The sequence below is a fragment of the Procambarus clarkii genome, chromosome 47, assembly GCF_040958095.1.
Source record: "Procambarus clarkii isolate CNS0578487 chromosome 47, FALCON_Pclarkii_2.0, whole genome shotgun sequence".
Taxonomy (NCBI): Eukaryota; Metazoa; Arthropoda; class Malacostraca; order Decapoda; family Cambaridae; genus Procambarus; species Procambarus clarkii.
In genome coordinates, this window is record NC_091196.1 from 22543718 (window position 1) to 22687896 (window position 144179).

Below are 144179 nucleotides of genomic sequence, written 5' to 3' on the forward strand. Positions count from 1 at the left end.
TTACATTTCTTCGATTCAACTGCATGCATGTTTAACTTCCACTGATGTCCCTTTGTTCTAACTCTTTTTTTTAAATAAGTAGGCTTTATTTATGTACTTTGTCTATTCCCGCAAGATGTTATACGTAGTTACACACAGAAATCACAATTGCGTGATGCATCAAATGAACAAATCCACAAGGGCCGTGACGAGGATTCTTCGATTCAACTCTAGAATCAACTGTATAACTATAACAATGTATAACAACTCTAGAATCCTCGTCACGGCCCTTGTGGATTTGTTTATACGTAGTTATCATATCTCATCTTTCTTCTCCCGTCAAGGGTTGTGAGGGAGAGTTCTTTCAACCTGTCCTTAGAGCTTAGGCCTCTCAGTTCTGGTACTAATCAAGCTGCAAATCTCTGAACTTTCTCATGTTTCTGTTTATGCTTTACAAGGTGAGGGATCCATACTGGTGTTGCATACTCAAGCAAAGGTCTCACATAGACTTCCTTGTTTAGACTCTTAAATGACATTATTTTGCTTGCTAACTTCACATATGCTTCTGATGTTATCTTGTTCACATGAGCTTCTGGTGTTAATGTTGAGATTATATCTACTCCCATGTATTTTTTCTAATTGATCACTAGATAGAAATGGTCCTCAAGTCAGTCCAAGTAAAAAAATAGATATACGTAAGCACTATTACAAAGTTCGAATCTGCCGCGTTACGTATCGTTATGTAATCGACAACAATTACAACAGTTTTAAATACATGTTTTTTTCTAACTTGGTACCGATACGTATTAATTTTGTATAAAACCTTTTTGCTTATTATTAAATATTGGTATTAATATCTAGTAAATATCACGCAATAATTATACCTTTATATAACCCGGATATATAACGATAAACAATGTCAGCCAACAAACAGCTGGATCCCACTGTCTGCAAGTAATTAATGATTTATATTTATATTTCGCAGAACAACGGTTATAGACATATAGAGATATTGAAAGGTGACAATATGTAGCTTCAGTAATAAGGTGTTAATTTATTATAGCTGTCGGACTCTGGATACAAATTGTTCCCCGTGCGACCCCGCCCACCCAGGGCGGACACAGACTGCTTATTACAGCTGTTGGTCCACACTGCCAGGTTATTACGCACAGTATATATAAAAAAATCTATATTAGGTTGGTATATCCAACAATTTTATATAGATTCACGTAACTGAATAATTGACAGCATAATGTTGGTTCAAATTTCTGGACAAGTCGCCCATTCTTGGTGGCGACTGGTCACACTAGAGCAGGTGGTTCATATAGAAAATCTTCAGAACTAACTGAAGCTTGTCAATATTATAATATATTTGATTTATCTTTAAAACATCCTGAATATTGGAATTGTACTAACCTACAGAAACAACTGTCTAAATTACTAACTGTACCTAACCTAACTTGCCCGAAACGCTGTGTGCTAGTGGCTTTACAAGAATGTAAATTCAACTTAATTTCTATGTTCTCTGTTAACCCCCAATGTACCTTCTTGTATATAAATAATTAAATGTGACCACCCTAAACCTTAACTAACCACAACTTGATTAACAAACCGTGAGCAGCTGTTAATAATAACTTACTAGTAACAGTGAGTATAACAACTCATCTTGAAGCTGTAGTTGTCTGGAGGGGGTTCAAAACCTCTTGTATCTGAAATACAGTATTAGGTAGCAAGTCTTGGTCCTTTCTGGGAGTGAGATGTGTAACCTCTTGATACACCAGGGGCTCATCAGGAAGTCAGGGTGTTGGTTCATTGTCTGAGCTGAGGATGCATGAGGATCTGAGGATGCATGCCAACTGGTTCAGAATGCCAAGGGATGTGCTCTGCCAATAAATGGGACCATACATTCTAAAACATCAATGATTTTTTTGTTTTTGTCCTTATTTGGGGATATGCAAATTGTTTTACAATACAATAATACACGCAAAGCCTGCATTCTAAAATTACTGTACTGTAACTACATACTGGGAACCTTCAAAAATTACTTTAATAGCCATATCACAGTGAAGTCCAGTACTCTATACAAACTGTATGTTCATTCTGTCAAATTTCCTAAGATATTTTAATTATTTTGTTATGATATTTTAAAGTGTTAAAGTAACACCCGGAGCTGTGGTGTGCTTTGAGGCAGACTATTATGGAGACATTACGATTGGGGCACGTACAGTCATCCATCCAAAAGCCCGCATCATTGCAGAGTCTGGACCCATCATCATTGGAGAAGGGAACCTGATTGAGGAACAAGCCCAGATTATCAATAGGTAAGATGTAAAATATAGCTGACCCCACATATACAGTATTTCACATACAATATACAGTATGTATTTTTTTTAAGTGTAATTTTCATTTAAAGATCCAAATTTTATATAAACTTAGTGCACACTCCTGTTTTCTCTTGGCTTGTGAGAGATCCATAGACTTTGCTCCTTTTTATCCTCACTTCAATAACAATGTGTGTTGTATGTACTTCAGAGCTACTAATACAACCAGAAGAAATGTTTCAAACAAGCTCTTTTTGTGAAATTTATAGCACAGCCCAAGCTCAGTGAATAATGAGGAGTTCAGAGCTTTCTTCATAAATTTACTGCATTGATACCTTGCTACATATCTAGTAATTCAATACAGTACATGATGCGGTATAAATATTTGCTTGTCACTGCAGAATAGATAAATATGCTTACCATTTCTTTACTCAAAATGGTGTGTATATTGCAGATTACCTGCAGGCACAGAGGCTGGTGATCAACCGGCAGTAATGGTTATTGGAAACAATAATGTCTTTGAAGTGGATAGTTACTGTCAGGCTTCAAAAGTGGGTGATAACAATGTGCTTGAAGCAAAGAGTAAGTTACAGTTTGTATTTTGTTGGTTGTAGCTACTTTGTGTACACTGTACAGTATTTTAATTTATCAATAAGTTTTGAAAAGTTGCATAACATATTATATTTGAATTGTAAAAAACCAAACCTTGAAATGTCATATGTGCACAGTAATAGCTGCATAGGAGACTTCCATATGTGAATTTCTTGACAAGTGGATTTGTAAGTGGTCAATTTTAAAGGATGCATTACAGTAAAGTGTTGCCTCTCTCTATATGTTATTATCTTAAACTTATCACATCCATGTATTAATATATATTTCTTTTTACTATATAATATTGTCATTTAACTACATTCAAAATACACGACAAAAAAGATGTTAAAATGATTGGTACCTACTATTAAAAGAAAGTTAAATGAAAAAGTATCATGTGTTGCTTATTTGAATATTTTATCATATCCAAGGAAATTAATGATTATAAATTTTAAATTCAGTTCTGTACTATGCATATTTTATTTACACAATTTTTCTGAAATCAATAATTTTCTGGGAGGCCCTCTGTATCTTCCCTGAGGTTAGACACTGGTACTGCCAAGTTAGAAGTTGCACCCACAAATCTGAAAATATAGAAATTGATATTTCAGCCTGTCCTGGATCATTATCAAGTCATGTAAATGGTCCCGACTTGATAATGGTCCAGTATGAACCGAAATGTTGTCAATTCATTTATTTTCAGATTTGTGGGGTTAGGTGTCAAATTTTTTGCCACATTATTGCACCTTATTATCTGCATTAGGAATTGCACCAGTTTTCTGATACCCTGGCCACTGCAGTGGAAACACACCTCTGACAGAGCACGTCCTCTGCTTCACACTTTGAGCAAAGTGGCACTGGCATATTTGCCAGTGCCACTTTTTGCCTGGAATGTTTGTTCCACCGAGAATCATTGCATTATTCTTTACAATTGCGTTTTATGCTGCCTACATTACTTGAGCTTTGCATTTCACCCCAACTGTTAGCCAGGATTACATTCCTTGGTAGTTGACTTATGAGGGGTTTGGGTTCCTCCTCTATGGGCTGATTCCTCTTGATTCCCTTTACTTCTGGATAGTGAATGAAACTTGCTCTCCACTGTGAGGCCTGTTGATGCAATTGTGCCTGGCTCTGCTCCTTATGTGAGTTTTAGCTTTTTTACTTTTGCAGAAGGTATGCTTGGGTTGCTTAACCCCTGCACAGCACATGATAAATGTGACCCTCTTGTGGTGCACACCCAAAAATTATTCAGAAAAAAATATTTTTTCTATTGACATTGGTAATTAGCATCCAGGAAGCACAAAAATCCAAGTAAAAGCTCTCTACCTCTTGTGATTTAGCTGTACAGTAGTGACTCAGAGATGTTGCTATAAAAATTATTTTGGTAGAAATGAGGCGAGGTGCTGCACAGGAATAACTGTCAGTTTACTTTTATTGTTTCTTACTTTATTTATTTTTTTCATTCTAACAAGTTGTATTGAGGTGTCAACGGTGTTTGTTATATATAACTTTGAAAATGTGTGTATACAGATGTGAAATAAATATATGCAAACAATGTATTTATTCATACTAATATAGTGAATACTGTATATGATTTCCTGTCTTATTTCATTTCTGACTGCAGTTTGCAGCTCCCTTCATTATTTTCCATTGATACAGGCCCAACCTCACTAGTGGGCTGCCTCAGGCTTCTGCTACTGTGGTAGTGGTTGTTGGCCTGCACCCTTTGGGTGGTGTTTGTGTATTGTTGGGGCTGTTGTGAACCTGTGTATGGTGATGGCAGAGCATTTCTTGTCCATCCATGCCTTGCTATACAGGGTTTGAGGTTCTAGACTGCCAAGGGCAGGTCTTTGCTCTTTCTCTTGAGTGCTTTCTGCAAGCCTGCTTGTGCTTCATGCTCTTGCAATTGTGCTCTCTCAGTTCTGCAAGGCCCAGTGGGTAAAGGGTAGCATTGAATTTGGATTTGGTGTTTCATCCTGCCCTTGAAAAGCATTAGTGTTTTTCTAAAAAAATCTAGAAAAAAGTTTCATTGCACATCTGGTAAAACAATATAGTAATACTTTCCAAGAGCCAAGATGTTGCTCCACATACAATTTTGGAATGGTATTAGCTATTGTTTGGGTTAATTGGTTGTTGCACTTGATTTTGGTAAATTTAATCCTTCTACAGGAGTAGTTAGGCTGAGATGCCAACCTTCCATCAGCTGACTCCCCTCTTCCTGCATACTTAAAGAGGCACCAAGACATTAAGCATGTAAAGTGTCTGAGCCACCATTCTTCATTTTACCAGCCCGCCTCTGCCTGTACCACTCCCACCCCTTGCCATCTATAATGATCTGTGCCTTGAATGGCTTCTTTTCTCTGCTGTATTGTTTTATCAATTTAATTTTGAACATTATACAGGTATATTGTTTAGCCTAAACAGAAAACAAAACAAAAAGTCCTACTCATTTTATATTCTGTTCATACGATACCTTTAGAAATGCCAGTCTCAACTTTGATCATAGAATGCTTCCTGCTAGTAGAATCCTCACTGACACATTTCCTGTGTTTTAAGCTGATATGATAGCAGGATTTTTAATATTTTGACAAGATAACTAAGAACATAAGTGGGAAAAGTAAAACTGGGTTTGCTGGCCTAAAACACAAGCGAGAAGCAAGGTGGTCTGAAAATTAATAGCTGGGGCAGCCCGAATAGAAAAGAGTCAAAATGGTGGGTTGACGCTTGTAACTGAGAAATGAGGTAATGATGTTAGTGATGTAAATTATAGATAGTACTAGTCTAGTAAGGTTTTTTCAGGAGGGGAGGGGGGAATGGGCAACTTGCTGAATTTATAGAAAATGAGTTTGAATATACAAACCAATTTATTTTGTTTTGAGAGACAAATGTTTGGAGATGATTGTTTGGAACAGGACTCAAAGTAAGAAGAGTTAAATTCATTGGTAAAAACTTAATAGCAATAATATACACTATCTAAAATTTTGCAGGTCGCGTGGGTCCAGGTGTAGAGCTGACTCGTGGATGTGTTGTGGGTTCCTTATGCTCTTTAGCATGCCCACAAGTTATTCAAGAAAATACAGTAATTTATGGAGATGAACTCCATCATAGAACTCAGACTGAAAAACCAGCAGTGAGTTTTTTTTATTTTTTTTTTCAATGCTATACATGTTACTTGGAAATTTTAAGAGGAATCAAAATTTTTAGTTCTTTATATAGCAAGTTATTAGGATCCATTACTTAATATTATTATACCTGTATCTGTAGTTGTTTTACCATTGCTTTCTCTCTCCTTTCAGCCACAAGGACTCCAGCTTGATTTCTTGACCAAAATTCTGCCAAATTATCACCACCTTATTAAGCCCAAGAAAAAAATGGCAGCTTGATTAAGCTATTAACATTATAAAGTATTAAATCCTGGCTAAGCTTCGTAACATGTGTGCTCAACTTCAAAGAATGAAGTCAAACTACATGTAAATTTATCCAAGGCACTAAAAATATTACTGCTTACACAAATTATATTTTTTTTTCTTTTTCTTTTGGCTGGTTTAAAAAGTTAGTGTAATAAATGTGCTTCACTATTACAGGAAAACTATATGCAGTGATAGTAAAGTGAGCTTACATTAGATTTCTTGTATGCCAAGATCTATTATTCAATATATTTTCTTGGCAACAGAAAATTACCTTTCTTTGGAGTTTTATTATTATCTGAAGTGTGACATTTTAAATACTGAATAGATTCTCTTGCTTTAGTTTGCTAACTTTCACATATCTTAATAAAAAAAGCCTTTATCAATGTTGTATAATCACACAAGTACTGTATTTCAAAAGGGACATTCTAACATGCACAAACATAAAAGAAAACTTTCATTACAGGCATAATCAACGGATAAAATTTAGGTCCTAGTCTTACGTTATACAGGGATAATCATCTGGTAGCTCTTTGATATTTAAAGTGTGGCCAGGCAATAAAGAGAATATCTGTGTATCTAATGATAGTTATCATAATTGGTATTAGGCACACTACAAATAAATATAAGTTTAAATGCTACCATCCTTATAGGATGAATCTGTACTCCACCATGTTTATGTCAATTCCATTTTTTTTTGAGTTCTGATTTACATACATAATATCTTATAGTACACATTTCAATGTTATATACACAATTATATACCAAGCTCCAAAACAAGCATTTAGTTTCTCCTGAGCAGCTTTTCCTTGCAAGCTTATATCCTATTTCTACATTGCACATCAAAGGTGCAAACAAACTTTAGCTTATTACAAAAGTTTGAGTCTGCAATACTTGTACTGTAGTAGTAAAAAAGGAACAAGATCTAAGATGCCCACCAGAAATATTAAGAACAGAAGATATTTACAATATTGCCATACAAGTTTACTTAATGTCTGAACTGCAAATTATAGTATTTTTTGTATAATTCAATAGCTGTTTATGGAAAAATAAAATTTTGGCCAAAGTACTTGCCTCGATGTAACTTGTAAGGTTGAGCATCTACTCTTAAGCCTTGCCTTTTGACCATCAGTAGTTCAGTGTAGTGGGTATGGAGGTTATAAGTTAATTATGCTAAGCATACATACATTGCAGAACTGCCATACTGTGTACACACTACTTCACCCTTACATTGCACCAGTTTCTCAGCAGCAGTTGGGTGTATGGCTCTTATTGCCTTGGGACAATTTTCATCACCCTGTATTATCTAAGTGCCCTACTGATTCCAAGGGAATGTCATTCACCACTAAGAACTGGTGATTGTTTGCCATATTGGATGAAAATCCTGAAAGCCTTGGTAAAAGTAAGTAATTATCAATAGAAGGCACCAAACCGGGAAGGCTATGTAGCACCATCAAGCCTTGGTAAAAACACACACACACACACAATGTCTAGTGCAGTACCTTCCACCCAGTGAATGTGACAATGCTATGGACCTTTGGCACAATTCAAATATCTTATGTGATGAAGTAAAATATATTACAAGTAGTTAACTTGAATATTATCCATCAGAATATGAAATAAGCTAATCTCTAATACAAGGAAAGCTGGATTGAGGAGCAAGTGAGGGTGTGGTGGCTGATGGAACTTGCAATTTGAAGCAAATTGGAGCAAATTTGATCTATATCTGATTTTGCTGAAAAATGTGATGCTAGTGGTTGGGGAGGGAAGGTGGGGGAGGTTGTTGGGGCTACTCATGCTAGTGGTGAGCATATGTTGACGTTCATTGTGCAAGGTAGCACTAGCTTCGTTGTGGCGGAGAAAACAGTTTTCATTTCAATTTAAGTAAATTTACTTCCACAAGCTACTAAGTGATGAAATTAGTGATACCCAGTATTGTAATATGCACTATTTGTAGGACTAATGATGATCAATGTGCTAGGGGTGAGAGTATTTATCATGGTAAGCCTTACCCTACTTGTTTTTCCTGGAACACGACCTGCCAATTGGTTAACAACCTAGGTACCCAGTTACTGCTGGGTGAACAGGTGAACAAACATTGATTGGTACTAAGTTAGGACTTGAATGCAGACCAAATCACTCATGAGGCAAGGGGTGTGTTTTACCACTATGCCACCAAGAATGTGAATCAGAGATGACATAGAAGTGAGATTTACCTGTAAACCTCCCCTGTGTAACTATTTTATGCCCCACTTATTATAACCTGTTGTGTTAAATTCTAACTATTCTGATATTCAAATTCTTTGTCAAACTTGACTTTAAATTTGTGGATGGAGGTGGCTTCTATAGTTTCAGTACACTTCACTTGTTGTCCACCCATTCAGGGTATGAGTAGGCCTTTAAAATATATGAAAGATGGGCATATACAGTTTAATGCTGACAAATGCAAGTTTTACAGCCTGGGATATTATAATAGTTACCAGACTAGGCAATACTGAAATTGTCAAATGTATAAATGTTCAAAATAAGGTAAATAGTATACAAGAAGTGTTAGTAATAAGGTAGCTAATATTATCAAGCTTGCATTCATTAGACCTTAATTGGATTATATAGTTTAGTTTTGGGTACCATACTATAGAATGGACAAGTTCTCAAGAAAGTTTGCAGATTATTACCATTTTAGATTCAGCTACTCAGAACAAAAAGTTCTAAGTAGCACAGGTTATGGTGAGCCCATAGTGGGGCTGTGAAGTTTGCAGAGAAGGGCAACTGTTAATGTTGAACATTTGAGGTTAAAACTGCTTGTTTACATTATCTTGAAAGACAAAGAGAGTAAGGAGCACAAGACTTAAGTGTATAAATGGATGAAAGAATAACACGGTGATATTCATAGGAAGTCGCTTGGTTGAGCAAGAGCGCCAGCTGGCTAGCGCTCTTCCTCTCCCCTCCCTCCCTCACACAAATACAATCATACTTTAAGTCCAAAGGTTTAAATACACTGGTGTGCACCAAACAATTTAAGCCAGAGCACTAATCCTGTAGTGTTCTTGTACCTAATTTTGATCAAATGTTGATTGGAAATTATTTAAATCAACAACCTGTAGTTTTATTTGGCAGTTCATATTGTATTTTTTCCAAGTCTAAGTCTATTGTAAGACCAGCTTTCTGAAACCAATTAAGATGCTTACAATTATTATGGGTGACTAAAATATCTAAATATTGTGTACAGTTTCCTGCTTGTGATAAGGTGAAATTAAATAGGGCAGAGAAAATAAATATTTAATATATAAAGTTATCAGTTTTGATGTACTCAACACCTAGTGGATAAAAGTGACAACCCTCAGACCAATTCACTATTTCATCAGCTAAATTAAAAAAAAAAAAAAAAAAAAAAAAAAAAAAATACAATTATCAAGCATAACGTAATAAAATGTTTTTTCTGGCAAGGCACATTGTAGCTCTTTGAGGTTTGTGCTGATGCAGCCATGCCTTAAGAAGATGCACTGGGTCTCTTGAGACCCACAGTTACTGGAAGCAAAGACCAGAATCTGGTTATTTCTACATGTACAAGAAGCTTGGGAATTAGAGACCAATGCAAAATCGATAAAATAACCTAACACAAAGTATAAGTGCAACAATTACCATCAGGTAACAAGGCAAATGATTTGTGCTGTAGTGTAAACACCCTTATCGGGATGCGTTCAACCGCCACAAGTGACAATCCAGGGGCCCAATCAGTCTGTTCCCCACTCATGAGCTGCCTAAACAAAACTCCACTACCCCACACCAAAGAAAGGAACTGGGCAGGAAAAGGGTGCTACAAAGTGCCCCACCTAAAAAGATAATTTCTTTCCATTCAATGCTAGATTTCTTGGATGATCCCTTTCAGTAGCCCCTGAGCTAACTGACAATGGCTCTTGGCAGAGGCCTGCATTTTTTTAAAAGAGCTAATCAGTAAGCAGGAAAATGTAGCCAGGGCTTACCAGTGGGAAAATAATAAAGAGGTGGGGCCAATGGCAGAGAGGTACCCCTAGCATACTAAACAAATGCAATACCAGTGGCAAAGCCAAGGAACATTCAGGCAGAGCCATAGAGATCCATCAACTTGATCCATCTACAACAAGCCTCAAGCCAGCCAAAATAGCAGCTAAGCAGCGAGGAATTAGGGCAGGGAGCATGGACAGATTAACAGTTGTCTGAAACCAAAAGGCTTAGGGGGACACCAGAAAATTAACAGCAGGAGACTCAAACATAAGAACCCTAAACCCAGAGTCCATAGTCCTGGAAACTGGCAACCACTTCACCAGGCTAGCTAGACAGCCACCAACATCTGGGATGCAAAGGCAAACCACACACTAGAAGGTGAAGGGACGACGACGTTTTGGTCCGTCCTGGACCATTCTCAAGTCGATTGTGATGAGGAAGTAGAGACAGACAATAAATAGGCAAGAGAGAGCTGAGGAGCAAAGTAAGGTGTAGTAGAGGAGATAGTAATAATAATAAGAGCTGCAGAGGGCCTATTGGCCCATACGAGGCAGCTCCTATTATAACCACCGAATGAGGAGATAGGAATAAGATAGGAATTCTTAAAGTCAGCCAGGACAGAGCCTGGGAAGAGCCAGGGAAGAGCCAGGACAGAGTCTGGGAAGAACCAGGACAGAGCCTGGGAAGAGCCAGGAACAGATCCTGGGAAGACACCTGTTGCAGTCTGATGCTCCAGTTAGGGTGTTTACATGGCTGCAACAATTCTTTACTTTGTTACCTAAGGGTACTTGACAGTGGCTTATTCATTTATGCTTCTGGTGGATCTTTTCTCAGTTTTGGGTTGATTTCAGATCTCCAGCCTCCCTTCACCTCATAGAGAGCCAGGTTCTGGTCCTGGCTTCCAGTAAGCAAGAGTGGATCTCAAGATGCCTGGTGCATCTCCTTAAGGTTTGGCTTGAACAGCACTTAACTCAGGAAGCTATCAAGTGAACCCTTCCAGAAACACACAGCATACAACCTGGTTCTTCTGAAACAGCACAAAGTAAAATGTTAAATTTCTTTGGTAAAGATATTTATTAAAGAAGATTCAAGTTTAAGAATGTGTGCAGTTTCTATTCTGTACTCAAGTTCAAAGACACATCAAATGTTTTTATCTTGAGATCTACATTGTACTACATTAATTTAAATTAAAATAGAGTTTGTGTAACTGTAATGCCAAAACTCATACTTGATCAGCGTATAATATACATTTGTGAAGTTTTCAACCAGTTTTCTAATTGGAAAGTTATAAAGCCATTATAAGCTTATTGCACTACAGAACTTGTTTACCACACTATTACTTTTATGGAATGGGAAAGTATAATAATTATTATTCTTGAGTTAGTGGTGAAGAGATAGGGACAATAAGGTCAAGGAAAATAAAACAGTAATACTAGGGAAGAATGTTACAATCCTCCAAAAGACATGGTCATTCACTATAACTTACACACTAACAAGGACATAAAATCTGCACAATCACACTCCAGCAAAACATCCACAAGGTAACTCCACCACTTCATACTGCTTCTTGTGTGTTTTTATAATTAATCTCTGCTTTCTTACACAATCATCCTGTCAGTTCATTATCCTTTTGGTTCTCCTCCTATCCTCAATTTCAGTCTCTTCCCCATTATATCATTATCCAATTATTCAATAAAACAGATCTCAATTCACTCAATCTTACAATTAACTGACTTGCATTCCATACCTTGCCAAGGAATTTTTGTTACCAACTCAATTTCCCCCAAAACTACACTCTACATTTCGGATTAAGATGTAGTATTCCTCCTATTTCTTTCATGTATGATATATACTTTTAACAGGTCTCGTTTTACAAGGACATTCAACATTTTCTACCCTGTCATCATTCAGTGTGTACAAGGTACATTGTGTATATACTGTACAGCATCTATGTTTAAAATATGGGAATATAGGCTCCCAGCTTAATAACCCACAGCCCTTTACTGAAGGGAATGAGAAAATGATGCATATCGTTACAAAATTTTAAGTACACTATTAGTCTTTACCTTAAATCATACAGCACTCTCATCAACTTGAAGGATGTTGGTTGTAAACGTTTTCTTTATTCGTGAATAAAGACTGAAAGAATTAAGTTCTAACCAAATGACACCAAGCAGATCATTGTTAAACACAATTACCTGAACTGGTGTAAAACTAGGTCTCTGAAACCATATAAAAGCAATCTGGCCAAATCCATGAAACCTGAAAAATAAAAAAAAGTTTGATATACAGGTATTCAAAATTTCCTAGCTTTCTACAAGAGCAAAGCAATACACTCTAAACAACTTCATAAAAGGAGCTAAAAAAGAAGTCACAATGAGATATGATCTCATTATTATTTAAAATAAAATGTAATCCACGAGGCATGAAACCCAATTAGAGGGACCAGTTCCGACAACTGGCCTAAAATGTCAGGGCTGCGATTGTAATTTCTGGTACTTATTCTAAGTGATAATATATACAGTATACTGAATGAACATAAGCAACACAATTTGAAACCTACTATGCAAAGCTCCATAGTATTATTATTATTATTATTATTCTAATGTAATCTTACAGAAATCATTAATTTTAATATATTTTACAATAGAGACCAGTTGAGAACTGAGGATGTATCATGAGTTACATCTGAACACTATGCTGATGATTTGAAATAATTTACAAATACAAATGTGTATTAATTTACAAATGCAGTGTGTAAGGGGGAAAGGTGCAGGTTAATAAAAAGTCTCACTGAATGAACATGAGAAAGTTATTTCTAGACATTATACTTGGATATTCCTTGAGCACCCCAGCTACCTGAAATGATAGTACAGTACATATAGTAACTATCTGGGCAAAAGTACCAATATGTGGTGATGGACCACCAGTAAACCACTTTTTATAATTTTATTTTTTTAGAGTCTGGAAAAATAAAGCTTAAAAACAAATTTAATAATAACTAGGCCTAATATAGGACCTGGGGACCTGGTTGTGGCTCACTGCTTGTTAAGAATCTGTCTAAAGACACTTGTTTTTACTTACATATTAACACTAGCCTGTAGTGAGACATCACATTGTCATTAAAAAGGTTAATGCAACGGCCTGCTCAGTTTTATCTGGGTAATGTTTTCAACAAAACTTTGCAGTTCTTCCCATACTTCACACATTTCCTTAATGAGGAAGGGATATCCTCTACTGCCTCTATTCACAACTATTTTCTTAGGTTGAACCTTACCACTAACTTTCTTGGGACCCATGGCATGATATATAATAATTACTTTTATGTTAAAACCAAAGAAGCAGAAAAAAATTACATTTCTTTACAAAGAATTCAAGTGCAATCATCACTAAGTGGGAGACACTGATAAACTGGAGCACGGTCGCCCGTGCCACCAGGAACCATGCGCTCGGTCGACCCATATGTGTATCAACAAAGTCGTAAGGCGAGGCAAAGTTTGTAATCCGATTCAAATTTTCCAAAGAAATCGAGTTCCTAACCCAAAATATTTTTTAAAGAGGGACATTTGCTAACTGAGGTTCCACTGTATATTTGTGTGTGTGGGAAGAGTGGGGTGACAAATTATCCCGAAACTGTTAGAAAGACGAAACCATTTAAATATACAGAGCAAATTAGATAAAACAAAAATATATATTCTTTAACTCACCTGGCTTTGCACACTGTAGGTATAGGTGTAATAGTATTGTGATGGCAGTCATCTGGAAGAATGAAGTGTTGTTCAGTAATGGCAGAAACTGGAGTATTACTCATGGTAGGCTCCATACTCATCAGGACAGAAAGACTTCTTTGGTCTTCTCTGGAAGGACTTACTGGGTATTTTAACAGAATTTTAACAGAGATTTTGTTTGCATGAACATTGACATCACCTGTTACCTAAAAAAAAAAAAAAAAAAAAAAAAAAAAAAAAAAAGAAAGATGATAATGTATATATTAGTATTGCATGTTTAAAATAGTTACAATGTAAAAATAAAGCCACCTTCCAACTTTTTACAGGGAATATAATCTATGCATTTACAATACTTTAAGTAATTACACAACTTTATTCCAAAACATACTGTAAATTGGTTGGCATCGGCTAGTCATTAACAAAACTACTGTGAAGAGTTAAATTGGTTCAGTCTCCCACTGGTGGGTTTTCTTTGATTATTCTCCCACTACAGTGTAAACTAGTGACCCTATTGTCTCGACACTGACAGTGTCATTACAATTAATGATGATTCCCACTCTATGATTTTTTCTGTTCTACCTAATGTTTGCTGAAGCAATCCTCATTTTTATGATAAATTCTTTCTGAATCCAAGCATGAGGCAATATTAATTATATAACAACCATTTAAGTACTGATATTTAATGAACATTTTAAGTTTTCTTCAATGTAGAGGCAACTGAATTGTCTGAGAACGGTTCTGAATGAACCTGCTATGTCAAGAAAGAATAAGACATCAGTCATATAGAGATATGGACAGAGACGGGATAAGACTGATTTTTTTGTAGGAAGGGGGATGGGAGGAGGAAGAGAAGAAAAGGAGGGAAGGGATTTGAGGAAGGAAGGTAAGAACAGGAAGACATGGAAGTAAGAAAAGGAACAGAATGATGGAGGAATGAGAAGGGAGACAGAGAAAACAAGAGGTTTGAAAATGTTTACCTTGTGTCCATGTATTTCATATTCATCTTTAAATCTAAAGAGAATTATCTCAAGACCATGTGATCCATAAGAGCCTTGGAATAGTCCTGGTGTTATTATCTGGGATGGAAAGGAGCCATCTTTTGCCTTCAAATCATCCGGTATATCATAAGGCGTCGGCAAAATCAGTGGCTTATAAACCAAACCATTTCTGTTGGAACAAGTGATTAATTTAATACACCAAAATACAAGTAAATTTAACACATGAAGCATATCTTACAAATCAATAAAGAGCATATTACAGTACTGAATGTATAACTGAACACAAATACAGTAGTTAAATATCAGGCTACGAACTATTATGAGAAATATGTAAATTACATAAATAGGTGTTGCGACTTGATGTTTAGAATTTATAAGGATTAATTATAGTGACTTGAGAACTAATAAAGATCATGAGATTTCTTTAAAGTGCTGAAATGAACTATACAAATAAAGTATTAGTGACTTTAGAATGAAGTACTGTATTAGCATTAAGTATAACGTACAGTATAAGTATTAGGATGATTTATTTCAATGAAATATTACAATGAAAGTGTTAAGCCTGTACTAGAATGAATTATTAGGATGATGTATTGAAATGAAGTACAGTACTGTATTAAACTTTATAAGAAGAAAGTTATAGTCCCAAACAAAAACCTTGCTTAAAGATAATAGCATTGAATATAATGAAACATCTCTTTCTGGGTCTTTGGTGGCTTCCTGTTGCTAGCAACATGGATAGCTCCACCCAATTTGAATTACACTAGGGTTTTGCAAGCTACCTTAACCCTGAGGCTAAAACCTGGCCTCATCTACAGAGATGCAAAGAGCTGAGGATACGAGATCCCTCAGACCAAGATTGACCTCCAGAAAGGTAGAGTGATACAAAATTAACAGCAGCAAGGTAAATAAAACAGAAAATGAGACCCCCCAAAAAAAACATTAAGTGGCAGCACCACCAGCAACTGGCTCACCTTAGAGAAGCCATTAGTCATTGAGGAAGGAAAGGCTAAAACTAACTCCCCTGAAAGGAAAAGAGTGAGTTCAAAAAGCCACAGAAGACCCACCAGAAAGAGGTGTTTCATTACATTCAAAGCTGGTTTTCTGGTAGGGTTCCTACATTGGTTCCATGTTGCTATCTCACCACTGAGAGCAAAACAAAAAGAGGAACTCACCTGGAGCAGAGAAGAGTAAAAGCCCTGTATCCCCCAGGATAACTCTACCCAATGCCACACAAGCTCAGAATGATCCCAGAACACAGACCAGGTAACAAGTCACCAGGACCTTTGGACCAACAAAATCCCCCCGAGCCTCAACTCGGTTCAGGACACATTAAAGAACATACTGGACAGAGCTGTAAACTTGTGAACATCATGGGCCTGAGGGACCATGGACACTGGATCTTCACAAAGTATCACCTCACACACCATGAGTGGCAAGGAGGTGATAAACTTTTGCAGCTGGACACAACAAATGATGCACCCCTGGCTGAACAAACCAAGGCTGCACACTAAGAGAATGACCACCAGGATGAAAAAAAAATGGAAACCCTGCTTCTGAAGGCAAGCATGAAACTAGCTCCCCAACCCTACAGCCGAAAGCAAGGACCAACAAGAACATATCCTAATAAAAACGATCCTGAACTGTAGGGGCAATCAAGAACCTAAGAAGAAATCAAAACCGTATGCTGAAGGAGTGAGGTAACTATCAGGGGGAAAATGCCAAGCCATTACGACTATATAGCACTTGGAAGGGGTCAGGATAAGGATTTTGGGATGGGATGGGTGGGAAAAGGAATGGTGCCTAACCACTTGGACGGTCAGGGATTGAACGGCGTCCTGTATGAAGTGAAAACCTGCAGAAAACCGAGTTCGAGCAACAGGCCCAAAAGGCTTGGAAATCATAGCTGGACAGTCCACAAGGAAGCCAAGAGGAGACTCTTGCTGTAGAAGATTTCCAGCCTAGAAAGAGCCCGGAGATAGAGGAACTCCCACCGACTCCAGTCCAGCCAAAAGGTATCCAGTGCAAAAGTCTCATGATCAGAGAACAAAGCCAAATAACAGGGAGACTGCAAGTTCCATGTCGACCTGAAGAGGTCTACCTAGAAGCAACCAAACGTGTCACAAATCTAACAGAGGGTTATGTCATCAGTGATCCACTCCATGGCAATGGGAAAGAAATGCGAGAGACCATCCACCTTTACACTGAGTATGCCCCAAAAGTGAATTGTATCAAAGACAAAAGACAGGATGATGGAAACACCAGTGAGCGCCTAAGGATGTTTGCCCAAAACTCATGCAGTTTGGGGTTGAAGTTTCTCCAAGTCCATGTAACAAGTGAGGCATGCTCATGAAGCAAATACTGTACTAAAGATTTGAACAATACAGTACACAAGCAAATGGGCTTCCATACAGCAAAGAACAAAGGATGACCAACACTAATCTGGAAAAATAAATCTGGGACATGAAGGTTTAGGAGTGGCTCTAAGAGCAGTTAACTATAGCTGACAGCAGGCAATTAACTAAGAGGAACTTACTGGATGGAGCTGGTAGGTTCCCGGAGCTGCCACCTGGTGGTAGGCAGTTGCTACTAGTGGGTGAACAACCAAACTACTGGGATGGATTGTTTCCCAAGTTTGTTTTCCCAACATTTGCCTTACAGTTGTCCATTTTGATTCTCTCTACCTTTCTGTTGACTGTTTCTTGTAAGGATGATCAGATATCCCCTACTCTCTATGCATCTTTGAGGGGGGGCCTGGTTTGACTCAATAGGCATTGAGGTATCCAGAGCGGCTAGCAACTGAGAGCCACTATTGTGCTACATACTCACCCAATCACTTCATTTAAGAAAGTCAAATAAATGTGCCTCGGTTCAAGATGAAAGTCCACTGAATCAAATCCAGATTGATCCCTAATTTCTGTTATATGTTTTTCAGAGCTGGAACAATGCTGAGTCACAATCCCCTTCCTCTGGAGAAAAACAATTACAGTATACATTGTATGTTCTCAAAACATTTGAAATGAAATGAAACGTTCTTTTCTGAGTACAGTAGTTCCTTGGTAGTTTTCCTAACCATATACTGAGGGCCCAACCAGGCAAAGGCAAAACTGTCAGTTTCTGCATAACTTAGCCCCAGAAAGACAAGCAACTTTACAAATTGTCCTGTCTCAATAATAACAAGGCAGGAAGCTCATGGGAAGCTCATACCTCATTGATGCAACCACTAGCTATGACACACACACCTTTCAAACTAGTCAACACTAACTACAAATGACTATGAGTAACATAAAAATCTGCAAGATTCCCTGTTAAAATAGTGAACGTAGATGCCACCATGTGGCAGCCCAATTAAAGCCTAGGCTCTACAAAGTTGGCTATCTCATCCTGAGGACTGCATACTCTAATTTCAAGTATAATGGGGATTAAAGAATGGAAACAATGGGTCACCAAAACATTGCTCTGAACTGAAAGGGATGTTTCATTTTACCTGACTGATGCTCTGTATTTGATTTAGGTCTTTCTTGGCCCTCGGTGGCTTTTCCCTTAATTCAATCAGCTCTTAGAGTAGCTACATCCATACTACAAACAAAAGAAGCATGATCACTGGTATTTACAGAGGCTCTACTAGCTATTTAACTATAAATAGACAAAAATAAAATAGAAGAAAAGCCTCAAATGACAAGGAGCACTGGAAAGACGGGGCAGCACGAGCGTAACTCTCATCCTGTAACTACACTTTAGGTAATTACACATGGTATAAATTTATAAATATTATTAACTGAATTTGAATTTAATAACATTTCATTGCTACTACTGTATATTTAAGTAGCAGTGCTTGCATTGGTTAAGGAAGAGGCAATATCTACTCCACAAAAATAAGTAACACTGATCAGTTAATGACAGAGTAGTGGTTACTTTTGTATACAATGTTGGCACTTTAAAGACTCTTTTTTACAAGAGCCAGTATATGCTTTCTTTTATTTTGCCTGCTTCTCAAAGACATTACTGTAATGTACATAACAATATTTTTAGCTATAGTATTGAAGAGATATCTTGTATTTTCCAAAATTAATCAAAAGAATGAAGAGCTTCCATGCCTGCACATGAAAAATACTACATGTAAGTGTGCACGAGTGCCTGAGTGGCACCTCGGGTGGGTCACACTGACAATAGTGTCTCCTCTACTGGATAAAGTTTTCTTCATAAGATGACAGATTTTGTTATGTTTTTGATGGTTATTAATTATCAGTTTCATGATCATCACAGAAATTGGGCTTTATGATTTAATGATTGAGAGATATTAGACAAGTTATTGTACTGTATATCAAAGTCAAATTATCAAGTAAAATCATATTACTGTAGATACATATCAGTCAACAACAACACTTTATATTTCATCATCAAGGACTGTAGTGCATTCATCATCTTTTACCAACCTTATCAATTTCCAAAGTGCAGTTGTGTGGATATATGTTGGGAATACACACACATTTGGGAGGTTCTTCATTGCCAATAATGGTAAAAATGATGGACTCTTTCAGTGGGTTGAATACATTTTGTTCCAGTGAAGATTCCCACTGTACACCCTCAATTGAACCAGCTTTGTACTGTGAAAAAAGAAAAATATTTTACCAAAATATTTCATATCAGGAGCAAGTACAGTATATTTTAACATGTACAATTTTTCCATCCCAATAACACTGTAGGAAAACATTTTATCTACTGTAAATCATTCAAGTAATTGTACAAGGATTTGGGTATGTATGGGTAAATGTAAGTTTTTGGTTTTGGTCATATTTTGCTATGAAAATTTGTATTTCTAATTTAAATTATGTGTAATCATGGTCTGTTTTTATTACCAATAATACTATAGGAAATATCTATCCAAATTATAAACATACATGTAATTATACGAAGATTTAGGCATCTTTTGGTAAATGTACATATGTTGTTTTTGGTCATATTTAGTTATAAAATTAGTATACCTGCATTTCCAATATCAATAATGTGTAATCATGTTCAACTTTTCATACAAGTAATAGTGGAGAAAATATTTTATCTATTTGTATTATATTAATACTGTATAAAAATAAAAGTGAAGGAAACACCCAGTATGTGTGTGTAACTTTTCAATTTTTTCTATCCTATCTCCAAATTGAGTAGCCTCTTGGGAATACGACCTCATTTAAAATATCAACTTCAAGTTTTGTCTCTGTGAAAGCAAACATGTCTGGCATCTGCAGCTGTATTATATCATTTAGCTCTAGTAGTTTTTATCTCACTCCATCTATGTTAGTGTATACAATTTTCAGGAACATTTTCCCTCTCCTCTTGTTTGTTACTTATCCTTTCTCAAGTGATTTTGTTAGTTTGCCTTTTTGTACCATTTCACAGGCTTGTACCCTATCAACTTGTAGGAAAAAGAATTGATTTTTTCTTCGTTCTTGCTTTCATTCAGACTTTTGCTTCTACGAGGTACAGTTTAAGCTTCTCTGTCTTCCTTTGAAAGATCTCGTCTCAATGACCATAATTTCTCTTCCTCATCACTTTGTCATTTCTTAATGTTCTTGAAAACTTCTTCAATCTGTTTAGCACCATTTAGGATGAACCTCAAGGGTTGATCGTTCCCTTTTTCATACCTGCTACTTCTCCTATAGTCACAGACATTATCTTTGGTGGTAAAACCTTCCACTAACCCAACAATTTTATCTAATACTTTTGCTTTTTCTGTGGCTCTTTCTGACCTAGATGTTATCTTCTTTTCTTTGCAACCAAAAATTGTTAGGGACTTACTTCAATCAACTGTTTTGCACCAGTTTTTGTTTGTGCAAACAAAACAACTGTTTTGTTTGATATCAGTTCCTTTCTGACTTCCAGTTTAATGTCTGTTTTTTATATTGCTACAGTTTCTGGCTTCCTTTACCGTTTCCTTGATTATTTCCTTCAACTAAATGGCTCCTGGAACTGAAAGACAAGAGCTATAAGGAGAGGTTTGAGGCATTAAATATTCAAAAATTAGAAGATAGAAGAAAGAGAGAAAGAGGCAATATGATCACTATGTATAAAATAGTAACAGGAATCAACAAAATTGATAGGGAAGAATTAGAGACACCTGGAACTTCAAGAACAAGAGGTCATATGCAGACGATGAGTCACAATAACATGGTTGAAGAAATGATGAAATGAATAATAACAGAATGAGGGGGCATGGATGGAAACTGGAAACTCAGATGAGTCACAGAGATGTTAGGAAGTTTTCTTTTAGCGTGAGAGTAGTGGAAAAATGAAATGCACTTGGGGAACAGGTTATGGAAGCAAACTCTATTCATACTTTTAAAATTAGGTATGATAGGGAAATGGGACAGGAGTCATTGCTGTAAACAACCGATAGCTGGAAAGGCGGGATCCAAGAGTCAATGCTCGATCCTGCAAGCACAAATAGGCGAGTACAAATAGGCGAGTACACACACACACACACGCTTCATGTCCCTAACTATGGGAATTAATAATTCAAAAATGTTTAAAACGATATTCAAATTCTTTTCAAATATAAGGAAAAAGAAATCACTTAAACAGATTTAGCATGGTATGAACTAAAGATACAGTACATACCCTAATTTCCACAAGTCCACCACAAGGAACAACTTGAGACTGATATACTCCCAGAATACATCCATACTTGTGCAACACTGAAAGAAAAGAAATGTCATGATTACATGATTACTAAACTTTTAGAAGTACTTCATATTATATTTTCTTGAGATTATATTTTCAAATAAAACAAGTATACCAAGCAAAGATAATCTTTGTTCACAATAACCTTATAGCTGTTTATGAACATAGCTATCCAGATGACAAAACATACACCTGTGCTCCTGAACATTTCCCTGTTAGTCATCTTGAGACTATTCACAATATGAGATACTTCCAAAACCAACTTTGAATTAGATGAACCCAAGGAGATCAATGATTCTGACTGCACTGTTCCTATTTTCACAACTATTAAAATTTCATACAGAATGTCAAATAACAAAATGATACACAGTCTTTAAAAATCACATTATGAACTGTATCATCATTGTGTAGTTTTCCAAACATCGTAAATGTAAAATGTAAATAATTTATATTCTATAAATGACAAATCCCAGGAAGGGAACAAGACGCACAGAGACCATGTTACCATGTTCAAAGGGTCCAAGCCAAATGCTTGCTCTCTGTGAGCTCCCAGGCCAGTTTCACTGATACCCGCCATGTTGAGGGCAATACCAAAGGCACTAGAGTATTCTCCTCTCCTTTCTAGAGGATAAGATAGAATAGTCCAGGAAATAGGTGGGATCACGCATGGTCGATTCCATGCGGGTTGTGGAACCCTCAATGTTGACATCTCCATCGTCATCGTCTATGTTGTCAACAGCAGGTACCTTTTGGGACTGTTCTAGAATTTGGTAATAAACTTAGTTTATGTTTACTAATAGTCCACACTACAGGGTTTATTGAGTATATCAATTGCATGGCAGGTCTCTATAACCATTTGTTTTCCTTGAAGGTGAAAAAGTGTCCATGTGTTTCTTTTTTTCACTAAAAAATCACTAAAAGCAAATTAATCCAAATAACTCTATGGATTTTTATAAGTGCAAAATAATATTAGTTATACTTACAGTTTGTATAAAGCTTTCGATATGAAACTATGGGGCCAAGATCAGGTTGAGCAATGCTGAAATCTGCAACAAATGTAAATATATATTTAAGTATGCATAAAAATCACTACACTGCAGATGACCTGACTCAATTGAGGCTATGGACAGGGGACCAAGGAAACTGGATCAAGAAATAATGCAACCACTAGAGCAGACTGGGTTGAGCTCAAGGAAGCGATAAACAGCCACAAATGAGCACAACAAATGAAGCACTTCCCTGCCAAACAAACCAAGAAACAAGACCCAAAGGTCTTGTTTCTAGAAGCTAACCATCTAGAAGCACTCTAGAAGCTAACCATCTTATTCTTAGGCAGAAAAGAAGGAAGCTGCAGATGAAGAAACTGCCTACCAGGGCTGAAAGCAAAAGCATCACTCAATCCGGAGATCATGACAGTGCAAGACGAGACTGAGCAGGCCAGAGATGAAAAACTACACAAGACAACGTACAAAACTGCCAAGGTAGTAATGATGCTTAAAACCAACAAGAGCAGCTGTACCAAGCTGCTACCAAGCTTTACCAAGCTCAAAATAAGAGGTGACAGTACTGTATTTGGCTTAAGATATTGATGAAACGACCAAGACAAAAAGAACAGAATCGACGAAACAGAGGACAACTGACGAAAAAGTGTGCCAAAAAACAACAAACTGTCAATGCAACAAAAGATACAACAGCCACCTACACACCTCATATATGGCAATAGACCAAAGTTAGAAAAACCATGCACAAAGAACTGAGAAAAACCTGAAACCAGCAAGGAAGGTCTCTGGACCAATCAGCTTAAAGAGGTGGAGCTGCTGAAAGATGCACAGGTTCGGATACCTTGATAAACAAGCGAGGCCCTACCCTGAGTAAACAGCCCCAAAGCAGCTGGTACAAAACTCTGTTGTGAAAGGACCCAATTGAATGGACTGAACAGAATCAGATGAAAAAAAAAGGTCTGAGGATGCCTAGAATATATAGTGGAATTTTAGCTCAAAAGAAAAACATTGATTTTCACATTCAGCACCAAAGGTTTGCGGAATGAAAGAGTAAAATGAGAGAGCAAGTCTATGAGAAGGGGCAGTACAGAGTGGAAATGTCCCCATACATGAAACTACTGAGGTGTTTGGATAAGTTTGGGTTTGAATTCTGTTGCTGTTTTCAGAAATATAAAGCAATATTTTATTGTAATTAAATATCACAGATACAAAATGAAAATACTGTATGCTGAAATATGTATAGTGTATATGAAAATAAATTTTATTCTAATACAATTGTTATCTTGCTATAAAGTACTATACATACTTGGGGAATTGGTGCACTGTACAATTTTTTTTTCAAATTCACAACTTATAATCAGATTTTCTTAAGTGATAATGAGTTAGCTGAAACTTTTTTGCTATAATTCTACATGATTGCTTTAATCTCACATATACAGCAATTACAAGACATGGACACCATGAAATAAAATTGTACAAGAGATTAAGTGACTTTAGAAGCAAGTTACAAGTGAGAAGTAAATAAGATTGATACTGTATACAAAACATATACAGGTATAGTAAACATTAAAAATATTACCTTTCCAGCACAAGTCTTTCCAAAGAAGGTCATAAGCTGTCAACTGATAGAAGAGCTGACACGTTGAGCTAAGAGCCACTAAATCTCGGGCTTTGCACCATCGTAAAATATAAACCAACACAATCTCTGGCAGCTCAGCAAGACCACAAGCTGCCATTGTCACCAACTTATTTGCTGAAGTCTATTTGCAGAAATATTCTATTGTCTCCATAAAATAACTGTATATAAAGAAAAAAAAGAAAAAGATTACATTGTAATTATCATTGTAATACTGTATTACAGTACTGTACTTTGTTACCCCACATGCTCTCTCATCTCGTATGTGGTATAGTATAGTAATGGCTTTATCAAGTAAAATTTATTATAAATTTGATTATGATTCTATACCAAGTTCTATACCTGAGAGCCACATTTTAGTGACCTCAATGAGGACAGGAAGCCAGTGGCTTGTCAAAAGTCATTCATTTGAATCATTTGCCCTGATGATTTTTCCAGTTGGATTTTAAAATTGAGCAGAGTTTTAGCATTTACAATGTCTAAACAAAACATTTACAGTCATCTAAACAAGTGTGCTGCACTAGGCTGTATAGATAAACAATTATGCAGCTCGAATTGTAGCGAGAGTTTTATCCATCATCCAAATAGCATCCAAAACAACATCCATGCAGTACTTTATTAAGTACTGCATGGACCTGTATCCTAATAATACAGTGCACTTTGGAATGAATAATGTAAATTCACAATCCTTCAATTACACAAAAATGTATTATTTAGTCATTTTATTAATTATTCCAAAAAGCACTGCTATTTTCCTGGTACTGTATTGTCCACATGTGAATACAATCTTTCACTTATTTTATCCTATAAAATTCATAAACCTTTCCTATAATTGAAAAATACCCTAGAGCTATTTGTAAAAGAAATTAAACATTAATTGTGTTACCTTTACAATAACTGAAATCAGCATAAAGGTATACTGTACTTTACTGTACTGTTTTGCAGGTTTCTTATTACAGTATTATTAATTTATTGTCATAACCATAATTATTAATCTGCAATTTTTGGCCCAAAATGTAGCATTAACACAGGTTTTATTTGTTCAAAAATATATTGTTTTATACTATAAAATAAGACAAACAACTTTGAGCTTGAACATAAAATGCAAACTTTCAAATACCATATGGAATCATTATCCATTTATTTATTTATTTATATACAAGAAGGTACACTGGGTTTGTGAGAATACATAGCATGGTACAGTAATTGCACTCTTGTAAAGCCACTAGTACGCGCTGCGTTTCGGGCAGAAACGCTTATTACCATGACATCTGTTCATCTATTACCATGTCATTATCCATGACATCTATAAGTGTACTGTACAACAATTGGGCTCAATTTTATTTATTTATTTATTTATATACAAGAAGGTACATTGGGGATTAACAGAGAACATAGAAATTGAGTTGATTTTACATTCTTGTAGAGCCACTAGCATGCATAGCGTTTCGGGCAAGAAAATTTTGACTTGCCATTGGGAATCCCAGGTTTGAATCCCAGGCAGGAAAGAAATGGTTGGGCATGTTTCCTTTTACCTAATGGACCTGTTCACCTAGCAGTAAATAGGTACCCATGAGTTACTCAACTGTTGTGGGATTGCATCCTGGGGAAGGTCAGTAATTTGGGAGGGACCTTGAAGTCTAACATAGACTGCCTATTCCCCACAAAATAAATTATTTTAAATTAGTTCAATTAGATTATCAAGTCTTCATGTGAAAACTTATGTGCCTGCCACAATTATATATTAAGATGCCTTCCAATATTGTTGCCATGAATTCTGTGTTATTAGGCAGGATAGATCTAACAATTACTTCGCTCCCTCATTGGGTATTCAGTAACTGAATACACACAGTAGCAGTACACACTGTCTTTAAGCAATACTGGGTAACAGATTCATTAATAACTTTGGGTCTGTGGGAATTTCTACAGATCTTGAGTACCGAGTAGGGCACGCTTGTGTTAATTCTGGCTTTCAAGTCAATGATATGCTCTAAATACGAGAGCCAATTAAGACTTAGGTGCAGGTCACAATTGTTTGTGAGCATGTTTTTGCAGCTGTTATAAGTGTTCAATTAGTACTCTCATTACTGTGCACTCTGAACCCAAAAATACATGGCCATATAATTATTTTAACAATTACAGTAATTATATTTTTAAATTATATTTTATTACTGTACATTTTAATTATAATATCATATGTATGGGGCCCATATAAATACAATACGTAATGAATCTGTACGCTAGTAAAATTCAGTCGACAATGAAGTGGTCCCTAACACCAAGGTAAAACATGGTCATTATCAGAAGAAAGTGGTAAGTCAGTGCGACTAAATAGGCACTAAGATTAAGTATGAAGCTACTACAGTAATAAATATTCTCACAGCTCCACCAGCCATATTACCTAGTGGCAAATTGTTTTTATTGGGGAAAGCTGCTGAAATTCTAGAAGAAATTGTTAGAAACCCCAAGAATTTGAAAGACCATTTTGACATCTGTTTATTAAGTGCTGTAATACCCTACTGTGGTAAGAATGTTGTGCATATATATTATATGGATAGCAGATACTACTGTAGTTTACTACAAGTAGTAAACTACAGTAGTAGTTTTCAACTTGATTTGTTTCTAGCATAACCATGCACAGAACAGCAGAAAGTTTGTCCCGTATAACTCACTGTGTCAGGGGACAGGCAGCCATTCTATATATGAATATACGTTAGACTTATCTCAATGTTCCCATCCCCCAGGGTGCTACCCCACAACAAGCTGACTCACTCCTGGGGTACCTATTTACTGCTAGGCTGACAAGGGCATTAGGTGGTGATAGGAAATGCACCCAACCATTTCTGTCCTGCCAGGGATTCGAACTCTGAATTCACGATTGAATTGAACAGTTTCATACAATGTAATGATTGATGCACAGAATTATGCAGTGAATGGAATGTGCTCATGGTTAAGGCTATTCGTATTCAAAGGACTGTTAGTTATACTGCAGTCCACTATAAATTTTTCCATCCCTGGGTTATTTCTTTTTTAGTAAATTATTTGCTTGAAAATCCCTAAAATAATATCTGTGATCAAAGCTAGTATAGCTGTTGTTGTTGTTTTAGATTCAGCTACATGGAACAAAAGTTCCAAGTAGCACGGGCTATGGTGAACCCATAGTGGATTTACCTGGCACAGGAGTGGGGCTGTAACTGGGTAGTATAGCATACTGACATATCACTGGGGTATTGTTAAGTCAAAAACTTACCTTTTAACAAAGCACACTTTTCAATAGCCAAAACCCCATATACTCTGCATTGTTAGGAAGGCTGGCTTAAGTTTAGCAAATACCTTGCAGTGTATTTTTTTACCTCTTAACCTGACTGACCAAGTGAAGCACATCACACATCAGTGTCAGAGTAGTTAACAGGTGTAATGCATTAGGCAGTGATGTGGTGGAGGCTGACTCCATACACAGTTTCAAATGTAGATATGATACAGCCCAGTAGGCACAGGAATCTGCACACCAGTTGATTGACAGTTGAGAGGCGGGACCAAAGAGCCAAAGCTCAACCTCCGGAACCACAACTAGGCGAGTATACAATACACAACATTCATTCACTGTCTAGTAATTTGTGCCTTGCGATAGACGTTTATAAAATGATAAAACTTCACGAATCTTTCCTTCCTGGTAATTAAAATCTGTACCTTTCGGCAATAACTGGCAGCCAAGTAGCCCCGGGAAGAGCACACAACATATTGTCCTTGACTTAATCAGGAACCCGAGGAATCCTCAGCTTGGTATATATTAATATTGTTGATTTAGGGCGCCATAACGACACAAGTGCTGGATGTGCACCAGCGTTATAAAGCCTTGCAGCTACAAATTGAATGTTGGTGAAACACTATTATATTTTGCAACAGATAAACAGTTGGGCAGGTACTGGGCGTCCCGTGAGAGGGTGAGCACTGGACACCCGATCCCCATACGCTAAGAAGTGGCAGGCGCCCCTGTGAACTCTGGGAAGCTGTACCCTAACAGCAGAATCGTGATGGGACCCTCAACCAATAGCTGCGCAAAAATACAGTAATTGTCATTAAATAACCTCCTGGCAGGGTAGGACTCAAAAATTACCACGGGTTAACCACAATCCAGGCTGCGGTAACAGAACTGCGACAAGCCGCCGGCTTCCTGTCCTCGTCGAGGCCACTAGTGTTAGTGGCTCTCAGGTAAATTCTGAACTCCAAATTGTGGACCGACAAGGAGCCCACCATGCCCCCCGACGGACCCACACCCAACAGAGACCACCAGGTTGCCAAAGTCAAGGCAAAAACATGGCCCCGCCTAAACTCTTACCCAAATGGGCAGAAACACATCCCAGTACCCTCCGGCCAGGCAAGAGCCAAATGCCCACCACCGCCTCGGGCCGTGGTGGGCGGCAGGGTCGCCAGATCCAAATTGCGGAAAGTAGCGAGCTGACGGTCTAAAAGTAACGAATTTGTAATAAAAGTAGCCCAATTTTTTTTTGAGTGAATGATGCGGGTTTCAAAGCAATATATTTTGATATATAGAGTACACTACACGATGTTAATTTTTTATTAATATTATTTCTGCACATACACACACACATACTGTATATTATATATATATATATATATATATATATATATATATATATATATATATATATATATATATATATATATATATATATATATATATATATATATATATATATATATATATGTCGTACCTAGTAGCCAGAACGCACTTCTCAGCCTACTATGCAAGGCCCGATTTGCCTAATAAGCCAAGTTTTCATGAATTAATTGTTTTTCGACTACCTAACCTAACCTAACTTTTTCGACTACCTAACCTAACCTAACCTATAGAGATAGGTTAGGTTAGGTTAGGTAGGGTTGGTTAGGTTTGGTCACATATCTACTTTAATTTAAACTCCAATAAAAAAAATTGACCTCATACATAATGTAATGGGTAGCTTTATCATTTCATAAAAAAAAATTAGACAAAATATATTAATTCAGGAAAACTTGGCTTATTAGGCAAATCGGGCCTTGCATAGTAGGCCGAGAAGTGCATTCTGGCTACTAGGTACGACATATATATATATATATATATATATATATATATATATATATATATATATATATATATATATATATATATATATATATATATATATATATATGTCGTACCTAGTAGCCAGAACTCACTTCTCAGCCTACTATTCAAGGCCCGATTTGCCTAATAAGCCAAGTTTTCCTGAATTAATATATTTACTATAATGTTTTTCTTATGAAATGATAAAGCTACCCTTTTCTCTATGTATGAGGTCAATTTTTTTTTATTGGAGTTAAAATTAACGTAGATATATGACCGAACCTAACCAACCCTACCTAACCTAACCTAACCTATATTTATAGGTAAGGTTAGGTTAGGTAGCCCAAAAAGCTAGGTTAGGTTAGGTTAGGTAGGTTAGGTAGACGAAAAAACATTAATTCATGAAAACTTGGCTTATTAGGCAAATCGGGCCTTGAATAGTAGGCTGAGAAGTGCGTTCTGGCTATTAGGTACGACATATATATATATATATATATATATATATATATATATATATATGTCGTACCTAATAGCCAGAACGCACTTCTGAGCCTACTATGCAAGGCCCGATTTGCCTAATAAGCCAAGTTTTCATGAATTAATTGTTTTTCGACTACCTAACCTACCTAACCTAACCTAACCTAACTTTTTCTGCTACCTAACCTAACCTAACCTATAAAGATAGGTTAGGTTAGGTTAGGTAGGGTTGGTTAGGTTCGGTCATATATCTACGTTAATTTTAACTCCAATAAAAAAAAAATTGACCTCATACATAATGAAATGGGTAGCTTTATCATTTCATAAGAAAAAAATTAGAGAAAAAATATTATTTCAGGAAAACTTGGCTTATTAGGCAAATCGGGCCTTGCATAGTAGGCTCAGAAGTGCGTTCTGGCTATTAGGTACGACATATATATATATATATATATATATATATATATATATATATATATATATATATATATATATATATATATATATATATATATATATATGTCGTACCTAATAGCCAGAACGCACTTCTCAGCCTACTATTCAAGGCCCGATTTGCCTAATAAGCCAAGTTTTCATGAATTAATGTTTTTTCGTCTACCTAACCTACCTAACCTAACCTAACCTAGCTTTTTTTGGCTACCTAACCTAACCTTACCTATAAATATAGGTTAGGTTAGGTTAGGTAGGGTTGGTTAGGTTCGGTCATATATCTACGTTAATTTTAACTCCAATAAAAAAAAATTGACCTCATACATAGAGAAAAGGGTTGCTTTATCATTTCATAAGAAAAAAATTATAGTAAATATATTAATTCAGGAAAACTTGGCTTATTAGGCAAATCGGGCCTTGAATAGTAGGCTGAGAAGTGAGTTCTGGCTATTAGGTACGACATATATATATATATATATATATGTTGTACCTAGTAGCCAGAACGTCGTACTCGGCCTACTATGCAAGGCCTGATTTGCCTAATAAGCCAAGTTTTCCTGAATTTATATATTTTTCAAATTCTTTTTCTTATGAACTGATAAAGCTATCCATTTCATTGTGTATGAGTTAATGTGCTTAAATTTGAGTTAAAACTAACATAGATATATGACCGAACCTAACCAACCCTACCTAACCTATCTGAACCTAACCTAAACTAACACAACTAAGTCAATAATTTATGTTCCTAATATAATATAATTGTAATAATTAAAATAAACTAATTGGAAACAATTTATTAAAAATAAAGAAAATCACTCGGCCTATTAGGCAAATCGGGCCTTGCATAGTAGGCCGTAGAAGTGCATTCTGGCTACTAGGAACGACATATATATATATATATGATATATATATATATATATATATATATATATATATATATATATATATATATATATATATATATATATATATCTTGATTTTTTGCAGCCTGAGGTGGATAGTTCATTAAGCATCACCTATTCAACCAGTGAGTGGTTATCTTGAGATGATTTCGGGGCTTTTAGTGTTCCCGCGGCCCGGTCCTCGACCAGGCCTCCACCCCCAGGAAGCAGCCCGTGACAGCTGACTAACACCCAGGTACCTATTTTACTGCTAGGTAACAAGGGCATAGGGTGAAAGAAACTCTGCCCATTGTTTCTCGCCGGCGCCTGGGATCGAACCCAGGACCACAAGATCACAAGTCCCATGTGCTGTCCGCTCGGCAGACCGGCATACTCTCGGCCGGTGGTGGTTTATTGTGCACCCCGAAGCCCGACCAGTTGTGTAAACAGACCCGACCAGTTGTGTATGTAACTGCAAGCCTAGCATGAACGAACCGAACAAAACCTCTGAAGCACAACCATGCACGAACCGAAGCCCGACCATGCATAACCCGAAGCCCAAGTGACACCCCCGGAGCCTGACCATGCATAACCCGAAGCCCAAGTGACACCCTGGAGCCCGACCAGCTGTGTAACCGAAGCCCCACCAGTTGTGTAACTGGACCCCTACCAGTTGTGTAACCAGAGCCCAACCAGCTATGTAACTGGACCCTAACCAGTTGTGTAACTGGAACACAACCAGTTGTATAACTGGAACCCAACCAGTTGTGTAACTGGAACCTGACCAGTTGTGTAACTGGAACCCAACCAGTTTTGTAACTGCAAGCCTAGCATGAACGAGCCGAACAAACAACATCTGAAGCACAACCATGTACGTACCGAAGCCCCGACTATACATAACCTGAAGCCCAAGTGACACCCCCATAGCAAGACCAGTTATGTAACCGGAGCCCGACCAGTTGTGTAACTGGACCCTGACCAGTTGTGTAACCAGAGTCCAACCAGTTGTGTAACTGGACCCTGACCAGTTGTGTAACCAGTTGTGTAACTTGAACCCGACCAGTTGCCATTTTTTTAATTAATGCATTTAACTGAGATACAGACAAATATATATTTCCAAATTAAATGTAAATTTCTTTAGTTTAAAAGAATATAAATCTATATAAAATTTAAAAGAATATATATATACGAACCCTTCTGTATATACATATGCGCTGGTTTGTGTTCGCTGCTGGTCTCGTCTTCCAAGACACTATTATGACCAAAATCGAGGCAACCGAAGTTGATAATAAGTTAAGAATATGAATAAAGAGATGTAGATAGCACACGAGAATGTGTAGAGTGAGTAAATGTTTAGCATGTTGAGGGACTTGAACAGAGGGGCTGTGAGTTAGGAGGTTCTTTTAATTGCATTATACAATTTAACGAATAAAAAGGTTTTCGTACCTTAACATCATTATATTATGATAATCACGACATTTCTGCATTAAAATCAGTGTGCAATTCCGGTTTTGGCCTCCACCGCCTTCTCACTTGTTCCCTTGTAACTTGTAACTCTTTTTTTTTTTTTTTTTTTTGAGATATATACAAGAGTTGTTACATTCTTGTACAGCCACTAGTACGCGTAGCGTTTCGGGCAGTTCATGTGTTTCATGAACACATGAACTGAGGGAAGCTATTTTTGAGAAAATCTCTCAAAAGTCATCCGCTAGTCATGTAAAGTTCATTGAGCCAAAGTTCAGTTGACACAAGCTTCAATTCTCAGGAATGTAACCCAATTGCAACACAAGAGCAGAACTGTAATTAAATGCTTTATTGTAAGAACTGCAACAAAAATAAGTTATATATTTGCTGCATGCCTCACAGTAGTTTACGTAATGCCCACAACCATATATTTTAAGGAACGGTTTTTTCCTAATGTAGCAAGAAGTGAAGGTTAAATAAAATTTCAAAGTCAAATGATTTTTATTAAAAGTTTGAATGAGATATCACAACAGGTAACATACCCTAATATGGTATCTCATATTATGTAATAAAGAAAATAAATGGAACTGTAGTTCCATTAGTGCATTAGCTTAAATAATATAATTATTTTCCCTCATACAATATACATCATTCTTTCTTTCTTTCTTACCCAAACACACAATGGCATATCCAATAACTAAGTTTTGAAAAAAAAGTGCTAATTCACAAACAAAAAAAAAATAAATTTCTTATGAAGGATGTGCCTCAAACAATGTACATAATTTTTTGTTTGTATTGTTTCTTTTACTTCTTTTATAACACTTTTTTATATAAATGTACAGATAAAAAAGTTATTACGAAAATTACCACTGCTGTTGCTGTTGAAAGGGTAATTGAGTACCAGGAGGTCCTCCAAAAGGTGGCGGCCTTCCTCTAAGAGAATTTCCAAATTCCCTTGACTGGAATGGCTCTGGTGGTGCAAAAGGAGGAGGATGAGACCTTTCATCATACCAATTATTCTCATTTCGCTCATTAGAATTATTAGAAAAAGTATCCCCTCTGGAAGGATAGCCTCTATCATAAACTGGCTTGTAATTCTGCACACCTTGAGAGCTTCCTGGATTGTTAAATATTGGTGGACCCTCTGATGTATTGTGACCAAGAGGTCCACCTTGTCCAAATGGCCTATTATAATCACTTCGATAGTGATCTTTGTCAACAGATTCAGTAAAGTTTTGTCGAGGGAAATCCGAACCCAAAGTATAGCTAGAACCCTCTCTTGGAATGGAAGGCCTGGGAGGCCCTGAATATTCAAGTTGACTATTATTACTGAAGGACATCCTGTTCTGGGCATCCAAGACTTCAAAACTATTTTGAGATTCAAATTCTTTCAATGCTTCACTAATACTAAGTGGAGACTTTTTTCTCTCTTGATAAGTGTTTAGTTTTTGTACCTCTGCTTCTGCTGGTGGATTAAAAATATCAGCAGGTATACTGTTACCTCTATGCATCGTGATTCCAGAAGGCTGAAACATTTCAGGTTTATTTTGCATATCAAGCTTTATCTGCTGAGGTGTAAATGCCTCTGCTGGCGGTCGACTTGCTGGAGTATTTGTGATAGGATGCCGTATATCTTTGATCACAGTAGAACCTTCAGAAAATTCTACTGGTTTTGTCTGAGAATTTGCAGGGTTTGATTTAGGAATTACTTTTTTTGCAGCATTTTTGGCACTTTTCTGCATTTCTTCACGCAACTTCATTACTTTCTTGCTGTCAGTTGCCTCAAGCTTTTTTAGGTAAGTAGTGAGAGCTTGCTGTTCCTCTGGGCTCAATGATCGGAAGTTAGCCAAAAGTGATCTCAAGTCTTCTAATGATAACTTTTCCATATCTTTTGCATTTTCATCTTCATATGCTGACTGCAACATGGACAAGCCAAGACTTTTAGAAGGGGGAGATCTGCTACGCCTAGAACTGCGTGTATTATTATTTGATGCAGCAGATGGGAACAATGATTTCTGCGACTGTTTTGCATCTAGTGTGTTAAATGCATTCTTTGAATTTTCCTTTGAAGGACTGTTTGACACTGAAGTATGGACAGGTTCTACAGCATTCTCTGAATCATCTGATGTTTTGTTTTGAGCTTCATTTTCAGCTTGCTCTACAGCAATTTGTTTATGTGAAGCAGAAACTGCAACCAATATGTTCTGCAAGTCTTGTTCGCTTACATTTGAATTGCCAACTTGTAACAAATGTTGAGCAATATATTGGGCAACTTGTATTTTATCTTTACCCAGTGTTGCTCTAGCAATGTTAGCTATATCTAAACCAAGATATTTTTCCTTGTTTGACAATTTTTCAGCTTCTGACTGTAACCACATCGCTCTTTCAACAGCCATCTGGGTGCGAACTAAAGCTGAAACGCCTAAAATTCTGGCAGAAACTTGTGAACTTAACTTTTCTCTTGCATACCGAACTAGAACCAAGTTGTCAGGATCATTAAATAGGTCCATAGCATTGCCACCTTTTTGACTGTGTTCAACAGCCTTGTCAAGAAGGGTTATGATAGCAGGACCAAAAGACCCAAGCTGGTCTTCTAATTCATTAAGAAGTTTTAATGTTCCAATAACAGAAAATTCCTCTTCATATGTTGTAGGAGATTGAGTTTTTTCCTTTATAACTTCTCTAGGTGGAGAAGGATTTTTATCACTTTTTTTAGTTCTACCATCATCTTCCCAAGGACTTGGTGATCGGTCAATGCGGCTAACTGTGTCTTCTCTAGCAGTAGAGCTCCACGATGGATCAGCTTTTCTACCAGTTTTACCAGTCTCATAATTTTGCTTTGCAGATACTGGCAAATCAGGATCTTCTAAGTTATATTTCCTCAAAAGTGAATCTCTTTTAGACTTGTATTCACTGGCCATAATTTCCTTGATGCGCTGACGCCAAAAAAGAGCCCATTCACTTTTGAAATCATGAGAAAATGCGTTAATCCCACTTGCTTCCAGTTCAGCACATCGACGTTCCCAAAATATTCTCCATTCATGATTGTAATCAGGATGATCTTCTGGATGTTTCTCATAACCGACCTGTTAGGAGATAGTAGTGGCAATTTATATATGGTGAGAAGACAAAATAAGGAAAAATCTAATTTTTTTTACTAAATGAAACATTCAACAGCTATGTATCAAGAATATATTAATATAATGCACCTTAAAATGCTATGTATTGTATGAGAAAATGCTAGGCATTTCTTGATGTCAGGAAATGGATAAATAGTTATAATAATGTACTAATGCTAGAGATACAAATCACAACCTAGATTTCTAACATAAGTACATTAACCATTATCAGTATGTGACTAAGCCTTGAGATTATCTCTAGTTTTGTTATTGCTGCCAAAAGGCAACTTTAGCTAAATACAGGGTAAGAGGGGTAGAAAAAGACACATTTGCATGTATGTACAAGAATTTTCAAATAAACAGACTTGAGTGTCTCTTATCTCTGTCTTTCTGTATCTGCCTGTCCATTTATCTGTCACTTTGCATATGAATGACTGTCTATTTGTGTCAACTTTCAAAGTCTGTTGAGCTACTAATTTGTGAAGCTTCATAGTTTCTTTGGGGGACTTGGTAGTATAGCTCAGTATTCATTCCTGAATTCACTTTTTTTTTAGTAATGTTCATTGCAAAAGCATTATTAAATTTATTAACTATTTTTTTTCAATAAGTTAGGTGATCACGCGATAATATTTTGCATAATTTGGTTAAGACACTTTAGTGTATTATTAGTATATAGAATTTATTTTAACTCTAGGGCTTTTATAGTACTGTATATTAAAAATTTCATTGTCTTTTTTTTTGGCACGAACAGAAACAGTTGAGCATTTAAACTACGGGGAGCACCTTTATGCACTAAGGATTTTCCTGTGTATATCTCAAAATATACATAGGAAAAATAAGCTATAGTACTAAATTATGACATAGGTTATAGTACTAAATTATGACATAGGCTATGGTCAGAAATATGATAGGTAGGGTAGAATAAACCTAATAAGCCACAGGGCTGCCATCGGAGTAGTGCGAGAACAATGTCGAACATCAAAGCTCTGCAATTCTTTAACCCACTAAAAAATTGAAGAAATCTATTTTGAGACAAAGATTGAAGCCTTAAAGAGTTAACTTTACATTTGTGGCCTAAGGCCAGACTGTGGGAGCATCTGTAGATTACAAATAGACAATATTGATAGAATTTTGTTTAATTGATGCCTGACCTGGGAACAGCCTTCCTTGGCAATTACCTGGTCTATGTGGACCATATTTGAGGCCTGCAGGGCAACATAATCATTACAGCCAGGTTGATCCAGTACCTCCAGCCAGAAGAAACATGTTACATTCTCTCTTGAAAGCTTCTACAGTCATTTCAGAGATATTTCTTATATTTGTTAGGAGAGTGAAGAGTAGTGAACATTTGATGTTTAATATGTATTGTACCTGATACCCTAACTTTGTTCATTATTGAACATTATCAACAAATTTGTTACGCGAGGCTCAACAAGTCAAACAACACATCATAAAATCTGAAATTCCATATCAACATTTATCACAAATCCATACCTGTCTATTTATGTGCCGGGCCCTAAGTCGAACTTCCGATTCTCTAAATTCCTTCAAGTTATTTTCCATAGAATGCTTATTCCAGCCCTTAGAATCTCTTTTCCTTTGGGGGCTATGCTGTGTTCGTCTATCATTCCTGGATACAAGAATTAATAAGGTTAACAACATGCTTGCAAGATGTATATAAACAAGTATTTATTTATGCAAAGACTAAACTTAAAAAAAATAATAAAAAAATATGCACAGTTTTTTTGTCAATATGAAATACACTTTTATAGAATCATTCAGTTACTTCCTAAAGTACCAGCTGTGTCTTTAGATCAAGATTATATAGTCAGGCAGGATAACATTATGGTTTAGGAACTACACAATACGTTTTAAATTTCCCTGTATGACCATTCAAGATGCTAAGGAGATACAAGAAAAACTCAATCCAGCCAAGGATAACCAATAATAATAATAATAAACTGATAGTCATATATATCTACCTCTCTTGGCATCATAAATGTTTACCATATACAAGTTAAGTAGTTACCTCTATAATTATCTAGCCAAGAGATACAAAGGAAGGTCACCAAGGAAACATTGCAAGCAGAGCTTTTGGCAGAGGTAGATAATAATAATAATAATATTAAGATGAACTAACACTGAATAAGTTATGATGAGATTAGTGACGTCTCAAAAATGCAACTTTCAAATATGTAATCAAATTTCTAACATACTGAATGGATCACTACATTTTATCCCATTTTTTCTAAATGAAAATAACTTCCCAGATAACACACACTTAAAAATACACATACCGTCTATAAGGTGACCTATGTCTTGATCGAGATCGGCTACGTGACCTGTGCTTAGATCGAGATCGGCTCCGTGACCTGTGGCGACCATGTACACCTCTAGAGCGTGATCCAGAGCGTCTGTTAGATGAAGTAGGGGATCTCGACTGTCTCCGCTTCCGGCTTCCAGAGTAGAACTGTGTGGAATCTTCCCTGGATGGTGAATAACGACTCTGCTTTCTGAGTTGGTAAGAAAATAAAATACATAAAGATGCCTCATTTGAATTGTTCTTAAATACAAAATTCAGTTTAAAGTTATATGAAAAAAGTGACCTTGCTGATTGTCTTCAAAGAAATATTGTAGGGGAAAATAAAATAAGACTAGAACATTATCTGTTCATATACCTACTCTTTTGTAGTTCTTAAGCTATTATTTGTTCTTTCTTGTTTTTAAAATTTAGCAGTATACAGTAATTATATCTCAGGCCATTTTTAAAGCTACTCAAGAAAGTAAAATAATGCATATGTAATTCCTATACTATGTTCTTTATTTATATGCAGTGCTATAAATTAACAGGGGGGTCCTTTCTAATCTTGACAAAGTACCACCATCTCATTCCTTCCATAAAATTGTCAAAATCCACTGCATTTCTTTACCTCCAATAAATTAATAAAGTCTACACATGCCACTTTTCACCTTCCCTGATGTACTTATTTCTTCCACAGATTATTTGAACTTTTTTCACCCAGAATTATATTTTTTCATTAGAATCTTTCATCGTTTCCATACTATTACCTGAACTTACTTCTAATGTCACCTTTTCAGTTGATAATTCTCCTGTTCTTAAAACTTAATAGTTCCATATGTCTTCCTGCTGCAATTCCTGCTACCAAAATGAACTAACATGCTTTCATAATCGTGTATAATATTTCTCAATATCTTATTCATTCCATTTTTTCCAGCTGAACTAACCTATCCACATACCTTTTAGTCTCCCCCACATGTCTTTTCTTGCCTATCTTAAATGTATATACTGTATAACATTTACTTTTTCTTATTATCAACTGCCCGTCCTCATCCTACCACATAGTTCCTCTCATTCTTCTACCTATTTGTGTTTCTTCTACCTACATACTTGCTTGATATTCACAACCAAATATTCCTTGTATACACTCCCTGTCACATAAGTTTATTTCCTTATAGTGTCATGCACCAAATCTAAAGACAATGAAAAACAGATTTGAGATTTGAATTTTTCAACCAAAAAATCCAGTGCCACAAAATCCTCAACTAAATCGGTTTTAATTACATAACGTTTCTTGTACTGTATGTACTGTACTTTATTATGTTTTGTTTTCATAAGAGGAAAACACTAGGTGGCAACTTGTCATTATTGCCAATTTTGGGGGGATAATTGACATGACTTAAAAACACTTTAAAGCTTTCTAATGGTAATAGAAATTTTAAAATATTGGGGAAAACATATTCATGCTCCTTACACCTAGAATCCTTATTCACTACCCATTTTGAATACCATGATTGCACACGGCACACCTATAAACAAGGTGTTTAACACAAACACAACACATAGCCAAGCATAAATATTCACAATTTTCAGTATTTATAGTACACAATGAACTTAACATTACCATTAACAGATAAACAAGCATTACATAATAGTCATGCTATAATACCCTTACATTTTCTTGGTAGATGGTGAACTAGATTCCCGCCTTCTCTTGGGTGATGGCGATCTGGAATTATTTCTTCGTTTTGGTGAAATTCTTTTAGGTGATGGTGAATTAGTGGGAGATGGCGAGCTACTCCTCTGGCTTGAGTTTGGACCGGGCCTATAATTTCTTTTTCGGAACCCATGTCCCACAAAAGCACCAACTCCTGGAATTAAACATCTAATTACAGTAATGCAGTCTTTATTCTTTAGAAAAACAAAAAATAAGCAATGCAATTACTATTCCCTTTTCCCCAATTTACATGGATTTTTGCTTATGTTGCTCTCTTAATTTAATTTAACACTATCGCACTCGGGTGACTTGAACTGGAGTCCAAAATTTCTCTCGAGTCTACTCGGTAGACTCGTACTTGTGTCCATTATTTTAAAATATTTGTTAAAAATTTTTAATTTTATCCGACCAATCTGGGAGTGGTTTCAAAATGAGCGCCTTTAGATTGTGCATAACTGGATACAATAATGACGAAGTAGCCTGACAATTGAAGTCAGAACAATTTGTTGTATTTCAGAAATTTCATTTCTTTTTTTTTCTACAAAAACATCAATGCTTTGCAACATCTCAGCAGTCACCCCTTTATATCCCAGCATCATTAGCATCTTTAAACAAGAACAACATAATTTATGTGCATCGTCGGAGGCGTCCGAGAATGTTCTTAAGTTGACTTCACCCAAACGAGCCATACGGGACGATTTATCACCGATCGGGCCATTTGTTACCCAAAATGTTCGCCTTTTGGGGTGATCATTATGCGAGGTACCTACTGTAATTATATGTCACAGAAAAGATATTATTTATAAAGATGTGTTACACACCACAACCGGCTCCTGACTGGGTTGAGTATCTGAAACCATTTCACTCCTATTTCTAGCCTCATAACCTTGCATTTGTCTGGGTTAAATTTCATTGCCATGTCTTTGACCACCTCTGGAGGCTGTCTAGTTCATATTGCAATGTATTTCTAGTCCTCGGTTCTGATTCTTCTCACTGGTATAGCACTGCTAGCAAATATTGATACAAATCAACTTGCTCTCACTGTTAGGTCATTTACATTTACTGTATCAGGAACAGGATGGACCCTGGTATCAACCCATGTGGTACTCTGCTTGTTACTCCTCTCCATTTTGATTTCTCTCCTCTTTGAAAAACAGTCCCTTTACTCAACTTTTGTAATCTTCATGATAAAATAGTCAGCTTCTCTAGTTTGCCTAAGAGGAACAGTGTTAAAAACTTTCTTGCAATCCAGGAAAACTCATTCGGTCCAGTCCTTCATCTCCTGTTATTGTTGGCATCTTGTCATAGAACTCTAATATTAATGTTGGTCAATCTGTATTTCCCTTTGCTGAATTCATGTTGATATTATGAGATAAAATTCAGTTTTAAAGTATTTTACAAACTGCTTGCTAATCAGTCTCACTAATGCCTTACTTCATATACAGTACTTATAATTGATACTGGTCTATAGTTCAGTAGCTCTTGTCTTCTATCTTTATTATACATAAACACCATATTAGCCATTTTCCAAAATTTTTAGGTAGTTACTCCATTTCAAATGATGAACCAAAAACTAAAGAAAGAGTTTCTATTCTGCAGTTGCTTATTTTAGCATATATCCCTGGTGAGAGCTTATCTAGGCCTGTGGCTTTTATCACATCCAATTCCTCAAAATGATTCCGTCTTCCAGTGTCACTTCTAGATCCCTAGATCCATGGCTTCTAAATGAACACATGTCCAGAAGAAAAATTAGATAAAAAACTTAGTTTTTTCTTCTGGACTTGTGTTCATTTAGAAGTCATGGATCTATGGGCAGCTCTGGTTCCATCCTGAAAATTTCCTACAAGCTTTTAATGAGTTTTTTTTACACATTTCCTTATCACTTACCTACATCTTCCTTTGTATGTGGCTATATAGTAGTTTAGATCGATTCTTGGTTATTTTGTTCTCATACTGTTTCTCTACTGTTCTCCCAATTCCTGTGTACGCATTTCTCTCACTCATATGTATGTTGTGGTTCTCCTCTGTGTGTGCATCTTTGCACATGTATGCATACGTGTAGGCATACAGTATGTGCTCATGTATGTTTAAGTTTGGAGAGAATATGTGCATTTAACAAGTGGTGTGCATCTGGATTAGAAATTCTAGTCACAGTGCAGTTAAAGTAAAACATACCTGAGTTATTATATGATCCAGAAGCCTTATTAGATTCATTTGCTGAGATGCAGGCAGTCTTTTGAGACAGAGTGGCAGATGGTAATGGAATATCCACCTGACTAGTGCTGACCTTAGTGATGGATTGAAGTGGAATGGTGGTTGATGAATCTTGGTTAAGAGAATCTTTTCTAATTTCCTCTACATCCTGATCCTTGGGTTTGCTGTTCAATAAAGAGGATTTAATTAATTACATAATTATCATTACTCAATTTCCCACTTTCACATGGTGGGCAATAACAACCTTGAGAAAATAAAGGCATGCAAAATAGTAAGAGTATAGATACTAAATAATAACAAGTTCAAAGAATCTCTCATCCTTTCAAAATAATAACACCCCGTACTAACTATAATACTGTACAGTAACATAATATGTGATATCACAGGCAGACTAGCACCTGCCACTCTCCAGCAGTCATCCACAGCAGTAACCCCACAGCTACATAAAACCAGGGGGTATAAAGCTCAAGAATTATATATACTAGTATTGCATAAAATCATACTTACACCTTTCATGTAAACCATTTCCACCCAGCATTGTCCTATAACATTCAGAGTTGTCCATGCTCACTCCTCAATTTCTTACATGCTTGTTGACCATGTCTGTCCACTTTCTTCTCCTCTTACTCTCAAATTTACCTTAATACATTTTCTTCACTAGTTTACGATCATCCATTCATTAAGCATACTCAAATCATCTCAATATGATCTTAACCTTACAGTTGACTTGGCAATTGCTCTCCATATATCTATTCTCATTACCACACACATGGTTGTAAAAGTGTCAATTTCTAATGTTTCCTCGATTTCTTCATGTCCATACCACACCATAGTCTCCACCACCAAGCCTTCATGCAGACCTCTGGGTGTACCTATTCCTTTCTTGCTTTTCCTGACCAAGACTTTCATTGCCACAGCTACTTTCACAACTTAACTCTATATCTAACTTTGTTTGACATAAATTCCTCCTTTTATGCAATCACATATCTTGGGTATTGAAACTAATTAAGCACTTACGGCTAACTGTTCATCATTCACATTTATTTCACACAAGGAATTTCCTTCTCTTGCCACCATCATAACTTTATTGTTGTTTGGATTCACTATAAACATTCCTCTCATATATACCATAATAACAAATTTAACAGAGTCTACAAAGCATTAATTTTTTCTCTGCTGAGCTGCAAAAATAACTTCTCTAATATAAACAATTTCTAATTTCACCTGATCACTACTCATACACTGCATAGTAAAGAACTTTATTATATCCTTGTGGCTCATTTGTTTTTAATTTCACCTGTATCCTCTTGTTCTATTTCATCTTATCAATATATTCTCCTCCACATTATCAATCTTAAATTACTGTTTACATCATTGCCTCTCTTACAGTTCTACTCCCCTGCAATGAGCTAAGATTCACTTTCATTAGCCTGTCTTCATTGTTCAGCTTGTGAATTGTAGATGCAGCCCCTGCAGCAAATATCTAAAACACAATTTCTTCATGCTAAAGTTGTGGATTTTATACTGGGATTGACCTGATTCCTTAATTAAGGTTTCTAAAGGCTATTCTTATCTGCATTAATTATGCATATATGTTTGCACATGCAAATATCAGTATTTCAAAATAAATTGCATTAGCCTACCTTAAATCACATTTATTAAGTAAAAAATCAGAATTAATAGTTTTTTAACCCAGCAGTAAAATACAAAATGCAAATTTCAAATATTGTTGTTAGGCAATCCCAGTGTCTGCCACTGTCTGGCAGTATAAACAATCCTACAGTAAAGTGCTTATCTTAGTAAATTACATGAAGAAAATCAATAACAACAAATAATCCTTTAACCCTTAAACTACTCCTGTTGTTCTTAAAATCCCCAAGATGCTCCTATCGTTAGTGAACGATTAATGCCTATTAATATTTAAAGTTCCTAAATAATGAGGTAGTCATTCTACACTAGAGATCTCTAACAACCATTTGCCATATTGGCAAAAATCCTGAAAGCCTTAGCAGTCTTCCTGCCCAGGAAGGACACTAAGGACAATTAACAAAATTGACACCATTTCAGGTGCATTACCATCACATACTGATGCCTATACTTGGAAATTGTGACAATGCAAAAATTTGAGAACTTTTATGGGTCAGGAAGAACTTTGCAATAAGAAAAAATCTAGTACAAATAGTTTACTTGAAAATAAATTTTCAGAATATTCCTTAACATTTCTTCACCTTACTATGGCCAAACTAAAATAGTTAGTATTTGTTTTTATTCTTCCTGACATCAGAAATAAGTGTTTTACAATATAAAAAGGAAAAATTTTGTTTAGTATTTTTATGTGCAACTAGAAAGGTACTTTTAAAAACAGTGTGCAATTAATATTTAATAATTTAAATATTAAAATCTATATTTGATCCACTTCCAATTACCTGAGTTTCTTAATTTCCATTATCTTATTCTTGAGTGCAGCCAAAACAGATGATAAATCCTTTTCAAAGGCAACTGCAAGCTTATGTCGTCCTAATTTTGCTTCAACCTGAAATGTTAAAATTCATATTTATCTTGTAATTAAATTTAATATAATTTGTTACAGAAGAGTGAAAAAGCAACATGTGTAATTATATGAAAATGTAATGTGACTAATATATGTATCATTTACACTGTCATGCTATGTGAATGAAAGGCATGAACATGAACAAAATTGTTGTATCAATTTAGAGAATGAGGCTGGTATCTGCAAGGTTACAGCATCATTGTTAAAGGGTGACATTAATGGTAAGTGGGAAAGGGTGCTGGCAATATGGTGTGCTAGGAACAGAACAGCACATATGGTCCACCAACCAAACATATTTTGTTCTACAGAGGTCACAGTTTTAGACAAAACAAGTTGATCCATATTCTACTTTTATATGGGCTGCCTTGGGCTCAAGCCACCACTCATACATTAGGAACCACTCATACATTAGTGTGCTATGTTATAGAATTTGAGCAACATGGGGAAAATAATAATTTACCTAAAGAAACTAATCACCCTAAACAGTAGTTCCCAAACATTTCCCTTTGTTGTTTTAGATTTAACTACTCAGAACGAAATGTCCATGTAGCACGGGGCTATAGTGAGCCCGTAAACGCACAGTTCCCTACTATGCTTCCCCCTATATATATATATATATTGAGACGACAATGGCCTTATTCCAATTAGTGGCTTCTCACCCTCCTGCTCCACTATTTGACAAGCATCAAACATTATTTCCTAGAATCACCTCATCTCAATACTACATCCTACTCTGTTCCACTGGTCTTGTTCCATCCCCTTCCATTCATTTCAAATCATATTATCTTCTCTTCATTTATCACAGCCTGATTACACATTTTATTATATAAATTTATCAAATTACACATTATTGTTATCAGGATGCTGATAATAATAGAAACATTGTGGGTAGAATTGAAGAGGCGCATAGCATACTGTGATGCATTTTACGTCGTCTGCTGGCACAGTCTGCCAGTAGTGTGTGTGGGGGGTACTATGATATCCTTGAATTCCATTACCACACCCACCAGAACTGCTTAGTGGTTCATAATAGTGCATGTAAAAGTACATAGTTATATATAAAGTGTGTATACTGTGTAATAACACCAAAAATAGAATGTTTTATTGTTCCTTAGCAAATAATATAGTACTTATCTAAGCGACACGAATACATCTGTACGTACTTATGATCTACATGTTCTGTGATACAGAGAACATTATTGATAGACCATTGTATCATTGCACTGAATAAAACCATGCTATAATGTTAGAAATACAGAGAAAATATTATATATTCAATGCTTACAGTTTCAGTTTCATGCAAAGCATGCAGAGCTAGTCTGAACTCTTGACCACATGTTATGAGATTACCACTTACCAGAAAGGCTCAGTGGTTCATAATCATGAATGAAAATGTACATAGTTATATATAAAGTGTGTATACAGTATAATAACATCAAAAATAAAATGTTGTATTGTTCTAAGCAAATACTGTAATATAGACATCTTCGAGAGAAAACTAGATAGTTTTCTTCAAGAAGTGCTGGACCAATCGGACTGTGGTGGATATGTGGGCCTGCGGGCCGCTCCAAGCAACAGCCTGTTGGACCTGGCTCTTACAAGTGAAGCCTGGCCCCAGGCCGGGCTTGGGCAGAAGAACTTCCAGAACCCTATCCAGGTACAATCCAGCCATCTTAGTGACATGATTATTTTTGAGCACACCAATGTTCCACACATTTTATTATATTAATTTCTCAAAAGAAACATTATTGAATAACAATGTACTGCAAAATACAGAGAAAAAACTAATCACAAACATTGAAATAAAAACGTAAAAAATATATTCAAGGCAACTCCTGCCTGACGAATGGCTCATGACAACCACCACGAGGCGCTTACTCAACGAGCGCACATGAATTGTGCCGTCACTGCGAGACTTTCAGGCTTCACAACGGCCAAGTAAGTCGCATGTGTTTGTTTATTATTATTATTTTACACGTGATCAAGAAACAGACTTAACGAAATTAGGGTATTTTTTATATCATGTTCACTGTGATGTAGCATGGTATAAACAGTGGCACAGCCCAGGGGTTAATGGTCTCCTGAGTCAGGGTATTACACATTAGGAATATTGTACATGTTTATATATTTTTATACATACCTCAGCCAATGCAACGGTGAATTCCTTAACCCGGGCAGCTGTCCACTCCTTAATAACATATGAACCATACTTAGCATATATGTCTACACAGTGGATTTCCTGAAATAGATAAATTCACTTTGAAATATAAAATATTAATGTGTTATATCAAAATCTACGAGGACATATATTATACAAAATTCTATAATATATATATATATATATATATATATATATATATAAACTCTTAATCATTCTAAAATATATTTGTCACTAAAAATATTAAATGTAGGATAATTAAAATCATTCCAGGCCTAATACATTTTGAATACTATCATAAACTACAAATTAATTGACTGAGAAACATATAAGGAAGACAAGTCAGGACTCAAGACACATTTAATACTTTTGTAATTCAATGGCAGTATGTCCCAATCGCTGCTGGTTGCAGAGGCAGGAACAGTGGAGCAACAGTGTCCAACTGACCCACCCTACCCAGGGTTCAATCCTAGGTCATTCCCATCCATGAGTCAAGTAGGTAAGGGGGTTTACCACTCATATTTTAAAATTTACTATATGACAGAGCAGTCATAATGTACAATTGTGTGTAAACAAAAACCCAGAGTTGAATGAAATGAAATGCCATTTTCCGGGCGAGTCCCGGAGGCTCCCCGGAGTTATACCAGGCCGATATGTATGTATTAGATTGTGGCATCAGTCAATTCAATAAGAGTTCTAGCCTACAGGGGACCACAAGCCAGAACCTGGCCCCCTCAGAGAGACACGAGGAGCAATGACCTATGGAAACGTCTGTGTGGTTGGAAGCATTCTATGAAAGGAAGGAATGTTTGTACAGTATTTAAATTAAGACTAGACTGCAATCCAAAGATGCTACATTGGACTAACCTGTACTGGATTAGGCACCCAGAAAAGTAGGCATCTCAAAACAAACTCCACCTGGTTAAAATTGCTACCAAAAACCGAACTATCAAGCAGAACTCCACAATCTGAAAACAAGCAAACAAGCATGATGTCACAACCGCCGCCGTGCCGCTGTCTGTGCAGCTCCTCCCCTCCCTGGGAGGGAAAAGGGGAAACCCCTTTGCACCGGCCATCCAACAGAGGCTGGATATCAAAACTAGAAAACCGCCAACCGGAGGATCGCTGAGGAGCCTCCGGGATTCATCCAGAAAATGGCGTTTTACTACATTCAACACTGGTTTGCTGTGGAGAGCCCTTTTGGCTCCTCGAAGCTAATTAACAAAAAAACTTACCCGGGAGGAGGCCACCACTCATACCTCATGCTTGACTAGGGCCAGGAACATCAACGAGGTAACGGGTGGCCAGGACCTTGTTTGACATCCAAAATCATCGCACCCGAATGTCAGCCCAAGACATTACAAAAAAAAAAAAAAATCAGCATTGAATGTAATGAAACGTCATTTTTTGGGTGAGCTCCGGAGGCTCTCTGAAGCTCTCGGGCTAATGTGTGATATATTACACGGGATCATTAGGCTAAGGAGTTTGACCTATCGGGGACCACGAGCCAGAACCTGGCCCCCTCAGAGAGGTTGCAGGGAGCAATGGCCCTCTAAAATTTCCCTGTAGTTGCGGGGTTTTCCTTATCTGCCATCGACTAGGGTTAGGTACCCAGAAAGGTAGGCATAACAAAACAAACCTTACATGGTAAGAAAATTAGGCATAACAAAACAAACCCCACATGGTAAAAAAATTATAACTAAAAAACGACGAGAGGTAGAACTCCCTCCAATCCCAAGGAAACAAGCAAACATCACACTCTACTGTTGCGACGCTCGCCCACATAGCCCTTTCCTCCCCGTGCTGGCTACCCAACACTCCAGTTCGGAAACTAAGCATCAAATAACGTGAAAAACCGGTGACTGAAGGGACGGAGAGGTTGCCAGGGAGCCTCCGGGGCTCACCCAGAAAATGGCCTTTCATTACATTCAATGCTGGTTTTCTGTGGGAAGCCCCTTTGGCTCCCTGGAGCTACATAACCAAAGAATAGGAAAAAGAGGAACTTACCTGGGAAACTCCTCAATGCAAAGTTGAGACAACTAGCTGCAACATGTGACCCAAAGCAACACAGGAATGCCTAGGAGCAGGAATATTAACCAAATAACAGACGGCCAGGACCCCTGTTCAACCTTCAAATCCCCCGCACACGAATATCAGCCCAAGACATGGTGCCAAACACAACAGCCAATGCAGTAAACTTCCTAATGTCATGTGCACGAGGATAGACCACAGGCTAGTAAGACCACAGGCTGGTAAGACCACAGGCTGGAAAGACCACAGGCTGGTAAGACCACAGGCTGGTAACCCTGCGGACGACCTGTAAGACCCGAGCCCAGGAACAGGGAATGAGGGAAACCTGATCAACCCAAAGCTTATCCTCTAGCCACTGAAGCCAAGCACAATAATGCTCGAAAGGCACCAGCTGCATATCCACTTTGTTGACCCTCCTTACTACTATTCTTCTATGTACGTCGGATAGGTGCTTGCATCTCTTTTTATCACTGCATTATCCCTCAGTTCCAGTTAATAGGAGCTGTTCTCCTTATAATCAGAACTTTTTTTTTTTTAATATTCATATAAAATTCATATCTTAACATATTGGGATGAAATTTTCACGACACTGTTGCCAAATAATTGGAGATTTGTATAACATTTTTAAGTAATCTTCATTAAATTCAAATATTTTTGGGTCTCCCGGCTGCTGAAGTGTACTTTATTAGCTTCACCTACTCCATATTTAATTTCCTCACCCCTTTCACTCACTCTACATCTCGTATATGTCTCATGGCTATACCAATCCCACATACTGACACCACCTGCTTAAAAAAAAAATAATGCATGCTACTCATGAGCACTCTGCTCTTTCATAGCCCTTGCCCATACTAAGCTTCACTTGAATGTTAGGGTTGGGGATAGTATACCATCTCGCAGTCCAATCTTAATTTAAATACTGTACTAATATTCCTTCCTTTCTTATACTCTTCACCTCTCTACCATTTTTCTCATACTCATTCTAATTTATTTTCCATGCTCCCATTGTTTTCTTTTATCTAATCCTGCACTAAAGTATAGTGGTATCCTCGTAGTTAATCCGTTCCCAGAGATGGTACGAAAGCAAAAACAACGAAAACCGAGACGAATTTTCCCATAAGAAATACAGTAAATATAAATTGAATTAATCCATTCCACACGCTAAAAAATATTAACTACAAAATACATTTTATACAGAATAATACTCTTAGGTTCCTTACCTAAGCCAGAATACAACAGCCAGAATTTCGCAATAAATGTGGCACATCACAGTGTTAAACAATCATTTCACTTTTTCTTAACTTACTATCAACTTTATATGCTAATAAAAGAAAAAAGAAAAAAGAAAAAAAAAAAGGAGCATTGTCCAAGAATACGACCTCATATTATCGGTATGTACCCAGATGCTACATAGTTAAAGATTTGCCTTACACGTCTTGCAGAAGTATCTTAAAGAACATCTAAAACATAATTCTTACTGAAAAGCGAAGTTTATGGTGCACACTCTTGATGTGAGGAATGAGAGTATGGGTATTCATTTTCTTACTGCAAAGCACACAGATGTAGTAACAGCCATCTAGAGTCATATCTACATCCTGTCTCACCTCCAACACATACTGAAGACCTGAAATAAAAAGTTTTCACTTGATAAAACTATGCAAACTCAGTAGACAAACTTCAACCTAGATTTCAATCATCCAAATGTGGAAAGTGTGCAACATCTCACATGACGGGGAAAACATCTTCAAACTTCGAAAGGTATATACTGTATACCCAATCGTTGAAAGTACAGTACAGTACTGTTGTGGTTATTGAACCTGTAGATGTACACTACTTGTATGAAACTAATACTAACCAATGATGTGATACTTTATGCTTCAATACTTTTTGACAGATTGTAGTGGCAAGATAAAATAGTAAATGATTTAGTAATCTACCAAGCCAAATAAAAGTAAATAACCTATAAATTTTGTTCTTCATATCTTTTAATGTGGTAGCAATGGCAGTGTGAAATCTTGCATAAAATATTTACAAATACAATAATTCAAGTTCAATTTGACATTATTCATGAATATTAGGCATTTTATATATGGTTAAACTATCACAAAAATATACCATGATAAAATCACTCGCAGCTATGAGATAAATGTAGGATGCGAATTATTTGACAAAAAAAAAACACACACACACACACATTATCATACTTTGATTTGACCAAAGCCTCAAAACAACTAAAACCCCTAACAAGATAATTAAACCATTGAAAACTTGTGAAACTAGCACAAGCTAGTTCCCGCACACCTCCCCTCCCTTGTTTGGAGAAGGAGGGAGGCAGACCAGGTCACTCGGCTGCTCCAACACCAGTTCTTATGCTGATGTGTACTGTGCCTAGTCACCCTCGCAGTTTGCTCTGGCTCCAGCCTCCTGTCTTAGGTTTAGTGGTATTTTGCCCTTGTGGCTTTTCCTGTGAACAGCTGTGCAGCATGAGCCAAGAGTTTAGTGTACTTGGAGCTGCATATGCCTAGGGTTACTTTCCCTGTGCACTCCTTAAGTTCTGCTCTTCTGTTTCCAGGTTTATCTTCCCTGTAGTGTTCAGGAACAGATACGTGTATATATTTATACACATCTATGCATACACATTTTCAAAGTTATACATAATGAACACCATCTTTAATGCATCAATACATTGTGTTAGCATGAAAAACTAAATAAATAAAGTGAGCAACAATAAAATTAAATTTATAAAGGTATTCCTGTACAGAACCCTGCCCCATTTTTACTGAAAAAAAATTCTCCAGGCCACTACAGCTAAACCACAAGAGGTAGATACATTTTACTTGGATTTTTGTGCTCCCTGGATGATAATTAATGATGTCAAAAGAAAATTGTTGTTATATATATTTTTTATGAGCACCTTGGTGATGCACGGTGCAAGCCCAGAGGTTAATGCCTGAAATGCTATGCGTACTAGTGGCCTTAGGTACTGTATGTACTAGCTCTATCTATAAATCAATCAGAATGTCTGTAACTCTGCATCTATGTATGTACTTTTCCTAAATATATTATTATTATTATTATGATTATTATTAATGACATCACCAACAAATCCTCCCAGTGTGCAGAATAACAGAGCACCTTCAGCATGTTACAGGCAAGCTTATAAAGCACAGACACATGTGAGAAGCTATCTTTTATCTCTACACTCTGCGTTCATTTGTTTATCTTTTATCTGCTACTGTACATGCCACACCGTGTAGTAAAAAAAAAAAAAACTTACCCACAAGTGGTATATCTTTGCATTTATCCACCAGAGTCTGCGCCAATGGTGTCTTCTGATAATATTTTGGGACTTCATCCTAGAAATGAAATTTTCAATTAGGGTTTTTGATGAAAAACAAATTAAGTTGAAAAACAAAATACAGATTTTATCTTAATTGTTGTGTGCAATTTTAAAACATTTTCATATAAAGATAATAAAAGGAAACACAAGGCATGCACAACATTAAGCAATATACTAGTTTTTATGAAGATACTGAGTACATAAACACAAATCAGCAGCTATAAATGTTCAGCTGCACCAGCAGTTTTCAATATACAGTACTGCATTTGATCCAACAATCCAATTTTTAAAATACTGCAGTCAAGATTAAATAGGGAACATTTATGGTTCCACTTTATAAATTACTCCAATTTGCAAAGAAAAAACAGAGCCTATAATGGAGGATCAAAAGTTCTCTTGTGAACCACACAGAGCACAGGGGCTCTGATATACTGCTTCAAGCTGCCGACAGGTGAAGATTCGAGGATGCTAAGTCTTTGGGTGAGACTTTCTGCTTCTAGAATCCTCTCTTTACTTTACATTCCTTCATGAACTGACCTGAAAAGATATAGAGAAGGATACAGAAAGGCTCACCGAGACTTTCCAAATACTTTATGTACAAAATATAAACCTCCATTCGGAGCATCCATTTTGATTCAAAACTGTTTACTGCTGCACTAAAGTGCATACCTTGTGTTTCCAGTAATGTTATTCAAAATGAAACACCTTACACACTATTATTTTTTACCGTACTATACTAATAAATTCATCAAATACAGTACAGTGATTAACATTTACCAAATATTTCAAATTAATCATTAAGCAAAGGTAAATACACTGGATATACTGTGTGTGTGTGTGTGTGTGTGTGTGTGTGTGCATTATCACAAGTGTAATTACGGGAAGAGAGCTATAGTTGTGGTGTCTCGTCATCCGTATAATCTTTACTCTTTGTCACATGAAGTTTTGAAACTTCCTATGGTCTTGGTACATACTACCCTCTCAATTCTTATCTTGTACTCTCATTGCAAAAGAAAAAAGAAGAAAAGGGAAGTGAGAAGAGAAAGCGAGAGAAAAAAAAGGAGAGCAATCAATGCTTAAAGTACTTGGTATTTCAGGCTCCAATCTACACTACATATATTTGTCCAATCTACAGCTAATAAAGGACTACCTTTAAGAATGGACTTTTAAGTAGTTCCTCAACAAGGCAGAGTATAAAAGGCACTAAACTGGTACTAACACATTCCGCAGGGAAATGCATTTGGCCCTTTGTTGTAGAATGTCTACTTCAATAATCTGTTACACCTCATTCCTGATGTTCAGACCTATGCTTATGATTGTGCTCTAATCTCTACATATGGAAAAGAAAAAATACAAACTACTACAAGGGTCATTAATCACAAATTTTCAGAAATATTTTCCTGGGGAAGGTGATGGCAGGTAAGATTTGCAACCGAGAAAACAGGTGATGACAGCAAGTCAATATGATATTGCAAATAAAGACAGGCATACTAATAAGTGGCAAAACCTTAGTGCTTAGTAATGAAGTTTGCCTTTTTAATGACAATGAAAAACCCCATGATCAACCTGACAAGCAAGCAAGGCACCAAGGAAACTTACAGCCTATGGTGAACCTCAAACTCTCTTGACATCAAAGGTTGCAAAACCTTAAATGAAATGCAAGTTCACTCCTATCCTGAGCCTACCAGCATCCCCATCATTCATCAGAATTTTGGGCAAGGTGGAGAACTGTGTGAAAAGGCACATCTCTGGTCTTGACCCAGTCTGGTTGGACTGCTTGGAACATCTGAGCCTGCAACACCATCACGATGTTGGTGGACTTACTGTCATATATGAGGCCAAATTTTTCAAAGTTCCTTACCTGTCCCAACTTTATGGACAGCCAGAAGATGACACCTGTAATTTAAGGCACTTGACCATCATTAGCCTTATGGAGGTACAATAAAACTTTTCTCACGAACATCACTCCATCAGTGATCATTCATTCCTAGACTAACTCACATATGGAATCTGTTCATACATGTTAACATTCTTCAAATCAGGTCAACCAACCATATGAAGGCTCTAGCATACAGTTGGGTCCTGACTCATACTGCTCCTTATATAAAAGTTACAAAGCATTAAAGCATGTTAATTTTTAATGGATACAATAACAATAATATCAAATAAATGAGTCTTTAAAAGACTGGCTCACATCTGGAACATGTTCGCTCAACAGGTCACGATCACGTGAAGGCTCTAGCACAGTGTTGGTTACTGGCTCATTCTGTTCCTTAAATGATTGTTTCTTAGATTTAAATAAAGTTTATTCCTAGTGATTCAAATAAAAATCTCTTGAAATAAATGAGTCTCTAGAGGCAGGCTTCAGATGAACTGAGATAGGACAACAGATCTTGCTTGCAGCTTCACTAAGTACCTCAATTGACAGCCCTAATGAACCCCAGTCTTATTATAAAAAAGTACGAGGCAATAAAAGATAGTGAGTTAAGAGTGAGTGAGTGAGAGACAGCGAGTGTGTGGGTGTGTGAATATATGTGTACAGTATATACATGCATACACAGTATATCCAAGCACATACAAGTTATATTATACTTAAGCCCCAATATATACAACAAAATATTCACATGCTACTTACCCTAAACACTTTAACGCTGCTGTAGTCTTTTTGAATGTTTGAAAAGACAACTTCCAGATCTGACTGCTGATCAGCAGTTTCTACAGACATCAGGAGTTCATCCACACAAAATAATTTTTTAGGTGGTTCTTTGGTTGTTTTTTCTTTAAAGCCATTTACATCTGCTGATTCTTCACTTAATTCGATATGGTTTGATGGGTCAGATGTTTCTGCAACATCATCGCTACCTGCAGTTCCGAGATTTCCAAGGTTATTTCCCGAGATATTACCGACGCCTGCATTTGGTTCCTGCTTCTGTTCATGATCATCTTGATTTTTTGTAGTGCTAATGCCCAGTTCTTTTTTCTTTGTTTCCATTAATCTTGTTAGAACATTCTTGAAATTGGTATCAGTTTTGCTAGAAGTGTCATCTCTTGATGTAACTTGCTCTTTAAATGTTGGGCTGGCTACACAAATTCCAAAGGAAGCAAGAAATTCAGCATCATTCTCCTCAACAGCAGAAGCGTCACTTTCAGAATCAATATCCATAGGAATTTCTATGATGTCATCTAAAGAAGAGTCTTGCCTATCCTTAGTCCTATCCACAGTAGTGGGATTGTATCCCATTAGTGCAAAAAGTGAATCAGGTGGGAGTGGTGGTGGCGCAAGGTCAACCAGCATTTGTGACTGGTTCTTAATTGTTGGGGACACCAGTGGAATTTCCAAAGGCTCAGTTTTTTTTAAACTGGAGGAAAGTGTCTGGTTTGACTGTGCTGCCAATTCAGAAATTGTAGCTGGACAAGCAACAGGCTCTTTAACTATACCACCAGATGAAGCAGCAAGTGACACAAATGATGGTGCTGCTGTACAACTAGGGGGAGGGACTGGTAATATCAATGAAGCTTTCACTGGTAATGGAACCGGCAGAGATGATGTAATTCGGAATGAATTACCAGAATTATTTGATGAAATTGGCTGTGGAGGTGGAACAGGTAATGGCACTGAATTATGTGCCAAGGGTGAAGAAAACAATGATGGAAGATGAGGTGGTACTGCCACTGATGAACCCTGAATTGGGGACTGGTCAGGTTTTCTATTCGGAGGTTTAGGAGAGGTCAATACTGGTGTACCAACAGCTGACAAGCCATCTGCTGGTAGAGTAGCCTTAGTCCTGGAAGGACTTTCACTTGTCTTTGAAGCTGGAGTGTTCATTGCCTTATCTGCCTCATAACTTGGTGTAGCATTTACTATTTTCTCTTTTATCTGTTCAAAATATGAGAGAGACTTCCCAAAGGGTAAATTGACATCCAGTAAGCTTGCTCTAACATTTATTGCAGAAAAATCTGGATCAAGTAATATTGGTGAGCCAGTAGGAGAATATGGGTCATTGTCAGCACCATCCTCTGAATTCTCATTATCATCAGGGCATTCATTTAGATTATCCTGAGGTTTATCTGTTGCTGATGATGGCTCTGGCTCCAGTTTTTGTTTTGTGGATTCCACCTCTGGCTCCAGTTTTTGTTTTGTGGATTCCACCTCTGGCTTGGAATTCTCGTGAACATTTCTTTGCTTGGACATATTTTCCTTCTGTGCTTTTTTCTTTTCTACATACTCTCTTTTTTTCTCCTCACAGAGATATATTTTCAAATCATAATACTCTTTCTTCCTTCTTTCATATTCAATGTATCTTATTTTTTTCTTTTCCCCTTTCTCATCATGATATTTTTTCTTAGCATCATAGTAGCATCTTTTCATTTTTTCATAGACCCTCATTTTCTGTTTCATATCCAAATGGCTGCAGCGTTCTGCAACACTGCATACTGTTTTGACATCAGCTTTTACCTTCACCTCTTCCACTGTCTTAACATCAGCCGTTACCTTCACCTCTTCCACTGTCTTAACATCAGCCGTTACCTTCACATCTTCCACTGTCCTTGATGTCATCCTTTACCTTCACCTTTTCCATTATCTTTACATCATCCTTTGCCTTTTCCATTAACTTTATATCATGCATTTGGCTACCAACTAACTTCGATACCATATTAGCATAATCATCAGATTCTTTCCCTGAATTATCACTATCAGCTATGCTTGACTTTGTTGCCACGATGCTCGAGCTCAAATTCTCACTCTTGCTCAATGCATTGCCTCGGATACTGTTTTCCTCTCGTTCAGAATCTTTAGTTCCACAACGCAGCTCTCGTGGGCTATCTATAGAATCTGCAGGACTAAAACCACCGCTAAAATATGAATGATCATCTGTAGTTTCACATGTATTTTTAATCGGTATCATACTCCAATTATCAACTATTGGGGGTGGGGGTGCATTTGAAGACATCTCGGTCTCCACCATTTTTATTGGATGAAATGGCAAGCTTGGATATTCAGACCCAAGGCTCTTACCAGTGTTTACATCTCTTCCTTCAACCTCAAAAGTACTATTACAAGGTATCATACTTTGTTTATCAAGAACAGGAGGAGATGAAATGTGAGGAACAATTCTCTCTCGTTCCATTTGTGGTGCAACTTGTTGTCGTTGAAGCGCATATCCAAAGCTGTCATTCGCACGAGAAATATCTCTTCCCGAGAAATTTGGCATTTCCTTTCTAGCCCATCCTTCATTTATTTGTTGCTTTGACTGCAACTTATTCTCAACAGTATTTTGGTCAAGATTTCTGTTATCCACTTTTGTCTGAGAATTCCACTCCCTACCAACTCTTCGATTTTTATCATGATCAAATGTCTTACTGGAGTAATATCCACTAGGGCTTCCTGATGCAAGCATTTCTTTTCTTCGTGATAAAACTAAATTTTGTTTTTCGACAGCTGGTCCTCTTGTATCAACAGCTTTCTTCTTTGGAATCCTGAAAAATAAATTAGGATTTGTTTTAAAATGGCCTCTAATACAAGCAAGGAAATTATATCCAAAATTAAAGTACATTATATCAGAGAAGTAATATTACTACTGAATTTTACTTACTTAAAAGTGGTAATAGATGGAAGAGAATTGCAAGTAATAGTTGCATTTTCTTTGCTGACTGAATCATTTTCTCCAGTTTCTTCTTTCTTCGATCCATGATGGACAGCAAATTTTCTTCTCTGCTCAAGTTCTTTAAATTTCTTGTCTCTCTCCTTCATTTTCTCCTGCTTCCATTTGGCATGATGGTGATCCTTTTCAGTAACTTTCGGCTTTTTCTCCCTTTTGAACTTGGCAGTATTTTCCAGTTCCTTCCTCATGCTCTTTACTTCAGGTATTCTTTCTTCATGTTTTGATTTTTTCTTTTCTCTTCGTTTCAATTTGTCTTTATCTTCCCTTGTCAATTCTATAGTGTCCTTTCCTCTATTTGTTTCCATATTTATCAACTTCAACTGTTTACATTCGTCTTTATCCTTAGATCCATTTATCTTTTCACTCTTTTCATTTGCAGCTAGTGAAGTTTCAACTTCCTCAACTTTTTCAGATTCAGAGCTCTCAGGAACTAATAGAGTATTAGCATTCTTGCTTAAGTCTTCCTTCTGTTCACTTTTAGAAATAACATTTGTCTCTTCAGTAGCACTCTCTGGCTTATAACTTTTATGACCTGAAATGTTACAACAATCCTCATCATAGAGTGCAGTCTCTTTGTGATGGTCTGCTTCCTCCTGTCTGGCATGCTTTGATTCATCATCATTTTCAACAGAGCCACTTGAGTTTTCATGTGTATTTTCAAGTGTTCTTTTATCAGGCTTTTTCAATTCTGTAAATTTAGAGGCTGGTTGAATATTTAAACCTTCGTCAGCTTCTGCACTTGTATCAAGTTTCAAGGACTTGCAGTCGGCTGGTTTATCTTCAACTTTTTCCTGATCTAGTGGTAGTAACACCTTTTTTTTATCCAACAATCTTAAATACTTCTGAACTATATTTTTGTACTTTTTATCCTTAGCAATGTCCACCAAATTGACACTACAGGCTTTGCAACGATTATCTAAAATAACTCCACCCAAGACTTTAAATCTGTCTTCTTCTGGAGCCATGGTGTTCATGTGACATTTGTACTCGCCTTTGACTAAGTTAACTTTATTGTTCAAACTCTCACATTGACTAGGATTGCTTTGCTCATGCTCTTTTTCAGCATTATTCAGTTCACGTTTTTCTCTTTCATTGCAGTCAGGTTCTTTATCTGAGTCAGTAGAATTATCATCCTGATGTACTACTGTTGATATATCATCATCTGAACTCTGACTACCCAATTGCTCATTTTTGACCAGCTCTGAATTCAATAATTTATGGTTCCCAGGAACTTTGTTAGCATCAACTGAATTATCATCCTGATCTATTACTTTTGAAATACTATTCAAATTCTGATTAACCAGAAATTCTGTTTTTTTAATCTCTGTATTCAGTAATTTATGGCTCCCAGGAAGATCAGAGTTAGCTGAATTATCATCATCCTGATGTATTACTTTTGGAATGTCATCCATATTTTGATTAACCACAAGTTTAGTTTTTGTTATCTCTTCATTTGATAATTTATGGTTGTCAGGTACTTTATCAGAGTCAGTTGAATTATTATCCTCTTCCTGGTGTATTGCTTTTGACATATCACCTGATTTTTTATTAACCAAATCTTCATCCTCTGTAATTTCTCTATCAAGTTGTTTATGGTTCTTGTGCTTTTTCTTCTTCCTTTTCTTTTTTTTCCCTTCTTCATTAGGTAAAGATTCAATGCACTTTTCTTCATTAGAAGACGCTTCAATGTACTTTTCTTCTTTTTCAGAACTATTGTCTTCATGTAACCGTGAAATTTTAGCCAGAGCTTCATTTTCTCTAGTTTTCTTTTTTCTCCCGGAATCTTTTTTACTGCTTTTAACACCAGACGCAGGACACTTTTTGCTGTTTTTCGCTTTATAATTGAAGAACTTTTTCCATTCAAAGAATGAGCTGCCATAATTCTTGACAAACAATTTAACAATATCTACATCTTCCAATCCAATCTGACAAGGATTGTGAATCAAATCTTCTAAGCTAATTAATTTCAACATCAGACTAGTTCTACCTACATTATGAAACATATCCATATCAATAGCAGGTGCAAGTGAAGATTGTGAGATAATAAGAGCTGCAGTTACTTGCTCCCTGCTATAGTACTTATCATCTTCAACACGGTATCTTATATTCCTAACTACACTTGGTTCACCTGGAGACTCATCCTCACTTTTAAAAACCTTAACAGAAAACAAATTAACTGCCTGATCCACCACTGGTGGTGAATACTCTGGGGGCTCTTCTTTAATTTTAGGTTCTTCCTTCACTCTAAAGTCTTCTGCTGGATCATCAATAAAACCTACACATTCAAATTCTCCTCCAGGATCAGTATCAATAGGTTCTGATTTCACTAATGAGAGATCAATTTGTGTTTCTAACAAATTTGACTCTATACCCTGAATTACAGCTGCTGGCTCTTGTAAGTTTTCTAGGAGACTACTAGGGTTTCCAGGTATAGTACTGTTAGATTTTAACTTGTTGCCTAAACTTTCTGCATTCTCGTATGTTAATCCTGAAACATCCTCACCTGAAAGATAACTACCTGTATTTGAAATGTCCCCTGCTGAATAACATTGAGACTCAAGCAATGGTGAATTGTGACCAGGAGAATCAATTGCAAGTGTGGTGGCATCAGTTGTATTGGGCCTTAGCTCTGAGCTCCCAGCCTCATTCAATGATGCCAAACTGATGGGCCCAACATTACATACTAAATCTTCAAGCTCAGCGTCTTGGTTTGTGTCTTTTGCATTAATATTTTGAGATGAATTACTATATGACTTGTTGACAAGTTCAACATTTACAAGATTGGGTTCAGTGCTAAGTCCACTTTGTACAAGGCCACTGTCTGTATTAGAGGTAGATATGTGCTGATCATGAGCTTGAGTCACAATATTATCAGCATGGGACAAGTCAAAACCTTGCAAAATACATTGTTGCACTTCAAAGTGATGTTCATTTTCGTTGGCACTCTCAGAGGTTTGTTTTTCAAAATCATTATAACCCTCAAACTGTTTTTCAGCACTAGCATGATAATTTAGAGGTTTGTGGCCTTCATTGTCTTCATTCTCAAAAGAATTTTGTCCACAATTCCCAGACCCAGGGTCTTCTTTGCTGGTATCACTTAAAAGCTTGCATTCTGAGCTGTTATTGCTTTCAAAATTGCATCCTTCAATGCTCTCACTACCTCCAGAATTCTTTCTGTTACTATTTATATCACTCCCATTATTTTTTTCAATATCAGCAAGAATTTTATTCAGATAATCAATCTCCTCTGCTGCTGTAGATGGCTTAAAATTGGTTTCTACGGTTCTTACTTGTGGGTCCTCTGCTCCAACTTCATCCAATACAGTAAATTCCCGAAGGTCCATAACCTGTAGAAAATAACATTGAGTATTAAACAAAATACTGTATATAATTTTACATTTATTTCTAATTTTTAATTTATAAATTCAATTGATGTAACTTATAAACAATTGGGAAACATATACAGGTAGCAGCTTACTATTCAGCACTGGAAAAAATGCTGTCATTACCAATCTCAGAATAATCATGCTTCTCATCTGCTAAGTTTTCTTGCTTGGCAAAGTTCTTCTGAGCATAAACTTTCCAACATCAACAAGGAAATTGTAAGCCTATAGCAAAGCACTCTAGGCAAGTTCTTACAATGAAAATGTGTCACTAGGAGGAATCTCAAGATTAAAACCCATTATGCCAAAGCATTGGCTTGAATGACTGGCATACTGATTAAATTTTACAAAGTTTAATACTGTATGAACAATATAATACTGTACAATAAATCAAATACTTAGTGGTGTACTAGTATAAACTTTATTTGTGGCAAATAAATGAACACTATGGTGAAATGAGGACAATGACATTGTTAGTTGCCTGTCCAAAAGAGTGAGCCATTTTACCGATTTTTAATACTGTATCTACAGCATCTCTCCTAGTATAAAAAAAAAGCAACCAGCTACTTATTATGTATACAGTCTCCACAATAACTGAAAACAAATAGATAAACCGTTCTTAACAAACGACAATTCAACCCCTGAAGATAAACAAATTCCCATTAATTGGGGTAAATAAATTGACTGGCACACACCATGACTAATCCTCACAGGCAGAAGAGCAATGTAACTGACCTTATGACTATTTCAGATTGACTGCTCCTCCAGTGCTTTTCTTACTTCTTTAATCAAAATACAGGATAATGATGAATGCAGGAATATCAAACCAATGATATTAAGACTGCACAAAGATGTTTTAAGTACAGGTACATGTAATTTTTATTTCCAAAAAATTACGTCATCTTCCACAGAAAATAACCAAGACCCTTCCAACCTTATTACAGTACTGTAGTTTACCTTATCCCAGGAGGTTATCTTGAGATGATTTTGGGGCTTAGCGTCCCCGTGGCCCGGTCCTCGACCAGGCCTCCTTTTTGTTACACACCCCCAGGAAGCAGCCCGTAGCAGCTGTCTAACTCCCAGGTACCTATTTACTGCTAGGTGAACAGGGGGCATCAGGGTGAAAGAAACTATGCCCGTTTGTTTCCACCTTCACCGGGGATTGAGCCCGGAACCTCAGGACAATGAATCCGAAGTGCTGTCCACTCAGCTGTAAGGCCCCTTTCATTTTTCTTTTCCCTTTTCAGGAGGCACTAACATTTTCATGAATTACTTTCCAAATCTAACTACCTTGAGCTGGTTTCACAGGGGGAACCCTAATTTTAAAGATAAATATTGTCCTGTATTTTTTAATGTCATTAAAATGTCAAATGTCACTTGTTATTGAAAGAATTTTTTTTAAGGTCATGTCACTTGACCTTTTTTTTATTTCATACAGTAATTTTTATGCAAGAACAAAGCTAAATTTGGTATTTGCCAAAATACAAAGAATTAAGGATTTGAAAGAGAAAGGCGTTTTCAATTTTAATGAGCTTAATAAGTTGGGACGTGTAGCAAAACTAAGATTTCCTATTCAGTAAAATGAAAGGAGGGTAAATAAGAAAATGACTGTGATTAAGAATATATAAACTTATGTACAGTATGCTGTACTATATTAAGTGCAAGAGAAACTCTTAATACAAAGGATGTGAGAATATGGGGAGTATTTGGATACTATAGACTTCAAAGTAGGGGCATAGTAATGTTAGTTTGGTCTTTGTACAAACAGAGCAAAAAAAATGATCCATTATCACTAGTCGATTATTACAGCATTATTTAAGCACAGTTTATACCAAATCAAAGCTCAATGTTTACGAGTGGAATGAGATAAATGTGGAACTGGCAAAATTTTATTCAGAAAGTTTATTGTACATACCATAAATAGAGAAAGTAAATTTGCTGAGGCATTCTCATATATGTGTTCTTTCATTTAGAGTCAGTTGGCTGATGAGAAAAGTTTAAAATGTGAAAATTGCTTTTAGAGCAAAAAGCTATAAAAGTTTAGATATGCATGAGGAAATGTCATTCGGCTAGGCAAAATATATACAGTACAGTACTGTACAAGAAAATTATGAAAATGCAGTACTGCGAGACGAACCAGATAATTATTGAAAGATATTGCAACAAGAGAATGAAGAAACTAGTAGTCGATGCCAAGGTAGTTATGTAATACTATTCTGCTAAATTAGACCACTACATTCAGTTGATAAAATTGAGGATGGACAGACAGTGGGTGTAATCTACAAACCAAAATAAGGAGATGGGTTATTGGCAGGTTTAGCAGTTAAATCTACAGAGGAATGATGCTCATTATAAACTGCTGGTGTGATCTTAAAATCAAATCCAACTTGTCACATAGAAACACCATTTGCTGTTAAGAGCAAAACATTGATTAGGATGTCAAAGGCTAAGACTGTGACTACTGAACTAGCACAATAAAAGATGACAAATAAAACTTTAATTTTATTGAGAGGGAATTGGTGAATCATTAATTTAACAATGATATTATTTTAACAAAATAACAATGATTATTTTAACAATGACTCAAGTATACCAACAGACTAGGCAATCCAGCACTGTGATTAAGTTTTTAAACCTAAATTTTAAACAAAAACGATTTTTATACAGATGGCCCACAATTTGCACATTATTGCAGTATCTGCATTTCAATGGTATGTGGAAAAGCCTTTTTCAATTCCTTAGATTTGACCTATGTTTGTGGGTGAGCAACAGTAACTCCTGACAGCATCCTAGATGAAGGTAGAGGTATGATCATTTTATTGTGGGAGGAGGTTTGCCTGCTTTAGTCTACATGAACATAGATAGCTATGTAGTGCCAAAGTAGGAGACTGGGTACTTACAGTACACTATACAATAGGCAAGTATGCATGTTGTCAATCACACGGAGAATGTGGTTCCTTTGTTTGAAAATGTATGTGATTCACATACATATGGTGTGTATGCATTTAGTGTGTTTGAATACATTTTTGGAGTGGTGGGTTCATTAATGGGTTTTAAGAGAGAGTGACCAGGCGCTGATGACAGCAATAAAAAGTCCCACATGGGGGCAACCAGACACTCACCAGAGGCAATAGTAAACAGCGGATATCTTGAAAAAATCCAGCAAATGTCACATTGGCAGAAAGGCCTCAGCTCTTTTATCAAGCTACCTTGGCTGATGCATGTTTGTCTGCTTAACAGCGCTGCAATGGGGCTAGCTCCAACCAATTGCCGACTAATGAAAAAATCAAAATAAATTGTTTCCAGCAAGAGAAGAAAATAACATTGATGATTCTGGCAGAAATAAAGATTATGCTCAGGGCTCAATGAAAGTGATACCGACATTGATATTATCACACGTGTGTCTATTCCCAGAGCAAGACCTGCACCATCACATCTCCTGCTGCGGCCTCATACACCACAAGACATGCCATGTGGGTATGTACAACCTTTGGGCTGTGAACATGTGGAAGATGACTCATTTTCAGATTTAGTGGTGTGGAATCTGATGATAATTTTATGAGTCCTGTGGCTAGTGGTAGTGGTGTATGTGTTGTTACAAGGCATAACTTTCCTACACCAGCTGCTTGCCAAGCCAAACCCCACCTTGTGATGTCGCATGAACATTTAACCGAGTGTTCCGTTGTAACAGAAGGTAGCCAAAATTGTCAAGACCAAAGAAGGCATACTGACATCTCTCAGGCACACAGAACCTTCCAGGGTACTTCTCGCAGGAATTTCTGGCATGAATTTTCTTGTAACACTCTGCAAGTTTAGCTACTGACGTTCTTGTGCAAAATCTTTTTCCTTGCATTACTTATTAGGGAAGCTCACCTCAAAGACCCATCATTTATTGAGCATGCACATTGATTTCCTACTGTTGTATGGATCCTGCATGTTGGTCCCGCACCCAGTATACAGAAGGACAAATACAGTACAAGCAAGAGGAAGCAGAAAACCTCATGATTAAAAGGTAAGCCAAAAATTCTCCCAAGAAGCAGATAGGGACCTCTCAACTTAGCCACATTTAACACAGAAAAGGCAAATAATACATGGCAATAGCCCATAGCATGAATCATCCTAATGGATCAAGTATATTGATACCGGACAACTTAACATTTAGCGAGCATAAAACAAATGGAAATCAGTAAGGAAAATGATAGTATGGATTATTAAAATCTTCAAATAAAGGGATTCCACCACAATGCTCCTACTCATATCACTTGTGCTTTCCCCCCTCCCCACCCACATTTGATTATCATTCCCCTTTCAAAACAGGAGAGATTTCCAGAAATAAAAGGAATTCAGAGAATACACACTACATGCATACACAGTAAAGTACTTAAATTACTAGGACAGTCTCAAAGCACTCAAAAGTTAACTCTGGAAAGGAAACAAGAAAAGTATTACACAATATATTATTCTGTACATAGAAGATACTGAAAGACCTGGTCCTAGCTATGCACAACAAAGTAATTTATTGGAGCAAAAGATATGGTAGGAAATGCAGAGTTTTCCCAGTGAAGAAAAGAGCTGCCATGGGCATAATCAAATGACAATGTATGAACATCAGAGATGCACTGCTCTCCAACCTCCTCTCGCCAAATACAGTACAGTACAGTATATGAAATATTTCTGGAGCACAAGTAGAGGCTTTCAAGAGACTTTAGACAAGTTCCTGCAAAGGTGTTGGATAAGCCAGATTGAAATTAATATGTGGGCCATTCCAATCTAAGCCTTTCAGATTAAGTTATCGCAAGACAAGCCTAGCACTAGGCTAGATTTTTAAGAGTACAACTCCTGGAACCGTCTCCACGTAAACAGGGCTAGACGAGAATGTGAATGGTCATAAAGACCAAAATACACTGACCACTCACTGAGTTGGATCACATTAACTTGAATCTAAGGGAAATTGACCAATATCATGGCTGAGTTTGATGGTCTTTTCAGACAAGCTCCAAACAACAGTCTAAGCTCACAAATTCAGATCTTATGAGAACATCCCCAATCAAAGGGCACATTTGAATTAACAATTTCCACATGCAGTACAGTATAATAAACATAACACATTTTTAATTTTATTCTTGATACAAATAAAATGAAATTATAATAACAGAAATGTCACCTTACCTTGGTGTGGTCAAAGGCTGTCTTGATCACTGAAGCACTTTAATTCTGTACATTAACCCGTACATTAACCCAATCTAACCATAAAATTCTGCACTGTACAAGTACTGTACTTGGCAATTTCCAATTCTACTCCCTTTTACCAAAACCAAGGAAAATAGTCAGGCTAGACACAGACTGCGAGGGTGAATAAACAGGCTAGAGTCTAGTTACTCAGACACCCCAACCCCCCCTTAACCATACGAGTGCTTATCGCCTATCATTGGAGCGTAAAAATGCTGCAAAAAAAACATTTACTTGTAAATAAAGTAACCCCCCACCCCAAGATCGAACTACTGACCTTCCCAGAAGGCAACCTCGCAACAATCAATTACTGTACTGTACAATTACTTTATGCCAATTACAATTACTTACCACAGCAAGCAATTACAATTACTCCTGGGGTACCTATGTACAGTACTGCTAGGTGAACTGGGGGCAGTTAGCAAAGGAAATGCATCCAACCATTTCAGTCAGACAAACCAGGAAGACACAATCTACCTAAACTTCCTATACTTGCTTTATCTGCTGACTTTTTATAGAAATTCTGTAGATTGGTTAAGCAGGACATACCTAATCTGAAGCAACACTGGTGTCAGGAGCAAAGGTTTGTAAATTACAATACAGTATTCACTATTCTCCTGATTATCCTTTCTAGTAGTTAATATCTTGAATATGTGTAAAATGATGCCTGTTTTCTAATGTTGTAATTAGGGATTTTGTCTTTGCCTGTTCGTGCGTAACTTTTCAAGTAGCTTGCTCAGCTTTTTTAGGGATCCTTTTATGATCCATGGAGAAACTGATTCACATCTGCTTCTAATCCTGTTTGGCTAGTTTCACGTTCGCATTCAGTTTTGAAAACTTTATGCAATCTTTCATTTCAACCCATCCTCCTGTTTAGATAGTACAGGTACTTATTGTCCATACTCCTGTTTAGATAGTACCTATTGGAAAATAGGTACTATCTGACTATTGTCAATAGTCAGAATTCGTACATTCTTAGCTGTTAGATAGTAGTATACAGACTAGTAAGTTATTCTTTTAAAATAAATGAAGCAAAAACACAAACGTAAATATTCCTAGGACTAGTATAGCACACACACATGCACTACATTCGGTCAAAGATATCGTTTATTAGGCCTAAAGAGGTTAGGATGGGTTAGTTTAGTTTGTCAAAGCAACACACACATAAAAAAAATAGTTTTCCTGGTTTGTCAAACTCAATACTGTAGTTCAGATATCTATGTTCTAATTTCGTTGTACGTCGGTATATATATGTACTATGGTCCTTATCGTTACTTAAGTACTAGCAAAACAGGAGGATGGGCTGTTCATTTAGTACAGCACATCCTTTATTGCCATTTAATGCATGCTACCATATTACAATACTTATTTCACATGAACCCTTTAACTGCAAATATCAACCAGGGTTATGTAATTAGTGGAGTGCGTGCAAACACAGTTAACTTTAGGTCTAGAGTAAGATCTTAAACATCTACAGGTACCTGGGGCTCACATCAGCTTCCTCAGGTTTCGATGTAAACAAATGCCATGGAAAAAATTGGGAAAATTGGAATCATGGAAAAAAAATGTGGGCACCCTGTGCTTCCTGGGGGTGGAGGCCTGGTCGAGGACTGGGCCGCGGGGACACTAAAAAGCCCCGAAATCATCTCAAGATAACCTCAAGATAACCCTTAATAGGTGAGTGCCTCAGTAATACTAATAAAGCATCCATGGACAGCACATATAGCATTATCATAGACTACACTGCCCAGCACTCCCACCCACCATGGAGCCCAACATGGAGAGGAGAGGCACAAGCACATGTGAAAGCAATTTCTGAGGTAACAAACAGTATACACGGGTCACCATTTGAATGGTTTAATAGTATCCCACGGACTGATAGGAATACCAACCCCACACTGCCAACTTGACCTGATATTTAACTAGGTGGGCTAACTAGACAAGCCAACTGATCCAGATGGGCCACACTGGACCACCCATTTTACCCCCAGTGCCCCAAACAAAGCAACGTGTTGCTCCTTGGGGGCTGCAGCTGCTACGTAGGCTCAACTACCAGATAAGGCAACATAGGGGAAAGTACAGGTCACCATGTACCACTAACACACACGAGGGCAGTTCACTTGTGGACCATCACAGCAGACTGGAGGGAAGCACAAGCCATCCCCATCCACCGATGGGCAGTGCATGAGAGCCCCCCCCCCCCTCACCTAGTTGAGGAACCACTCACCAAGAGGAATTAGTTGCAAGAAAATCTTGCAATTGTGATGAGTTGCCAACTACTTGTACTTTTTTGCTATACTGTAATTATAAAAGCAATCATTTAACTAAATTCTGTACAAGTAATTGGGAAGTAATCATAACATTGTGTAATTAAACACCATTTTTTTAGATTTTTATGCAAGCCCTTAATTTTCATCAGATCCTAATAAAATATTTAGACAATATACAAATCAGCAGGCTTTATTAAATAATATTAGATAAGTTTAAAAAAATCATCACGGTAGAAGTTTTTGGGTAAAAAAATTAAATTTATTTATTATTATTAGGAAACAATTTAGTTTTCCTCTATTACTACTGAATAACTTTTTCTGGTCTTTCCAATGATATCATGAAAATGACCATGCAATTATATTTGAAGAATCTTTATTAAAAAAACTGTTGTGGATTTATTTGTAGTTTTAACGGTTTATAATAACCATGCTGATGTTTTAAGTACTGTACAGATTTCAGAATTAAACACTTTCGGCCGGGCATGACAGCAATGCTGCGTCATCAGTTTACTGTCGGTAGTCTCGAGGATGACGCATTGCTGCGTCGTCCACTAAAATAATCGCCAAAAACCAGGTTTTTATCCGATTTTTGGGGGACTGTTTGGTAACTGTCAACAAGCCGAATGCAATCTGTGACTATAATACAAACATGAAAGGTGTTGATCACTTTGACCAAATGATCAAATATTATCACTTCATAAGGAAAACTCACAAATAGATGAAGAAAATTACCTTCTATTTTGTGCAAATGGCTATCTACAATGCTTATGTGATGTAGAACTACTACACAAAAAATACTAAACTATAATACTAAATATACTAAAATACTAAATACTAAACATTTGCGGGCAGGAATTGGGAGTGTAGCTGGAAGGCGTCTGGGCCCTCACTCGCGGCTAACACGTGGCCCGTCTTCAACTCGTCGGCGGGTGGAGCGTGACCAGGTTTTTTATTTTACCTGTATATGCTAATGTTCCTCTAGAGAATTCTATTGCAAACCTATTGATACCAAAATGAAAGACCTAGGACGAAAATTGAGGTGACCAGAGTGAAAAGTGAACACATTTTATCGCTTTTGTGCGGTCCTGGGTAACTCATTCGCACTTTCTCTGTTTGCTGCGGGTAATTAGCCGGGCTTTTGGAGTTTATATGCCTTTAGTGCTGTAGAGAATTCTATTGCGAACACAATGATACCAAATTTAATATTGTAGGACGAGAATTGAGGTGACAAAGTTGAAGAGAGTGTAAACTTTTCAGAATTAACGTGCGCTCCCAGTGAAACGCTGGGACCCATATCGCATAGTTGAGGGGTGGCGCGCGGGAGTGTGCGAAAGTGTTTTAAAACACCATTCAAGAGTCAAGTTGACTAAGGCAACAAAAGATTAAATTAAACAGAGACATATTTACATATGTGCACAGATAGATAATAATTACTTCAAAATTTCCACATTACAGTACAACTTTAGTATGTTTTATATTTACTCAACATATGCATATACAATACTGAATGGAGATTTTCATAATAAATAATGGTAGAAAATATAATTTATACATAATGTATAAAAAGTAATAATCATTAATGTGTCAAAAGTGTGCAACTCTTTAAAATGACTCATGGTTATTGAACAAGACCTGTTGAGGAATACATTAAATACTTGCACATTTTTTCAGATGGAACTGAAGTGCAAACATGATACTGTATTCCTCAAATAGGTCTTAGAAAATGCATAAAAGTGTTACAGTAGTACAGTATTTTAATTTAACATCAGACATTTCCAATGCCTGATAAAAATGAACAACACTAATACTGTACAATTTTCTCCTTGTCATAGACTGTGACAATATCTAACTGTTTATGTCCCTAAAGCCAACAAAATATAAACAGACTATACTTATCTTTATTGGGTCTTAAGATATCAAACTAATTAATATCCACAACAGTAAAAAAAAAAAAAAAAAAAAGTAAGTTACACGTGCAAAACTGTAATCAATTATACAAAACTATCAATTTCAGGTGGATATAAAATAATAAACTTGAATTTCTCCCAAACATACATTCTTACTATTTGAAGCCTGAAATCCCATAGCAAACTAATTCAAAATTGGTATAACAGTACAGCAACTCAAAATTGGTTTAACAGTTTTTAATATCCTATTTCTCATAAATATACAGTATTCCCTTTAGAAAGACAAAACAGAAAGCTGAACATTAAGTGCATTATTGTACAACATATTTAAGAAACCAAACAAATTTACTGCATGTTTCACTATAAAATCACTAGTGCAATGCACACTTCATATAAAGTTTTGTACAGTATAATTAATACATAGACGCATACCATTTCGAGACTACTGTGAGTAATAGGTATGTTTACTCTTCAATATACCATACCATCACATTCTCATAATTTTTTTTTAAACCAAGCAGAAACTGGTAGTCTAGTTTTAAAGCGATTACAGCTTGTGTTCTGGAGAAATACATGCAGAGTAAAACTTCCTATACTGGAAATGGATATGTATGGATGAGCTGTGGGAGGCAGGACTGAATCTGCAAATGAGTTTGAAGGCTTCTGCTCCTGTAACCTCTTAGTCAGAGGTGTTGAGTTAGGGAAAGGGGATGGCTGGAAACCAACTGGCAAATTATAATACCATGTGTCCCTTCAACCTTTGAAAAGCCTCAGCACCTCTTTCCAGGACACAAGGTTTCCTGAGGATGAATAGATTGATGGGGAGGGGGGTGGTTGAGAAGGTAATGTGGTGATTGCCATCCATATGCTTCCTCCCATTGTAAAATTTGGTTTCCATTTCTGGTCCATCTTCTATCTTTCTTATATTGCCTTTCTTCTTTTTTCCAGTTGGAAGGGCCTCACTTTCTTCAGGGTTCATATCTTGACAGATATTAACAGTACACCTCACAAATTATAATATACCTTCACTAGAATACAGTAACACTATCCTCCTTCCTGGGACACATCAGAGTATACAGTATTGAACAAGATCTTTGGTTTTACATAGCCTTTCATAAAACAATTTTAAACAGCCTTCAAGTTTATCTCTCGTGTGTATATCACATTATTTTGCTCATATTCAATAATTTTCAAAATTTATTCTGTTTAGTCATCACAGCCATTTTGTTTTGTTACATAATTAAATATTATTTTAAGTTGGGACCTGTCTTCCTTTTGTCATATATTTTTAGAATGTTTCTACTAATTTTGTACTGAATGGTATCCTGTAGTGTTTGTGGAGTCTGAATCTCAGGTAGGTTTGTCAGTTTGTACAGTTTCTGTATTGGCTTCATGATTGATTTCACTTTGCTTAGTTTTCCAATACATACCCATTATTAAACCTTTTGTTTTATATGGGATGGTGTTTATTTTCTGGATGTTTTGTATTCATGATACTGTACATGTACAAGTTGTAAATTATAATCCTGTATAGAAATTAATATTCTGTACATTTTTGGATAGTACTGTATAAATTCACTGTACAGTACATCCAGTTCAGTTTATCTTAAAACATTACTTTAGTACAATATAAATCGCTCTTTATAAAAATACCTTTTGTTTTCTTATTCCTAGTCCAACTCATAATTTGCTCCATGCACTGCTGATGTCAAATACAGTAGTATACCTACTTCTTTACTTCTAAATCCTAGTTTCAGAATAGTCATTATAGCACTGTACCCCAGTTCTCTCTTATTCCTTGCCTCTTAAACTTTGATGAATAAATAAGCATATCATTAAATATATGAAACTTTGATTCCCTCTTGGTTCCCGTTCTCGTATTCAAACGATTCAGTTTAATTTTTCCGTTTTACATTCAAAAGCGTAAAAATGCTTATCAACCATGCCCAATAAAGAAAAAAATCCCCTACAATACTTCAACATTCAATTGTAAAATCTTGGTGGAATTCCAAATTACCAAAGAATTATACTATTATTGCAATTCCAAACGCATGTTTAAAATCATTCAACAAATTTGCCAATCTATTTCCTCTCTGGATAAATCTGTCTCCCAAATTTCCTTCGAATGTTACCCCATTTCATATAAAATAAATAAATAAATAAATGTTTATTTAGGTAAGGTACATATATACAAGAAATTTTTTACAAAGATTGGTTGACTTATAGGTAGAGCTAGTACATACAATGCCTAAAGCCACTATTACGCAAAGCGTTTCGGGCATAATGTGAAGTAAATACCAGATTACCCCAAATCAGATTATACAGTAACATTTTCTTTATTATCCAATAATAAAACAGTGTTATTGTCAATCATACCACGATTACGAAGTTAAGGTGCAAAAATGAAACTCTAGTGTATATGAATTCAATAAGACTAAATTAAAATTTATTTTTTATACTAAATACTTAAATTTGAAGTAACTTAACTAACAAAATGCATTATTTTCTCAAAAAAAAAAAAAAAGAATAAAACAAAAAGTAATATTAATGTATCTTGAAATCTAGATACTATGCAGTACATTACTGTAGAGTAAAATGAAAATTTTGGTCTCCAATATTTCAGATAAGCTTCACAGTACAGTACAATGTAATGCACAGTATTCTCATGAGCATGCACTTGTCTATTATCCACAAGTCATCAACTATTAATTGAAGAAAATATAAATACTAGTCGAGTAATTCATAACATGCAAAATTTGACTGAAAAGAAAAAATTACCTTAAACAGAAAACTCTACTGCTTTGCTTGGCCATTTTATAATGAACAAACTGCAGGTTTAGCTATTAAAACGGTACAAAATGTCGCATTTGTGGATACTGTATTTTATTGATCAATCAACCACCTTGTTTATCCAATTGGAACATTAAAAATAAAACCACACAGCTAGCACAATTTTCGAACTCACCAAACCCATTGACACATTAGATTAGTCACAAATTTTGTTTGTTGGACAAAATATTTAACTCGCTTATTTCCTCAAGTTCTTATCCCCTTTGACCCATAGCCATTTATAAATAAATACTGCATAGCATTGTACAGTATTAGAAACTGTGGTAATATTTTGTTTACTTTGTCTACTAATCACCTAATTGTGCTTGCAGGGGTTGAGCTATGGCTCTTTGGTCCTGCCTCTCAACTGTCAATCAACTGGTGTACAGATTCTGGAGCCTATTGGGCTCTATCAAATCTACATTTGAAACTGTGTATAAAGTCTGCCTCCACTACATCGCTGCCTAATGCATTCCATTTGTTAACTACTCTGACACTGAAAAAATTATATATAATGTCTGTGGCTCATTTGGGTACCAAGTTTCCACCCGTGTTGCCTTGTTTGTGTTCCACCCATGCTAAATAGTTTGTCTTTGTCCACCCAGTCAATTCCCCCGAGAATTTTGTTGGTTATCACGTCTCCCCTTACTCTTCTGTCTTCCAGGGACGGTAGGTTCAGCTTCCATAGCCTTTCCTCGTAGCTCATACTTCTCAGTTCTGGGACTAGTCTGGAGGAATTCCTCTGAATCTTCTCTAACATTGTCTTGTGTATAACTGAACACACACACAGTGTTACAGTGTGTGTGCTGGCATTTACAGCCAGCATACACTAGCCTTAAGAGCAGTAGCAAATGGAACACAACATATACAATTAAGTACTAACATAGCTTCCAAACATCTTTGGTCAATAAGTCAGAGATGATATGTGTGCATTTTTATTACATCTTGCACTGTACATAGAAAACTGTAATCAGTGTGCTACAAGTTCAACAGAAAATTGTTATGGGTTGACCAGATATGTTACAAACTGGAAATGCTTTGATCTGGGTTATATGATATCATATAACCCAGTTATATGACATTTGCATCTCACTCCTAATCTTAACTAACCATCCTAGCATAATCTAACCTAATCCTAATATGTGTAACATAATTTGACTACGAGTTAAAATAAGGTGACTTGTTAGTACTGTACACTATTAAATTCTTAGAAAATACTAAACACTGCAAAATACTGCAATGTATAACAATATATAATATATTGTATATGCAGACAATAAGTCACAATAACATGGCCATGATATGATCTCCAATCCACACATCAAAAAATTAAAAAACAACAATGTTTCGGTCCTGGATGGACCAAAACGTTGTACTATACTTTCTTCATTATCTGACTTGTGGTTTGGATATCCTTTAATATATTTTATTCACTACAGTATTTTGGTGATCAATTATACTGCTTGCTGCTACATTCACTGATGCAATAGTGTGTAACATGTAACATTTACTACCTATTTAATATTAAGGATTGCATTATTTTTTATAAGAATTTGCAGTACTGTATATACAATATATGCAAACCTGAAAAACCTACCTAAGCTATGAATTGTGATTACATTGGATACAGGTAGAGTTGACCTGTTACAATTTAGACTCTGGCCCATGAGACATTTTACAAATTTGGAATTACTGAAATACTGTATAACAATGTATTCAACCCAAAACACACAGCTAAAGCACAATTGCTAGCAGAGTCATCACTTTTAGTGTTAGGCCTGTCAATTTTGGGCCAAATTCTAAACCCTTACTTGCGATAATGGCTGCCAGGTTCTGAATACAGCACAACTGAAACAGCACTGCCTAAATACAGTAATTTAACCTACCATAATCTGATTGTTGAATGCAGTTTAGAATCAGGATTGACAATATACAACTGGGAAATGGTCAAATCATAAACAGGCATCTTGAAAGTTGATTTCTATTTCATAAAACCAAACCTGTATACAGTATTTCATTAAGTATAAGTTCAGTTTGAATATGTTAGATTAGGTTCAATAGTTAGGTTGATTTTTTTTTTATTATCAGGGGAAAGAGCCAAGCCATTACGACTTTATAGCACTGGCAACGGGTCACGATAAGGATTTGGGATGGGACGGGGGGAAGGAATGGTGCCCAACCACTTGGACGGTCGGGGATTGAACGCCGACCTGCATGAAGCAAGACCGTCGCTCTACCGTCCAGTGAAGGTGGCTGGACAATGGCTGGCTAGTTAGGTTGAGACTGACTTGGCTGAGTTAGGGTGGGTAAATTTTAAAACCCACTAGCAAGCTGCCTTGGGCAACAAGCATCCATTAAGAGAACAGTACCAAAATAATTAACCCTTCAGAATGAATAATAGGAAATTGGGAATATTAAATTAACATGAAGCATGTATTTGAGAAGGTAAGAAAACTTTACCAAAAATAACTCAGTGGCTTTCTGAGATAAACACCAGCATTAAATGACAAGTGTCAAGTATCAGGAACAATTTTACTATTTCATGATAGATAAAAATTACTTTCAAATTTCTGTTTCTTGCATTAATGTTATTGAGAACATGCAAAATAAAACTGCAGGATACTGCAAAGGCATATTGGCCTACATGAGGCCACTCCTATATACCCACTCAAATAATTCTGTCAGTACTACAAATAGAACTATTAGATATGATTGTATTGCTTACATTAAGTTGGTACCCTGGTATTGCGACTGTAAGCACTTATCTGGTATGTCCATCATATTGTGGACCCAACAGCAAGCACCTCCATGAACACCGAAAAATAGTATTCTGAAGTCTTACTCTGGGTAATGTCTTGTGATACTGACCATACAAACCCCTCCTCAACATAAAACATTCCAAGCTCTCATATATCCCGACCCGCATACTGAAAACAACACTGCCAACGAGTCTCTTGCGTAAAAAGTCCTTCAGGGGGAGGAAAAATATCGAAAATATCAGCAGCAGCGTCGCAAAAGTAGAATGTTTTCCAATGTAAACAAAATTATCAGGGGCTGTCACGCATAACATTGTTAAATAAAGAATCATTTGTATGTAGTCTTTAAGCTTGGAAGGTCTGGTAAGAAGGCGGGTGTGTGAAAAGCTGGGTTGATGAGAGAGGTACGAGGAGGACTGTGGTGCGTGGAACACCCGCCAGCGCAGGCCCCACCAACACCCTCAGTCAATTACCCACCGTTTACTACCATTCTCCTCCTTTGACTCCTCCGTAATACCAAGCGGGCGCCTTCTTTATGAAATCAGTGTGCTGAGTATGACATTCTATTAACGTTCAGCATCAAAAACAAAGCAGGGTAAATACTTACGTTACGCAGACGTTACTACCTTCTCTTGATCGACAAGATGGAGTTGTTCCAATACCACTGTGGTTCCAGCGTTTCATTGTCGTAAATCAACATATTAGATATGTATAAAACTGCGATAATTTTAGAATATTACATATTGAAAAGCTCTGACTATATTTGACTTATTTTAGATAACTTAATAGGCTTTTAAGCACACCAGCACTTTTTTCTAAAGGCTCCATATGACAGGTCTTTATTTGAACCCCCATTATCCCAAAGATGTTATATATAATACTGGGTTTTACTTACCCTCCAACGCAATGTGGTTTTTGAGTGGTGTTTACTTTTATGAGGACAAAAACCATCTGAAACGTAATATGAAAATAAAGCGTGTTAATTATAATGAATTATATAGATTCTTGTGCACCCAATACACATCCTGTGAGTGGCAGATCCTTGCTGTGAATAACATCCAGTTTTACATGATGTATTTATAACAAATGAACGTGAGCGAATAAGTAGCTGTATTTTTATTAACAAATTTAGGTAGGTAGCGGAATATTACAACGTAAAATAACTTTTCGATTTGGCCCATATATGATGTAAAAATATAAATATGCAAAACCATGGCAACTATTTAATGTGACGTCACGTGCTGCGTTGCCAGACGCAACATGAAGGGTCATCACTTATTTACGCATGCTCGCGTGTATCTATCGTGTTGTGCTTGCGTTTTAAGCTTCGGCTTTTTAGTCCCACTTCTTATCATCTAATTGACTAATGTTTGGCAGTACAGTTGGGTTCGTTTCCAACTCACAATCGGGAATCCCGGGTTAGAATTTTGGGCGGGACAGAAGTGTTTCTGTCCAGCCCAGGTACAGCACGTCTTCATCAACAAATGCCAAATGCTCTTTAATGCAGCCGCCAACTCCCTTGATTATGAATGAAATACGATTTACACACGACTCACAACTGATGACGTTCGAACATTTCTCGAACAGTGCTTCGCTGACAACTTTTGTTCGAATCACAACACTGTAAATGCTCAAGCCCGTCCTTCAAACAATGACCCAAAAATGATTCCATGCCAGCCTGTCCTCCAAACAAAGACCCAAAAGTGATTCCATGCCAGCTCGTCCTCCAAACAAAGACCCAAAAGTGATTCCATGCCAGCTCGTCCTCCAAACAAAGACCCAAAAGTGATTCCATGCACCCGCCAAATCCCCAGTTTATGAATGAAAAACGGTTTACACACGACTCACAACTGATTTTGTTGTGAGTCATGGGTACACTTCCGGAACGAGACGAATTTTGTTCGAACCACAACGCTATAAATGCTCAGCCCGTCCTCCAAACAAAGATCCAAAAGTGATTCCATGCACCCGCCAAACCCCCTGTTTATGAATGAAAAGCGATTTACACACGACTCACAACTGCTGACGTTCGAACATATCCGGAACAAGTGCTTCACTGACGAATTTTGTTCGAATCACAACGCTATAAATTCTTCACCCACGTACTACAAATACAAATAATCGCCAACAGAACCTAAACACCTGACCTAACCTATCCTATGCCTATATATACACAATATGCTAATATATTATAATATTAATTTATACTTGAGAAAATTCCCGTTTTGAATGAACAGCATGTTAAAATTTATGAATGCGTCTGTGGGGTTGACCGCTGAATGTAATGGACTTGAGTCGAGGACGGGTTGCAGCGCTTCACCCACGTACTACAATCGACTTCAGAATGGTCCAGGACTGACCGAAACGTCGTCGTCCCTTCACCTTCTAGTGTGTGGTCTGGTCAACACATACTACAAATAATCGCCAACAGAACCTAAACACCTAACCTAACCTAATCTACGCTTATATATGCACAATATGCTAATATATTATAATAATAATTTATATTTGAGAAAATTTCCTTTTTGAATGAAGAGGATGTTAAATTTTATGAATGCGTTTATGGGGTCGACTGCCGGATGTAATGGACTTGAGTCGAGGACGGGTTAAAATGCTTAAAACAACAAGAGACCCTAGAGCTGCCAGCTTCCTTTTCCAGCGCCTCAGTGTGGCGATACAGAGGAGAAATGCATACTTCATTCAGGGTTCCTACCCGTCATCTGAGGACATTGAGGAACTCAACAACATATGATAATCATCTTTGTACCTCATACGTAACTCCTTTTTTTGTAACAAAGTTTAAATAAAACAAACATATATGTGTGAATGGGGGTGGTAAGAGAAGAAAATATTAAAGTGTTCAGTGAGAATCCACAAGATCTTCTCCTTATTTTCCTTATTTATACTTCTTATTTTCTTCTCCGAGGCTATGGGTCCCCACATTTGCTCCAGAGGTGGTACCCTCACAACTTTATATATATATATATATATATATATATATATATATATATATATATATATATATATATATATATATATATATATATATATATATATATATATATATATATATTGCTGGTGTTGACTTCTTAATGTGTAGTGCCTCGCAAACGTCAAGCCGTCTGCTATCGCTGTATCTATCGATGATTTCTGTGTTGTTTACTAGGATTTCTCTGGCGATGGTTTGGTTGTGGGAAGAGACAACAAATTATATTAGGGCTCAGATATGGTGTAATTGGCGTAGGAAGGTTAGGTTAGTTTAGTTTTTCAAAGCAACACAAGTAAACAATAGTTTTCCGGTTTGTCTAACTCAATAGTTCAGATTTCTGCTTCCTAATTTCGTTGTATGTCAGCCCATATATACTATAGTCCTCATCGTTACTATGTAAATGGGCTGTTATGAAATATTTACACATCTCTTGAACATTTGTTGTAGAGTTGTCTCTGAATTCACGTATCTTTTCGTCACTATGTGATGAAGTGCGAAAAAATACTTGAATTCAGAGACAACTCTATAACAAATGTTCAAGAGATGTATCAATATATCATTTTAAATGATCTGCTGCCAAAAGTCTTGGCCAAATATCCCCAGTTTGCTAACTGTAGGTAGTAACTAAGTGACTGTAACTTATCCACCGCTGCCCATTGGATGAGGAGCGGTGTGCAAGATAAACATATCTATTGTGACACTAATTCTCCACATATGTCAGTTGCTGAAATTAGGAACTGAACTTGTGGGCGGTCTCAAACCCATTGTTGATATGACGATGTGCTTTAATTTTGTAACTAGCTCATCAAGATTGTAACTTGCTTAGTTATATGAATTGTGGGGTTCAGTCCCTGAGCCCATTGTGGGCCTTTGTAACCCTTTCTACCACCTCCCACAGGATGGGTATGGGGTGCATAATAAATGAACTAAACTATTATTATATAAATCATCCCTGTGTGTTTGTACACAAGTGATTAAGTTTCTAAAAAATGCTTTTACCAGTAAAATATAAATCAAATGACTTCAAAACATAAACAACAGCATGTGGGTAATACAAGATTAATGGGCTTTATTAATAATTTATATTAAAAATAGGCGTTATTATATATGCTGAGTTAATTAAGAAAGATGTTGAGGGTGGTGGCAGCGAAGCGTCAGCGTGAGGCACACAGTGGTGCCAAATTGGGCTACAAATAGCGAATTGGGCTACTTTTGAGAGCCCCGCGCTCCCAAATTTTTAATTTCGCTACTTGCTACTTTTTGGGCTAATTTAAAAGCAGGATGTGCTAATTTGGGCTATTAATGTTAAGAATGTACAGAAGAAAGTAATTCGAAACAGAGCAATGCAAAAGATGTACAGTGACCACAACACAGCAGTTGCAACATCAGGATCTGCGGGTTGGTACAAGAATTCAACCAACTACGTACCACTTACTTTGATGAAAGGGGGCAGTAGAACAACAGAAGTGCACTTACATCGCATCAGGCTTGGATACCCATGTGCATGGGAAATAGGCTTACAGGTTCCGGAAGATGAGAGGAAATGTCACCACTGTGGAGAAATGCCCGACAGACCACTGGAACATTATCTAACACAGTGCACAGTTACAAACCCATTAAGATTTCAACTTAGATTCAACAGGGCAGAAGAAGTTGTTAAACACATATGGCAAAATCTTACTGAAGCGACCATACGAGTCATAAATACTCATGCTCCGCCCAAGTAATACAGAAACAAGCAACACTTAGTGGGCCAGCCAGAGGCTTAGGGCCCGCGCAGGATTATCCCTGCAAAAAAAAAAAAAAAAAAAAAAAAATGTTGATAGTGTTCTTATCTGCCGACAGATGGCATCAGTTGTATTATTATTATTTTAATAATATTATTACATTAATAATAATGTATTATTATTACTTTAAACACTGATCTATGCGTCTGGTAGCTTATAATAAGGTTTTATACCGTGCTGGTATTAGGTATTCTCAACACAATTTATACTTTAATCTCAATTAGTATTAAGTTTTAGTCTTAGTGTTTTTCATGCCCGAAACGCTTTGCGTAATAGTGGCTTTAGGCATTATATGTACTAGCTCTATCTATAAATCCATCAACTTTTGTATCTCGCCTTGTATGTATGTACTTTACCTGAATAAAAATTTGTATTTGTATTTGTTATTTGTAACTAGAATTCTGCAATTACATTATTTTTATCTACTGTTGAGGATATGTAAGACAAATGTAAGGTTTTGAGGCTAAGTAACGAAGATAGTTACAAGATACGAGCCGGATGGTGTTGAGATTGCAAAAGGGATTATGAAAAGAACGTAAACCAAAAAATCAATGCATAAATGTTCGCCAATATGAGACTGCGGGATTTATTTCTCGAAAAGTTAGCAATAAAATACGCTTTCTAGTTCTATATTTTTAAAATTAAGACCAGGGATTCTGTCTAACGAAGCTGCAAGCTAGAACACCGTTATCCTATAATGTTCATCTGTAGCTTGACTCTAAATACTCGTTTATTAAACGAATTTTCTGTTAGAGTTCATTAGGACTCAACTTTGTTGAAGGCAGAGTTTCTGCAACAAATACCTTCCTGTGATTGGCTGTTGCGAGGAATGCCAACGCTTATATGAATAAAATGCAAAATAAGAAATACGTCCTTTTGCTCAATAACCTTATTGTTGTACAAAAGAACAACAATTTCTATTTTATACAAGACAGAAATTTCCATCTAACTGAATAATGTAGACCAATAAGAGGGCGGAGGCATTGTATCGCCGATATTATTGTGTGAGGCAACTCCCACTGATGACGTCACAAGTTAGGTAGCCAGCCCATGTTTCTGTAACACCCGTTACATCCTGCAGTATTTAATTATCACTATATTAATATTTTTAAATACTTAACATTTCACTTTTTAGGTAGATTAAAGTTGAAGCAGAATGTCATAAGCAAGGATGGTGTGCTGAATAAAGATGATTTATTAAGTGGATGGAGCCTTTAGCTGATCCCTTCCTGTGATTGGCTGTTGTGTGAATGTCAACAAAGAATATCTACCAATGATATGCCATTTATTATGCACCCATACCATCTGTGGGCGGAGCTTGGAACTTCCTACCCGAGCACAACAACCCGCCTTATGGGTTGCTGTTTGGCTATTTATAGTGCGTTGGAAAAAAACTAGATGGCGTTAGTGGTATTTTGTAGGGTAATTTGTTATAAGTGTAATTTGATGTCAACAGATGGCGTAAGCTGTATCGTATGGCCACTGTTGACCAGCCAGTTGATAGTGTTCTCTTCTGCCGACAGATGGCATCAGCTGTGTTATTATTATTTCCGATTTCCCTTTTAAACACTGATATACAAATCCCTTGGCTTATGATAAGGTTTTATACCATTTATGATAAATAAGTATTAGATAACTGGAGTTCCGCAATTACTTTTATTTATCAACTGTTCAGGATATCATCATATAATGTCTGGTTAGGACGTACTGCTCTCGATTGATGAAGATTAAGCCACCCAAGAGGTGGCACGGGCATGAATAGCCCGTAAATAGTGCTCTCGTAATATTATTCAGGGGGGTGGGGAACTATCAAGTGAAAGCGCTAAGCTACTATGACTATATAGCGCTCGGAAGGGATCAGGATACGGATTTGGGATGGAACGGGGGAAAGGAATGGTGCCCAACCTCTTGGGCGGTCGGGGATTGAACGCGGACCTGTAGGAAACGAGACCGTCGCTCTACCGTCCAACCCAAGTGGTTAAGCGTAATATTATTAAAACAGCAGTTTATGCATATAAAGTAATAACAGCATTTCACACTAAAAATACTTGGATATATTGAAATTTGGTAGTGAATTCCAATCTAGGAATCTCCTGACTAAACTGTACTCTTTAATCATTTTTATGTACCTACTACTTATTATTAAATTATTAAGTACTTACTATAATAATTAAATAAATTATTTTATTTAATATTTAAATTAAATGATAAAATATTAGGTAATAATAAATCATTGTGTAGGGGGACAGGCAGCCAGTGTATATATACATGTTAGGCTTATACCAAGGTCCCACAAAGGTGCCACAAAGGTGCCAAATTAAAGACTGGGTGCTGCCCGGGCGGGCCCAAGGGCTGCTGACGGCCCTGGCCAAGCTGAACTTCCAGGCCCTTATAATCACCATTGTTTAATAATCTTCACAGGGAGAAACAACTGTAAATATAGAAATAGTTTATTACAACATACACGGTAAAGAAAACATCTCGGAAACTAAGGAAATAAAGCTGCCGAAAAAACATTAAAGTCCACTTCAAGTATGTTTATTGAGATAATAAAAAAATACATCTCAAAGGGATAGAGTAGCTTAGGCTATTTCTACCCCCTCCCCCACTCTACTTCAAGTCCCTCAAGGGGCGCACAAATTCAGTGAGTACAAATACACAAATCACAACAAGTATCCCATTTAACATAGCAGGTTAAAATCGGAAGCACAGCATATAAGTGTACATACATACATACATACATATATATATATATATATATATATATATATATATATATATATAAATATATATATATATATATATATATATATATATATATATATATATATATATATATATATTATTAAATATGACCGAAAAAGTAAGATTAATAATTCTAACACGAATTTTCTCAATCTTTCGTACATTACGCTTCACTGTTGGAGGTAAATAAAAAATCACTTCTCCAAAATTCATTTTTATTTCTAGTCTGACGCGACACGGGCGCGTTTCGTAAAACTTATTACATTTTCAAAGACTTCACAAATACACAACTGATTAGAACTTACGTCTCTCTGATATTATATCTACATTTGAGTGAGGTGGGAAGGGTGATGTGGCATTAACACAAGACAGAACAGGAGGGGATATTAATAGGGTATTAAAAGTATCAACACAAGACAGAACAGAAACAATGGGAATTGAATAGAAGTGTTTGTAGAAAGCCTATTGGTCCATATTTCTTGATGCTTCTATATTGGAGCGGAGTCTTGAGGTGGGTAGAATATAGTTGTGCAATAATTGGCTGTTGATTGCTGGTGTTGACTTCTTGATGTGTAGTGCCTCGCAAACGTCAAGCCGCCTGCTATCGCTGTATCTATCGATGATTTGAACGGCTTGACGTTTGCGAGGCACTACACATCAAGAAGTCAACACCAGCAATCAACAGCCAATTATTGCACAACTATATTCTACCCACCTCAAGACTCCGCTCCAATTTAGAAGCATCAAGAAATATGGACCAATAGGCTTTCTACAAACACTTCTATTCAATACCCATTGTTTCTGTTCTGTCTTGTGTTGATACTTTTAATACCCTATTAATATCCCCTCCTGTTCTGTCTTGTGTTAATGCCACATCACCCTTCCCACCTCACTCAAATGTAGATATAATATCAGAGAGACGTAAGTTCTAATCAGTTGTGTATTTGTGAAGTCTTTGAAAATGTAATAAGTTTTACGAAACGCGCCCGTGTCGCGTCAGACTAGAAATAAAAATGAATTTTGGAGAAGTGATTTTTGATTTACCTCCAACAGTGAAGCGTAATGTACGAAAGATTGAGAAAATTCGTGTTAGAATTATTAATCTTACTTTTTCGGTCATATTTAATAATATATGTCTACAGGAAAGACTGCTACCAAAATATACTAATATATATATATATATATATATATATATATATATATATATATATATATATATATATATATATATATATATATAAATATATATATATATATATATATATATATATATATATATATATATATATATATATATATATATATATATATATATATATATATATATATATATATATATATATAAAATGTGTGTGTGTGTATGTGCAGAAATAATATTAATAAATCAATTAACATCGTGTAGTGTACTCTATATATCAAAATATATTTCTTTGAAACGCGTATCATTCACTCAAAAAAATGTTTTCTACTTTTATTACAAATTCGCTACTTTTAGACCGTCAGCTCGCTACTTTCAGCAATTTGGATCTGGTAACCCTGGAAGCGTGAGGGAGCAGTGTGGGCCAAGGCGTGGGAGAGAGTGGTTACGTTAAGTTTTGACGCTGTTTATACCTACTTTGGATACTCCTGCCACGATGGGGGATGGTAGGTAATACTCTCATTAATATTTCAGAGACGCCACGACAAAAAAAAAAGTGTACAATTTACGGATATTATCGTAAGGACATTTGGCATGCCGTGTTGTTGATAAAATGTTCCGGAGCGTTTTTAGCAAATTTCACTACATAATTTGAAATAATCTATTTGTTAGGCTAGGATATATTGTAGTATAGGATAGGTAGGTAGTAGTATAGATCTGTAGATAGGATATACTGTACATTATTTTTCAGTAGTAGGATGAGTGTATACGAAGTGTTAAAAGGGCTCTGTAATGCAGCTTGGGGGTCGTTTTCGACTCTGGAATGCCGGGCGGGACAGAAATGGTTGGGCACGTTTCATATCACCTAATGCTTCTGTTCACCTTCACTTACTAATTAATAAATACGTACTTGAGTTAGTCGGCTGTTATGTGGTTGCATGATAAGCAAATAAAACTGTAACTAGCTCACCACATAGGTAAATTGTTTAACTGTACAGTATTTATTAATTTTATTTATATATAGTGTGTGTGTGTCTCATATATATTATATATATATTATATAATATATATATTATATATAATATATATATCATACTATATAATTTATATAATATATATATATATAATATATATTATATATAAATATAATATATAAACGAAGGCACATTGGGTTTATGAGGGTACATAGCATTGATGTTTTTACATTCTTGTAAAACCACTAACACACACACAGCATTTTGGGTAGGTCTTAATCTAACAGATAATGTTTAAGCATTTTAACAAGTACATTGTAAGAAAATTTGACAAAGATTAGTAGGTACATTAAAATTTGAGTTATTAACAGGTACATTGTAGCATAATTTTAGGATTATTTCAATGTACAATGCAGTAAAATATGTGTTCAACCTAACAACCATGATATAAGATAACAATGATTACAGTGGTGAGGTTATATGGCTTAGGTATAAATATTGGGTGATTAGGTAGCACTAAATACAGTGCAAGTTTAAAGCACTAGGTAGGAAACTATGAAGATGAAATTGGGTACTTTTTGGTTTTATTTTTGAGCAAGGCAAAAGTTTGACAGCTTTTCAATTTGTTAGGGAGCGAGTTCCATTAACTAGGTCCCTTTGAGTAGTGTTTACAGATTAAATTCGACTCTTGGCATATCAGAGAAATTTTTTTCTGGTGTGGTGATTATGGGTTCTATTACATCTGTCCAGGTAGAGTTTCAGAACAGGGTTTACATTTAAGAACAGGCTTTTGTAAATGGCAATGTTGGAGTTATTCACATTGTTTAGCATGTTTAGGAATTTAAACAGGAATTTAAATGGGGCTGAGTGTTGTCTGAAAGCAGAGTTTATTGTTCTGTTAGCAGTTTTTTGCTGAGTGATGATGGGCTTGAGGTAGTTTGCAGTGGATGAACCCCTTGCACAGATACCATATGTAAGATAGGGATAGATTAGCATTTAGTATAGTGAGGAGAGCAGAGTTTGGAACATAATATCCGATTTTTAGAGTATATCAACCCTTTTTGAAACTTCGTTATGTGTTGTATGTGGGTGGTCAAGTTGAGTCTCTTGTCTAAGTATAGGCCAAGGAACTTTCCATCAATTTTATTGCTGATGTTAACATTGTCTATCAGAAGCTGAATTGCAATTGTTGATTTGTTTCCAAATAAAATGTAGTAGGTATTTTCTATGTTTAGTGAGTTTGTTGGTTGACTTCCATAAATGGATTTTTTTTTAATGCATCATTTGCAACATTAAATAATGTGTGTGGGTTGGGGTCTGAGTAGATGAGTATCGTCAGCAAATAATATAGGTTTAAGAATGTTAGAGATATTAGGCAGATCATTGATTTGTATAAGAAATAGGAGAGGTCCTAGGATGCTGCTCTGTGGCATTCCTACAGTTAGTGGTAGAGTGGGAGAGGTTTATGTCATTAATGGCAAGATATTGGTGTCTGTCACTAAGGTAGGATTGAATATAGTTCAAGGCAAGGCCTCTGATTCCTTAATCACCATCACCTAGGGCCTGACAGCTGAATGAATAGCACTTCAACTTCTTAGTCCCGAGGTTCTGGGTTCAATCCTGGCGGAGGCGGAAACAAATGAGCAGAGTTTCTTTCACCCTGATGCTCCTTGTTTGCCTACCAGTAAATAGGTACCTGGGAGTTACAGCTACTACGGGCTGCTTCCTTGGGATGTGTAACAAAAAGGGAGGCCTGGTTGCAGACCGGGCTGCAGAGACGCTAAGCCCTGAAATCATCTCAAGATTACCTTGTAAGGAAAAAAAAAAAAAAATTTATTTCAAATTTATATCAAAAGAATGTGTACAAAGAACATGAGAGTAATGTACAATTGTGAGGACAGGAGTTACACTTGCTAATGAAGTAACTACTTCACAAAAGCATTTGATCAATTCATTCCTACTCATTTAGACATTCTGCTTCATCAAGGTTTAATTTTAGCTTTTCTATCTTCTTTTAAGAGGTCTCGCCTTAATGACCAAAGTGTCCTATACACATTATTCTGCCATTTTCCAGGCATTCCTAAGCATTTCCTATAGGCAAATGAGACAAGAATACCCCCTTACAGATGACATTTAATGGAGTGAAACAAATGACAAATAATGTGCAGATGTTGTATGGTGCCATACAACTGAAAATAAATAAGCAGATCTCAAGGGACAGCTGCACCTCTGCCTTTACTTTAGTTATAAACTGTATAACAAAATATAAATACTGTACTTGCTGTTTGGTAAGGAACATACAGTGGTGGCTTTGTAACTTTCCTGTTTGTGGTAGCCTAATTATAGAAAGCACAAATAAGATCTTAATCAAACTTCATTGTATGTTTAACATTGGTTTTCACAATTTATCTGTACACTATTTATTTAATCATAATACTTGTACAGTAATCTAGTAATGGAACACTGCTTGCATTTCTTTAATATAAAATTTTGCTCATTGGAATCAATTTTGTACTGCCTAACAATTTTCAGCACTGGATTATATTTATATAATATTATATTATATATAATATAATATAATATAAAAATATGCATGCACTTCATTTTTGTAGTCACTAGCATGCATAGCATTTTGAGCAGGTTCTTGATTTTAATATTCCTTGGAATATGACCTGCGAAGTCGTTTAACAACCCAGGTACCCATTCAATGCTGGGTGAACTGAGGCAGACAGTTAAGGATTGGCTCCTAGTCAATCCTTTCTGGCCAGGATACAAACCCAGGCCAAATTGCTTGCGAAGCTCGGAGCGAGTATGTTACCACTGCGCCACGGTGGCTACACAGTGGTAGGGAATATCCCAGTCCCAGGGGAACTAAGAATATCCACAGGCTATTCTCTGTTGTACAGAGAATAGCCTGTGTACAACACCTTAATGTACAGGGTGTGTGGGGTGCACAATAATTAAGTGCAGTAACTGCCACAAGTACTCCTGTAACTCCTTGGTTTTTTCTGGCAACCCTCTTGCTCTGATTTAGTTACTACTAGCACTTATTTAGTCTTGCCCAAAATACTGAGGCACCCCTATTGCATAATACTGTACTGTGCTAATTCTGTAAATATAGTCCCCCTGTTGCATGATTATTTTAACCGATTTTAATCTTGCCTGGCTTACAGAAGAGATTATCCGGCGCCGATTGATGATCGATGGAGATGGCACAGGTGATGCTCGTGTAATGATGATGTTCATGAAGCATTTCATAAAATGGTGTTCAACAGACGATTCACCCCAAGAGAGGTACAGTATATACAGTATTTTCTTTATTATAAGAGCAAAACAAGGTTTGCTTCTGAATGTTCATACTGTCTGAGCTCGCTTATCCGGACTATATGGGAAGGCTCCTGACCAGATAAACCAGATATCCAGATAAGCTTCACCAATAAGCATTGGTGAAGTCCAAACAGACCATATTCACAATTTTTTGTACCACAAACATAATGTTAATTTCTACACACTATAAGTCGAAGTATAATTTACAATGGAAACTTCCCCTTAGTTTGTCTTGTTTGATACTGTAGGTTTTTAAATGTGTAGTTCTTGAAAATTTATGAAACCTGTTATCTGGATTTCTGTCCAGATATGGCAAAGTTTTGCCAGAAAGGTATGTGGAGGTGATTTTGGCTGGATAACCCAAATATTTGATTTGGCAGGCTTTGGATAAGAGCTCGTACAGTACTGTATAGGATATATTGTCATTTTTTAGGGTATTGTTAAAATATTTTGCAGCCTGCATTGACTAGTGTTGTTTTGGAGAAAGTGGCAGCATTATGATGTCAGGATAAACTGGTGCATGTACAGTATAGATAAAAAAAGGTAAATATGAATGGGGAAGTGGGTTGACCAGTAAGGTAGGTGAACAGATCAAATGGGAGATCTGAATGGGGTAATAAAATATGGTTAATATTGGGGAATGTGGCAGTGTACAATAATTGCAAAATTGATTTTGATGCTTGTGTGTGATGGACAGGGTTCATTAGGAATTTATAGCATATCAAATGTTGAAATACTTGCCTTTCTTTACTGCTTTTACTTTATTATAAAAGTAGGAAAGGTAAAATCCACAATGATTTAAGTGACTGAAATGGAAATTGGAAAAGACAGAGGCACGACCAAAAGAATTTTTAGTCCTAGAGTAAATTGTTAAAGGATAAAAATGTATGGTACAGTATATCAGTGTACAACATGTACAAGAGTCTGTTTAACTCTTAACCTGTTGGATACATAAGATTTTTCTAGGGAATGATGCATGGCTTTGAGCAGAATGTAATGTTAGGTACTGTACTTCCATGTGAATTTTAGAGGCACAGTGCAATTGTAAGGCCTAGCAGTACCAGCACAAAAGCACCAAGGTGTTACTGAACAGGCTTCACTAGAAAATGACTATACTTTTTTAGAGATGCAGAAAACAAATACAGTAAATACTTGGGACCTAAGATACAAAGGACATTTCATTATATTAAATGTTTGATATTTAATTTTTTTTTATATTTAGCCAGAATCAACACGATCGTCTTCTGACACAACTGGCTGCTATTGAGCATTCTTCGTTAAAATGGAGATCGATTGTCGATATGAATCGTGAAGAAATCCAGCACTATGAGCTACTCAGGTACTATAATGTAATTAATTCTCGTGGCATTAGTTTTGTTGTAGACTATCTTTATTTCTAAAAATTCTATATTTTTTGTGCTTGGGCAGGTATAATCTATTTAGGTTGTCAGTGTTTTGCTAAATTATTTTTTTTAAGGTGATTGTTCCTCCATTTTGCACAAGCCCATTGCTTGAGGTGGCTTTTGCTCAAGAGATTTGTTTAACATTAACTTTCTTCATCTCTCTTATGTCTGCCATATGTCTGTGTGTGTGTGTGTGTGTGTGTGTGTGTGTGTGTGTGTGTGTGTGCGCGTGTATACATACTATAGGCTTGTATCAAGGTCTCTCCCCCAGATGTCAAACTAATGTCTTTTCCTGGAATGTTTTCCCGAGTTGCCTAACTCATGGGTACAGTATCTATTTATTGATGGGTGAACAGAGAATGAAACTTGTCCAATTTTTGTCCTGCCTGGAAATTGAACCTGAGATTCCTGATTTTGAGTCGAGAACATAGCCATCTTAACTACTGTATACTGTATTGTCCATCTCTATTACACACTATTCCTGGTTCCTGGGCTGGATGAACCATTAAAAAAAAGGGTGTTTGATCTACTAAATCACTTATCCTGTCCACATAGACCTGTACACCCACATTCTATTTATTCTTGCTTCAGAATTGAGTTGACATGCCTAACATGTTGCCTGCAATTAACTTTTATTGGCCATGTTTTTCATAACACCTTGAACCAAGGTAAGATGACCAAGGATCTAGACTACAGTATTTCATAAAAACAGCATTTGTTGTAGAGCAGCAAAGGAGTTCTTTCAGTTACTACACCTTTCCTGTTTTTTTTTTTTTTTTTTTTTTTTTTTTTTGTCCAATCTTCATGTATTGCTAATGATTTCCTACTTGCTTGTTTTTTCCTGTGCATGATTTTGTAATTTCTCATTCTCTGTAAGAAATTGTACTTGTGTTTTTGACAAGTGAATTCTTTGTCTAAAGAGCAAGTGTTTCTTTTTTAAAGTTAGCTTGTTTTGACAATATCTTTAGCAAACGGGTAGCCCACACAACACTGGCTACAAGACATCCACTTGTGCCAAAAGTTCATAGTTTTATCATTTGTTCTCTATTATAAATATATATTATGGAAAGAACCCCCATCCCACAACTATTACAGTATATCTGTACTCATTATACACTCTACTCATTATATTTTTTAGAACTATTATACTTTAATTCATATTCCCAGTACTGTACTCGTATCACTTTTAACTCGTTAAATTTCCTGAATTTGTTATTATTTGGTACATTACTCTTTGCACTCCCTATATTCTATGACTTCATTTTGCTGTAATGTACATTATTTTCTGAACTTTGACATTTTCATAATTATTGTTCTTGCATTTATTATAATCTAGATTTGTAATCTTGACTGATTATGCACTCTGTATTGGTTATGCTCCTTATACACATTAAACTGTACTGTACCCCTGTACTCCTTTTGGTGTGTGAACTTTCTATACTTCCTGAACACTTAAACACTCACTCATTATGCTCCCTAAACGCATTACAGTATCTCCTGTACTCCACTATTGTCCTCACTGCCTTAGTCACTAATACCATTTATTCCAGCAGGTTCTCCAATATAGTACAGTATTTTATAAAATGTAAAATTTCACTTAGTTGTCTTCAGGTATGTGATGGAAACATATTTGCAGTCCAGTACTGTAATAGCATTTATCAAAATATTGAGTTATTGTATGGCATTTTAATATTTGACTAACAGGTACTGATTGGTATACACATTAAATTATAATTTTGTGTACTACTTGTTCAAAATATTCAGAGTACCTGTATAGGGTAATGCTTAAATTGGGACATTAGTATCATAGGGGATTGGAGATGCCTCCCTTGTTTGGCCATGACCTAAACAGATTTAGTAATTACTGCCTGTATTTAATTTTTCTAGAGAGGAAACAAACACAAATGTAAAAGAAGCATGCATTGCAATTGGGGCAGCCAAACAAGAACTGGAGGAAGCTAGGCAGGTGAGACGAAACAGATTGGAGTATGATGCACTTGCAAGGCTAATAAAGGAACATCCCCCGCGCTCCGACACTGCCAATAAGTTGGCACACTTGACGCAGCAATTGCATTCTTTGAAGGTGAGGATTTACTGTTAATATTAACACACATTATTGTAATGAACTAATGCTGTAGTTGATTATGCAGTCGAGAGATTTTATTCCATCTGGCTGGAAATGGAAATCTACTTACTGTTGAGCCTAAGTTATCAGGTCCCACATTGGGCACCAGAAGTGAAATTCTACTCCACCTGGCTGTGGGGAAATTTACTGTTAAGTGCTTTAGCCCCAAATTGGCAAGCCAGATGCGAGCTATTTCTTCTGGGTTGACTTTAAACACACAGGCCCCATGCAGGGAAGCCTGATGTGAAATTGGCAATCTGGAAGGTGAGAGGCGTGAACAAAATGCCAGAGGTTCAGTACTACGAATGGAGGTGAAGACCAGGGTAGTTTTCACTTCCATAATGTAATAAAACCTTTTTCTCACTGGGTTATTCACTATGCAACTCACCCACAACGAATATAGCAGGTAGTGGATGGGTCCTCGCACCAATATTTATATAAAGGTGATTGGGGTTATAGGCTGGAGCCTGAGCCAGCTAAAGTCTCTCTTAAGGTCAATTAGAATGTGATATAAAATGGGGCAGTACTACAGAATGAGGAATGATAACAAAGACAAGTGTAATTAGCAAAATATAGGTTTATTCAATAAATTTAACGTGTCACAACACGTTATTCAATAACTAACACAATAATAATGTCGCTTCAAATCTTTTGCAGTAGTCCTCCAGGCCCACCACCTGTTAGGTGTAAAGAGAGACAAGGCCTCAACCCACTGGACAGGGCATCAACATCAGTTAACTAACTGGAAACACTCCGTGCACACTCTTGGCAAAAAATCAAAACGCTTCACCAACACTTCAACATATGTTGACGTGTCATTCATCTTTTATGCTTACCTACAGTGACTATGGGGAATGAGGTTTAGCTCTATATGCCAGGCCTCCTAGCCATTTATACCTGGCAAACTGATTGCCCCTCTCAACATTATTTTAATCATATTTTTCTTAATTTTGTGGCTTCAATGACCTATTCCTTAATTGCATTCCACATGCCAACCACTCATACAGGGAATGAGAACTTCCATCTATCTAAAATTGCTTGTCCAGCTCCCTCTGATGTTACCCTTGCCCTACCTCCTTTTTATTTAAATAAACTTCCTTTGTTCACTTTGTTTATTCTACTCTGGATCATTTATGTGGTGATCATATGCCCTTTGTTTCTTTAAGATTGTGAAGATGAGTTCCTATAAACTGTCCTCACTGGTGAGCCCTCTCATTTCTGGTACAGTACTGTACTAATCTGGTTGCAAAGCACTGAAACCACTAGTTGCAAAGCACTCACATTTTATCAACTGTGGCTATTCTCAAGCTAAACTAAATTTATTTCATCCTAAACCTGCATCCAACACATTTAGCACTGTGCTCTGCCTTCCCTTCATATCTGAACTCAAAACTCTTTATCAATACCCTTCATCCTTTTGACAGACTGAGACTATTAATTTGGTACACACACTTCTGCTGCTAATGTTGTTCAACACACATACTGTTGCAACTAAAGAGAAAAAAGTGAAAAAACACTTGGTGAAACATTCGAGAATAACGAATTTAGTATTTTGTACATTTTTGTTTTCTATGAATCTTTTTTTTCCCCATTCTAAATCTCTGGATATTGTCCTTTACATGCAGCTTGCTTTTAATGAATTTATAATAAAAAAGCCTGGATCTTTTTACATTTGTCTGCTACCCTTTCTCAAAGTTCTTTTCTGCCTCTCTCCTCACTATTGTGTATTTGTTTCTTGCTTTTCTGTAGTGCTGGTATGTTTGAGGGTTAAGCCTCTTTCTATATTGTACCCATTTTCTCGTTTTTTCCATTCTGGCCCCCACCTCTCAATTTGTTGAACCAATCCTGTTTTCTGGCTCTGCATCACTGTTTGATATAAATTTGTTGGTGCCTTTATTGTATATTTCACAGAATTTGGCATACATCTCATTTACTTCTCTAGCAACAAGGCTTTCCAGTTAAATTAAAGAATTTGCAAAGTTGCCCATAGTGTCCTCTCTTAAAGTCAAGTTTCTCAACTATTTCAATTTCCTCATTGTCTTTTAGATTTTATATTGCATTGCATATTTAATTTCCAACAGGATATGGTCACATTATCCATAGGGAGGGAGGTACTGAATGTGAAATATCTAATTTTCTTTCCTGTTGAATATTAAATCCAGTATTGATGAAACATTGCCTTCCCTCATTCTCGTGACCTACTTAATGTAATGTAATATCCTTAATTTCCAGGATGAGATTTACAAATCTGACCGTCCAAATGTCCTGCGTTCTTGTTTCATTGGCCTCCTAGTCAATTGCTTTCAAGATGAAGTTCCCCATTACCAACAATCTTGATTTATCTTTATCTGCTATTAATATAATTTCTCATGACGATTATGAGGCCCTCGCATTTGTTTAGTTCCTCCTTTGTCTGTGCTGCTTGCTGGTGGGCTGTAGGCATTTAAGATTATTGTATCAGTTTTGTCATCTTGATTCCGAACCTACAATGCCACGTGAACTTTTCTTGGTGTGTCGAGTATTAACTCTTACCTTTGGGTTCTTTCACCAGCACAGCTACACTTCCGCCTTTCCTAGTTTTTTTTCCTTCTCCAAACTGAATATAACCTCATTTAGAATATTTTAAGTTTCCTATCTGTTAGTGCGACAGTATCTGGGACCTCAAGCTGAATTATCTTTTTAGTTCCGTTTTTTTTTTTTTATTTTGCTCCATCTATGTTGGTGTATAAAATTTTTAGGAACATGTTCCCTCTCACTTTGACTTTTACAACCCCCTTCCTCTAATGATTTTCTTGGTGTGTTTTTATGTATCATTTCACAGACTCTTTCAGTCCCCATCACCTTATAGAAAAAAGAATGTCTTTAGTCTCCATTTTAATGTTTTGCTTCATCAATGTTAAATTTAACTTCTGTCTTCCTTTGAGAGGTCTTGTCTTAATGCCTAGTTTTCCCATCCTCATCCTGCCGTTCCCAGCATTCCTAAGCCTTCCATCATTTTTCACTCAATTAAGTGTCACCCTTAAGGTGAATTCTTGTCTCATATTTGCCTATCTCCCTAATATTAGTGACATTTTCCTTTGTCGTGAGACCTTCTGACTTTTTTCCTCTTCTGCTCTATCCTAGATGGTGTTTCCTTTTCTAAATGCCAAAAAATTATGGGATTTTATCTGCAATTTTTTTAATATGTACTAATTTTCTGTTGGTAACAGTTCATTTCTAATTGCTTGTCTAATGTCTGCTTCTTGTTAGTCATATCTGATTTTGATTTCCATACATACTTCCTTGATTTTCTTTTATTTCCTCTATACTTTTCCAGTCCTTTATTAGCCCCTTTTATTTGAGCTTTCAATGAAGAGTCTCTTGGCCCAATTCCATGTTTGCACTTTCACCATATGAGTATTTTCCTGTTTAATTTCTTCAAATTCATCCATCCTTATTTTCCATACCACAATTTCTTCCACTAGTTCCTTGATTTGTGCCTCCTGTCTCATTACCTTATTAATCAAGCTGGTAATTTCCTTGCTTTGCTGGAAAATACTTCCTTTTAAATTACAAAACTCATTTGTGACGTTCATTTTCTTGATCTAATTTAATTACTTTTTTCTTCATAATTCTTTAGCAAGTCCTCAATAATAACTAACCTGCAAAGGAAACCTCCTTTCATTGTATCTTGTGCCGAGAATCCTTTGAGACATTTATCTATTGTTGTTGGTATGAAGGGCAGTAACAGGACTAAGCCATATGTGCCCTGCCAATCATCTGTTGGTGTGTTGTCCTCCCCTGTGGTGGTGGCGGCTCTGTTAACACTTTCGTGTGTGTGTGCGCGTAAAAACCATGTATTGTAACTTTATTTGATGTATGGTTCCATTTCTTACAGTCAAAGAGAGATCAGCTGGAAGAGAAGGTTGGCTTACGTCGAAAACAACTACATGTTCTTGTTACTTCACTGCACCAGCTGAAGCAAACACTGCTACTAGATAATTCTCCATCACGAGACAATGATCCATGCATTTTTGAAGAAATTATAGACCTGACAGCACCACCGCCCACTGTAGATTTAACAGCTTCATCCATGGAAACTTAGACTGGCAACAGTTAAATAAAGTTAAGGTAAAAAAAAAAAAACTTATGCAGTAGTTTCAATGGCATTTAAAAATCCATGTCTAAGATATAGGTTCATTGGCCTACCCATGCAGAATAAATTTGAGAAGTCATTTTTCAGTTTGCAGGTTAATAATGTTTACAGTTTACTTTTACAACTTTATTATGAAAGCGCCTGTGTTTCACACATCTTCACCTTTCAGATGAATATTTAACTGATTATCTGCCATGCTAGGCCCAATGCAGTTGATGTATTGCAATAAAGTAAAGAGTTTATATGCAATCCACAACAGAAAATGACGTAACAACGGTCCAGCCAGACCGATATAACAAGTTGTATAATAGACAGTGGAAGAGAAAACAATACAAGGGTAGAAAGATGAAAGGTATGAATACAGAGAATTACTTGAAAGAAAGTTTAGAAGGTAAGGAAAAGGATATAAAGGAAATCTGCAAGATGCCAAATAGAATGTCTGTCTAGTAATAGAGAAAAAAAGGTCCTAGAGAGGGCAAAGCTAGGTCAGGTCACATTTGTCAAGAAATGTGATTCAGACCTAGCTTTGCCCCCTCTAGCCTTTGTCTCTTGATACTAGACATTCTCTTTGGCATCTGGCTTCTTGCAATTTCATTTTATCCTTTTCCTTCCCTTCTAAACTTTGATTCTCTATTTTTTTCCATTTTCCACTTATTCTTCCTTCATATGCTTATTCTTGCACTCGCCATGCATCTGTCTCAGTCCCTTAGATGGTTTTCTCCGCCATGACTTTATAGTGGTCCAGGATGGACTCAAACATCCATTGTTTCTTAATCTTCTGTTGTGGGTTAGATATCTAGGCCTAATAATATACACAAATCTGAATAACCTCATGAACTAGACTATTTAAATGAAATATTGATTTTTTTTGTATTTTCAGAATTACATTTTTTAGCATTTCTTTAACTAGTTTAATCATAATTTTCATATTGCATATGTCTTTATATTTTAACTTTAAATGTTTAAAGTAAAATGTTAAAACATTATACTGTACATAGTGTTTAAACATTTAAAGCCTATTACAAATTTATAGTTTAAATTACTAGTCCAATTAATTTCTTTTACAAGAAAGAGGCATTATGATCACTGTACAAAAGTAATGGGAATCTATAAAATTGATAGGAAAGAATTTGACCTGGAACTTAAAGAACAAGAGGTCATAGATTTAAATCAACTAAACAAAGCTGTTGAAGAAATAATAAATTCACTTTTGCAAACAGAGGAAAATGGCTGGAACAAGTTGGTGGTGGTGGAGGCCAAAGCTGTTATAGGACACCATGAGCACAATCGTAGCGCTCATCCTGTAACTACACTTAATTAAAAGCTAATTAACATTTGTATGGTTTGACTGATCCTTGAAATAAACTTGAGTAAACAACCACCTTAAGAGCTAGATTTCCACTCTTGGCATTGCAAAGTTCTACATGTGTATTATTTAAGGTTTGTTTCCATATCTAGTCTACTGTTGTGACAGGCTTCTAAGAGTTCCCATAGTGTTTGGAGTCTTGTTCGGGTCATTGGACAACCTGTTGTAGGGAGTACTTGCCCTAGGTAAGAGGTCATGGATGTGTTGCCTGGGGCATAAAAGGGGTAATGTATTGTGGTAAAAGTTTCAATAGAAAACATTTGCAATAGGACTTTTTCCCCCCTCTTAAACAAATTCCTCTTACCAATTCAGGCAAGTTGGAGTCAGTACTGGGGAAACGGGAAGTAAGTAATTATCAAAAGGAGGCACTAAACAGGGGGGAAAAGGGAAACTGTCACCACAATAGCAGATGGTTCGAAAATGCTGGAAGGAAGATCATTTAGGGCAACCAGGAATTTAGTGCTAAGAACATTGGCTTGAACACCTTCATATTGTTTAAGTCAAAATGAAACCGAATCTCAATTTAAATAAATGAGTAAATAAAATTTAAATAAATAAAAGTGTGGTACATTGCAATGATCAAAATAATGTAATTGGGATACAATATTCTATCTTCAGGTGATTTCATAGCCTTTTCTAGGTCAAAAAGAATGGCAACAAAGGTATTCACAGCAAAGATACATGTAGACCTCCAAGTCCATCAAGATATCAGTTACTTGCAAAAGCCAAATTGAGAGGCAAAGATGATGTAAGAACCACACAAGATGTACCATGTGTTCCAAAAATTTGCAGACAAATTCAGGGCAATGGGGTGAAAATCTTCTGGGGAAAGTCCCTCGAGTACTGGGTTTCCGAAATGGAAAAAACAACTGCCTCAAGCTAGTCCTCGGGGACTGAGGTCACCTCCCAAGTCCAGTTATAGGTGTTCAGCAGATGCTTAAATGTGCATGGAAAGAAATAACTAAACATCTCATAATGAATACCAGTTTGAGCTCGCTGCTATAGAACTGTGGAGGGCCAAGGCAAATTTAGAGAGAGAATGTGAATCATTATTGGGGGGAGGTAGGTGAGTGTGAAAGTCCAAGAGCTAGATTCAAGAAGGGTTTTTCGAGTAAGGAATGGAGGAGGAAGATGAGTACCAGAGTTAACGGATGGAAAAATGCAACCCAATTTGTTTGCAACCTATGCAGGATATGCCACGATGGAACCATGGAGATTAAGGACAGGCGATATGTCGTGAAGAAATTTACCTGCAGTCTTGCAGATTTTCTAACAGATCTGAAGGAGAGGGGGTTGTCAACAGTAATCAGGGAGACTTTAGATTCCAACTCTCATTTCTAGCTGTATGGATAGCCCTAGGGGCCACTGCACTTTCTTTCTGAAACAAAATAAAAAGATTCAGGTGTTTGTCAGCATGTGTCTTCCAAGCTGCACACTTAAAGCATACAGCCCAAGTATTCTTAATTCCACCTAGGACTTCCTTGTGCCTTGGAATATAAAGCAAGGAATAGAGCAGATGACAGCAACTAATAAGGATGTCATGAAAAAGGAGGGCATGAGGGAAAAGTAAATCGAACATGTTGGGAAGAGCTGCATGGAGGATGAAAAAGATTCCATTTCTCCTTATTAAACCTCCACCAAGGGAGAGAGAGAATGCAAAGAAAAGAGGTTTACAAGGATGGGGAAATGATCACTTATGGAGGTCATCGAGAACATTTCATGTTATCTTGCAATGACTTCGGGGCTCAATGTCCCTACAGCCCAGTCCCCGACCAGGCTGGGCTGCACCCTGGCCTGTTAGTTATACATAAATGGAGCAGCAGCATGGCTGAGATTAATACATGAAAGGGTGAGAGAACATGAGACGACCCAAGTTGGCTCCCCAGAATTCAGGAGATGATGGAGAAGAGAGGACGAAAGGCTCTGAAAGACAGCCTCCGGTATTTGTCAGATCAGCCCCAGTTGACATGATAGTTAAAACTGCCCAAAAGGAGCACAGGTTTCAGTAATGAGTCCAAGAGGTTTTTGATGTCAGGAATAGAAGAGGAATATGTAGGGGGACTCATGAACTCACCTAGGGGCTCCTCCCCCTACCCTGGTGCCCTCAGCCAAGAGAGGACCACCCCAGGAAAGAGCCAGGATTCCCTCTTTCAGCCAGGAGGAAAAATTTCTTTTCTACAGGAGGAAAGGAACCAGGATTTCTCTCCAGCATCAAAGATGCTGGAGAGAAGACAGGCATCTCTTCACAAGGCAAGGGAAGAGCTGTGCCCAGGTAGAACCCCCACAAAATAAAAGGCACCAGACCCGAGACAGGAAAATGCTGGGTCAGCTGCCTTTACTACCAAGGAATTGGCAATCCCCAGAAATAACCACACAACCCCCAATCTAAGGAACCAAACACAGTTCAGACTTAAGAACCACAGAAAGGGGTGGAAAGAAACTTTGTTCACAACCCTAGCTAGGCCAGAAGTGAAAAGCCAAATGCTCCTAGACACCAACAAAGCCAGCCTAGCACTTTTAAATGGTCAATAAACTGCATAAGATTAGGTCAATAGGAATAACAGGTAAAGTAGGGTGATGACTATTCAATTTTCTCTCAGATTGCAATGTAGTACAAAGTACATATTGTAATACAAAGCAGATATTGACAAACAAATGTATGTGTACTTTGACAGGGGTAAGAGACTGCTAATATGGTCCTAATATACAAAAAAGGTGACAGGCAAGAGGCCCTGAACTAAAAGCCAGTTTCCCTAACTTGTATACCATGCAAGGTGATAGAAAAGATCACAAGGAAAAAGTTTGTAGACCTTCTGAAGGAGGAGGAGTTTTGTAACACCACCAGCATGGGTTCAGGGACAGAAAATCCTGCCTCACAGGTTTAATAGAATTCTATGACCAGGCAACAAAAATTAGGCAAGAAAGAGAAGGGTCAGAAAGCCTTTGCCACAGTACCCCCATAAGAGACTTGCAAAAGTTGGAGAAATAGGCAGGAATAAAAGTAAAGGTGCTCCAGTGGATAAGAGAGTATCTAAGCAACACGAAATAGCGAGCAACTGTGAGTGGGAAGACATCAGAGTAGCGAGATGGCATTAGCAGAGTCCCACAAGGCTCTGTACTTGGACGCATCTGATGTATTTATGATATATGTAAACGTTCTTCCAGAGGGTATAGACTCGTTCCTCTCAATGTTTGCTGATGATGCAAAAATTATGAGAAGAATCAAGACAGATGAAGATAAGAGACTACAGGACCTGGACAATTCACCTGGACAAACTGGAGAAATGGTCTAGGAAATGGCTGCTAAAGTTTCACCCAGTAAGTTTAAAGTAATGAAATTAGGTGAAGGGAGCAGGAGGCCAAACAAAATGTACCCTCTGAGAGCTGAAATCCTGCAAGTCAAATAGAAAAATATGGGGGTTGATATCACACAGAACCTGTACCCCAGAAACCCACATCAAAATATCAGCAGCATGTGCTCAATTGGCCAACATCAGAACTGCCGTTAGAAACTTGTGTAAGGAATCATTCAGAACCTTGTAAACCACTTATGTCAGACTAGTCCTGGAGTACGTAGCTCCAGCCTGGAGCTACGTACCTAGTTAAGCATAAGACAAAGTTAGAGAAGAGTCAGAGGTATGCCACCAGCCTAGTCCCAAAACCGAGAGGTATGAGTTACGAGGAAAGGCTATGAGAGCTAAACCTCACATCCCTGGAAGACATGATTACCACCTACAAAATTCACCTACCTTACCACCTACAAAAATTCACAGAGGAATTGACAGGGTGGACAAAGAAACTATTAGGCATGGGTGGAACATGAAGAGGACACAGGTGGAAACTGAGTACTCAAATGAGCCACAGAGATATTAAAAATAATGTTTTTCAATGTCAGGGTAGTTAACAAATGGAATGATGAATAGGCAGGAATGTGGTGGAAGCAGACTCCATGCACACTTTCAAATGTAGATATGATAGAGCCCAATAGGTTCAGGAATCTGTACACCAGTTGATTGACAGTTTAGAGGCAGGACCAAAGAGCCAAAGCTCTATCCCCACAAGCACACCTAGGCAAGAACTGCCGTCCTTATTCTCACAGCAGATATTGAGAAAAATACAAGTCACAGCCTCGTGTCATCCTTTTGCATCTGACAAAAATCAGTTTTAATGTTACTTCTGTAGAAGACAGAAAAATTACAAGCTAATATTAATCAATTTTTTGATTGGGCAGCAGAAAATAACATTATGTTTAATAGTGATAAGTTCCAGTTACTTAGGTATGGTTAAAATGAAGACTTTATCAAAATAGAGTAAAAAAAACACAATCAAATCTGCCCATGATGGGAAAGCAACATGTAAAGGATCTGGAAATAATGTCTGGCAACCTAATATTTAACCAAGCAAACATAACACCAGCTAGAAAAATTATATGATGGATTACCCTTCAAATCCAGGGATCCCATCACAATGCTCATACTGTTCAAATTGCTTGTGCTGTCCTGCCATGAGTACTGCTCCATACTTTGTTCTCCCTTTAGAGCAGGAGAGATTGCCAAAATAGAGGGAATAAAGAGAATATACAGCACACATACACAATAAAGCACCTAAACTATTGGGATCATCTCAAAACTCTCCAAATGTACTCTCTAAAAAGGAAACACAGATACTAAATATTATATACATGGAAGAAACTGGAAGGCCAGATTCTGAATTTGCACAGTAAAATAACAACATACTGAAATGACTTATGGAAGGAAGTGCAGAATAGAACCAGTGAAGAGTGGAGGTGCCATAGAGAAGGTACAGAGGTACAGAAGGTACAGAAGGTACAGAGAACACTATATGTACATCAAAAGTCCATGGTTGTCCAATAATCTCCTAGTAAGTATAAGAAATATTGCTGAAACGAAAGTGGAAATCTTAAAGAAAAAACTAGACAGTTTTCTTCAATAAGTGCCAGACCAACTACGCTGTAGTGGTTATGTGGGCTGTTCAAGCAACATCCTGTTGGACCAAGCTCTTAAGCCTGGCCCTGGGGAATAGAACAACTTCCAGAACCTCATCCAGATATCATAATACTGCAACAGGAAAATATTTACAACTGGTGACCACCTCTGAATAAAACTACAATTCCAGAACAACAGCATACTCCTCATGCACATTATACATAGAGCAGAACACATGATCTGTTATCCTCAGTAGGGAATGCAGGGTATGATAGGGGAGATGAGGTGTGTACAAAGAGTAGTTATGAAGAATAGGGGCACATACTTTCCACAGGTTTAGTCCCTATTCCCATGCAGAGCAGAGCTAACCCAAAACATGCAATGGCACATGCAGTACAACTGAAGCAAAGTTATATAAACAAAAACAACTCCATCTGCCATATATTGAGTGTATACAGCACTCATTTTTAATTGGTAAAAGTTTGTTGTAGAAATGAAGTCTTTCAATGAAGCCTGAACTATATCTTATTCCTTACGTTTTCTTTTGGTGATTTTATCAGGATGCCTTACACGTTCATGTCTTAGCACGTTAGCATACAAAGATGCTCTATGTGAACAAAACCGACAAGAATATGGTTTCTCCCCCGTGTGAATCCGTGTATGAATCTTCAATCTTGCACTATTCTTACAGCGGTATGAACACTGCTCACAAACAAATGGCTTATCATGAGAAGCAGCATGATTAACAAGATTTGAAACATTAGTTGATTTATAAAAACATCTGCCACATGTGTGTGTGTTTCTTCTAATGTGTGAATGCATGTGACGCTTTAAAGATCCTTCAAGCAGTGTTCTGAAAGGGCATAAGTGACATGAAAGAGATTCTTTTTTAGTACAAGGAGGAAGATTACTTTTTTTAGATAATTTGCTGACATCGGCACCAGATGATGGACGCTTATGTTGACAACAGGCATGCTGATTAACAGTTTGTAGACTTTTTGACTTGAAACAACAAATATGGCAAACATACACATTATCAATTAAATGAATTTTAATATGGTCATATAGTCTACTGTACTGACTGCATCTGTAAGTACAAAGAGTGCAAGCAAAACTTTTTTCTTTTGAATAAATTTTTCTATTTTGACTTTTAAACTTCCTACTTTTTGCATACTTATCAAGTATTTTTTGTGCAATACTCTTATTAAGTTTTACTGAAACATATTTAGAGGATTTTATAGTTTCTGTAGATTTCATTCTTCCTGCATTCTTAGAAGCCAAGGTAATACATGAAATGTTATCACCAAAATCTGAATTTGAAAAATGACTTTTTGTGTAATTACTGCTGTTCAATCCCAGGGAGTTTTGAGAAGAACACCTGAAATCCTCTTGTGATTTATCATAATCAAGGCTGGCATTCTCTGGAATCTTTGGTTTCTTTTCTGCGTTCGCCACAACCTATGGGATAAAAGTAGTACAAGATACCTTATTAAAACACATGAAAATGTAAATTCAATATCAATTAGACCAATGATTCCCAACCTTTTTGAACTTGCAGCCTTATTTTCTAATACCCATGACCCACTGCCACACTTTTATACTTGAAAAAATTGCCCCTAATCAGGATGCTTACTCACCACTGTGACATCGAGTGTGATAAAGAGCTGTTACTTTACTTATAATAAGACGGGAGAGGGGAAGAAGGGGAAAAATGGGTCCTACGCGCCTTGCCCTTTGAAACTTTAAGCTTGTTACACTCGCCTTCAGTGCCCTCTCAGCTCGACTCTTATGGATGTGGCGGGAACTATCACAGCCCACTGTTAGGAATGCAGACTGCTTGCTGACACAGTCCAAGAGACTAGAGACTCATATGCAATGACATCCCCCCACTATATTGTAATACACCCTAGTGTATTCAAATGCAATATGTCAGAATTCGTTATTAACACTTTCAAGGCAGGAGTAATTCAAGCTATATCCAAATTTAACATGGGTTTACTGCAATAAATGATGTACAGTATACACTTCTTTATTAAACTAAATAATTTAGGCCACAGTGATGTCGTCTCGAGTCTTCAATCTCTAGAATTGAATAGCTTAGCTTCTTGGCTATGCTATGAAATCACATAGTCCACTAAAACATCAGTCAAATCTTCCAGGAAGCCTATCTGGGCTACCTGGAATCATGAAAACACTTGCTAATTCGAGGATTCACATTTATTTTACTAGTATTCTGAATTTAGGTTCCGCGACCCACCTGATAATGTGCCTAGCCCGAGTGTGTCCAGCCAGATAAGATACCCTCAGATGTTGAAGTGCTTCTACCACTCCCACACTGCATTATCAACACTTTACACCTTAGCTTAGCAACCACAATTATAGTATTAAATAACACCTGAACTATCAAAGGAAGTATACAAAGTCTTCGATCTCATCAATTATCTAAGATACAAATAATTGTTCGAAATATTTAAAAATAAAATCATCCCCTTTTCACTGTAAACAATATGCAGTGTTTGAATTCTTGAACTACATTACAGTACTTAATATAGTTTTTATGTTAAACTAAACTGAGATTTGAACTCAAAAAGGGTGGTTTAATGCTACTGAATTCTAACCCTTATCTAGTTAAGGGGGTGAAATGAACCTCTAGAAATATTAGACATAGGTATTTATGAATGGAAGTACAGTATACAGCAGAACCTCAGTTTTCATATTTTTCGGTTCTCGAGCTCAATTTCTTCGAAAAATTTGACTCGGTACTCGAGGTTTGCTTTGGTGCTCAAGTTTATTGATACACGTATGGGCCGACTGAGTGCGTGGCATGCTTCAGTTCACCAGTGTCTCCTACCTAGTGACGACCACGCTTGAATTCTTTGTGAAAAATTTCATTGTTTTTGTACTTTTTTGGTTTCTGAACATAAAAGTCCTGAATACATGTCACACCATGGGTTCCAAGAAAGTCAGTGGTAAAGTTCAACCTTACAAAATAGAATGACTATACAGTAGATGAAAAACAGAGATCATTCATAGCGGGACAATGTGATGTCTCACGACAGACGTGTTAAAATATAGGGAAAAACAAGTGTCTATAAACAGATTCTTAGTAAAACAAGCAAGCAGTGAGCCACAACCAGGTCCTAGTGGTATGCCTGTAAAACATGAGAGTACCCCAGAAATGTCATCACTGTTGTCATAATGGAAGGGGACTCTCCTTCCAAACACACCTCTCCTCCTCCTCCCCCTTCCTCACTGTCTTCCATATGCTAACAAGAGTCCTCAATAAAGGCTAGATATACATACTGTAGTACAATATGTAAGTAGTAGCATGTAAAAGTTGTATTTTTAAGTTAATATTTTTGGAGGCGTGGAATGGAGTAATTTAATTTAATTATTTCTTATGGAAAAATTCGTAATTTTCTGTTTTCGAACTGTTTCTAGGAATGGATTAAATTTGAAAACGGAGGTACCACTGTGCATCCGTGCTGTATCATTAACGTCAATATGGCAATAATATACCATAAAAAACAACACATCATGAACTATCAGGATGCTAAAAGCATCTTTAAAAAATAAAACTTAAGCTAGAAGCGTAGAAAATCTGCAGTTATCAAACACTACAACTACATTGACCGGAATCTATGACGTTTCTGTAATTTACTGCAAATTGTCAAGATAAAAATATAAATTGAGAAATGCTAAATTTCTTACATGTCAGGTCACACCCACATCTTTTATATTTACAGCCAGTTAGCCCTGCATTTGCTGGATCTGATAATAGCCTTTACTGCTAAGTTAACATCTTCAATAATGTCCTCTCTCATATTTGTGTATAAATGTTCCACAACAGTATGGGTAGGACCTACAGTATTCTTTAAAATTCACTGAAAGAACATTAAGGATAAATATGAATTAGATAAGTGAAATCCAGCCATTTCTTATGGAGATAAGGAAACAAGCACACATACTTAAAAAATTTTAAGGGTACAAATTACATACCTTTCTGGACCGGGTTCTGTAGTTGTTCAATGATGTTTCGAGCAAAGTTACTTCCTTGGAATTTTTTTGTTCTGGATTTCTTCCAATCTGAGAGCCATAAATTGCTGCAGACTGAGACCTTGAGCCTGAGGAGTTTGTCTGCATTTTTATTATCTTTGACTGTCCTTTAATTTGCTCAATTGGTACAGATGCTCGAGATGGACTAGTATTTGATGCAGTGACACTATTTGTATACCAACTGACATTCAGACGTTTTAATGCTAAAGGCACGGATTTTTTATTATGTACATTACTGTTAAATTTATTTATAGTTCTGATCTCATTCTTTTCATAACTGCAATGATTAACAGCATTATCTGTTTCTATAGCATGTGCATTTACACTAGACTCTGACCCAGAAGACTCCTCAGTCCTCTGTAAATTTGTAGTGTCTTGAGTAGTATTACTATTCTGCACAGCCATACTGCTTTTAGTCACACACATATCATTATCTTGATGTTCATTAATAATGTATGTAACCGACGCGCTCAAATGGAGATCATCTTTGAATAACTGAATTTCACCCTCATTTTCTGGATAATTGTCATGTGGGATCTTATTTTCTTGGAAAAAGGTGCCCACGGGTATCTCATTTTTGTCCTTTAATGTGCTGTTAGCATAATTGGAATCACAAATCTCTCTGCAGTGGATGCAATCACCATCAATCTTTGCCTGTGGACACAATTCACCACTTTCATTCTTCAAATCTATCTCCTCCATTATACTCTGAAAATTGTAATGCAATTAGTATAACTATATTTTATATTATATAATTATCAATATTTCTAGTTAACCTAATTTTCTAATTGTATTTAGAAAATAAATTCAAGTACAAAACTGTGCTCACCTCATCAGCAGGGTCCACATCAGAGCCGGCGAGTGTTTGCCTCATATTTACTTTGTTTTGTGGTTTCAAACTTGTGTGCTCTCTCCACAGCACCAAATCTTCATGACTATTTTCTCCATCAGCAATGGAATCCACAGGCAACATTTCTTCCAAGGATTGTGTGTGTGTATGTGACCCTACCAAGCTCATATCCAAATTTGGCAAAATACACATACCTGGTGAATCTTGCATGCTATCTTTGAAATTTCCATTAATTTTAAAAGCATCCTTAATTGCAACTGAAGGTGAAGGACCTTGTCTAGGTGAATTATCCTCTATGGCAACTGCAACTGATGGGCAATGTCTAGGCAAATTGTCCTCTATGGCAAATGAAGTTGATGAACTTTGTCTAGGTGAATTATCCTTTACTACAACTGAAGATGATGGACCTTGTCTAGGTAACTTCATTTGTGTAAGCTGTTTGACTTCTGTGTGTTGACTATCACAATCTATTATTTCATTGTTACTTTCTTCTTCTTGCTGGTCACTTGCCGGAATGACATTTATCATGTTTGATTTCAGATTATACTGTATGTTAGAGTGAGGTTTGGGTATCTTTACCTCTCTATTTACTTCTACATCTGCATTACTGACTGTGTGCTCAAAGAGCCCTTTCACTTTAAGAGCAGATGCAGTACGTAAAACATCAGCAAGATTTCTTTCCAAGATGCCTATTTCTCCTCCATACATGTATGATAACAAAACTTCTAAATAAGCAGATTTAGTATCCATTAAAACAATCATTGGATGATTGCAATTAAGTTTAGCAAAAATATCTTCAAAATAGCTACTACAGGTTGCCAAAACAATCCTATGAACTGGGAAGAAACGGCCTTCACACATTATTGTGGCATCACAATACTGTTCCTGAAATAAAAACAAAAATTGAGGTAATGGCAAAATCAATGAAATTATTTTAATGCTTAAGACATTTCTATCCCAAATATCTATTTGACTGATAACCATGGCATAGGGTGTAAATAAGTGTGCCTAGCCATCTTCCTTTCCCTTGGAATCAAACCTAGAACCAATCAGTTATAACCACTGTGATAAAGGACACCAAGTACAGTGCACAATGTAATCACTTTAACGTGATTATCAATGAGAAAATTAATTTTCTCACCGATATATCACTTTATTGTGATTTCATTGTGCATTTGATGAGAAGCATTGCAAGTAGAACTACTGCACCATAAGCCAGAGTGCATGGGTGCAATGCATGAAACCCTAATTGGGCTTCAATTGGAAGCCACAGGACCCTCTAGAGGATTCAGTAGAATCAAAGGTTGCATTGTGTTTGACCATCTCGTGGTGTAGTGGTCTAGGGCATTTGCTTAAGAGTATCAAGTGCATGGGGTTGAATACTCCTCGTGGCTCATACTGATTTTCTCAGTAATACAGTATGTATTACTGATAACTGTACAACAACCTGTTGAATAAAATGATCACAAGTCATGCCTGGCCCCAGGCTGGGCTTATGGAGTAGAACTTCCAGAATCCACTCCAGGTATACATATCTAAAATTATTCATAATTGTGTGAACAAGATTCAAACATCTTTAACCTGAAAATATTTTTATACTGAAAATTATAGGCATGTAGTATAATGTGTATACAGTCCTGTACTGTAATATATTTTTTGTCTTCATTACCTTTTTTCTGATGTTGGAGAGCATGCGCAGGATACAATTATGGTGGTCATTCCACCGAAGGAAGATCGTCTGGTCTGCCATGACTGCTTCACTATACCTAAAGAAAAAGAAAATCTTAATAATTACCCAAACTAAAGGATTAAAGTGCTGCAGAACATACCATAGTAAGTGATTAAAAACTGTAGCAGAAGCATTAGTGTAAACTACCATTAATTCTTACACTGCTCCAATCGCTACATGCAATTTCTTCCTGTGAAAAATCGCCATATGCAATTGATCCGTGTGGGGTTTTCAGTTCGGTACATTTTTTTTCAATGTGTACCACGATGTAAGACTTATAAATAGCTTAGCATCTTTGAGGTTAATTAACCCTTGTACTGCTCAACACAGGCAGGGCTGTTCTTGTTAATCATCCATAAATTGCACAACTACTGTTGGGGATGTTTCAAAGTCCCAGCCAAAATTTAAAAGCCTGTAGTGTATAGTAGTCGTTGTTTGAGGGGCGACAACGCTCGAAAGATCGGATGCACCCCCATAGTGTAAAGGGGGCAACCAGATGATGCTCAGGGGGGTGATAGTAAACAGCTGCCATCTTGTAAACATCCTGAGTAGGCCACATTGGTGGGAAGCCTTCAGTTTGCATCGAGCTACTGTGGCTGACGTATGACCCTTTACCTCGCAATACCTCTGTGGTTCACTCTACAGAATCGTTCACTTCATTTCAATCGCAAGTGAAGTAACTTGATAATAATTATGCACAGGGACTCAGGTAAGTAATATGACATGCATTTAACAAATCTTTATAGTGTCATACTTTTCCTGATATACCTAAAAAAAACAAGAGTAATGCCAGTTTTTTTTTTTTTTTTTTTTTAGAGATATATACAAGAGTTGTTACATTCTTGTACAGTCACTAGTACGCGTAGCGTTTCGGGCAGGTCCCTGGAAAACGATCCCCTGCCGCGAAGAATCGTTGTTACAACCAAGTACACATTTTACTGATGCGTTAAACAGAGGCTACAGTTAAGGATTTGCGCCCAGTAAATCCTCCCTGGCCAGGATACGAACCCATGACAAAGCGCTTGTGGAACGCCAGGCGAGTGTCTTACCACTTCACCACGGAGACTGTGTAATATATATATGTATGTATACATGTACATATATGTACATGTGTGTATGTAACATTAAAAATTGTGTAACTTCCTTCAAAAGATTATCACTTGCTTAGCTAAATGAACTCTGGGGTTCAGTTCCTTAACTTATTATGTGCCTCTGTAACCCTTTCCACCACCCACGGTATGGGGTGCACAATAAAGAAAATGCAGAAATTGAATTGAGTGAGTTTACACGAGCCTGTTTTAAATCATGACTGTATGTAGGTAGACGTAACAGGATGCACCCTCCAGCAACGCCTGTTGCTATAGAAGTCATGTTGCACACGCCACTATGAGGGCGAGTGTGGCCTCACAATACACTAACCTTCCCTGGGTACATTTAACAATTGTAAAGTGCACTTAGGCTAAACGAATGCCGTCTTTCCTAATGCCATAATGTGTGTGTGTGTCTAACACCACCACCACAAGTGTTGCGACGGTTTGCATACGCAATGGGTTCATTATGTGGCTTCACTTACATTCGCATTTTAAATACACCAACAAATAATAACTCCATTTTCAACTTGCCAGTCTTGTGTGTGATGGTGAGAGAGGCAAGACTCCTCCTTAACTGTAGCGTGGCCTCTCGCCAGGCAGGTGAAGGTCTATGATACAGGCATAAATAGGTAAATACTGCCAACACAGCAGATGTCAACAGCCTCTGGGCAAGGCCGAACATTTACACTGGCGGGCGGCGTTCATGCCAATTATATGGCTGTTAAGTTGAAAATTGTAACTGTTAAGAGCATTCTATTGTGGTTTTAATATTGAACAATTATACATATACGAAACAGACAAATCTGGTGTCCGAAATAGTAAAAATATTAGTGTGCGATGTGATCAATGTAAAGGGGATATTGGGTGTGCCTCGTATCCCCTACAACAAGAAGAAGTTCGAGAGCGATGAGGTCGCCACCTACTAGCTTCAGGATGTCGTCGAATCTAAATCAACAATATACTACCGCCGCTACTTTCTCGGAAACGTAAGTACCTGCCGCTTTACTTCTCTCACCCTGCCTGGCCTGGCCTGGCCTGACCTGGCCTAGCCAGACCTGGCCTAGCCAGACCTGGCCTAGCCAGACCTGGCCTAGCCAGACCTGGCCTAGCCAGACCTGGCCTAGCCAGACCTGGCCTAGCCTTACCTAGCCTAGTCTGACCTGGCCTAGCCTTACCTAGCCTAGTCTGACCTGGCCTAGTCTGACCTGACCTGGCCTAGCCTTACCCAACACTAATCACCACACGTGACAGCCCAAACGAATCGCAAATAAGTACACGTAACAAGTCATATGCCCGGACACTCTTTCACCTTGGGGACTGAGTGGTAACTATTGTATAGAAGAGCCGGCTCCCTGCTAGTGGTAAGAGGGCGTGATAAGAGGCTAAGGTGTGGTCTTGAAGGAAGTCGATAAAGCAGACAATTTTCAAAAGGAAGGGCAGCATAACGAGCAGACAGGAATGGACACAGTCGGTTATCCCATAATGTGTAATACGCCCCGCACAGCATGGGTGGAGTGGGGGGGGGGGGTTGTCGCAGGGCACAGTATGGTGATGGTGCGGGTGAAGTACACACCCACTGAATTCCTGCCATCAATAATTGTTTTCATAACCATTAGAACAATGGCATCCCTCCAGCCACCATCCTTCCACTGACCCCCTCCTCTGGTCCTCCACCTCAAACAATAACCCCCCACACCCCCTCTCCCTTCCAGACATCAGCATGTCAAAATCAGTACCATAATGTGTTTAAACTATTTAAACTAAGTCATTGTGTATCTCAAGGTATCTTAATTCATTTGAAAGTGTACATGTGCATTCGTTCATATACTCACCTAATTGTGCTTGCTGGGGTTGAGCTCTGGCTCTTTAGTTCCACCTCTCAACCGTCAATCAACAGGTGTACAGGTTTCTGAGCCTATTGGGCTCTATCATATCTACACTTGAACCTGTGTATGGAGTCAGCCTCCACCACATCACTTACTAATGCATTCCATTAGATATAATCATATATGATTACACATAATCATAATCATTCCATACACATAATCATATATGTGTATGTCAACGTATACATACATGCGTATATATACCTCATATTAAAATACTGATAAACGAATGACCATGAACAAATTAATTTATAATTGTAGCATTATATATAATTTTAATAGACTAATTACGTGTTTATACATTTGAATGGTCCAGACAGGTGGCCAGCCTTGGACATATACACTTCTGGTAGGCACAATGACCTCATGTTAGACCCTTGATAGATTATGTGAGAGAGAGAGAGAGAGCTGGGGCAGGGAGGTGCGTGCCCCAGGGAGATAATCCATGCCCATGCCCCGCCTCGAGGTCAGTTCTCGAGTCACACCAAGAATAACAATCGAGCAAGTTGTCCTGACCAGGATGTGGCATATTAGGGAGGGTTGAGGAATAGGAAGCCTGTCTGATAAGGCTCTTGGCAAGCAGCTCTCCCTCAGTCTACCTATCTATATGGAAGAAATGTATTTAGGCCCTCCTCCCCCTGCCTATTCTCTCTCCCCCACCTTTCTTCCTTCATTTCCTCCCTCCTTCCCTCCCCCTCACTGGTGAGAGAGTAGGAGTGTGAGAGTGGTTAGAGAACTCGTAGTTCTCACGCTCGTGAAATTGTCTGCGACCCTGGAGGAGTAGAGCGGAGGGGGGGTGAAAGTAGGTGACGATGGAGGAGTAGAGGGGAGCATTATATGCAGTAAACGTAGGTGTCTATGGAAGAGTACATCATAGAGGAGGGTGAAAGGAAGGTGACGATGGAGGAGGAGAAGGGAGGGGGTGTGAAGGTAGGTGATGATGGAGGAGTAGAGGGGAGGAGGGGGGCAAAGGTAGGTGTCTATGGAAGAGTACATCATAGAGGGGGGTGAAGGTAGGTGGCGATGGAGTAGAGCAAAAGGGGTGGGGGTTGAAAGTAATCCTGAGTTTAATTTTTTAGTTATATATAGTGACACCTCGGCTTACGAATGAATATTTATGAACTTTTCAGGTTACGAGCCTAATTTCTTCGAAAAATTTGAATCGGGTTACAAACTTTGCCTCGGGAAAGGAGTGTGTTGATATACGTATGGGCTGACCTAGCGTGTGGTGGCATGGTGATCGCGCCTCAGTTTACCAGTGTCTCCTGCCTAGTAAGTATCGCGCCTGAATTCTTTGTAAAGCATTACATTTGTTTTGGGATTTTTGGCTATTTGAACATAAAATTTGTTATGATATATCTTGCCATGAGTCCCAAGAAAGCCAGTGGTAAGGTTCAAGCCAAGAAAACACATGTGAGAATGACCATAGAGGAAAAACAAGAGAGCATTCATAAACATCAAAATGGTGCACAGGTTGTTGAAGTAGCTAGGCAGTACAACAAATCTATGTCAACAATATGCACTATACTTGCTAAGAAAAAGGACATTATGAGCGTTAAAGTGGCAAAAGGCATATCAACAATCCCGAAACAAAGAACACAAACACTTGAGGATGTTGAAAAGTTTTTATTAATTTGGATACACAACAAAGAGTTAGCAGGTGATAGCATTTCAGAGGCCATCTTTTGTGAGAAACCAAGGCATTTGCATGAAGACCTTTTAAAGAAAACCCCTGGAACGAGGGGGAAAAAGATGAATCAAGTTTGAAAATGTGAAAAGCTTGTGTGACAATAGAGCCTCGTGGAAAACTTTTGCTGTGGTCATTACCTGGTGGAATGCACCCAGGATGGAGTATCAGGGCTATACATCTTTTAAATCGTAAAAGTAATAAACATTTCCCATCAACCTTACAAACCATATTAACCTATTTTCATGTATTTCCCCCATGTGCATTTTAACAAAGTTACTAAATTGCCTTTATCATTCTGTAAAATTTCAATTACAGTATACTGTATATAATTTTGTTAGTATAAATGGACTGAATATTCTGAAATCACTATTAATTTTACAATTTCAGATTCAAAGGTGGTCTGGACACCCAATTTGGTCAGACAGGTGAAGAGAGCATTTAGGATAGTTCGAAGAGATGAAGATGGTCACAATTGTGTTTGAAGAGGCAAACGCCCCCCTTTGCTCCTGACATTATGTTTAGCCTATTGACCCCTGCACACCTAACACAAGGTAGGTTGAAAACTCCTCCTCCATGTCATTGGTTCATTACCCAGAAACTTAGGGCCCATGCAGGAATATCCCTAAAAAAAAAAAGTGGCCCCAACAATGCATCCTCCAAGTCTGGAGGATGAGCAGGAGCATTGTCGAGAAGCAGGCCCTTTAGTGTCAAACTTTTCTCTTGCAGATATTTTTTGATGGCAGGGCAAACCACTCTACATCACAGTTTTTCTGCACATTATATATTTTTTAAAACTCTTGGATTTTCGGAATGATACACGAGCAAGGGTTTAATTTTCAAATCGCCACACAGCACAAGAGTTAGCCTATCCTGACACAAGTTAGCCCAAGTTAGCTTGTGTCCGGGCAGTGACGTCTCCTCTTGGGTAATGTATGTCCTCTTCGGGAATTTTTTCCAGAATAGCCATGTCTCCTCACAATTAAACACTTGTTGTGGAATATATCCATCAATACAGTATCTACAAAATCTTTAAAATCACGAACAAATCTTTCAGCCCCTACTTTGTCTGAGCTGGCACCCTCACCATGCCTCACAACACTATGAATACCACGTCTTTTTTCAAAATTTCTCAAACCATCCCCTACTCACCTTAAACTCTTTCGTATCTGCAAAACTCGTTCTAGGGGTTTTCTTTATAAGATCTTGCATGAAGATTTCATTGTTGACCAAACCACACACTGGAAATTGAATAGACGACGACATTTCGATCCAGTCCTGGACCATTGTAAAGTCGATTGTGATGAGATGAGGGAAGCAAGAGCATTAAGTAGGCAAGAGAGAGAGGTGAGGAGATGGCAAGTATGTACGTATGTACATGAATAAAACATGTACATACTTATACATAACGTGTGTAAATAGTGTAATAAACACAATAACAGTATTTTGGGAGGAGGAATGTTGGCGAGTAATGTGTTGGAGGGAGGGAGGGAGGACTGGCAGGGTGTGGCAGCTCACTCATGTTTTTTGGGCTCACCATACCAACATAGTGGATCGTTATGGTGAATACATACGTAGATGGGTATATACAATGTGTGTATATAGTGTAATAACAGCAAAAACACTGTTGATTGTAGAATATGTCGCATATATGAGGCCCATAATTTTGAGCATAGCGATGTTCTATACTTTGAATTATATAAATTCCACAAATTACACACTTTTAAATAATATTACAGCAAAAAAAAGGAAGAAATGAATGAGAAACTTCTAAATAATTGCGCAACATTTTATTCGCAGCAACTGCCGTCGCACGGGGTGGCGGGGCCGACAGACCCCCATCGCTCCAACGCTCAGCGCCCATAATTTGCTCAACTTCCCAGCTCCATCGCAGCTAAAGTAAGTCACATACAATATTTTTTGTTTAGTTTCCCCGTGATCAGACTCTGCATTTTAACAATATAAGAAGAGAAAAAAATTTGTTGGAAAGAATTTATTTCTTGTGCACCAGGGTGTTATTTGGAGACAGAGCAGTTCAGTGGTTAACTACTAAAATTTTTTTCTCCCACACACGCACCCCCCTAGGAAGCAGCCTGTAACAGCTAACTCCCAGATACCTATTTACTGTACTGTTAGGTAACAGGGGTCATCCCCTTTTGTACAAAGAATCTGCTAAAGCTTTTAGGGCTAATCTTTGACACTCGTTTGCCTTTGTCGCCCCATATTTTTTACGTCCGAGTTGAATGCTCTAAGGCCCTTAACTAACTTTAGGTCATGTCCCATACTTCTTGGGGAGCTAATCGACACTGCTCCTCTCTTTACATTCCTCTCTCGTTCTGTCTAAACTCGATTATGGCCCTGTTTACTCGTCTGCTTCTCCTTCTACCCTTCACCATCTGGACACACTGCATCATACTGGGTTACGGCTCAGCTCTGGTACCTTTCCTTCGACACCTACCCTAAGCCTGTATGTTGAAACTGGCGTCCTGTTTCTACAGGATCGCCATGATCGCTACTGTCTTCTCCACCTTGCACGGTCCTTACAGCACCCTCACTCTTGCTTATGTCATGCCTTGACCTTTACCCATCCTGTGGTTCCTGTTCCCCTTCACCACCTATCTCTTTCTGTACGGTTGTCTCTCTTACAAAATGCTCTTTCAGTTTGTGTTACCAATATTTCCCCTCGTGTCATTCCGTCTTTGCCCCTATGGAGGGGTCCCCGTTCCTAAATTCTGTAAGCCTTGACCCACATGACTAAAACTTTTACCCCTCCTACAGTTCTAAATCACCTCTTCCTTGAACACTTTTCTTCACACTTCCACTCTATTTCCGTCTTCACCAATGGGTCTTAAGTCTGCAGACGGTGTAGGCTACTCTGTTGTTTTTCCTGACTGCACCTTTGTGTCTCCTGCCTCTGGAGACTAGCATCTTCATGGCAGAACTTTATGCTATTCTCTATGCTCTTCATCAACTCTTTTCTCGCTGTCAATCCTCCTCTGTGTTTGTAGTTGAGACTTGCAGTGCCCTCATGGCTCTAGAATCCTTTAATCCAGTCCATCCTTTGGTAGTTGAAATTCAACATTGGTTGTTTCTTATCTCCAGTAGATTTAAGACAGTGGAATTTCGCTGGATTCCCACCCATATTGGTGTGTTCTTAAATGAGCGTGCGGACACTGCCGCTAAGGAAGCTATCCGCACCTGTCCCATCTCCCGTAAAGGTATTCCTTATTATGACTTTTACCCAGTTATTCATTTCCCCATTCTTGCCCGTTGTCAGGGTTGTTGGTCTTCTGTTACTGGTAACAAACTGCGTGCTCTTAAGAGTAGTGTGTTCCCGTGGCCTTCCTCCTACCACCGTAACCGGTGGTGGCTCTGGCGAGGTTGTATATTGGTCATACACGTTTAACTCACGGGCACTTAATGGAGCGCTGCCCTGCTTCTTATTGTCCAAACCGTTGTCTCTACATGTCCTGACTTCCAGGACTTACGTGTCTTGCTTCCCGACCATCCCTCACTGTCAATTGTCCCTCGATAAAATTCTTGGTAAATTCAATACCTTTGATATTGTTCCCCGTATGCGTTTTTGTTCTTGTATTGGCGACGTTAGTGATATTCAGCGCACTATGATTATCCCACACATTTGATGGTTTGATAATTACTGTACTGTACAGTACTTTGGTTTGGAATGTATCAAATAAAGTTGTTTCATGTATTCAAATGTGTGAGAAAATCCACTGGGGCTGTGAGATGAAGCGAACCTGTAACAAAGGCAATGCCAGTTGCATACTCTACCACCACTGATGGTAAAAGTCTTACAACTGGATATCTTGTGTGACGGGTTATGGTATCACAGCTATACTGAACCAATATGGTATGGCTCTCCCTCACATAAATGAAAGAAATGCTGCTATTGGCCTTGCAGTGTGTAAGTTGCAGGTGGAAACAAATGAAAATTATCAAATAAATAATTAAACAATTTACTGAAATAGTAATGAACAAAAATAACACATGACAATATTTGACTATCATGTAATGCAAAGGTGAACAAGTTAGTATGACCTTAAATGCAAAAAATAAACTATAAGCAATGAATAAAAGTATGAAGATATACTGGTGTTCTGAAGACAGCTACCATACCACCATGGCATCAGTCGCACGACGTTGGCTGGAAGCGGACGACGGGTTAGTGACACGAAGGTGATCCTAGAGCACTAAGGGAGAGATTGCCTCTCCAGGGAGGCAGCGCTCTTTATATAGTCCGGCGGTGATGACTCATCCAGTGTCAACACGAGGTGGACATGTGGTCAACTAGCAAACTGCTCGTTGTGGCTGGCGGTGCCTTTGTGTTGAGCTGTACCACTGTCAGTTGAAGGCGGCTAACTGCTTGTTTGTGGGGACAAACTGCCAGTTAGCAGTGGCGCCCGGCTTGCCTCTGAGTCGTACCAGGCCGTGCCAGGCCCTGGGGGGTATGGAGAGGTGGCAGGACTGATGACTCTTCTGGGCTGGTGTAGATGTATACTTCCAGTGCAGAGGCATTGAAGGTGAAGGGAAAAGGCAGTTCTACTGCTATGCAGGGGATTCACGTGACACTTGTGAAGCCACAGAAAGTCTGGAGGCCCTACTGAAGCCAGTCCAAGTATTAAATAAAACCCCTGAAGTACGCCGGTGAAGGGTAAAGTGAAGGGTGAAGCAAGACCGTATGCCCCAACTTCAGGCACACACAGAAAATCACGTTTTGGTCCCGCCTCTCAACTGTGTATTTGAAGTTGGGGCGTATGGTGTTGAACTGCTTGAGCCTTCACCTGAGTGCTTGTAGGTCTTACGTAAGACGTTGACTCAAGGAGTGGCCTCAAAACTTGCTGTGATTTATGGGGAAATCCGGTTGTAAGACTTTTACAAAGTCAGTAATATACTGTGGTAGAGTATGCAGCTGCAAGTGCCTTGGGCAAGGGTTTACGTCGCCTCACAGCTCCAGTGGATTTTCTGCTTGGTGTATATCAGGTTGTGATTTTGTGTGTGTACCGTATTGTTATGATCGCCGTCTGATAAGTCCTTTCTGGCCTCAAGAGTCATTTTTACCCACCTAGAAAGATTGCAGATGGCCAAAGCAGTTATTTAAGTTAAGAAGGGACAAGTCTTAAACAGAATTTTGCATAATATTTGACTGTAAAGGGGTAAATTGAGGTAGATTGAAAAACAAAATGGTGAACCGGGCAGGCGGTACTCACAATTAGGCGAGTACACTCGGGAACTTTTAAAGTGCAACCAAACATGCTTTAGGCTCTCACAACAAGAGGTGAGTGGTGGTGGCTCAGGTGCTCAGCCAATCAGAGCACCTAAGGAGGGAGGGCAGGGGTGAGAGGGGGGTGGTATGTGGAAGTTTGGTGACAGTTGTGTGTAGTTTGTTCATCTTCATTGTAAGTTTCATGGCTTGGTGTGCATTTCCCTAGTAAATTTAATTAGGGAAAAATTCAGGTGTTTGATTTTTTAAATCAACTTTTTAAATGTTGAGTTGTTAAAGCCTCAAAGTGCATGGAGTTGGTTTGGGAGTATGGCATCCTCATGCTGTTGCGTGCTCGCGTGAGGTAGCAAAGGTGATGTAAAGTTGTGGGGTGTACATGCTTGGGATGTCCTCTCTCGGGATGGCTGGTGTTAGACCTGCGTGTTTGTCGGTTGTTGAAAAGCCGTCATCCTTTGCTGTTGTGGTATTGATTTTACATTGTTCATCTTGTAATTAATACTGTAGTGCGATATCTAGGGCTACCATTTGTAGGTTTAAAATGTCTAATACAAACAGTTGTCCAATGAGTTTTAATAGGAAATATCATCCACCAAGCACCATTGTACAATTATATTAATTGATAGTATATGGATTGTGCAGAACTGCTTAGAATGATCTTTAACACTTGGCTATATTGGTCATGTCAAATACCTGCACGGTGAATGCTCAAAGACCCTTTCTTTATTCAGTGTTGTCACATACCTCATGGGGGTATGGATAGGCAAACACTCATTCGGTTAAACTTGCCTTGTAGTACTTTCAGAGCTCAGTAATTTGGAATCTGGTTAGCACTTTCCAAATTAATTGACCTTTAAAGTGAATTCCTATTTAGGTTTAAAACATTATACCGAATGAGAAACTCGGATTATATAGCCGAACACCAGAAATGTTGTTATTCAATTTGGTTGCCTAAAGCACATTCAAGGACTACACATTACATGGCATTCCAGGATTCCTCTATACCTTGCCTTATGCTGTAAACATTGCCACAACCCTGTGTTTTATTGATTTAAATGGCCACAGGGAGGCATACAACACTGCAGATTATGATGTCATTAGTTATCCACTGTGCTGACAAGTGGGCTGACTGATGTTCGTTGACACCTGTATCGTGCTTCAATTTAATCGCCAGGAGATCACCCTCTCACTAGACTCGTCTGTAGGTATCTCAAATTACCTTGGATCATAAATAGCATAAGACTTGGGGGTAGGAGAGGGTTGCAGTGTTTGTCATGGCTCTCAGTTGTTCCTGGTATTAGGCAATTTAGTTCTGGAATCATTTTTGTTGGCCAATGTTAAACTTTTTCGAAAGTAGATGTTTTTCTGAAAGGGAAGGGGGGGGGGGGGAACCTCTATGCTTGGATACAGTTATCTAAGTGAATACTTAGATTTATACAGTAGAATAACTACCTTCTTTTCCTTAGTCAAAAAGGTTGCTTGTTTATTTCTAGGGACTTGTATTTTCTTTTATTTTTAACTGCAGCAACTTTCAGTGAATGATAGATTCTTACTGAAAGAACCTTTACTTCATTGTTGTTGCTTTATGGTCATCTCATTGTGTACAGGGATTCCGCGAAGCTTTTGGTGTTAGTCTTTGACACTCGTTTGTCTTGGTCAGCCCATATCTCTTGCCTCTGAGTTGAATGCTCTAAGGCCCTTAACCTCCTTAAGGTTTTGTCCCATACTTCTTGGGGAGCGGATAGGCACACGCTCCTCTATTTGCACTCCTCTCTCGTCCTGTCTAAACTCGATTATGGTTGCCCTGCATACTCTTCTGCTTCTCCTTCTACTCTTCGCCGTCTTGATGCTTTGCACCATACTTGGTTGCGTCTCGGCTCTGGTGCCTTTCGTTCGACTCCCGCCCTTAGTTTGTATGTTGACACTGGCTTTCTCTCTCTTCAGGACTGCCGTGATCGCTACTGTCTTCGCTATCTTGCGCGGTCCTTCCAACATCCTTCCTCTCGCCTCTGTCGTGCATTGACTTTTCCTCCTCCTGTGGTTCCTGTTCCTCTTCATTGTCTCCCACTTTCTGTCCAGTTATCTCGCTTACAGGATTCTCTTTCTGTTCATATTTCTAATGTTTCTCCTCGTATTGTTCCTTCATTACCTCCGTGGAGAGTCCCCCTTCCCAAGTTTTGTACGTCCTTGACTTGTATTACTAAAGCCTTTACCCCTCCTACAATTCTGAAAAGCCTCTTTCTTGAGCACTTTTCTTCGCACTCCCACTCTATTTCCATCTTCCCTGATGGGTCTAAGTCTGCGGATGGTGTGGGCTACTCTGTTGTTTTTCCTGACCGTACTTACATGTGTCGCCTCCCTTCGGAGGCTAGCGTCTTTACGGCAGAACTTTATGCTATTCTCTATGCTCTTTGTCTCGTGCTTTCTCATTCTCATTCCTCCTTTGTGGTTGTAGTTGATTCTCGTAGTGCCCTCATGGCTCTAGGGTCCTTTAATCCTGTCCATCCGGTGGTCATTGAGATTCAACATTGGCTGTTTCTTATTTCTAGTAAATTTAAATCAGTAGAGTTTTGCTGGGTTCCCAGCCATATTGGTGTTTCAATGAGCGTGCGGATGCTGCCGCTAAGGAAGCTATCCGTTCTTGTCCCATTTCCCGTAAAGGTATTCCTTATTCCGACTTTTATCCTGTTATTCATTCTTCCCCGTTGGCAGGGTTGTTGGTCCTCTGTGGTTGGTAACAAGCTGCGTACTCTCAAACTTAGTGTGTCCCCGTGGCCTTCCTCCTACCACCGTAACCAGCGGTGGGACACTGCTTTGGCACGGCTGTGGGTTGGTCATACCCGCTTAACCCACGGTCACTTAATGGAGCGCCGCCCTGCTCCTTATTGTCCGAATTGTGTTGTCCCTCTTACAGTTGTGCATATCCTTGTTGAATGTCCTGACTTCCAGGACGAGCGTGTGTCTTGCTTTCCGACCGTCTCTCGCAGTCACTTGTCCCTCGATAGAATTCTAGGTGAATCGGATACTTTTGATATTGTTCGCCTTATGCGTTTTTGTTCTCGTATTGGCATTCTTGGTGATATTTAGCGCCTTCTGATTATTTCGCACTTTGATGGTGCTACATGGCCTTCCCGGTTTGGTGCCTTCTTTTGGTAATTACCTTACCTTCATTGTCGTTTCATTTTAATGTGGTAGTTGTGATATGGATTGTTCTGGCTCACATGCAAGGTCTTGGATTTTTTTCTGTTTTATATTAAGAAATTGCCAGTCTTGTTATTATTTGTAGAGTTAGAGATCAGCAATAAGGCCTCAATATTATATTCTTTATTTTTTTGATAACATGTTATCAGCAATTTTTGTGGTTGGTAATATTTAGATTAATGTCAGTGATGTATATGACAAGGGTTAAGACCCCTTGTGGTATGACAGCATTTTTCCCAGTCATTTCTTTAACAAATGAAAGGGTCCTCGTAACCATTCTTTTGTCCTTTCTACCATGTACATGTTTGTTGCTTCTTGGTCTTTCATTTGGTACTTTGGCTATTAAAACAATGGCCTTTGGTAATGTTGCAATTACAATTTCTAAAAAAAAATGAGCAGGTTCATTAGGCAGGGTTTGTTTTTAGCAAAAAGTTTTACAAAAAAAAATTCCATTCCTTCAGGACCTTGCAGATGTTAGGTCAAACTAATTGACAGTAATCTGTTTTGCCCCTTTCAAACAATGGTTTTAATCTAGGTAAAATATTTCAGAATATCTGAAGAGTTTGGCAGACAAATCATTTAAGAGCTTTGATTAAATAAGTTACCAAAGACTTTGTGAAAACCATGTTGTATAGATGCTTCAGTGTCACTTTTCTAATGTTTTGTAAATTTAACAATGATCTTTAGTTAATTTAAATCATAATTTGTACAAAGCTTAGGTGTTGCATAGCTTTAAATTTACTTTCAAATATGAAAACTAAAATATTGACTAGTTTCTTCCACTTTAATATTTCAGACTAATTTGCAATATTTGTTAGTTTATGTAAATTGAATAGGTAGTCCACTTTCACATCTTTTCAATGCATTTTGCATGCACCTATGTAACAAGTTACAAATGGGTGTAAATTTTACCAAGTATTTATTTTCAAAGTAAAAAATTTCAATGTTTAAACATTGCATCAATAGTAGTAAACAATTTTCAGCATAATTTCAGGATAAGGTATATAAAGTAGTTTCATTAATTGTTTTATTTAATAAGTTTTACATACAGTATTTATAATACATCTAATATTTATTACCATTTCAGGTTGTGAGACAGATGCTCCTAGATGAACAGAAGATCCAAAAGGCCAAGACAACTCCAGAGACAATCACCTGTAAAAGAAAAATAAACATTAAACAGGGACACTACTTTTATTATCACCAATGCCTAATAAGCCCAAAAAATCCTAACACCCAATCTTTAAAGATAGATGTAGGCCTTGCTGAGCAATTTTCTGATTTTAGTGCAGAGCTTGTTCCCTGAATGGGTGCATTACATCCATCACTTTAGTGCCATAAACACATTGTACATATGCTTTACTGAAAGCACTGTACAATGCATGCCAGGCACTAAAGGTTTAGATGCATCCACCCATTCAGCAAACAAGCCCTGTGAGAATTAACAATGTAACCATTGTTAAGGGTCCCTAAACCTATGCAAATCTAGTTCATCTATTAGATGGGTAGTAGAGCACAGCTCTGAAAAAGCCAAGCCAGGGAAATCTGCAGGACTGCCTGGTCCCCTTTTATGAAATGGGGTAGGATCAGTACAAACTGCATCATCCCCTGTGGGTTGTAACAGTAGGACATGGTTACACACCTATAAATGGACTAGATAAGAGAATTAAGATTAGGTCATTGATATAGCTAAAACATCAAATTCAAACTCACCCACTTTTGTAGATTTCCTTTTGCAGAGTAAAGGAGCCTCACTCCAAGCCAGTCCATGCATCATAATCACTTTCACCTGAAAAATATTTCAACAAATTAATTTCAGATTTAAAGCCAATCTTTCTTCACTTTTCAAATTATCATTCAGTAGTTTACAAATTCAGATGGAAAAAATTTCTTTAAGTAATTTACCTTTCCTACATATTCTAGTAGCAGTAGTAAAGATCTAATTTAGCAATATAAATATATATGGCATCAATTTACCAAATTTCAGTAAATGTCATTTGAGAAACTATCCACAACTGCACTTCAAATGGCAATTTACATTTATCTAGCCAATGCTATATTGTTTAAGTTATTACTATTTTTTTTACTTTTATGCAAATCTATTCAGATTAACCTTTACTACAACTCACCTGATTCTGTATAAGCAATTCTCTTCCGAGGGACTTCTGGACTTTCCAAACCACATTCTGGAAAACTATATAAATTTAAAACCAAGCTAAAGAAAACATTGAATATTTTTTTTTTTACTTTCAAGGGAAAAATACCATCACTTAGAACAAAACTTTTCCTGCCATTAACTTTATTTGACTCATGATTACCCTTAACAGTGTTATACATTTATAGATTAAAGCTTATTTAACAAACATTTAAAGTTAACTGAACAAGATTTATATTTCATTAAAATTTTATTAATAAAACACCCTCAACTATGCTGTATAAAATCTAATGCCCCACATTACAATTTTCACAATTTCAACATACCATTCTATTCAATACATTCCTTAAAGGACTAAACTTGCAGATATGGTACCCACTAGCCTAAGCCTAGACTTCCATACCCTAATATTTAATAGGTTTTTAGTAATTAACTTCTACCCTCTAATTCCAATGTACACAACACTACTTACTGTAGATCTGCAAGTATTTTCCTGCAGCTCTTTGTTGCCAGGACCTTCCACAACCTGTCATGTGAACAGTAAATATTACTAAAAAGTTATTTGCATACTGCCACTGGCTTATGGCAAAAGATTCTGTAGCAATAGAACTATGAGCCACACTTTCTCCCCCCCCCCCTTTCCTCCCAACTGTTCAGTGTCAAAAGGGAGGGGGGGGGGGTGTCTATTTACTGTACCACTTACATTTTAGTGTGGGCTTCATCCACTATTCTGATGTTAGCTGGAACATTTGTGCCAGCTGCTGGTTTGAAAGAAGCATACCATGTGTCAATTCAGGACGCTTTCCACGTTCCTCACTGCATGTCAGCTCAGGACCTCACTACCATGTTGGGAGGCAGTTGAAGACTAACCAATCAACATCCCAGGCTGGAGAGCAGTGCCAGCTCTGGGAGAATTTACCACCAGAAAAAAATTTAATACTCTTAACAATCTTCACCATCTCATCTTTACCTAGCCCCCAAACCTAACATTTGTCAGCATTAAACTGCATCTGGTAGTCTTAACCATTTCAAAACTATATAGGGCATCGGTATTTTTTATTTGCCAATTCTGCAACTATTGCAGTCTAAACCATAATCTTGCAAATAACCAGGTCCAAGGAGAGCTTTTAGGCACTACTTACAACACTTCTCCCAACTTAACCCCATTTATACTAATTTCCTTTGGTATAGTCATGACCTAATCAACTTCAGTCAGCATTCCCAATGATCCGAGCCCCTATCAATTTTGCGCGACTATCAAAAACTCTGCTGAAGTCAAGGTACACAAAATCACAAACCTTATCACTATTTCCTCAACTATGCAACCTAATCCATGAACATTTAGTAATAAAACTATGCGATTCATGTATCTAGTCACGTTTCTCAAAAAGAGTAGAGAAATGGCACTTGCAATGTTAGATTCTAGTAACTTTCCTCACAATAGACTAAGCTAATTGGTCACTAACTTAAGCGTTAAAGTTAACTCAAACTTTTCCTTTAAAACTTGCTATATTAGGAACTTTCCACGACCGGCCTTTACCAGACAATTACATAGGGTAAAAACGGTATATTAAATGCAGTAAAACTACGGTAAATTCAATATGATAAACTTGCATTCTTTAAGCATGGGCTGCATAGTAAGTGAACCAAACTAAATGTTAACCACCCTGGCAAACCACTTCGTTCTATTCAATTTATTTATTTTATCACTTTGTCCGGCTAGAATTTTTAGATTAGATTAAAGGAACACCCTCCCTGGCAACGGCTGAACTAGTTAACCAAATACAAATATTTAGGTAAAATACTTTCATAAAACCCGTCTACTTCTCCCACCAGTAGACTTGTTCAGCTAAAGGCATAATGTAATGTTCCACTTTAGTAAATAAAGACTTAAAAAACACTACCCCATCTGTGTAGTTACCGGTTACCTGACATTCTACGCTTAAAATAACCCATCTATTCCCCATAATTGTTCGATATAACTTACCTCTCACCCGCTGGTCGAGTACACAGCAGTATATATCCTCCTCCATCACTCACCGCGTGGATACTATTTCACTCTGGCCGCAAATTGCCTCAAATCACCTACGTTGTCCATAAACATATATAGAAGAGCAACTGACCTTAACACCCGTATAGCGATCATCACATAACGTGGGAACATTAGTAGTACTGCTGTCAAAACATAGATGGCGCCAGGACAAACGGTAATTCCTATGGACTCGCCTAGTTATGCGTAGGGAATTGAGCTTCAGCTGTTTGGTCCCGCCCCTCAGCTGTATTCACCTAATTTGTGCTTGCAGGGGTTGAGCTTTGGTTCTTTGGTCCCGACTCTCAACCGTCAATCAACAGGTGTACAGGTTCCTGAGCCTATTGGGCTCTATCACATCTACATTTGAAATTGTGTATGGAGTAAGCCTCCACCACATCACTGCTTAATACATTCCATTTGTTAACTACTCGGACACTGAAAAAATTCTTTCTAATATCTCTGTGGCTCATTTGGGTACTAAGTTCCCCTTGTTCGTGTTAAAGAGCTGTCTTTGTAACTATCAAAATCATATATCTTTCACTTCAGTTATATTTATGACAAGGGATTTAAGATTTGCCTATATTTCGGCTTCTCTGATGACATTAAAAACTTTCGTTTATTACAGTATCTACATAAAATTAACATTTATCTTCATTAGGTTGTAGTTCTCATCAATAGGGAGAGCGTCGGTAAAAAAAAAAAATTTTTTTTTAAATATAAATATCTTTCCTCTCTCAATAATATGCCCGAAACGCTATGCGTACTAGTGGCTTTAGGTATTGTATGTACTAGCTCTATCTATAAATCCAATATTATGTTTGTAAATCGACTATTTATGTACTTTCCTGAATAAAATGAACTTTACTAATATCTAATCTCTGTGACTAAAACGTAAGAACGACTTTATCTATGCCTTTTTGATAACATATACAATTATAAGCTTTATTAGTGAATCTCTATTAATTAAACAATATATCAGAGTATGTAAGGTTTGGTGTTCCATGTGCGAAGAGACATGGGAGATTTTACATCAGTACAGTAAATGTTTTAAGTAGCGAACGCATACTAACGAATAACAATTAGTATAGACCAACACTATTGTTCTATGAAGTCGATTTAACTTCCACACATGTATTTTTCAATGTCTTAAATATTTTCTGGCTAGTTATGTTAGATATTATTAGAAATACGTATTCTACTTGTTAATAAACTAAATTTGCGATCATTTAAGGAGAGAAGTGCGACGACTGGATCACTGTGTACAGAAGGTTGATATGCCAACAAACACTTTCCAGACAACAATATATCTTGGATAAGTCGCTCCACAACATTGACACCTGGACCGTTGACTTCCTATGAGGCCACATATTTACTTATTTCATAATGGAAGTATATTATTTTATAGTAAATATATGTTTTCTCGTGTTCTGCATTAAGCACCAACATTATAGTGAATAAATATACCATATTTCTTCATTATTTAAGTAATGCTAGGAGGCTTTGAGTAGCTTTGGGTCATTAGGTGAACAGAATCTCCAATAGATGGGGCGAGAGAATCTATGGGTGGTTCTACATAGAAAACTATCACTTGAAGACCACATAAAGAACATTGTGTAAGGAGCCCATGCTACATTTTCCAATTTCAGAATTGCATTTAAATACATGGATGGTGAAATACTAAAGAAATTGTTCACAACCTGTGTTAGCCAAAAGCTGGAAAATGCTGCGGTTGTATGGTGCCCTTATCTTAAGAAGCAAATCAACAAACTGGAAAAGGTACAAAGACATGCAACTAAATGGCTCCCGGAATTGAAAAAAAAGAGCTATGAGGAAAAGTTAGAGCCATTAAATATGCCAAAACTAGAAGATAGAAGAAAATGAGGCAATATGATCACTATGTACAAAATAGTAATGGGAATCGGCAAAAATTGATAGGGAAGAATTCCAGAGACCTGGAACTTCACGAACAAGAGGTCATAGATTTAAACTAAGCAAAGCTGCTGAAGAAATATAAGAAAATTCACTTTTGCAAACAGAGTGGAAAATGGTTGGAACAAATTAGGTGAGGTGAGGGTGTAGGCAAAAACCATCAGTAGTTTCAAAACGTTATATGACAAAGAGTGCTGGGAAGATGGGACACCACGAGCGCAGCTCTCATCCTGTAACTATACTTAGGTAATTACAATGTAGGTATTGTCTTTACAAAATATATAAGATATTATTACCATAATTTTCATCGAGTATTTATTAATGTTTTATAAACATCTTCTACTTAGATTTTCTGACAATACAGTACATGAAGAATTAAATAAAGAATGTAATTGATATACAGTAATGCCTTTTCCGTATATCAATTGCACTCTTTATACCTTTACTGTATATCAACTGCATTTACTTTACTGTATATAATATTAAACATTGGGTCACTTTGGTGACCCAATGTGCTGATTTTCTTATTGATCACTTACCTCTTAACTGTAGTTGCTTCATTTGTATACAGAACTGGCAAGCCCTGTGGTTACTATAAACATGATCTATAATTCATCTTGAGTCCTCATACTGTCTTATTATGGCATACATAAAGCCTTCTCTTGAAGTATCTTTCTATGGTCTTTAATTTATTTGTATTTTTTATTAATTATATTCAACAACAAGCATAAATGTTGTTAACTACTTCTCTAATCACAATGTACAGCATAATTAACCATTAATTGCAATTATATTGCATGAGATATGACAAATTATGCAAAATATTATATAGTTTTGTATACTAGAATTTTCAGTAACAGAACCATTTACATATTTACATAAAGACCCATCTTCACCATCAAGGAATCAAAATATTAAACATTGGCCAAGTATTGTTTTACAGCACGAAAAGGCCTAGATATTTATATTTTTAGCTTATTTTGAAAAAACTTACCAACTATGAGTATATTTGTTTAATTTATAGTGTTGCCAACAAAACCCCTCAAAACTATTGGCAATGTAGTACTGGAGAGTTGTAAACTATTCACTTTTTAAGCAATGAAATCATAATTCCCTGTTCTCGAGGATAGGAAATCTGCCCCTCCCCTACCCTTTCTGCATGTGTGTGTGTGTATATGCATGTATACAGTATATACATGCATATACAGCACTGTATATGCATGTATATACACAGTATACACACATACATACTTCTAGGCTTGTATCAAGGTTCCCCCCATCCTCCCCAAGGTCAAACTACTGACCTCCCCAAGGATGCAACCCCATAACAGTTGCCTTTTGGAAGAAGTAATTCGGTGAGGGGGTTCTTTGACGAACATTTGTTAACAGAATAATCAAATTGCATTTTTTGGATAAATTTGTTTCACAAGTGTATTAGTACAGTAATTTAATTTTGATGACATTTTTACAAAATTCATAGAATAATGACTAGTACAATTACTGTCACCAGTTTTTCTACATTCTAAATATTCCATGTTTTTCATATTTTTTAAAGTTATAAAATATTAAAAATTATTAATTGAAAAATAATAATTTGTTAAATTAATAAGATGCTAATTATTTAGTAATTCCAACAATTGAAACCTATTTCAGTTTTCCAATAATACCAAATAAATGATTGCAATAATGATTTTGGGGATTTGGCTTAAAAGAAAATATTAGCTACCTGGTACTTATTGTTACTTATATACCTGTACTCCTTTAAAAATTGATCAACCAACAATATAAAATATACTTTAAACATAGCCTTCCCTGAATGTGAAGATGCATCCTTAAATGAAAATATGCCTAGGAGCCTAACTTCTTCAGGACAATATCACTTATTATTTTCATATTAGCTCTGTTTTCTGATGCATCCTTAATTCTTTGAACTATGACATTAAACAGTTTCTTCTTCTTCTTGCTCTTTTTGTATTTTTCAATCTGGAAAAAATAAAATGTTGAGTATTACTAATCATAACAATCAATACCCACATTTGAAAGATAAATAATTATCACAAAGCCTGCCATTCATTCCTCAGTTTTTAGTCTGCTAAGGAGAGAAACTTACTACACAGGACTGCCACTAGATAGCATAACCTGCACCATTACAGGATTGAGGCAAGGGAATACTGGGTTGTTGCCCAGGGACCCCAAAATTCTATGGGACCCAATGCTGGCATATTGTTCATGAGAGTGATCCACTTGCCTGAGTGGATAATCATTCGAGCTCCCACTGGAAAGGACTGGGAATCAAATCCCTTTACAAATTATATTTAAAATACAGTATTAATAATTTGTGCTTCGACTATGTGACAGTAATCCTGCACTTTAGCAGACAGGTGGGGTCCTAAGTGAGCTTAGCTTTGTGGCAACCTTTGCCACAAAGGTTACTGTGAAGGCTTCCACACAGAGGAATGATTCACAATAGTGAAATAGTGGGAAGGTAGTGGCCACTGTGCATTGCTTTATTCGGGGCCTCCAGTGCTGTTAAGATGGCCCTGGGTTGTGGGAGCAGGCAACCCCCTACTTGAAGCCCACACCATACAATCACGCACAAGATGGGATTTAAAAAGATGGAAATGGGAATAACAAGAGACACTTAGCTTAGACAGAGGCATTTTGTAATACTACATTCAACACCTAGTTCCCGAGTAAGACGCCCCCTGCCTTGGTCATTCCCCCAAGTCTACTTACCATTGAGACCTTCACTGAAGAGAGAGGGAGACATACTTAAGCATGAGACCACAGCTCACATGGCAAGGGACAGCTCCCAAAGGAGGGTTCAAAGCATACCTGGCAACAGAAAGGATTTGAAAGAAAGAAGCATTAAAAGAAAAAAAAAAAGCCGACTAGGGTGGATGCAAGTCTGAGATTCCACAGAAATAAAAAAGAAAAGATGACAAAATGGCCCTGAAGGCATAGCCAACATGTGAAATTGAATTATAGTTCCAAATGCAGTGAGGTTGGAAGAGGATTCCAAGGGAAAAAACAGATTCCCGCAGGAGGCATGCGAGACCCTGATGCAAAAAATGAGCACGACCACACAACCCCTCCGGAAACAACCAACAAGTCTGACATATTGTGACAACTAGTAGAAACCGCTTGCCTATACTGCATAACTGCAGAATCCACAAACAGCAACGGACAAAAAGGTGACGAAAATCTAAGGGCCAGGGCCCACACGGATTCCAGAGAATGAGCAACACAGCCTGCCAGCACGGGAGGCAGGAAGCACAGAACAGACACGCCCCCCCCTCCTTCAGAATCGGCACACACAACTTCAACAAGGCAGCCGACGCTTGAGCGGCCGAAGCAAGTACGTCAGACACAGACACAGTCCCCAGCGCCTCCACATCCTCCTCAAGGCAGTCTGAAGACAGCTCGAGCAGGGAAAAGAAATGCAAAACCGAAGCCAAGCCAAGTTTGTCTACCCTGATGGCTAAGGGCACGCAAATCCTTAGCGACTAAGGGCATGCAAATCCATAGCCACTAGGGATGCCGAAAGGATGGGAACCTGCACATGGAGCTGCACCTGACCAATATCCTCAGGAAGAACAGGAGGGAACAAGCACACATTGAGGTGCTTCAACTCGCCCCCAAGGTAAACCTGAACTACAGTAGAAGTTTCCTGCCACTCAAGCATGCGGGTCCGACAGAACGAGTACCACATCCCCAATGAAAAAGAAAGGACAGTCTGCTAACCAGAATGACTCCGGTACCTCGTAACGCACCCAATAAGGAAAAGTAGAACTGAGCTCCAACGAGGAAGTCCATTATCGAGGCAAAATTCAGGTCACACAGGGGGTATGCCGCAATGGTCTCCCAAACCTCCTTAGGCGGGACACAGGAAGCCGAAAACCTCCGAAAGGAAGGGACCGAAGAACCCAAGGGAACCCGGAACTGAACCCTGGGAGGAGTCGAATACATATAAAATGTATACAGGGAAGGGGGGTAAGAAAACCCCTCCCCCTGCAACAACAAGCCCCGTGCCAAGGGTGCCAAGACCGAAGCAGGGTCAAACATGCCCCAAGCACTGCAAGTCGACTCCTCCCAGCCCCAGGATCCTCCACACCAGGACCTGGGGCAGAGCTGTCCTCCAAACCCTCCACCCCTAGAGAAAAGACAGAGTCCACCAGAAAAGCTAGGAAAAGGGGGGGGGGGGAGGGGTCTGCTGGTCAGACCCTGAAGCTCCGGCTGGAGGAACAGGCTCCTCATCTCGCACAAGGCGAGATGGGCCCCAGAGGACGCATCCATTGGACCAATGAGCCCTAATGGGGTTTTCTAGGGCCCTTAGGCTGAGTGTTAAGGGAAGCCCAAGCAAGGTACTGCTAACAGTTGGCCCAAACTACTGAGAGATCAATTAAAGCTGAACCCGTGCGACATGTACAATCATGGGGACCTATAATTGAGGGGCGGGAAACCTAGCGGGAAACCACCAGACTAACAGAGGGTGGACTATAACCAAGGGGCAGACCCCCCCACCAGGCAACAAACAAAAAGAAAAAGAAAAACCCGGCAAAAGTACCAAGTCTCCAGGTGGAACAGAACCAGCCGCTGTGTAATAGGTGACAAGCTGCACAGTACCTTGCGCCCCTCCCAGTGAAGATACTACCTTCTACCCAAGGTTAAACAGTAGGAAATGAAAACCCCAGCTGACCCCAAGGGTGGGCAATCACTGAGCAGCAAAAGATCCTCATGGAGGTAGTTCCCGAATGACTTGTGGAAGATAACCCTAAGTGGCAAGGGCAGTGCTTATAGGGTACCTAGGGAAGGCGGCCCTAGGCACATACAGCCCCAGTACTCCGTGAATTACTCCTGGCTCGCACACCACCACACAGCAGAACAACACCGCAAAGGTACAGCACTGCTCAGAGACAGGAGACAGAAGTCGAACGATCACCACGCAACACATCAGCCTCAGAACTGGGGTTGGATGGCTGGCGCAAGGGGTCTGGAGCTTTCCCTTCCCCCTCCCGGGAAGGAGGGGGGAGCTGCGCAGACAGCGGTAGCGGTTGCGACATGCTTATTTGCTTGTTTTCAGACTGTGGAGTTCTGCTTGATAGTACGGTTTTCGGTAGCAATTTTAACTAGGTCGAGTCTGTTTTGAGATGCCTACCTTTCTGGGTGCCTAACCTGGTAGATGGCAGACATGAATGCTTCCAACCACATGGGGGTTTCTATAAGCCATTGCTCCTCGCGCCTCTCTGAGGGGGCCAGGTTCTGGCTCATGGTCTCCGGTATGCTAGAACTCCAATCAACTGACTGATGTCATGGTCTAATACATACATATCAGCCCAGTATAGCTCCAGGGAGCTGGAGGGGCTCTCCAAAGAAAAAAATCTTTTTACTCCCCTCTCTCCCCTAATCCTTTTCTATATAGTAACTAACCCTTATAAAGAAGAAAAAATATTAAATTTATTTTCTGAGCTTATTAAAAGATGTAGTTTTAAGAAATTAATTTTCATTGACTACTGCATATGCAGGTCAGTAGTGTCAAAGATGGACTTGTCCAGTTGGCACATGGACTGATGTTGACCAAAAAAAGCTCCCAAGAAACATTTTCATGGAAGTTAAATAAACACCCAACCAATACTGGAGAATTTTAGCTGTAAAACTTAGAAGATAAACTGAATTTTATTGAGCTAAATTATTAATTATACTGTGTTATATGTTTGAATCCCAAACTCTTCAGTAAAGATCATGCCCTCTTAAGAAACTACTTCAAAAAACCAGCGTTGAATGTAATGAAACGCCATTTTCTGGGTGAGTCCCGGAGGCTCCCCGGAGCTATCCCAGGCTGATATGCTAATGTCAGACTTTGGCATCAGTCATGTGTATGGAGTTCTTAGGCCTACCGGGGACCACGGCCAGAACCGGGCCCCCTCAGAGAGGCAAGGGGAGCAATGGCCTATAGAAGCCCCCGTGTAGTTGGAAGCATTCTATGTCTGCCATCGACCGGAACAGGCACCCAGAAAGGTAAGCGCCCCAAAACAAACCCCTATTCTGGTTAAAATTGCTACCTAATACCGAACTAGTGGATAGAACTCCCCAACCGAAAACAAGCAAATTAGTGTGACGTCACACACTGCCGCGCCGCTGTCTGCGCAGCTCCCCCCTCCCCGGGAGGGGGAAGGGGGAGCCCCAGACCCCCCGCGCCGGCTACCCACACCTCAGTTCTTGAGGCTGGATGTCAAAAACGCGAAAAACCGCCGACCGGAGGGAGGGAGGGATGCCGGGGAGCCTCCGGGACTCACCCAGAAAATGGCGTTTCATTACATTCAACGCTGGTTTTCTGGGGGGAGCCCCGTCGGCTCCCCGGAGCTAACTACCCACAGACAGAAAAAGAGGGACTTACCCGGGAGGCGGTCGTCGCTCACCCCTCAACTCGAAGCCGAGACAACTGGCTGCAACCGCCGACCCAAAGCAACACAGGCCCGACGAGGGCCAGGGACATTCACAAGGTAACGAGCAGCCAGGACCCTGTTCGACCGCCAAAATCCCCGCGCCCGAATATCAGACCAAGACATATTCCCAAACACGGCAGCAAGAGCCGCGAACTTACGAACGTCATGGGCACGGGGATAGACCGCAGGCTGGCTAGACCTAATAACCCTGCGGACGACCTGAGAGACCCAAACCCGCGAACAGGGAAGAAGGGAAACCGGATCAACCCACAGCGTGTCCCCGGACACAGAAGCTGTGGCGCGCAAATAACGGCGAAGCGCCGCAACCGGACACAAAACATGATGCACCCCCGGCCTGACCAACCAAGCACCAACCACCCATGGACCCCTCCGGAACGCAGCAGTCTCATTCTTCGCCAGAAAAGAAGGAGACGGCTGCAAACGAACCAAACTATCACCACGACCAAAAGAGCAGAAACCCCTGCGCCGGAGGAGAGCATGAAGCTCCCCTACCCGACCCCCAGAGGCCAAAGCCAACAAGAAAAGTGCCTTGGAAAAACAATCCTGGACCGAAGGGGCCACAACGAAACGAGGAGATGAAAGGAAAGCGAGCACTCTGTCCAAAGACCAGGACGGCTCAGGCGACGCATGAGCAGGCCGGAGGTGAAACAATGCACGAGACAGCTTGCGAAACGGCGCAGACGTAACATCGATACCGAAAGCAAGCTGAAGCGGCTCCGCCAGCGCCGCACGATACGAAGCGACAGTGTTAGGCATAAGATGACGGTCCTGAAACAACCACGAGAGGAAGGACAAGACCACCCGAACAGACAAGGAGCTAACACGACGAAGACGCAAAAAGAAACGGAAGGACCGCCAGGAAACTTCATACTGCCGCCGAGAAGAAGCCCTCAGGTGGGACACCAACAAGGAGGCCACCTGATCACCATAGAGATGATGATAGACTCGAGTCAAAAAAACCATACGCGAAGACTCGAGGAGAAGATCGAACCAGCCACGTGACGTACCGGCCCGATCTGCTGAAAGAGGCGGAGCCGCGGGAAAACCCTCGGGTTCGGACACCGAGCAACCAGCGCCTGAAACCAAGGCTGGGCCGGCCATTCTAAAGCTGAACCCCAGGGACGTGTACACTCACGGGGACCTAGCAGGGGGCGCCACCGAGGAGAACAGTGGAAGGGCAAAAACAAACTGAATAAAATGACAGAACCCCCCACCAGGCAAAAACAAAAAGAAAAACAAAACCCCCCACCAGGCAAAAACAAAAAGAAAAACAAAACCCCGCAAGAGGACAGCGAACCCCAAGGAACAGAGCCGGCCGCGATGTCGGGAAATACAAGCTGAGCAGCACCCTGCGCCCCTACCAGTGCAAACTGCCTCTTACCTGCCGGTAACAAGGGAGAACAGAACACCCAAGAGCCCAACAGGCGGCCGAAAAACCGAAAGGTAAAACGGACCAGCAGAGGCAGACCCCGAGGAGCCTGTGGAAGGCGGCCCCAAGCCCCAAGGGCAGTACTTACAGGGCACCTAGGGAAGGCAGCCCTAGGCGCATGCAGCCCGAGTACTGAAGATAACTCCTGGCTCTCGCACCCACAAAACTAACACCACACTCAAAGCACAGTGCAGTAGCGACACCGGAGCCAGAGCACACGACCATCGCCTATAGCATCAGCCTCAAGAACTGAGGTGTGGGTAGCCGGCGCGGGGGGGTCTGGGGCTCCCCCTTCCCCCTCCCAGGGAGGGGGGAGCTGCGCAGACAGCGGCGCGGCAGTGTGTGACGTCACACTAATTTGCTTGTTTTCGGTTGGGGAGTTCTATCCACTAGTTCGGTATTAGGTAGCAATTTTAACCAGAATAGGGGTTTGTTTTGGGGCGCTTACCTTTCTGGGTGCCTGTTCCGGTCGATGGCAGACATAGAATGCTTCCAACTACACGGGGGCTTCTATAGGCCATTGCTCCCCTTGCCTCTCTGAGGGGGCCCGGTTCTGGCCGTGGTCCCCGGTAGGCCTAAGAACTCCATACACATGACTGATGCCAAAGTCTGACATTAGCATATCAGCCTGGGATAGCTCCGGGGAGCCGACGGGGCTCCCCCCAGAAAAACTATTTTATTTTTGACTCCCAGTAGTATGGCTGAACATCATTTATCATCTATTTGAAACCATCACAAACATCAAAATAATGCACAAATTTGTATCAGGAATAATCTACTATTACAATACTGTACTGTATTATAAATTACAAGAGCTATTAACATATACATACTGTTTTGTACACAGTATTAGAGAAAAGAATTTAAATGCAAGATCAAGTTCCAGCTGAATAATTACTAACCAGCTGTCCATTTTCACTCAAAACCTTATCAACAATCTCTTCCAGGGCATCTTCAGCCGAGAGCTGGAACCAGTTATTATCAATCACAATCTGAAAAGAAAAGAAAAGAATCAACACTTTTCAAATAAGAATTTAAGTGCTTTAGAACAAACAATTAGCTTCCCAATTATCAAATACCTCATCAGTGCCCTAAACTGCAAAGGCTAATTATTAAAATCTATGTTCATCATTAGTAGTACCTCATTTACCACTACCAATGGGTTACATTACTAAACAGCTGAGCAATGAGGAACTTCATAGCATCCTCTTACCAATTAAAGCAAAACAATGTTCCTTTGGCTTAAGGAGACAAACATGTGTTCCATAACACAAGAACAATTTTGAACATATGCTATGAAATACCTGGAATCATTTGTCATGGTTAGATTATACAGTACACTATACTGTATAAGGACCCATCATGGTTATGATTTAAAGTTTACTAATAGAAGGCAAGTTGGCTTTGTCCTCCAGTCATTGATAGTGTAACCTAATACAAATTCAGGATTCATACCAGAAGAGAATAAGCTATGACTTTTCAGACTCCTATTGGCCCAAACAGTAAGTACAATATGTTGCCCTGAGCTATGAAAGAGTGGTGGAAATCGGTAACAACCAAACAATCCTAAGAAGTCACTTACAGCACCCAAAATTTACAAACCAAGTAGTGTTCCTACACATGAGTAAACATAATCAGTGAATACACTGATCAACTGTGTACATAATACGCTGTACAATCAGTGAAGCGAGGCCATTGAAAGCCACCTGAAGAAACGGAAACATATTGTCACAGATAACACCTGTGTGAAAGCTTGCATGTCATCTTTAAAGAGAATGATTAGGTGAACCTGAGGATATGTGACCCATGATGACGTTATTATGATAAGCAGTTGCCAGTGTTATGTGTAGTGATTCATTCATGATAAGTAGTTTTTTTTATAGGAGTTAGTCTAATTTAAAGGAACAATAACACACCAGTTTAGTTGAATCATTAAATATTATTATTGTTATTATTAATATTATCTAGCAAGGTGACTAGCTACATATTTCTTGGAGAAGTGATTGTTAGATTGTCTTTTGTTTAGAAGAGATCCAAAGTTATATCCAGATTGGATCTTTAAGTTGTATTAAGTAAAACTCAACACATTTTGTTTCTTTCTTGGTGGCTCATGTGATTAATATATCCAGGTCATGGTTACCCAAGAAAAGTGATCAATCATCTTTAGGCAAGTTGCTAAATTCCCATAGACATGTATTTTAACTGTGATATCTATAAACACGTATACACTTATCCAGTTTACACCGACCTATATAAGATTAGGATTTATATTTTGCTGTACAAATACAGTGGTCATAACTTTCAGATTTAACATTAAATATTTATTGTGTGGAAGCGAGCCTTTTCTGTGGCCCAGTTGGCTCCTCACGGTCAGTGACAATCCTATCAGTTTTCATCATAATTATTGTGTAATGTTGCATTTTGCCCCATGAGACATCCCATCAGAATTATTCAGCATTAATTTTCTAAAATATGACAACACTAGTATTGTTTTACATACTTTAATAGTGTTTATTTTCTACTTATGATCTAATGGATATGTAAGTACATTATTGCTTTCTGGTAACTTATTATCACCATCTTGGAGTGTACAACTCTAAGAGAACAAGTGAATATATAGATTAAACGATTAGCCCAGTGTACTATATATCATTATAAAAGTCTGTTGCAATTATTATATGATAGATGAGTGAATGTAAACATTCATTCAGTTCATTAATAATACTGTTGGCAACGTACTCAAATGTCTCACTCTGACTAGGCACTGAAGTTGGGATCCTATCAGTTTTGAAATTACTGTGCAAACCACTGTACTACAGGTATGCCCAAATTATTGAGAGCTTCAAAATGTCACATGCTAAAGATATTAGGGTAGATGAGGCACCAAAAGCATAGCTCTCATCCTGTATATTACAATTAGGTAATTACAGGTAGTGTGTCAGCAGAATGCTTTAGGGAGGAAGCAGTTGAAGCAAACTATACATAAATTCAAATTATATACATAATAAAAGACAATGAGTTTGGGAGACTACATACTAAACAATCAATTCATAAGTGAAACAAAAATTTGGATTTCAATGCTCACAAATACATATATGTACTCCCCTCCCTCGCTTCTCAAAGATAGTTTAATCATTTATTGACACTGAAATTAATTCATATGAAATGAGTTCCTTTACCTGAGTAGGAGCTCGCAGGTCTCCTTCAATACATATGGCATTCATCACCAGGTTGGATACAGTATTTGAGATCTGGCCACTCTGCTGTAGGTCAACAATTTCTCCAAAGGCTGATGCTGAAAGAGGACTGAAGAAAAACTAGTTTGTAAAGTAATAATCCTAATTAGACCTATTTGCTTTGTGCCTGTCTAAGAGAGAAAGAGAGAGGGGCAGGGGATGAATGGGGGAGAGGAGCCAGGGAAGATGGAGGGAGGAGATATGAGTGGGAGTTGGGGGAGGGGGAGATGGAGGGTGTGGGAGATAGATGGAGGGTGTGGGAGATAGATGGAGGGTGTGGGGGATAGATGGAGGGTGTGGGGGGAAGAGATGGAGGGTGTGGGGGAGGTGGAGTGTGTAAATGCCTGTATCATTTATCCCAATACATAGAAGAAAACAGCCCTGTAAACTAAATTAAACTAGGGTGTAATATTTCTTTGGTTAATAATACAGGGGTACAGTGATCACTACAGTAAAATTTGTCACTCATTTTTACACATAAGATGCAGCACGTAATAGTAGCAGCAGGAAGCTATGTCGGTAATGACAATTTCAGAATCATTAATTAGTGTTTGTTACTATGTGTTACAATATTCGGTATACCTAACTCACTTATAATAAAGGCCATTTGCAAAGATCCTTCCCAAGCTTTGTGAGGAGCTCATTGAAGCCTAGCAGTGTTGTACAATATTGTCTCGGATACCCAATGACTCATGGCTCAAGGGAGCATTCAGAAGGACTTAGCTCAGAAATAGCTTTCTGGATAAATCTATAAGGAGATTAAAAAATAAAAATAAATTCAATGTACTATACCTATCTTTTATGTCTGCATTGATGCTATTTAGAAATCCCATCAAGTTATTAAGCAAAAGGTTGCAAACTAGACGGGAGCTGCGGTTAGAGACTGCCATTGCTGCCATATAGTAGTCTAGAAGATCACCGTTATTCTGAAAAATGTTAATGTTTTAAAAGTTTGCAATAAAATTTCTGGAATATTAATTGTAACAAAATTGTTCATATCTGGTTTCCCTAACGAAATGGGATAACTGAATGCTCCAAGTGCAAAATTACATTTCTGGTCTCATTGGATAGAATCGTGCCAGCCTGGGAAAGGTTTTCAGCATGTATTGATGGTTCAAGCATATAATTAATTTTCTAAAGACCCAATCTCACCAGCTCATTGAAATCAGTGGCCGGGAATGGTTTGGGGCATCAAGTTGGAGTGTTCCTGCCACTCGGAACCTGGTCCTTTGATGTTGTGTTAAACTTTTTATTGTATTCTTGTTTTAGTGCTTGGCCTTAGCATCTAGGAATTGTATGGGTGAGCTTCATATCCTGGATGGGCCAAGTGGGTCTTTATCGTATGATTCCTGTGGTCAGTTTCTCCACCTGCAGCCTCTGCTTTAATTCTCAATGAAAAGTGGGTCACAAGCTTTCCATCCTGGCTCTTGCCACAGCTGTGACAAGGATATTGAAAATCAGGTAGGTATCTGATATCTTGCATCTGATTGCAAGATATCAGATACCATGGGTATTTACAAATACCCAGGGTCCTGATATTAGCAAATCTAATGTTGAAAAGAAAGAGGTTAAAGTACAGTATTTTAATCGGGCTATGAGAATGGGGCATGCTCTTGGTTGGCTCAGTTTAACCCCTTTTTTCCAATGAACTTTCTGTTCGGTCTGTCATTTAATGGTATCTCGAGGCTCTTTGGGAGTGTACACACATTCACTCACTTCATCCCTATTCTATGCTCTCAAGGTCCAAAGTTTACCTTTCCAAAATAATTCTCTAGTGGTTACACTGAGTCAATCCAGAGTGTGCTCGATGCTAATGACCCGAGTAAGATACTGTACTCTAACCCCTTTCCTTTCAACCGTCAAATTAATCAGCAGACTAATAGTCATTGTCACAGCTTGAATACAAACTTGCCGACAAATATCTCTGGCAGTTCAGTTTGTATAGGGAACTAGATGAAGAGGGAGGGGGGGGGGGGGGGGGAGGAAATTATCTAGGGAAAGCATCAAGCCATTATGACTATATAGCACTTGGAAGGGGTCATGATAAGGATTTGGGATGGGACATGGGAAGGGAATGGTGCCCAATCACTCAAACGGTCGGGGATGGAATGCCGACCTAGGTGTTCTAAGTCATCTTACTTCATCTAGATGAAGTAAAGTGTAAAGCATGTGGACAAAGCCAGGGACACACATTAGAACATTACGTCTTGGACTGTGATCAAATCACAGTCTAATTATGATTTTATGTCTAAATTGAGCCATTTAGAGATAAATCTAAACTAATGCTGCATGAAATGATAAACAATCTTACTACTAAGGACAAAATATCTGAAATCCTTTCAATGTATCCATGTTTCGCTACAAGTAGATAGATGACACACGAGATTAAGAAACAAGCAGTGTAGTGTGAAGACTAATAATAATAAACAGCAGCTTTTCTATGATCCCTGTAATACCTCCATAGCTACACCAGCAAAGGATTAGCAAAAAGACTTACCATTAATGAATAATGCTTAATTGTAAATATTGTACATAGCTATTGAAATGGGAGCAATTTCTGTAACTAGCTGACATAATAAGGTGTGCAGGATAGATACAATTGTTAATGTAATAATCTCCATTGAGGTCTGATAAAGCTCTTTTCTGCCTTTTGTAATCCTTTCTGTGTTACCGCTCACAGGATGAGTATGGAGTGCACAATAAACTAGCTGCCTCTTGCGGCAACAATCACAATAGGCTCATGCTGTTAGTACGAACACTTGGTTATCTTGTCTTGGAAACATCCGAGAGGAAAACCTAAACAAAATATCTGTGATAACCGTAATGTACCCCTAACAGCGGGTTATAAAATTATAACTTATACAGATGCTTAACTTACTACAAGCAAAATAGCATTCTCTAGAGTGACTTCATAATCACTCATCAATCTTTGTCTAGTAGCTTCAGGTAGCTCTGGCATTGTGGCACGAACGTCATTAATATCAAGAGATCCATCATACTGGCAGGTGGGTTCTAAGGAATCATGAAGACGGAGTGGAAGCAGGTTTGGTTCAGGCATGAAGCGGTAATCCTGAAAGACAATAATTTTCTTAGTATTTACCTAACACACATCTGCAAAGTAACTAATTAACAAGAAAGCTCTAAGTTGCATTATGGATTTGCATATCCAGGGTTTTTAAATTTTAAGATTTATATTTCATGATCACACTGGATGCCTAATTTCTAGGATAGGGCTACATCAGTTGCTCCATGAGCCAGATCCTATGGTCCGCCTAGGACATTGTCAGATCTGCTAGGCTTTGTTAACTTTTACCATCCTATGAGAAGCATCTTTGCAATTGGTCTTGTCATGTAATTTACCTTAAGAATTAAATAAATAAGTAATTAATCTTAAGAAATAAATAAGTAATTAAGCTTAGGTAAAGGGTATTCAATCAACTACGAAGGAATTGCTTGTAACAAAACAAAAGAGAAAATAGAGAAACTCAACACCTTTTACAAAGACCTATAAATATGCAAGAAAAACAATTATTTATGCTAACTACTAAGTTAACTACTTAGCTGGTAGACATAATTTTGTGCCTGGAGTATACTCATCACTATATTCCAGCTGTGTATCAACCAAATTCAGGCAAATTACTTTGTCTGGTTTGTCCACTAAGGATTCACAGAGGATTTCAATGATTTAATGTGAATTTTACATGAGTGGAAACCCAGTCAATGCCTGTGACTGGATTCAGCTCCCTTTTCAGCTTCTTTGGAGATTTATGGTACTGATTGTTGAACTCCCACAGCTTTTGAAGTTCTCGTCTCTGGTGCTGTTTTTGTGGGATTTCAGTGTAATTTAGCTCATCTCCAGTTGTTCCACATTCTTGATGGTGCCTTGAACTTGACTGTAGGCTGGGGTCCTACACACATTTTGTAGGAAGATGTCACAGTGACTCCATTGCATGATTTTGTGACTTGCCTTCTCCACATTTTACTTAAAAAAAAGCAGTCATTAAACTCCTTTTTCTTTTTTTTCTTTTGCTCCAGACTACCATTGGCATTTCCTGCCTTTTGGCAATGGGTTTTTGGTTAGGGTACTTTTTTGCCACT

General features: G+C 37.8%; 6 protein-coding genes and 1 long non-coding RNA gene across 26 annotated transcripts in view; 3 read left to right on the forward strand and 4 right to left on the reverse strand.

Annotated features, from left to right (window-relative positions):
* The first annotated feature begins 757 nt into the window (after positions 1-757).
* On the forward strand, positions 758-6405 carry DCTN6-p27 (dynactin subunit 6). Its single transcript, XM_045749674.2, has 5 exons — positions 758-933; positions 2130-2300; positions 2755-2882; positions 5879-6021; positions 6188-6405. The coding sequence occupies exons 1-5, from the start codon at positions 896-898 to the stop codon at positions 6272-6274; spliced, it is 567 nt and encodes a 188-aa protein (XP_045605630.1). The 5' UTR covers positions 758-895; the 3' UTR covers positions 6275-6405.
* Positions 6406-9563: 3158 nt separating this feature from the next.
* LOC123762904 (F-box only protein 31) lies at positions 9564-28793 on the reverse strand. Of its 7 annotated transcripts, XM_069302107.1 has the most exons (10): positions 28660-28793; positions 24264-24481; positions 22667-22729; positions 21621-21697; positions 19445-19615; positions 17838-17977; positions 14988-15177; positions 13990-14216; positions 12349-12544; positions 9564-11309 (listed from the first exon to the last, which is right to left on the reverse strand). In XM_069302107.1, exons 2-9 carry the CDS (start codon positions 24418-24420, stop codon positions 12355-12357), a joined length of 1215 nt encoding a protein of 404 aa, XP_069158208.1. In that variant the 5' UTR covers positions 24421-24481; positions 28660-28793; the 3' UTR covers positions 9564-11309; positions 12349-12354. The 7 variants fall into 7 exon arrangements, with proteins under 7 accessions (XP_069158208.1, XP_045605624.2, XP_045605625.2 ...); XM_045749668.2 differs by having other exon boundaries at positions 9564-12544; positions 28660-28792; XM_045749669.2 differs by lacking the exon at positions 28660-28793 and adding an exon at positions 28438-28634 and having other exon boundaries at positions 9564-12544.
* Positions 28794-33182: 4389 nt separating this feature from the next.
* Positions 33183-76830, reverse strand: LOC123762906 (uncharacterized). Its single transcript, XM_045749675.2, is given in 13 exon segments — positions 33183-35779; positions 37307-37442; positions 38110-38325; positions 39787-39982; positions 42004-42206; positions 44469-44575; positions 46734-46832; positions 50261-50406; positions 52060-52138; positions 54758-56677; positions 56679-57600; positions 57717-61132; positions 76767-76830. Coding segments are annotated over 12 exon segments (9660 nt in total). The 5' UTR covers positions 61130-61132; positions 76767-76830; the 3' UTR covers positions 33183-33556.
* Positions 76831-85168: 8338 nt separating this feature from the next.
* On the forward strand, positions 85169-98118 carry thoc7 (THO complex 7). Its single transcript, XM_045749681.2, has 6 exons — positions 85169-85324; positions 88966-89086; positions 90342-90458; positions 92410-92605; positions 96525-96757; positions 98003-98118. Exons 1-5 carry the CDS (start codon positions 85315-85317, stop codon positions 96729-96731), a joined length of 651 nt encoding a protein of 216 aa, XP_045605637.1. The 5' UTR covers positions 85169-85314; the 3' UTR covers positions 96732-96757; positions 98003-98118.
* Positions 96894-111504, reverse strand: LOC123762907 (zinc finger autosomal protein). 3 transcript variants are annotated; one of them, XM_045749679.2, is made up of 6 exons: positions 111352-111504; positions 109670-109766; positions 107980-108885; positions 107094-107858; positions 104438-104552; positions 96894-99526 (listed from the first exon to the last, which is right to left on the reverse strand). In XM_045749679.2, the coding sequence occupies exons 2-6, from the start codon at positions 109748-109750 to the stop codon at positions 99504-99506; spliced, it is 1890 nt and encodes a 629-aa protein (XP_045605635.1). In that variant the 5' UTR covers positions 109751-109766; positions 111352-111504; the 3' UTR covers positions 96894-99503. The 3 variants fall into 3 exon arrangements, with proteins under 3 accessions (XP_045605635.1, XP_045605633.1, XP_045605634.1); XM_045749677.2 differs by having other exon boundaries at positions 96894-104552; positions 111352-111489; XM_045749678.2 differs by lacking the exon at positions 111352-111504 and adding an exon at positions 111149-111307 and having other exon boundaries at positions 96894-104552.
* Positions 111505-111664: 160 nt separating this feature from the next.
* LOC138350770 (uncharacterized) lies at positions 111665-124019 on the forward strand. Its single transcript, XR_011222279.1, has 5 exons — positions 111665-111806; positions 113837-113978; positions 114784-114947; positions 116194-116292; positions 123921-124019. It is a non-coding gene; the product is annotated as an uncharacterized lncRNA (long non-coding RNA).
* Positions 123847-144179, reverse strand: part of GatB (glutamyl-tRNA(Gln) amidotransferase subunit B, mitochondrial) — a 449912-nt gene continuing 429579 nt past the window's right edge. For 2 of the 12 annotated variants that reach the window (XM_069302120.1, XM_069302112.1), the window contains 9 exons: positions 142960-143151; positions 140874-141007; positions 140025-140151; positions 137748-137837; positions 129489-130932; positions 125692-125893; positions 125461-125514; positions 124963-125019; positions 123847-124622 (listed from right to left, as the gene is read on the reverse strand). In XM_069302120.1, coding sequence (XP_069158221.1) covers positions 130798-130932; positions 137748-137837; positions 140025-140151; positions 140874-141007; positions 142960-143151 — 678 coding nt within the window. In that variant the 3' untranslated portion in view covers positions 123847-124622; positions 124963-125019; positions 125461-125514; positions 125692-125893; positions 129489-130797. Of the gene's footprint in view, positions 124623-124962; positions 125028-125460; positions 125515-125691; positions 125894-129488; positions 130933-137747; positions 137838-140024; positions 140152-140873; positions 141008-142959; positions 143152-144179 lie in introns of all 12 variants that reach the window. The other 10 variants (XM_069302119.1, XM_069302117.1, XM_069302123.1 and 7 more) reach the window with 10 other exon arrangements.

Bases quoted from the DNA above. Each gene is read 5' to 3' on its own strand.
- LOC123762907 (XM_045749677.2), bottom strand. From the start codon at position 109,750: ATGGCAGACCAGACGATCTTCCTTCGGTGGAATGACCACCATAATTGT. The intron at 108,886-109,669 runs GTAATGAAGACA...TTTTTATTTCAG, and splicing joins TCTCCAACATCAGAAAAAAG to GAACAGTATTGTGATGCCAC. The intron at 104,553-107,093 runs GTATGTAATTTG...TTTATCCCATAG, and splicing joins ACAGAACCCGGTCCAGAAAG to GTTGTGGCGAACGCAGAAAA.
- LOC123762904 (XM_069302107.1), bottom strand. From the start codon at position 24,420: ATGGCAGCTTGTGGTCTTGCTGAGCTGCCAGAGATTGTGTTGGTTTAT. The intron at 17,978-19,444 runs GTTGGTAAAAGA...GTTTTTCTCCAG, and splicing joins GCACTTTGGAAATTGATAAG to AGGAAGGGGATTGTGACTCA. The intron at 12,545-13,989 runs GTGAGTTAAAGA...TTTATTTTTCAG, and splicing joins CCTACAGTGTGCAAAGCCAG to GTTTCATGGATTTGGCCAGA.
- DCTN6-p27 (XM_045749674.2), top strand. From the start codon at position 896: ATGTCAGCCAACAAACAGCTGGATCCCACTGTCTGCAA. The intron at 2,883-5,878 runs GTAAGTTACAGT...AAAATTTTGCAG, and splicing joins CAATGTGCTTGAAGCAAAGA to GTCGCGTGGGTCCAGGTGTA. The intron at 6,022-6,187 runs GTGAGTTTTTTT...CTCTCCTTTCAG, and splicing joins CTCAGACTGAAAAACCAGCA to CCACAAGGACTCCAGCTTGA.
- thoc7 (XM_045749681.2), top strand. The intron at 89,087-90,341 runs GTACAGTATATA...TTTTATATTTAG, and splicing joins GACGATTCACCCCAAGAGAG to CCAGAATCAACACGATCGTC. The intron at 90,459-92,409 runs GTACTATAATGT...TAATTTTTCTAG, and splicing joins CAGCACTATGAGCTACTCAG to AGAGGAAACAAACACAAATG.